The 102269-nt window shown below is 39.5% G+C and overlaps 2 protein-coding genes and 1 long non-coding RNA gene across 5 annotated transcripts; 1 reads left to right on the top strand and 2 right to left on the bottom strand.

Annotated features, from left to right (window-relative positions):
- Positions 1 to 4994: 4994 nt before the first annotated feature.
- On the bottom strand, positions 4995 to 32983 carry LOC127575740 (uncharacterized). Of its 2 annotated transcripts, none has more exons than XM_052025765.1 (8): positions 32906 to 32983; positions 27014 to 27075; positions 26253 to 26378; positions 20340 to 20487; positions 14039 to 14130; positions 13443 to 13552; positions 8092 to 8644; positions 4995 to 6261 (listed from the first exon to the last, which is right to left on the bottom strand). In XM_052025765.1, the coding sequence occupies exons 1-7, from the start codon at positions 32921 to 32923 to the stop codon at positions 8106 to 8108; spliced, it is 1095 nt and encodes a 364-aa protein (XP_051881725.1). In that variant the 5' UTR covers positions 32924 to 32983; the 3' UTR covers positions 4995 to 6261; positions 8092 to 8105. The 2 variants fall into 2 exon arrangements, with proteins under 2 accessions (XP_051881725.1, XP_051881726.1); XM_052025766.1 differs by having other exon boundaries at positions 5030 to 6261; positions 27014 to 27072; positions 32906 to 32955.
- A 19218-nt stretch (positions 32984 to 52201) lies between these two features.
- Positions 52202 to 97148, bottom strand: ccdc169 (coiled-coil domain containing 169). 2 transcript variants are annotated; one of them, XM_052025771.1, is made up of 8 exons: positions 97059 to 97148; positions 90282 to 90364; positions 88594 to 88704; positions 87048 to 87088; positions 67684 to 67782; positions 66926 to 66979; positions 55639 to 55706; positions 52202 to 53047 (listed from the first exon to the last, which is right to left on the bottom strand). In XM_052025771.1, the coding sequence occupies exons 2-8, from the start codon at positions 90358 to 90360 to the stop codon at positions 52945 to 52947; spliced, it is 555 nt and encodes a 184-aa protein (XP_051881731.1). In that variant the 5' UTR covers positions 90361 to 90364; positions 97059 to 97148; the 3' UTR covers positions 52202 to 52944. The 2 variants fall into 2 exon arrangements, with proteins under 2 accessions (XP_051881731.1, XP_051881732.1); XM_052025772.1 differs by lacking the exon at positions 52202 to 53047 and adding an exon at positions 63803 to 63889 and having other exon boundaries at positions 55674 to 55706.
- Positions 97149 to 97478: 330 nt separating this feature from the next.
- LOC127575746 (uncharacterized) lies at positions 97479 to 101853 on the top strand. Its single transcript, XR_007957124.1, has 3 exons — positions 97479 to 97605; positions 98448 to 98545; positions 101594 to 101853. It is a non-coding gene; the product is annotated as an uncharacterized LOC127575746 (long non-coding RNA).
- Positions 101854 to 102269: the final 416 nt, after the last annotated feature.

The following is a 102269-nucleotide window of genomic DNA, read 5'->3' as shown; positions in this document are numbered from 1 at the left end:
TCTATAAATTTGCCGATGACACCACTGTTGTTGGTAGAATCTCAGATGGCGGTGAGGAGGCATACAGGAGTGCGATAGATTGGGTGGTTGAGTGATGTCACAATAGGAAGTTGGGAGAACACACACCAGTCCTTATTGAGGGGGTCAGCAGTAGAAAGGGTGAGCAACTTCAAGTTACTGGGCATCAGCATCTCAGTGGTTCTATCCTGGGCCCAGCAAGTTGATGCAATCACGAAGGCGGCTCACCAGCAGTTCTACTTCGTAAGGAGTTTGAGGAGATTCAGTATGTCACCAAAGACTTTCAAAAACTTCTATAGGTGTATAGTGGAAAGCATTCTGACTGGTTGCATAACCACCTGGTATGGAGAATCCAAGGCACAGGATCACAAGAGGCTGCAGAGGGTTGTAGACTTAGTCAGCTTCATCTTGGGCACAACCCTCCCCACCATCCAGGAGTTGCCTCAAGAATGTGGCATCCATCACTAAGGACCCTCACCATCCAGGACATGCCCTCTTCTCGTTAATACCATTGGAAGGGAGGTGCAGGATCCTGAAGACCCACACTCAATAATTCAGAAACAGCTTCTCCCTTTCTGCCATCAGATTCCTGAATAGTTCATGGACACTATCTCGTTATTCCTTTCTTTTTGCACGATTTGTTTTTGTAATTTTATGTCTTTGCACTGCAGCCACAAAACAACAAACTTCACGTCATCTAAGTCAGTGATAATAAATCTGATTCTGATTCCCCAAATCTACAATGTCTACCAACAAGAAAGACAAAAGCAGCAGATGAATGGGAGTAGCAGCACCTGCGAGTTAAACATGTCAGACACCATCCCAACTCGGAAATAAATTTCTGATCCTTCAGTGTCACTGGATTTAAATCCATTATGGAAGTACTTTCGCCAGGAGGATTGCAGCATTTAAAGGAGGCAGCTCACTACAACATTCTCAAGGACAATTAGGAATGGGCAATAAACACTGGGCTTTCCAGTAATACTCACATCATGAAAAGTGAAGGTAAAATGTAATACTGATGCAAATAAGACTCAAAGCATATTAATCCCAAACAGAAGAGCCCTTACTGTTTTTTATTTATGTTGCTGCTGAAGCAGGAAGTGTTGATCTTGATACCTGATGCTAAAGAATTGTTGCATGCTATAGTACTCGTCATCTTAATGGACATAAAATTAGTAAACTCTATCAGGAATATTAGTAATATACAAGCAATTAAACATGAGAATTAATTACTTGCTGGATGAGTAATGTTCCTTAATGCTTTATTATGTATGAAGTCATGTGGATTTCTGAATGCAACACTGATGGACTAAGCTTAAGCGGCCACAGCTAATAATCACAAGTATGATCAAGAGTTAACCACAGTGGCTTATGGTAACTGAAAATCAAATGGATGATGCTGGAAATATGGACGAAAAACAATAATTGCTGGAAACACTTAGCAGATTAGGCATCACCTGTGGAAAGAAAAACAGTTAACATTTCAAATCAAAGACCCTTTATCAGAACTGGAAAGAAAGAAAAAATCTTGCAGAGTGGGGGAGGGATGGATAGGATAAAGTGATTGTTTATGATGGCCAGATTGAAATGCTGTTGAAGAAGCCATTTGGTTGACAGGATATTGAGAGAAGTAATAGAGAAAACAAATATAGAAACATGTAAAAGCAGTGAAATGCAGGTCAGAACTGAAGGAAATGCCTAGTAAATTAGGTAGTGTCAGTAAAGAGAGAAGAACTGCTTTAATATTACAGAGGGATGACTTACAGCAGAACTGGCCAGTTCTGATACAGAGATACTGTTCTTTAAGCTTATGCTGGACCTTGTTAGCACAGCGCAAGAGGTTATAGATATGTCACAGTGGGAGTGAGATGGAGAGTTAAAGTGACAGTAGCTCACGGTAACTTACCAAATAAATAAGAACCCAACCTGTGCTTGCCATCATGCAATAAGCATATTATTCTAACTTTTCCTAGTCCTGATGAATGGTTATCAATCTGAAATATTAATTTCCACAAATGCTGCATGACCTGCTATTTCTTACATTCTTTGCTTTTATTTCAGTTTGTCAGCATCTGCAGCTTTTGTTTCAATACAATGTTATTGAATACCTGTTTATTGTATTACTATTTTTGCATCAACTAAAATAAGTAATCATTTATTTTTTTTAATCTTTATAGTAATAAGGAAGAAGCTACAATAAGAAATGTTTCTCTCCCCTGCCCCCTCCCAATTTATGAAGCCAAAACACCAAGATATTCTTTAGACAACTGAAATAGTTTAAAACAAGTCATGCACAAGTTGTCTAGCAAAACTACCACTGCTTCATATGTACACCAGACATAACTACAAAGGAACAACGTTAGGTGTAATCTTCTGTCCAATTTGCTCAGTAGGTCTTGTACGTTGGGATCTCTTAAGCAGGAATAAAGAGTGGTGGTACTAGTTAAATAGGTTCTACCACTAAGATGATATTTCAGTAAACTTGTAAATACTGCAACCAGTTTGTTAATCAATATATTAAAAGTATAGATACAAGCTTCAGAATGCTCAGATTATCCACAATTTTGGTCTTGTTTAGTATCAATCATTCCCATTCGATTTTACATTATCAACTGTCATGAAGAACTTGCAACACTTGGCTGTGGAAACAAGTTTTTGACAATGTTTTGAGGCTAGAAATTCTTATGCATTGTGCTGTATTCTTTTCTTTATGCTATGCAGTGAATTTTTTTAAAAATAAACCAAACTGTTTGCTTAATAGGATCTGATATTTACTGCACCCAAAATGCACTTCTGAAAATCAAAAAAGATGCTGGAACCCTGAAGTAAAAACAGAAAATGTTGCACTCAGCAGGTCAAGACCACATGTGTGGAAAAGAAACAAGGATAATGTTTTCAGGTCGAAGACCTTTATCAGAACCAGGAAAGTGATTAAACAAGTTAGTTTTAAGTTGCAGAGAATAACATAGATAGAATAAAGGGAGAACCTTTGACAGATTGAGGCCAAGATTTCCAAGGTGATCTGCTATTTATGGAGCTGACTGCTTGATGGAGAGACAAAGTAAGAAAAAGGGACATGTTAAAGCTATGATATTCTCCCCTCTCCTCTCAGCTGGAGAAGGGATTGATTTTTCCTGGTCCTCACTTTCTACCGTTTAAGATGCTAGATTCAACAGATTATCCTGCTCAATTTCCAGCACCAAACACGTGTTTCACTCCCCTCCTTTTTTAGCATTCTAAATGGATGGTTCCTTTTCCAACTCCCAGGTCCACCCTTCTTCCTCCACCAACCACTCCCCTACTTGTGGCTCTTTTACTTCATCCAATTATTCAGGAACCCAAACAGACCTTTCAGGTGAAGCAGCAATTTACTAGCACTTCTTCCAATCTTGTGTTTTGCATTTGATGCTCACACTCTGGGAGTGGGAACATAATTTAGAGCCAATAAGCCATTTGTTATCTGCTAATTTCTACTTCTTCCTCCCATATTTTGTGGGGAATCATCCTAAATTTGCACAAAAAAATATTTCATTTTCCTTTTGGATATCTACTGTTTATCTTAAAATTGTAGAAGTTTTTGGATTACTTGCTTTGACAGGTAATTCAATCTCAATATATCTTTCCTGTACTTTGAACACTTACCAAATTCTGTTTAGCTTTAATTTTGGGAGTGCAATATCAGTGATTCTGGCCTTTAACGCATGACTTAGGCTCCAATAATTGGAAAGTGTTTTATTTTAAGCTATACATTTATGTATTGAGGAACCCAAAACCGGATGTAGCCTAACCATTATTTTATATTAATTTCCTTTCTATTTGAATCCCAAAATCCCACATCAATTTAATGACACAATCCTCAGCTTGATAGTAGTATTCACCTTTTGAATCAGAATGCATGGGTTCAGTACATAATCTTGACTATTACTCAACTACAGCACTGAATTCTGCTTGCTTGGAAATGTTGCCTTTTGAATAAGATATTAAACAGAGGTCCTATCAGGTACATGATAAAAGAAATCTACCAGAGTTACAGCCAACATTTATCCCTCAGTCAACATCACCACATCTGTTTAATTCACCATGAATCTTATTTCTGCTTAAGAGACGTGGCTGTGTTCCAATTTCATATTCCCTGATTTGCAAAAGTGACTTTACTTCAGATGCACTTTGGTGGCTGTGAAGTGCTTTGGGGCATCACAAGGTTATGAAAGGTACTCTAAAAATGACTTGCATTTTCTCTTCACTGTTAAGAATTTAAATATTGAATTAAGATTCATCATTTCAGCAGTATTATTTATTCTTTATCACTGTTCCAAAATGTAATTTTTCTGTGGTGATTTTTATCTACTATTTATCTGTCTGTGCATGGTGAGCATGTGTATATTTCAATAAAGCATTTGTTCAGTTTCCATCTGCAGAGTACTGAGGATTACTTCTTGAGAATTGTAAATCTCGAGTGCCTTATTAATATTTAGTTTTGAATTAACATAAAAATCCTCAGCCACTGAATAACCCTTTGCCATTCTTTCTAATCTTATCTTTTGTCAGGCAGAGGAAGATTACTAACATCCATTGACCCAGCAAAAATCCACAACTTTGCAAACATAGGGAAGAAAATAGTAGGGAAAGTAATACCTTAAACAATACAAAGCTATTAGTATGGTTTTCAACTTGAGACTTTTTTTTAAACTCTTCTTGACATGTCAGCTTTGAAATACAACATGAATAAATTTGAGAAATTCTTGAAAATTTAGTCCTTTTTATGATACAAGTCCAATGTAAAATCTTCCATTAAAAAAAGTCAACTTGTTTATGGGAAATGTGGGTTGCTGGCAATGTAAATAGTTATCCACAGCCCGGTTGCCCTCTAAAAGGTGGCTGTGAGCTACCATCTTGAATTGTTAACATTTATGTACTGTTTAAGAGGGAGCTCCAGGATTATGATTTAGCAACAATAATAACAAAAAAAAAATACATTTCCAAGTTAGGTCCTTTACTTACTCTCCTTTTCCTTCTTGGAGCTAGATTTAGACAAATTGAGAAATTATATCAATGACATTGCATTAAGCTACCAAACAATTTTCAACTAACACTTTAAAGCTTTAGTTAAATATTACATGTGTTATACTGGTATAAAACCAGAGCAAGATTACAATTTTTTTTAAATTGTTAGTACATACACCTTGGTAAAATATTAACTGTTTCAACATGAAAACTTAAGTGTCGCAAATTCATTACAGCGCTGGTTGGGCTATCTATATCATTGTCTTTGTCATGCAATTTTATACTTTATTGAACAGCAGTTCAGAGAAGCAGTGCAAAACTTGCTGATAATATAGGTGGTAAAAATCTCTATCCTAGACAGCATTGTTTGCTAGTACAATTGGCAGAAATTAACTTAAGTCCAAACCCAGCTCACCACATATTAATGTAGAAATCTCAAATCAAATAAAAAAATCCTTTGTAGCAATATTCAAAAATTCTAATATTTATAATTTTAACATTTTTCTTCAAACTTGCAACTTTTTTTAGAACTTAGTTTTGACAATGATTTTGACGATGTATTTTTATGTTAACTTAATACTTTCAAAAGAGATCATTTTATTCTATCTCATCCACCAGAAACAGAACTGTTTCAAATCAAATCATTGCCTGATTTTTTTTTTACAATGAATTCAATGGAGTACAAAATAAGACAAATGCACAAATGGGCTTACCCAAAACTGGCATACTCTTGTCAGACAGGATTAGATAAAATTACTTTCCCAGACTCAAGACCACCTTCAGAAACTTTAAAAGTTGCAAGTCTATTCATTTGTTTACCCTTCACTTTTAAACCAGAGTCTACATATTGATATGATTTCACTAGTTGCATTTAATAATGGCTTTAATTTCAATGCATCACAAAATTCAATACAAAGTTTCTTTTGTCAGCAAAATAATGGGCTTCCCTGTGGTGGAAATTTCAGTTCCAGAATTTGAAAGCATATAGATTTTAAATGATGAATGCCAGCATTAATTATAGCTGGGATTCATCATAGTTTCAGATTAACTCCCAATAATTGGCCATCAATTAAAAGTAACTAATAGCTAGGACCCCCTGTAGCTTTCCCATGCAGTTAGAATCAAAATTGTCTTGTTGAAAGTTTCTTTTCCCATCAAAATTGCTTTAATTTTCCACCAATCTTCCATTTCTCTCTTCTTTGGTACATCTCGAGATTACACTTGAATGTTATTTCCCTAGATACACAGAAGTAAAGATCAGAAGTCCACACTTGTCTAAGGCATTATATATACCTGTTTAATATTTACTCCCAAAAAAGAGAATCGCCAAAAATTACATGTTCTTTAAAAAAGTTTAGGCAATGATAATGTCACCACGTCTGTAATATTGTCATGTCACAATTGCAACATATACCAATGCAGATTGTATCACCAAGCAATTAGTAGAATTGCACTGCTAGTGGGCCACCAACAAGTTTCCTCTTTGCGGGCTGTGGGTTTGCGAGGAGAGTGTGGCGAAAGATGCAAGGGTCCTTGTCACGATTCATCCTCAGCAGCTGCATAACAGGATTCTCTGATCTACGGACTGTTCCCGGGGACACACAGACAGACAGACATCAACTGCTGCTGGAAGGTCATCAACTCAGTGAAAGACGCCCTTTGGTCTGCCCAAAACTTGTTGGTCTTCCAACACTGCGAGATGTCCGTAGGGGAATGCTGCCGACTGGCACATTCCAGGCTGCAGGAGTACGTGCTGAGGGACGCACTGAAGCTGGGTGCAGCCAACGCAAGGGCTCGGTGGGGAAGGACTACAGTTTAGGGTTCTTCTGCCACTGGAGAGGAAGGGGCGGGGTCAGGCGAGGAATCCCCTAAATATTGTAAATATGGGACTGGGTAGCCCCCAGGGAGCCACACGTGTGGCATTAATGCTGTTTTTTTATATATAAAAAAAGTGATCTGTACAAGAATGTAAAGGCTTGCACTGTTTTATAATTGTATATAGTTTGTCTTTTATTATGAATAAAGTTTATTTTGGAATAAAAAAAAGTTTCCATGAAAGTTGACACTGGATTTTTTATATAGAAAGTCAAACGTGTTAACAAGTTTATACAAGGCAATGATTAAAGATCATTGATCTGAAACAATAGGTCTGGACACAGGCTGGCAAACCATAGAGGGCTGGCAGCAAGATGCACCAACTATCCCTAGATTTACTATTGTGTCCAGGGCATTCCATCAGTTACTGAGCCACTTTGTATCTGCTCCTCAGATTTACACCAGTAATGTTGACACACCTAATATGGTCACATTCATTTCAATGTTTTTTAAAATTTATTTCAGGGTATTTTTATGTTATAAATTAACAGCAGCTTTAAAGAAATAGAATTTTCTGATTTTATTTTTAAAATATTTTTTCAACCGTTTCCAAATGCTTCTGATCAGTGACATTGGGAAACATTTAAAACGCCTTGTAAAACCACACACAGTGTAGCCACCCAGGCTAGCACAGTGAGCAACCATGAATTGAGCTCAGAATGAACTAGATCATTAATTATTTCTCTCTCCATGGATGCTGCCTAACCTGCTTAACATTGCCAGCATTTTATTTAAAATTTCTGGTATCCACAGTATGTTAGACCAAAGCAAAATACAAGACAATATGGTCTAGAGACTGCAGTGCATTGTAAAGTTAGTGGCAACTTTGGTTTATGGGCCTGCCACTGCACACTTCAGTATTGCCAAAATCTACCAAGTAGTCATTACATTTTCTTTCACATGCTGCAATGTGCACAATGGAAAATACCTGTGTCTGGGACAGACGTAAGGTTGGGGACAAGGACAGGAACAGGGCTTGCATTAAGACCTGATTGAGGCTCTCCATTGGAAGCCTAATTGAATTATGTTCAGGGATGTGGCCAGAAAACACCTTGTTGAGAAGGGTTTGAGTGAAGGTTGGGGTTTCCCTTGGGGAGCTCAGTCTGGTATCTTATTTTAATCAACTTAACAACATTTAATTTCTGTAAATAATCATGTTGGCAATGAATGATAAATATTGTGAAAAATTACCTCGCAGAGCCGATCTAATCAATTACGTTGCAAACATTTTCTCTTGCTTCTGTTCCACGTTGTTCCCCACTGGTTGTCCATGTAGTTGTGGGAGGCTTTGCTGGGAAATTAGTTAGTGCATGACTTATGCTAGTGAATGTCATTGCTGGAGAAGAGGATGTGTTTACAGTTTGTGTAACGGAAGTAGACATTACAGAATAAGGGTTGACAGAATATCCTGAATGAAGTGATGATAGAGAATTCAGACAGTCACTGGAAAATGGTAGAGGGGAAGGTGCAATACAAGACCTAGCTACATCAGAGGCCCAAGGTGTAAACACTGGGACTGAACCACTGGGACGACCAGTTGAGAGGAAAATTGAGCTATTAGCTAGGTTAGTGAGGCAAATATTTTGAACATCATATGGAATAGAAATGACTGACGGAGGAGGAATATTTGGAGACAAACTTGTTTGAAGTTGTGGAACTAATCTTTTGGTGGCAGGAACATAGTATTGATTGGACTCAAAAGCAGCCTTTGGATATACAAAAGTGCTATTCATAGTACTTGCATCTGGGGAAAGAAAAGTCAAATTTTACTTAACAGAGTCAACTTAAGTCCTCTTAACACTCAAATAATGATTCACCTTTGAAGTAATGACAAAATACACACAGCAACTTCGAACAAACCAGATGATAGGAAACATGAGAAATATAGAACTTAAGCAGCATTTGTTTTGAAAATTATATTGGAGTATTCTTATCGTACAATTGAGATTAATTTACAAATCTCTGATTTGAATTACAGTTAGAGAATTGAATTTCAAGTTGAATCAACATGACAAGGTCAGTAGTAGGTACTTCTGTTATTTCCAGAGTCCTACATTTATAAAACACCTTTTTATTTGGGAGTGGGGTTGGTGGTGGTGGTGGGGGGGGGGCATCATTTATTGCCTTGAACTGAGTTATTTATTGGCCTATTCAAAGGGCAACTAGGAGCCAACCACGTTGGTCATACAGCTATACAGCATGGAAACAGTCCCTTCAGCCCAACTCATATATGCTGACCAAGATGCCAAACTGAGCAAGTCCCATTTGCCTGCTTTTGGCCCATATCCCTCTCAAACCTTTACGGTTTCTCGTACTGGAGGCCTGTGACGAGTGGTGTGCCACAGGGGTTGAAGCTGGGACCTTTGTTGTTCGTTATTTATAATAAACAATTTGAGTGAACATGTACAAGGCAAGGTTAGTAAGTTTGCAGATGCTACTAAAATATGTGGTATTGTAGACACTGAAAACAGTCATCAAAAAATTACAGGGGGATCTTGATCAGCCAGATATGTGGGCCGATGAGTGGCTTTCAATTCAGATAAGTGCAAAGTGTTGCATTTTAGGAAGTTACGCTACAAATGGAATTATACAGTGAATAGTCAGGCCCTGGGCAGCATTGTGGTTCAGAGGGACCTGGGAGTACAAGTACATAGTTCACTGAAGGTGCTGTCACAGGTAGACAAGGTGGTAAAGGTGTTTGGCATGCTGGCCTTCATCAGTAAGGGCATTAAGTATAGGAGTTGTAATGTTACATTACAGTTGTACAAGACATTGGTGAGACTGCACTCAGAGTACTGTGTGTCACCCTGTATAGGAAAGACATCATTAAACTGGAAAGATTGCAGAGAAGATTTACAAGGATGCTGCCAGGACTCGAGGGCCTGAGTTATAGGGAGAGGTTGGGCAGGCTAAGACTTTATTCCTTGGAATGTATGAGACTTGAGGGGTGATATTATAGAGGTGTATAACATCATGAAGGCATAGATAGGGTGAGCGCAAATAGTCTTTTTCCGAGGGAAGGGTAACTAAAAACTGGAGGCCGTAGGTTTAAGGTGAGAGGTGAAAGATTTAAAAGGGACCCGAGGGGCAATTTCTTCATGTAGAAGGTGGTGCGTGTAAGTAATGAGCTGCCAGCGGAAATGGTTGAGGCAGGTACAATAACAACATACAAAAGAAATGGGACTAGCTTGGTGAGCACCACGGTTGGCATGGACGAGTTGGGCCAAAGAGCCTGTTTCCATGCTGTCTAACTCTGTCCATGTAACTGTCCAAATGCCTTTTAAATGTCATAATTGTACCTGCCTCTGCCACTTCCTCTGGCAGCCCCTTCCATGTACTCGCCACCCCCGTGTGAAAAAGTTGCCCCTCAGGTCCCTTTTAAATCTTTCCCCTCTCACCCTCTTGTTTTGGACTCTGCTACCCCGAGGAAAAGGCTTTGGCTATTCGCCTTTTCTATGCCCCTCATGATTTTATAAACCTCAGTAAGGGTATTGTTGTGGATCTAGGTTCACATAGGCAAGACCAGGTAGAATATTACCTTTTCTAAAGGATATTCAGATGTTCTCATTAAAACCTGGCAGTTTCACAATCACATTGATGGTCAACACTGGTAAACATTGATACCAATTCTAAGTTTATTGGAAGACAAAAGAGACTGCAGGCATATTTCCTCCATACCTGCTCTGAAGCCACCCCCCTCAATTTCTCCCTAGGCAGCTCCCTTGGTCCTCACCTTTCACCGCACCAGCCTCTGCATCCTGTCATTTTCACCAGCTCCAATGCAATCCCACCACGAGTCATATCTTCCCTTCTCTCCCCCACCTCACACCCCCCCACCCCTCCAACCTTCTGCTTTCGCAAGGACCGTTCTCTTCAGGACTCCCTGGTCCACTCTTCCTTCCCCACCCATCTCTCTGCATCCCCTGGTCCTTTCCCCTGTAACCAAAGTATAACATCTGTCCATTCCCCTACTCACTCACCACCACTCAGGGACATAAACAGCCCTTTCAGGTGAGGCAAAGATTCACCTGCACCTCTTCCAACCTGGTCTTCTGCCTTTGGTGCTCAATGTGGCCTCCTCTATATTGGTTTTGTGGAGCACCTGTGCTTGGTCCAAAATAACCATCCTGAGCTTTTAGTTGTATGTCATTTTAACTCTCCTTCCCACTCCCACATCAAGCTGTCTGTCATCGGTCTTCTCCATCACTAGAAGACCCCAAGCTCAGAAGAACAACATCTTGTATTCCATTTGGGTAGTTTACAATTCAATGGAGTGAATCTTGAATTTTACAATTTCAGGTAACCCACACCTCTGGTGTTCTCCTCCCACACACGGTCACCTGTCCACCTAGTTTTCCTCTTCCCCATCCCCTGCCCTCACCTTCTTCCACATCTCCTCCCCCTCTGGCTCCACCTCTTACTTACCAGATTGGAGGTTGGAAAGATTGGATTGTTTTTTCTGGAGTGCCAGAGGCTGAGGGGAGACCTGACAGAAGTTTATAAAATTATGAGAGGCATAGATAAAGGTATATAATCAGAGTCTCTTTCCCAGGGTAGAAATGGCAAATATTAGAGGGCATAGCTTTAAGGTGAAATTAAACTTTAGGGCAATTTTTTTTCCAAACACAGTGGTACATGCCTTTAACATGCTGCCAAGGGTGGTGATGAAAGCAGACATGTTAGTGGTGTTTAAGAGACATTTAGACAGACACATGAATATGAAGGGAATAGAGGGATATGGATCATATGCAGGCAGATAAGATTAGTTTAATTTGGCATCATGATCAGCACAGACATTGTGGGCCAAAGGGCCTGTTCGCTGTACTGTTCTACGTTCTATGTGCCATTCCCCCCCTCCCTCCCCAATTCCATCTATCCATCATCCCCTCCTTATCTGGTTCCACCCATCACCTACCAGCCTCTGTCCCACCAGCCCCATGTACTGCGATAATCTGGCAATGTTTACATTTCCCTCTCACTCCTGATGCAGGGTCTCAACCAGAAGCATCAAATTACACATTTTGCCTCCACAGATGCTGCTTGGCTCGCTGAGTTCTTCCAGAGTTTTGCTTTTCTTCTCACTGTTGTGGTGAGATTTGAACTCAACATTCTAGATCATTAATCCAAGGCCTCTAGATACTTGTCTGGTAATTTAACCATATTGCCACTACACCCAATTCTTGCTAAATTCCTAGTAGGTTGGTGCTAAGTGTGGTTACATCATCTTTACAGAACTGAAACCAGTCTCTAATCTTACCAGCTCCTTACTGGGTCTAATGGTTCCTACAAACCACTTCTATCCCTCTAAAGCTATCAGAGCATCTACTTCTATTCCTTTTCTCCCCCTCATTCTTATCAATCATACCCTAAAACACCATTTTTCTTGACCATTCCATATAGCTATATGCTCAACTTCTTTACCATTCTTTGGGTAAGGAAGTTTCTTCTCAATTCCCTATTAGAAGCTTGTTCAAGACCTTTAGCTTTGTAGTTCACTCAACATTTTCTCCATATTTATCTATTATTAATTCATTATCATGAAAACCTCTTATCTAGAGCTCCAGCTGTTGGGAGTTTTTCTGATAAATACATGGTTCCAATATCATCTTTGTGAATTAATTTTGCACTTTTTCCAATGACTCCATATCTCTTATTTTAAAATATGACTAGACCTGTGCACAATTCTCCCAAATACAGTCAACATAATTGCTCTGTTTTTCAGTTGAATCCCTCAGTTATGGACCCTTGTGAATGGTTTAAAGTTTATGCCCTCATTTCAGCTGCATTGCCATTTGTATGGAGTTGTGAATCTTTACTCAAGATTCTTTTGTTCCTCTATTCCATTTAATTATCCAAACAGTATGGATTCTCTTTAGTTATTCTAAACTAGTACACTTAACTATCTGGAAATTAATTTGCTCCTTAATTCCCCATTCTGCAAGCTTATTAATGCATTTCTGTATTTTGTTGGAGTGTGTTAACTAAACCTTCAAATTTGGTGGCGTTTGCAAAGTTTGAAATTGTGCTTCCGATCCCCATGTCCACATCATTAAGGCAAAATTGTCATCAAGCATCCTGATCTTCCCTTCAGTCTAAGTAATTCTCTTTAACCCCAACTCCCAGATTTCTGTCTTGGAGCCATTTGAAGTCCATTTTCCTATCAATCCCCCAATTCTGCGTGAACTTATCTCAGCCACAAGTTTACTATGCTGTACAATATAAAGCACCTTGGAAGATCCAAATATATCAAATCTACTGAATTACCTTTCTCTTTTCCTTGCTTTATTTCTTCATGGAACTTAACGTGGCTGTTCAAGCACAACCTTTTCCTTTCGAAATCTGTGGTGACTATTCTGGATTATGTTTTTGGTTTCTGGAATTTTTTGTGCAAAGGTGGCATTATCTTTCTTGTCAGTAATGTTAAGCTAAATGATCCACATTTGCTCTCCAGAGGGATTAAGATTATTATTGGCTGCTTACACATCACACTTAGATTTTGAATCCTAAACCCCTTAGCAATAAATGATTCAATATATTCATACCATCTGTTTTATGATTGTTGAAATATTCATTTCCTGTGAATTGGTATGGAGCATACTGAATTTTTGGTTTTATTTTTTCTGAAGATGAATTACTGGTAAAAACATTCCTCCTGTAATGAAAAACCAGATCAGTTTAATTCATTTTATCCTGTACTTCAAAATAAAATAGCACAATCTGTTCTGAAATCAATTAATAAGTACTAAAAATAGCACAAAATAGGATGGCTTCCTAAAGCTGCTCTTCATAATCACTGTGACCTCAATTTTGTACTGATTTATTTTATGAAATCAGCCTACATCCATTTCATTTTAATCTTCCATAACAAATCAGACTCAGCCAATTTTACATTAACTGCTCATTAAAATCCAACTTCGAACAAAAAGAAAATGACAAAAATAATTTCAAAAATACCTGGGAATTATTTTCTTATATTGTAAAGTGAAGTCAGTTTGGACTTCACCAAAAGCACGTTAGTAATTGTACAATTATGTAAAAATTAATGCGAATTATACTACTTTATTCAACTGCTTCCGCTAACATTGCATGAATGAACAAGTAATTCACATTACTCAAACAGCTCCTTAATTTTACTTACCTCGGTGTTAACTGGTTTTGGGGATACTTGTGATCATGTGCCTTCCATACATATTTACAATATCTTGAATTTGTCTGAAAGATTTCAAGAATCTGAAATATTGAAACATTTCAATATCTTAATTTTCCATTTTGATTATTGATGTACACAATTACTAATGCAAGTTATTATGTTAAAAAAAGGAAATAAACTACAGTGTAAGCAAAACACAAATTACAATATGGTCTGTCATGTAGAAGTTTCTCTGATGTTACCTCATAAATACTTAATCCATTTGCATGAAGCTACTTTCTATAGCATTTAGCTGGAGACACAAGCCATTAGATAGGCTTATTAAAGCCCCCTTTTCCATTGTTTTGTATAATACAAACATGTTAAAAAAGGTTAACAAAGTAGTTTTCAGGATTATGTTTCTTTTTAATAGTATGATATCCTCAACAAGTCAATCTACCCATGAGAGGCTGGATACAAATCCAACATGACTAAAGAATATACAAAAATCTTCTCACCAAATTGCTTTGGTAAGCTATAAAGTCTGTTAATAATGTACGGTACATCTCAATATACAGTTGCACTGTGGGGAAAACATATTGTTTTCTTAAAAGATGCCAAAATTGATCAAAGATCATGGGTGCATCCATGGACTATGGAGTGGGTTTTATCAACAGGGTAGAAAGTGAAAGGATTTTGGGGAGATTATTTATTTCCAATCACGAGGAGCAGTTAGTGACAAACTAATTAAATACACAGATAAAGCTGAAGGTCAATTGAGGTTAGACATATTTCTGATGGTCTTTTTAAAACTGCTTTTCCAATTCTATTGGATTTTACATTTCAACATTATTTTTGATGCAATTGCTCAATTTGATTATATAATGCACTCAGGATTAAGGTAACTTGGTTTGGGATTTGAATGGTGCAGAAATAGGCAACCCACAGAGTTGTGCATGTGAATAGATTACAATCAAAGCTAGTGATGCTTTCTTGATTAATACCTTGAGAGATGGATTTGATCAGCATCAGTTCAGAATATGATTAAGAAGATTTTAAGTATAGTTATGTACTGAGAAGATCAAAAACTCCACAGGATACATTGCCTTTTAAGCAGTTTGAGCTATTGATGGCAAGAAATATTTGTAGATTAGGCATCTTTAGTAGATAGCAGCTATGGAAAGATGTACGAATGTTCTAAGGCTTCGACTGATTACATTTTACATTCTTTGTATACTCATGTGGAATGTCCCCAAAGGAAATTAATAAGTGGGCTCAAGTTCACAATGGGAGTAAACAGAATGTGATTTATGAAAGTATCAGGGTTGATGAACCCTGTTCTTGAAGGCTTTTTAAAATTTCTTCTCTTCACAATTTAAAGTGTAGTCTCCAACCTGACAGCATCAACATCGATTTCTCAAACTTCTGGTTACCACTCCCCTGTCCCCCCCTCCCCATCCCACCCCTTTGTTTTCCCTTATCCCTCTGGTCCCTTTATCCCTTCTTATTCCCCTCCCCCACCCTCACGACCTGCCCATCACCCACACCTTTCTCCCTCTGGTTCCCCACCTCCTTCCCTTTATTCCACGGTCTATTGTCCTCTCCTATCAGATTCCATCTTCTTCAGCCCTTTGACTCTTCCACATCACCTCCCAGCTTCTCACATCATTCCCACTTCCCCCCCTCACCCTGATTCATCCTTCACCCACCAGCTCATGCTCCTCCCCCTTCCCCCACCCATTTATTCTGGCTCCTGCCCTCTTTCTTTCTAGTACTGATGAAGGGTCTCGGCCCAAAACATTGACTGTTCATTTCCCTCCATAAATGCTACCTCATCTGCTGAGTTCCTCCAGCATTTTGTGTATATTGCTTCAGATTTCCAGCATCTGCAGTCTCTCTTAAGTCATAAAATATACTCATGGTGGTAGGGTAATTTTGAAGACTCGTGATCAGTCACAGTTAAACATGCAGACTTGAAGTGACATCACTCAAGTTTAGACTTGACGACAGGAGCAAAACAAGGTAGTTCTTGCTAATCGAGTACAAGCCCTGCTACTGTTACAGTGGGAGAGCTGCAAGATGGCAACTCAATCCCAAACAGAAATATTAATGTTTGTAATGAAGCAGGAGAGTCCTTCAACTGTTATGTAAAATGAATGGCAATGTTTTTCAGGGAAAATAGTAATGTTCAAATTGAGAGGGAGAGCACAAGTATAAGAAAGCAAGCTTACTAATAGATAGTTTTGGACATGCATGTCACTTTGGCAGAACATAGTGAAAGCAGGACAAAATTTGTTTCATTCACTGAGGTGTAAGAGATTGCAGAACCACTTTGGTCCAGCGCCTTCAGATATTGTATTCAGAACAATGAAAGTTCAGGCGAGAGCATTGGTAATTATACAGCATAGGGGTGTTGAAGAATCTGGCTTGATTATATAGTTTTAGCACCCTCCTAAACTGAACTCTGGAGAAAAAAGCTTTATGAACATATGAACAAATTGAATCTAAATTATTCCATAAACAAGATTTAACGATGAGGGTGACTTTCATAAATGCTGAAGAACTTTGGTCAGCATTCAGTGTCAATACTGATGCTATATATAGGCCAGCATCAGTAGCAAAGATGAGAGTTCCAATACTATACCCAAGTCACTTGAGCACAACATAAGAAGTTCTAACAATGTAATAAAAATTATCCTTCACAAGTATGCAGCTTACAGCAGAGAAATGCTTTGACTGCAAAAAGAAAAGTATTTGGCCTTGGTGTACTCAGCTACTCAGAATTACAACCATAAAAATGTTATCCAAGTAGATTCCCCACAAAAGTCAACACTTATACAGAATGTCACAAAAAAGAGAAATATATACAGGCAGCATCAATGAAAAGACCCCAGTCTGAACTGCTGAGCATTTCCAGCAATGCCTTCATTTCAATTTTCAGCATCTACTTTTATTTTGATTTTCAAACACAAAGGGAGGCTTGTATAACTTTGAAGCTGATGAGCAGCATAGAGCATGAAACTTAAAAACATATCTGTCACCAGCACCAATACTGAAAAATGCAGCAATTTTAAAATTGAAGTGAAAATTAGTAATTAGTGTATCAATTTGAACATGAGTACAACTGCTGACTGCTCAATTACGTGGACATAATTGAGAAAAAAAAATGTACATCAACAAGTTCAAAGTGCAATTAATGAAAAGCAAGCTGATTCTGGAGAAATAGAAAACCCAAGGTCAGAAGCAACGGTCAAAAAGTGAAGCTACCAATCATAATAGTTGGCACACAAATAGACCAACTCTATTCAGGTCAAAAAATTAGATGTGTATTGAAAGAATATATTTAGGTATTTAGTGTGATATACCACAACCACATTTAGATAAACTCCTACAGCAAGATGCAGATATGTTCAAAGATATGGATACCAGCATTAAGGGGTACAAAGCCCACATATGCTTTAAGCCAAACACCAGGCTATTTTACTGCAAGCCTAAACTAGCAGTATTATGCATTAAAGGTTCAAGAAAAGAAGCTGAACAAACTTAAATAACACAATGTGTTGGCCAAAACCATAAAGTTTGATTGAGCGATACCCATTATTATGATATCCAAAGCAAATAAGACATCCAGTTTTGCAGGACTATAAGGTAACCATCAGCTGGATAATTATCAGTAACCCATTGCAAAATTTCTATGCTGAATTCACAAAGACCACTATCTGGATGTATCACAGCTTGGTACTGCAACTGCTCTGCCCAGGACCGCAAGAAACTGCAGAGAGTTGTGGACACAGCCCAGCACATCACGGACACCAGCTTCCCCTCCTTGGACTCTGTCATTACCTGTCGCTGTCTTGGTGAAGCAGCCAGCATAACCAAAGACCCCACCCACCCAGGTCATTCTCTCTCTCCTTCCATCAGGTAGAAGATACAGGAATCTGAGGGCACGTACCACCAGACTTAAGGACAGCTTCTACCCAACTGTGATAAGACTATTGAATGGTTCCCTTATACAATGAGATGGACTATGACCTCACGATCCACCTTGTTGCGACCTTGCACCTTATTGCACTGCATTTTCTCTCTAGCTGTGACACTTTACTCTGTACTGTTATTGTTTTTACCTGTACTACATCAATGCACTCTGTACTAACTCAATGTAACTGCACTGTATAATGAATTGACCTGTATGATCAGTACGCAAGACAAGTTTTTCCACTGTACCTCAGTACGTGACAATAATAAACCAATACCTATCACATGCATATACACAACTAAACATGGATAAAGAAATTGAACACTAACAATCAACAACCATGAGACTCTTCATATACCAAGCTGCCTTTCATCACCCATATATTACAGTCTACCATTGACAAGATGTTAAGGGGAGTTCATAATTATCCATACATACAAGATGACATTTTGATCACTACCGCAGTGTTGGAAAAACCTCCAAAGACAGAACAATTGGAAGACTCTGTGAACATAGTGTTAAGCTCAAGAACAGTAAGTGTTACTTTGTGCACAAAGAAGTGGGCGAAAGAGTGGTGGCACATGGACAAAAACGCTGAGGTCATTGTCAGGGCTAGAAAATCTAAGAACGTCACTGGAGGTAGATCTTTCTGAGCAACAATCCAATATTATGCAAGTTTGTGCCAGACCTTGCAATGGGGTTCTTTTCCCACTGCACTTACTGCTAAAGAAGGATCAACCATAGCAGTGGTAAGGGAACAACAGAAGGTGTAAAGCCTCTGAAAGAGATATCAAAGTAAAAGATCCCTCCTGGTGCATTACAATACCATTTGAATGCTAAAGCTGCTATATGATGCCTCCAATACAAAGTAGGAACAATTATATGTCATGTTATGGACAATGGCCAGGAAAAGCACATAGCCTTTGCATCACATGCACTAGTCAAAGGGCAAGAGAAACCATACCGAGAAAGAAGAAGCAACAATAAAAATCATACTTGGGATTAAAAAGTCCCACTCTCTGTTAGGAAGGCAAACAAGGCAAAGGTTTCAGAGACAAGCCCTCCGTGGCTATTTTTGGACTCATGTCTTCAATTCCCACATTAGTGGTCTCAAGAATGCTAAGTTGGGCCTATCTGCTGTCCCAATATGATTATAATATTGTATATCAAGCATCGTACAGTTGATGCATTATCAAGATTGCCTGATGAAGCAGAGAAGTCATGCTGAACCTTTATAAAACATTGGTCTGGCTCAGCTGGAGTATTATGTTCAATTCTGGTCACCTCATTATAGGAAGGATGCAAAGTCATTGGAGTAGGTCCAGAAAAGTTTTAAGAGAATGGCTCCTGGGATGGGACACCACATTTACAAGCAACAAACAATCTGCTGGAGGATGTTGCTTAGACTGGAGGGCTGTAGCTGCTGGGAGACATTGGATAGGTTGAGTTTATTCTCACTGGAACATAGGAGACTCAGGGGTGACCTTATTGAGGTTTATAAAATCAAGAAGTGCAGAGATAAGTTAGATAGTCACAATCTTTTTCCCAGGCTAGGGGATTCTAAAACTATAAGGCATAGGTTTAAGGTGAGAGAGGAAAGTTTTAAAGGAGATCTGAGGGGTATGTTTTTCCACACAGAGGGTGGTAGTTATAAAGAATAAGCTGCTAGAGGAAGTAGTGGAGCCAGATACAATTACGGTATTTAAAAGGTATTTGGACAGTACTTGGATAGGAAAGGAGTAGAGGAATACAAGCCTAACATGGGCAAATGAGATTAGCTACAATAGACATCATGGTTGGCATGGTTGAGTTGGGCTCAAGGGCCTGATTCTATGCTGTACAACTCTGACAATAATGCCACATGAAGAATTTCTAGACCAGTGTTTCTTCAGATGTGTTGATTCTTCCAGAATCAACAATGGCTGACGATAATGCAGATACAAGACTCCCAATCATTAAATTCCCCATGAAATACTGTTAAATTATGCTTACTGATATCCAGGTGAATGTGTGTAGATGCTGTTATTGTCAAATTAAACTTGTTATTATAATTGTGGAGCCTCATCTTCAAAGTAGGGATAATAATGTAACATTGTAAGTCTCATAACAAAGGCATGTTCCACTATTCACCATTACTAAATGTTTGTTCCATTCAAAAATAAAAGTCCTAATATAAAATGTTTTAATATCGTCACTTTTGTCTACACAAATCAATTGAAGCAATTTTGAAATGTAACATGCATTTTCGCCCTAATTAATGAAGCAGGGAATTTATACTTAGAAAATATCTTCAGATTCCATATTTATTAATTTGCAGCATTTAAAATTTTCTACCTGTGACATAACATTGTTTGGTATTCTACCATAAATGTATCTCATATATTCCACTGTCATCTCCAGGATGGAAGCCACATCAGTTCTTCTTCCCTTCACATACGGCAAAAGCACTCGTAACTGGTCACAACAATCCTTAATGCGCTCTCTAAATGTAAATTTTTAAAAAAAGTTGTTCATTAATTACTTTTCAATTCTAATAATAAAAAATAATAATGATGAATATTGACTATTTGATATGATCTGATGGAGACTAGTGTGCAATAGCATTTGGAATTTTTGGAATTTTTCTTGTGTTTAAATTTACACCCTCACCAAGTAAATTAATCCCTTTTAATAAACTTACTTTTTCCATTTTAAATGTCCATTTTTGGTCATATTATGATCCATTTTATTTTTAACATTTTTGATGCATTTTTAAAATATGTAAGGTTTTATAAATCCAAGCTACTGGTAATCATCCAGAAAATGCACTACCTTAACCTATATTGAATAGAAATGAGTACCAGATTAGATATTCTCCCCTTTTAAAGAAACCATATCACCATAAGGCTCTGCATTTCTCTGCAAGATATTTGTTCATTTCCAAACAAGGTCCTTGCCCTTGCCATCCATAATCTTATTGTCAATGACTACCTTGCCATCTTGGCTTAGACTGATTTGTAGTTCACACGAGATATTTTTCTCCTTACCAAAACTGTCCAGCATGACTAAATATTCTATGACCAAGTGGCCCTTATTGCTAAATCATAAGGGCCACTTGGTTTCCATCAACTCTTCCTCAGAACAGTTTAACCACTTTCTATCCCTTTCACTTCACCTTTAAAATCCACATTATTGAGCATCCTCCCCAAATGTTTCCCAGCACCTTCATTTACACTAACAGTATCTGAATAGAATTCACAGGTCCATTACTGCCCCCAGAAAGATATTTGCTCCCCAGAGTCTAAGGGGCAATGACTTCAGAATTATTGGTGTAAAGGCAATTTACAATCCATCATCACTGGATTTCATCCGGCCAGACTAAATAGCACTGTTGGGCTGACTCTTCATCTGTTAAAATTGCACATACACTTCAGAATCACACTGGATTAGTTTTATCCTCTACCAAATTCCACTATCTTTATCCCAACAAATGTAAGAAATTCCTGAGCTTCCTTATAATTACAAACAAGACTGTGTTGAGACTCCTCTGTTACTTTGACCTTGTTTCTCTTACCCACCAAACTAGACCTCCCTACAGACCTCTCCAGCCTTAACCCTGAACTAAATCTCTCATTCCTTTTCCTAGTCTCTGGCTCATTCCCATTAACTTGCTCATCAGTCAACCACCACTCCTGGCACCATTGCCCATGTTAATTAATAGGATTGCCCCATTTTTCTTTTACTGTTACAATACTGAATAACGTCATGATATCCCTCCAGCGTTCTTCCTGTTTTCAAATACTCATAGCATTTCCCTACTCTCTTCACAAATTTAAGCTGCCCTTTTCTCCTTGTCTGCTTTATATGGATTCCTTTCCTCCTTTCTCCATTTCCACTTTAATTCAATAACTTGCCTTTAACAGATCAAAACATCCCAAGGCAATTTATCAAAGCAACTTAAAGAAAATCTAATATTTCACATATTTTCTGATGAAAGAGGAGGATATTCAGCTCAACAACCCATGCTGGCTCTTAGAGCAACCCTATTGGTCTCATTCCCCTACCTATACTAAGTGTGGTCTAACCAGGGTTTTGTAGAGCTGCATCATTACCTCGCAGCTCTTGAACTCAATCCCCCAACTAATGAAGGCCAACACGCCATATGCTTTCTTAGCAACCCTATCAACTTGCGCAGCAACTTTGAAGGATCTATGGACTTGGACCCCAATATCCCTTTATTCCTCCACACTGCTAAGAATCCTGCCATTAACCCTGTATTCTGCCTTCAAATTTGACCTTCCAAAGTGAATCACTTCACACTTTTCCAGGTTGAACTCCATCTGCCATTTCTCAGAGCCCAACTTTGCATACTGTCAATGTCCCATTGTAACCCTCGACAACCTTCTACATTATCCACAACACCACAAACCTTCGTGTTATCTGCTAATTTACTAACTCACCCTTCCACTTCCTCATCCCAGTCATTTATAAAAATCACAAAGAGCAGGGGTCCCAGAACAGATCCCTGCGGAAAACCACTGGTCACCAACCTCCAGGCAGAATACACTCCATCTACAACCACCTTCTGCCTTCTATGGGCAAGCCAATTCTGAATCCACACAGCCAAGTTTCCCTGGATCCCATGCCTCCCGACCTTCTGAATGAGTCTAGCGTGGAGAACCTTATCAAACACCTTACTGAAGTCCATATACACCACATCCACTGCTCTCCCTAATCAGTCCTACCTTCACTCTGGTCATCCTCCTGTTCTTCACATACGAGTAGAATGCCTTGGTGTTTTCCTTAATCCTACTCGCCAAGGCCTTCTCATGGCCCCTTCCAGCTCTCCTAAGTCCATTCTTAAGCTCCTTCCTGGCTACCTTGTAACTCTCTGAAGCCCTGTCTGATCCTTGCTTCCTGAATCTTAAGTAAACTTCTTTCTTCCTGTTCACTAGAGATTCCACATCTCTTGTCAACCATGGTTTCTTCACCCTACCATCCTTTTCCTGCCTCAATGGGACAAACCTATCCAGAAACCCATGTAAGTGATCTCTAAACAGCCTCCACATTTCCATTGTGCATTTCCCTGAGTACATCTGCTCCCAATTTACACTCCCAAATTGCTGCCTAATACCATCAGAATTCCCCCTCCCAATTAAATACTTTCTCATGCCATCTGCTCCTATCCCTCTTCAAGGCAAAGGTAAAGGTCAGGGAGTTGAGGTCACTGTCTCCAAAATGCTCACCCACCGAGAGATCTGACACCTGACCAGGTTCATTGCCTTGTACCAGATCCAGAATGGCCCCTCCTCTAGTCGGCCTGTCTACATATTGTGTCTGGAATCCTTCCTGAACACACCTTACAAATTCCACCCCATCCAAACCTTTTTGCACTAAGGTGCCAATCAATATTAGGGAAGTTGAAATCATCTATGACAACAACCCTGTTATTTTTGCAACTTTCCAAAATCTGCCTCCTGATCTGTTCCTCAGTGTCTTTGTCACTATTAGGGGATATATAGAATACTCCCAATAGAGTGATTGCTCCCTTCCTGTTTCTGACCTCCACCCACACTGACTCAGTAGACAATCCCTCCAGGATGTCTTCCTTTTCTGCAGCTGTGACACTATCCCCGATTAGCAATGCCACTCCCCACCTCCTTAACCTCCCTCCCTGTCCCTTTTGAAACATCTAAACCCCAGAACATCCAGCAGCCATTACTGCCCATGTGACAGCTATGCCTCTGTAATGGCCACAACATCATAGTTCCCTGTACTGACCCATGCTCTAAGTTCATCACCCTTGTTCCTGATACTCCTTGCATTAAAATTGATGCACCAACCCATCCAACTGACTGCAATTTTTCCCAATCAAATGCCCTTCCCCACAGTCTTTCTATATGCTGCCCATCCTCTGATCTATCACTCAGGTTCCCAGCCCCCTGCCAAACTAGTTTAAACCCTCCACAACAGCTCTAGCAAACCTGCCCGCAAGGATATAGATCCCCCTCCAATTCAAGTGTAACCCGTCCTTTTTGTAGAGGTTATACCTTCCCCAGAAGAGGTCCCAATGATCCACAAACCTGAAACCCTGCCTCCTGCACCAATTTCTCAGCCACACATTCATTCGCCAAATCAACCTATTCTTACCCTCAATGGCATGTGGCACAGGCAGCAATCCAGAGATTACTATCCTCGAGGTCCTGCTTTTTAGCTTCCTACCTAGTTCCCCATATTCACTTTACAGGACTTCATCCTTTTTCCTACCTACATCATTGGTACCAATGTGCACCAATGATTTCTGGCTGCTCACCCTCCCACTTTAGTCACCTTGCTTATAGGAAGGACGTGGAAGCTTTAGAAAGAGTGCAGAGGAGATTTATCAGGATGCTACCTGGATCGGAGAGTATGTCTTACGAGGATAGTTTGAGCAAGCTAGGGCTTTTCTCTTTGGAGTGAGGGAGGATGAGGGGTGACCTGATAGAGGTGTACAATATGATAAGAGGCATAGATTGAGTGGACAGTCAGAGACTTTTTCGCCAGGGCGGAAATGGCTAACAATGAGGGGGCATAATTTTAAGGTGATTAGAGGGATGTACAGGGGGGATATCAGGAGGTAAGTTCTTGTACATAGAGAGTGGTGGGTGTGTGGAACGTGCTGCTAGGGGTGCTGGTAGAGGCAGATACATTAGGGACATTTATATAGACACATGGATGATAGAAAAATGGAGGGGTATGTGGGAGGGAATGGTTAGATTGATCTTGGAATAGGCTAAAAGGTCGGCACAACATCGTGGGCCAAAGGGCCTGTACTGTGCTGTATTGTGCTATGTTCTATTCATTGTAATCTATTCTCCCTCACATGCCCATCAATTTCTCCCTATTCTCCTGCTACACATTTACACAAAGGACAATTTATAATAGTCAATTGATCTAACAGCACATCTTTGTGATGGGGGAAGAAAGCTAAGCACCTGGACAAAACCTGCGCAATTACAGGGAGAACGTGCAAACTCCATACTGAGAGCACAAGCTCAGAAATGAATGGAGGTCGCTGGCACTATGCACCAGCAGCACTCATTACTGCACCGCTATGCCACTCACTTATGTCTGCATAAGCAAGCGTTAAACAGAAGTCTAAATAATTGGTCAAAGAGATAAGTTTGAAAGAGGAATGTGATGTGGAGATATTTGAGGAGAGACTTATAAAGGGTAGGACTTTGGTATTTTAAGGCACAGGAGGAGTGATTATGTTGGGATGGTCAAGGTGCCCAAAACAGAAGGGTGCATTTATCTTGGAGAGTCATAAGACCGGTGGAAATTACAGACATGAGGAGCAATTTGAAAACAAAAGACACACATTATAAAATCAAGGCTTTATCTTAATCAGGAGGCAATGTAGTCATAGAACAGAGGTGTTGAGTAAATGGGAGGATGAAGGAAGTAGAGTTTTTTTTATTTCTTTAGATTTATATTTGGCAAAAAAAAGAGGGCTGCATCAGTGGTTTGGAATGGTCAGGTTTAAAATGTAACAAAGAAATGGATTAAGGTTTCAATTGGAGATGTGCTAAGAAAGTGGCAGTCAGATAATCTTACCAATGTAATGCTCTTCAATTTTGTTGATGGCTTGTTTAGTTTATAGTAATACCCTTCTGCATCCTAAATATTATAGGATTTAAAAATTTTACATCTTTCCTATTTCTCAATCTCTCTTTTAGTTTTTCCATCATTCACCTGGAATTTTACATCACAAAGTCAAACACTGCTGTTCCCCAGTGCTTACAATATTACTATTTTCCACCCAAGTTCACCACTTATTATAGATATCCTCCTAATTGTGTGAAAGAATGAAGCCTAGGTACAATTTCACCTAGTTGTATCCATAGTATTTTACTTTTCATATTACCATTTCTATAGGTTTGTTTTGGCTAAAGTCATCAATCGCTGCACTATTTCATGTAAGTGGCATTACCGTTTCATCCTTCTGACCACAGCTAACCCTCAGATATATTGGTTTCCCAAGACACCATTTCAACATTCAGATTACCCTAAATTTATCCAGTGCAGACTTGGTGGGCCAAATGGTCTCCTTGTGCTATAACCATTCTATGATGTACCTATCCTGTTGTCAACCTTTCTGAGGTAACTTGTGTGGATTGCATCATCAAGGGCAAGCCATGTTTCCAGAATGCCCAACATACCTCAATTTCTTTCTGATATATGGTTCATTTTTGATTAGTTTTCTGCTCAGAGTACCCAGACTATTACCTCCTCATCCGTTCCAGGCTGCTGTGAAGCAAAGCATCTGTGCAGTGTTTCTTGCAGCTGGATTCAAATGTTGGGGTTTCTGGCAATTTCCGTTCACAAGATGCACCATTTTCTTCAGGTTCCGTGCTGAGTAAACATTTCATTGAATAATGTTAAAATCAGCTTTGTAAATATCAAGCACCCTTTTTATTGCTCTGATGACATGACTTTAATTAAATGCATCCTCTCAAGTATGTTGCAATTTATGAATTTCTGCTATGAAGACAGATGGTACATATGGTGGGAGAATAAAGGAAATTCTGTTGCAGTGATCAATTTGACCGATTCATAGACTGCAACATTTTTTTGAAAGAAAATCACAATCAGCTATGAAAATAAGGATAACCAACAGCATTTCCACCACATTTAGCATGGCACACAAGGAACTTCATAATTTTAAGTGTTTGAAGTGATACCATATAAACCTACATCCAAAATGTTAGAAGGAGTCACTTATTTATATAGTTGTTCCATAAAATAAATCATTGTTTGGAGTTTGAAGTTGATTAAGATGATCTTGTCAAAATTCAACTGGAAGTTATAAAATATAGTTATTGACAAAAACCAAAAGAAAATCTAACTACTTGTGGACATCAGAATATTCAAATTATTCCAGCAAATAATTTTTCAGATTTTCCTTCATCTCTGATTATCTTGTAATTTATACACGCTACTAACTAAATCAAATTTCTGACACAATCATCAATACATGATAAACTCACCTTACAGCTGGAGTTAAATTATGACCTTTCACCACAGATTCATTCAATGAATCCAAATTCTGCTGTAAAATAAAGAAAATATTCTTCCATCACAGAACATCATGGAACCCTTAAACAATGCTTTAACATAAATCACTCATTCACAAAAAATAATTTTCTAGGCTGTCCAACTCTATCACGTAATGCAACAAATTTTATTTTTTTAAAATTCAATTACCAAACACAGTTTGTTACTTTATGCGCCAGCAGCTCACAAAGATTTTTGATCCAGGTTCTCTTCAGCCCTACCCCCCAATATCTAGTAGTAGAATAACTCAGATTTATGTAGCACCTTCATAGAGGCACATGATAATAAAAAGAAGCCAAGGTAGAAAAAGAAAGATTGAAAGGAGCTACGAGGCACAAACCTGGGTGCTACAGATGCTACTCCTACAGTGACAGAAGGTGTGATTACAACATGAAAAGCCTGTGGAGAAAATGAAGAGACAGGAATACTCATTGCCAAATTTTGTCATCAAGTGACAGTGACCCTGGAGAAAGCTGCCTTCATAGATCTTGGACTGTAACCTGTGGATTTCCCATTCCCAGCATAATTTCTTTCTGGTGCCAATTTTAGGAACAGACACTTAAAAGGCAAGGTATAGAAGACACAGTCCTAATGTGGGAAAGTGCAATTAGCATAGATGCCAAAAAGTTTGGCATGATTTGGTGGGCTGAATGACTCTGTGACATCCCTAGCAACCAGCAACATTGATGTCATCAAGTATCAAGTGGCCAAGTAAGAGGTCTTAAAGAATACTCATCTGTTTTTACTGTGGAGAGGGTCACAGAAGGTAGGGAATTCAGGAAGAGAACAGTAATGTCCTTAAACATATCAATATTATGGAAGAGGTGCAGCTGGTCTTGAACACATAAATGTGGATAAATTCCTGGGGAGAGGAAAAAAATACTTTTGTATCTTTCTTTGCCATGGGTGGGGTACTGGAGGATGGCTAATGTTGTGCCTTTATTTAAGAAGGGCTGCAATCATGTTGGTGGCATGATTAGTAAGTTTGTGGCTGACAGCAAAATTGTTGGTGGTGTAGACAGTGAAGAAGATTGTCTAAAGTTACATTAAGATCTAGATCAACTGGGAAAGTGGGCAAAGGAATGGCAGATGGAACTTAGACAAGTACAAAGCGATGCACTTTGGGAAGTTAAACCAGGGCAGGATTTACACAGTGAATGGCAGGGCCCTGGGGAGTGTTGTAGAACAAAAGGGATGTAGAGGTACAAATACATTGTTCTCTGAAAGTGGCGACATAGGTAGCCAAGGTTGTGAAAAAGGCGTATGGGATGTTTGCCTTCATTGGATGGGGCACTGAGTACAAGATACATGTTACAGCTCTACAAGACATTAGTGAGACCACAGCTGGAATACTGTATGCAGTTCTGGTTACCATACTACAAGAAAGATGTGATTAAGCTAGCGAGGGTGCAGAAAAGATTCACAAGAATGTTGCTAGGAATGGAGGGCTTGCGTTACAAGGAGAGATTGGATAGGCTGGGACTGTTTTCCCTGGAGCAAAGGAGACTAAAGGGCAACCTTATATAGGTTTGTAAAATTATGAGGGCACAGTGGATGGTCACAGTCTTTTTTCCCAGGGTAGGTGAGTCTAAAACTAGAGGACATAGGTTTAATGTGAGAGGCAAAAGATTTAAAGTGGACCCAAGGCACAAGTTTTTCACAAAGAGGGTAGTGGGTATATGGAATGAGCTGCCAGAGGAAGTAGCACAGGCAAGTACAATTATAACATTTAAAAGACAAGGTTTACGGATGGGCCAAATGCAGGTAAATAGGACTAGCAGTGGAAGGCATGTTGGGCCGAAGAGTCTGTTTTCATGCTGTATAACTCTATGAATTGCTGCAGGCAAGACAATTTATTCTTCTTCTTAGGCAGTCCCTTGAGATTGACGATGACTTGCTTTCACTCTGGATCTGTGGATTCTGAGATAACTAACAACAGCAACGTGGGAACTACAGGCTCTTCTGCAGATGAGGCAGGTCAGTGAGTAACTTATGAAGTGGGGAACTCCTTCTGCCATTTACACTGCATCTTTGCCTGCTTCTGAGGCAGGAATGAGGTTTTCAATAGCATCCCAAGTGCTCCACCTTGAGCGGCAATGGATCAGTGATAACCAGGAATCAACGGGGATGTTGCTTCCCCCTCACCCCACCCCCCAAGGAACCTTTGAGCACGTCCTTGAACTTCCTCCTTCGGCAACCTACTAATGTCTTCCCATGACAGAACTCAGTGTTACGAACTAGGTTACTATTGGTGAATGTCCTTTTAAGATAGAGCATAGTGGTGTGTGTGTGTTGGCGTGGTTATGACAACAGAAGATAAAGGACGTAATGACATTATTGAAGCAGTCAGTCGGAGGGGAGAGAGCACGAGAGAACAAGACCAGCCTACTAGTCTCTATTGATGGATGAAAAACAGTAACTGTGTCTGTCACTACAATCCACGTATGGATTTTTGGAGTAATCTGGTGGAGTCCACTTTGTCGTTAACCTGTAGAGGGAAACAGGTATTTGTGTGGATGGCCATGATTCGAGTGCCTTTCAGGGTGGCAGATGCTTCGGAACAAAGCAGTGGAGTAGTCACTGCTGAGTAAACACTGTCCTATGGGTTCCATCGTGGAACATCTGGATTTCGTAATTACTCTCTATTTTCTCTCTATGTTTGGTCTTCAGTCAACAGTGGCTTTGTAGAAGCCTTTGCTCACGTTTCACCTTACGGCTCGCTGAACTGAACTTTGAGAATTATTCCTGGACTTGGAGTTTGGGAGTTTGCCACACACACACAACGAGTTTAGTTTTGGGGATAATGTTTAAGATCTAACATTTTTACTTTTAACAATCTAACATTTTTACTTTTATTTTTCTTATTATCATAAGTAGTTATTAATAAAGTAGTTTTTAACACTTATACATGACTCGGTGTGTTTCTTTTGTTGCTGGTACGTAACATCAGGATAATGTCTGTTATCAGACGTGCCAACCATATGGCCATCTGAGCATAACTAGGACCTCAATACTGAGGAAATTGGCTAGGGGAAGAACTCAGGCATGGGTTTGTTTATCCTTCCAATAGATTTGGAGAAGTATTTCAAAGAGACAGCATTAGTGGTATCTTTCCAGAGTCTCGAGGTACCTGCTGTAGGTTGTCTGGGTCTCAGAAGCAAACAGGAGGGTAGGGATCACTGCTGCCAGATTTGAGGTCTTGATCCCCTTCAATTGATCAAAGGCTGTGCTGTTGCATTGATGACAATGGTGAATTTTGTCATCGATGTCCGTTAGAGCTCAAAGGTATTTTCTGTGTAGTCCATTTTTCCCCCAAAGGTCTCACTGTGAACTGTTGTTGACAGAGGGCATTGTTGTACAATGGGGGCAAGATGGTGAGGGACATTTGTCTTGAGATGTCGAGTGCAAGTACTCTCATAAGTTTCAGTAAACAATTCAACAATGGGTTGGAGTATTTCCTCTGAGTGTGCACAAATGCAAGTGGCAGACTGCATACTGCAACCTCACTGCCAAGCATAGTGTGATCTTGGTTCTGAATTGTAGATAATTGTATTATAACAACCAATTTTAAAATTCTTTAAGATGAATTTACCAACAAATGAAAAAAAAATCAAAGCATATTTTACTGTTTTCAACAGATAAAGTATTTTCACAGGCAACAGCTGTAAAAATTAGAAGCATAATCCATTGAATTAAAGTACTGACCAAACACATGTAGATAATCAGAGGGTGGTGAAGAAAACGTGTTTTTCCAAAGTAGTTAGTTTCTTTGAGCACAAATTTTAGCATAAATTAGCAGTAGAAATACAGCTTCTTTTTGCAGTTGAGAAACAAAAGCAACAGAGACCTTCTGAGGCAGCTGAATGCAGAGTGAAACGCAATCTCAGCTTCAGAGCAAAGAAGGGTTGATTGCTGTTGGAGCTCACACTTTGCTTTTGGTCTCACAGGAAAAAAAAATGAATGCAGGCTACCAGCAGGTAAAATACATCCAAGGACCTGTGGATAAACCACACAGGCGATTGTGGTCTTTACCTACGAATGGAAATAGTTTACAACACTGAAATAGTTTATGTGGCCTATTACTACATACTAGGGTGCATTAATTTTGTACGCATATATTAGACCAAACAATCTTAACCATACTCGTGAAATTTTGAACCACCAACCCCACCATCATAAACTCATATCTTACACAAAAATCAGGCAATGATCATCTCCATCAAGTCTAAACACCAATCTTTGATACTCAATGGCTTTATTAAAGCCTAAATCCCCCACCATCAACAGTCTGAAGTTTGGGGTGGGGCGGGGATGATATGAACTAGAAAACAAGTTGTACCAGCCCTACAAACACTTTAATAACAAAATCAGAGCAGAGACCTAATATTCCCAGGTGGAGAAATCTCATCTTTCAACTCCACAAAACCTTTCCACCATCTCCTAGGTGCCACCTTTGAATCATTCCCCCCATGATCTCACTATGTTTCATTGTGTACCATCCACAAAATGCACTGGAACATTTGATAACACCTTGCAAAACTGCAACAGTTACCATCCAAGTACCAGGGTGCAGGTGCAGGGGAAATGCCACATCATTTGCCTTTAGATTCTGCACCTTGAATGACTTGCATAATAATCCATCTGCTTGCACAGCGACATAATGCAAATGTGGCAGAAAAGTTCGAGTTTTTGGCCCAGGGTTATGCTTTTAAGCTAGACCCAAGGCAATATTTTAACGAGTATATTGCTAATCTATATGAAGACTAGAAATAGTACTTAAATCTTACACCATTTTCTGTCTCAAAACAATATACTTCATTCAAACTACATGATAATTACATTTATCAATTATGAAAAAATGCCTTCAAAGTTCCGATAACACCATCTGTTGCCTAGAGCAAAAGCTCACAGAAAACTTTAAATAATTATAAATGTATTAGAGCGGAAATAAATAAAGACTTGGTCTATGTTGATAGGCCTCTGGCCTTTCGCCTATTGCTCCAGCAAAGTCAACTTTTGAGGACAAAAAGAGGAAAAATAGGTTTATTTAAAAATCTAAATGCACTATGGTATATTCTGCGTTTCTGCAATATTTCCAGCAAGTGCGCGCCCGAGATGTTCATTTTCACCCATAACCAGTTTTACTGTAGAAATGCAACCGTGTAGTCTTTTTCAAAAGGCAACACTGTTCCACTAAAAGCAAGGATATTATGGACAACATACATAAGATTTGATCGTATCCTACTGAAGCAAGTGCATTGGCAATAATAACTTTTAACCACAACGCTATGAAACTCGCGCATGTTATCATTCATTATCATTTATCTTTATTTTAAAGGTTGTTTACCCAAACACATTTCCCAAACAGAGAGCATTTCAGAATTAATAGGGGAAAATATTATTTCAATAATATTTAAACATTATTTAAATAAAGAGTGCATCCTGGCAGACACAACCTTAACAGCAGGGAAAGGCAACACAACTCAACTGACTTAAACTTGTAAAATCTGGTAAAGGCGATATAGCTATTTAAATTATTTCCATTTTTTTAAAATTCCCAAACTTTACCACACACTGCTTAAGGAAAAGGGCGCGTGTTTTCTTTAACTCAGTCAAATCGGCTGTACTATTTTCACGTGGAAAACATAAACTTCTTTCTGTTTTTAGTGGCGTCTGACAGCAACACGGAATTTTACTGGAGTTAACATTATTGCACTTGGTTACCACTTAAAAAACGAGAAAATTAAAAAAAAGGGCGCTAAGCAAGATCACTAAAAAGAAACTTAAACAAAGAATTCAGAGCAGAATGGTAAATGAAAGGATACCCTGCAACCCGCTTCCATTCCGGCCGCTGTCCCACTCCCACCTCCTGTCAATTCTGATTGGACCAGAAGCAGCTGGACTGCGGCGCCAATGGGGAGATCTTGGGGGCGTTAAGTAGATTAGGTAAGAATTCAGTTTAACAACCCAATTCGGTGCAATATAAAGTAAATGACGTTTAATATCGCAGTGCTGGGTGGATTGGGAATACAATATAAATAACTTGAGGGTTTTTTTGGAAACATTTTATGTTGTCAATCAGTGCCGCTGTCCATAGGACCTTTCAGAAACCTGAAAGAGAGTGGGAGTTGGTACTATAAAATACATTTTTATTTAAAAAAACTTAAATCTACAAGGATAACTTATTATTTATAAGTATTGAATTCCACAATGTTCTTTTAGTTTTCTAGCGATTGAATTTAATCCTTATTTCGATGTACTTTGGCAGTGATTCCATTTGCAAGGGTAGTTTTTGTTGTTTTTAAAAAACATGATTTAGAAAGAGCTGAGACTAATATATAACGTGTTCAAATAAAAAAAATTGTAAAGCAATAATGAACATGCTATGATTGATGTTTTTTTTCTGAATGGAAACTAAATTATGAACCAGGATGGCTTTTCCTGTAGGAACATTAGCGGAGTTACTTAACTGGGCTGTATGTGTGCCCATATGAGTAATCAACAAACAAATGGGCTTAAAGAAAGTCAAGCCAACTCCAATAATCTATTTTATAAATGAAAAATGTTTTGAGCCACTTAACCATAATTCAAGATAATTAAGAATACGTTTTTTTTTTAAAAGGTTTTTAATATGTAATACTGGTGGCATAAAATTTCGTTCAATGTTGTACAATAGCTCTTGACGAGGATAAATTTAATGAAATTTTTCACATTGCAACAAAATACCTGGGAGAAAATGACTGCTGTATGAGCTCTAGGACAGGCAAATGAACACAGACGACAGGCACTAAGGGTATACACAAGGGTGATTGGTTGATGTGTTTATTTGATGTGTGAGTGGTTTGACTGTGGCATATTTTAATACTCTGAATTTTTGTGAATGGCGTTGATATGATCAGCATATGTGAACAATAATGGAAATAAGTGAACAAATGGGTAATTAGAATATTGTTTCTTGATGTCATAATCTTGCCAGATGTTTCTTAACTGTTTAGCCAGAAGGGGCTCCCATTGTTGGCTCTTCTTTCTCATGCCCCACAACTTCTGAGCCCACGTAATTGACAGGCTCTGGAAAAAATGGTAGATGATGATAAATTCTGAGATTTCTGGAGTATACAGCAAGATGACTCTGGGCAGGAGAAGCATTATCTGACTGTATTGATAGTCTGCTTGATTTTGTAGTTGATGGTAGCTTTAGCATTCTCTTGTGCCAGACTCTAATGGAATCTGAAGCCAGGTAGATAAAGGAATTTTCTTCTCCCTAAGTAGCCACCAGCTAGTCTGGTGTGGAAACAAAGCTAGTGGATGTGGCTGACTACCACAAGTTGAACACTGGGTACTTACTTGTTCTGACCATCAATGGATGTTCCTTTCTTCATTTTGCATCATCAAGGAAAACATTACTGCGGACCATCTACTGATTGTATAACTGATTAGGCAGAGAGCTGTAAAATCCTTTTGTGTATCTTCTAAAGGGACAGTCCTCCCATATTTGTGGTGGTAACTCCATATCTACCAATTGAAGGAAGATTTTATCTCCTTACGGAGACACAAGGGACTATAGATGCATCTGTGGAGGAAAATGGCCAGTTAGTATTTCAGGTTGAGACCTATTATCTTGACCCAAAGCATCCATGTCCCTTCACAGATGCTGCCTAACCTACTGAGTTCTTCCAACAGTTCATCTTTTGCTTTATTCCCTTATGCCTTTCAAAATAAATGTGGTCTTGTATCTGCCTGGGAATCACAGGCAAGTAAAAAATTTTCCAAGCAGAAAGCAGCAAGTCCAGTACAAGTGGCAAGTGCGTGTGAAGTCCACCACGAAGTGTTAAGAAGAAGATTGATGGTGAGGATGATATGTGATTTTTGAAAGAGAAGACTGGACTTTTTTTTACATCTTTCTCTTTCCCCTTTTCCCCACCCCCCACCCCCCAACCCAATTTCTTCCTCAATAACATGCCTAAGTCCAGAGTCAGAGAAAAGCTGGGGTGTACTGGGAGGAGGTGGTGAGGAGAGACCTGAGAAACAATGGAGGACATTGATAAGGAATAGAGGCTGTGTGATGGATAATTGGTGATTATATAGTAGTAACTCCAAATGTGAAGGATTTTCTTATATAATAAGAAATTTACTTTTTATATAGTAAAAGAATAAGTAGAAACTTGCCTTAAGGAGGATTGTGCATCCTTAAACTTCTCATTGCTCATTACACACCGATGGCCCAGGTGGGGACAGGTCCATAGTCCTCCAGGTAGTGCCTTGGAGTGCTGTCTTAATAATGTCAAGTATATGCAGTTATTTTTGTTTTAAAATGTCAAATGCATAGCATCAAACCTGTTGCACGCTACTTGTTGCACTTACAGAACAGCCTCCATCTACAAGAACAGCAATCAGCCCCTGGAACCTCCCAAAACCCAGGGTGCTGTGGCCACTTCTGGAATTTTACTCAACACAGTACATTTTGCACAGTGCAGACACAAGAGACTGCAGATGTGGGAATCTGGAGAAACAAACAAAATGCTGGAGAAACTCCAGTGGATCAGGCAACATCTGTGGAGGGAAATGAACAGTTGATGTTTCCAGTCAAGACCCTTCATCTGGACATTTTGTATAGTGCCCCTAAATGCTAAAAGGTCCCAGGTCTTTATTGAATAAAATTTGACAATGAGCCAAAAACATATGGCAGATTTGCCAAAGTTCCGTCAGAAGATATTAGGAGAAATGTCCACCAAAGAAATGGACAAAAATTATGTTTTAAGGAACATCTTGAGAGAAATGAGCTGGACAAATTAGGGGAAGGAATTCCAAAGCTTTAAGCTTTGACAGCTGAAGATGCAGTGATTTTAAAATTGGGCACGTGCAGAAGTGGAGAGGTGTAGACATCTTGAAAGATGGTGGAAAGGTGGTGATTGAAGTTCAGAGGGAGGTGTAGCCATAGGATGATTTTTTTTTTTTGAGGATATGTGTTTAAAATTGAATTATTGCATAATTTGGAGTCAGTGTAGTTCAGTAAGCACAGGAGTAATAAGTGAATGGGACTTGGATGAGTTTAACTTTATAAAAAGTAAAGTTGGGGAGGTTGACAAGTCTAGAGAGAACGGACATGGCCCAGGATTTCAGTAGCAGCTCAGCTGAAGTAAGGTTGCAATTAGAAATGGAAATGGGCATCTTATTGATGGTGCAGAGAAGTGGTTCAAAACTCACCGCAAAAGTGTAAACAGACTACTCAATCTGCTAAGGAGTGATGAAATCATTGACTAGAGAACTGCTTGCAGCAGCAACTGAAGAATTATGTTGGTCTTTCCAATATTTACGTGGAGGAAATCTTTACTCCTGTACTGGATATCAGATGAGAGGCTGATAATTTGGAGACAGTGGAAAGTGTCAGGAGAGGTGGTAGGCTGGTAGGAGTAAATATTGTTAGCTTGCATATGGAGGCTGATGCATTCTTCAGATGATGATATGTTGAAGGGACATGGTGTAGATGACAAATAGGAAGATGTCAAAGATAAATCCTTATGGTCACCAGAGGTAACTTCACAACATTTCTGCATTGTTATTGCAGGTGAATTCTATGACTGTTCATTTGGAAATGGAACCAAACAAATGTGGTTCTAGTCAGCCGGATGATGGTGAGATGTCTTGGAGTCCAAAGTCCATCATGCCAAAGGTTGGACACCAGGTATGGAGGGTTGGCTTAAGTCATAGAACATAGAACATTGCAGCACAGTACAGGCCCTTTGGCCCACAATGTTGTGCCGACATTTTGTCCTGCTCTAAGATCTATCCAACCCTTCCCTCCCACATAGCCCTCCATTTCTCTATCATTCATGTGGTTATCTAAGAGTCTCTTAAATGTCCCTAATGTATCTGCCCCCACAACCTCTGCCGGCAGTGTGTTCCACGCACCCACCACTCTGTGTATATTAAAAGAAAAAATTGCCTCTCGCATCCCCCTTGTACCTTCCTCCAATCACCTTAAAATGATGCTCCCTCGTGTTAGCTATTTTCACCCTGGGAAAAAAATCTGACTGTCCATTCTATCTAGTTCAAGTTCAAGTTATCCTTTATTGTCATTCACCCATATGCTGTAAAACACATGGAGGAACGAAATGTCATTTTCCCCCAGACTCACACAACAGAGGACATATGTAGAATAGAGAACATACAATAAACACAGGCAGAAAAATTGTGCAAGCACAAATAGTGCAAAAAATGGTATATACAGGATACAAAATTAGTGCAAGGTTAGTTCAAAATTGAATTGGACAAAGAAAATGCAGAACTCAGTGTATTGCACTAAGTGTATAAACATATTTAGCAGCAGCCAAAGTTCTTATGCGCCATTGTGCAAACCAGGACTTTTGACGTGGCATTTGTCTGAGACTGCCTCCAGGGTATTCAGGAGCCTGACAGCCTGGGGGGAAAAAACTGTTGTACAGCCTAGTAGTTCTGGCCCAGATGCTCCGGTACTGCTTGCCAGATGGCAGTGGGACAAATAGGTCATGGGAGGGATGAGAGGGGTCATCTATGATTCTGCAGGCCTTGCAGGTGCATCGTGTTGTAGATGTCCAGGATGGAGGGAAGAGGTACTCCAATGATCTTTCCAGCTGTGCTTGCAATTCTCTGCAGTCTTGCAGTCTGAGGTGTTACAGTTACCTTACCAGGCAGAGATGCAGCTGGTCAGGACACTCTCAATGGTAGCCCTATAGAATGTGGTGAGGGTGGGGAAGGGCAAGTTTGCTCTCTTCAGCTGCCGTAGGAAGTGGAGACACTGCTGTGCTGCCTTGGCAAGGGAGGAGGTGTTGGTTGACCAGGACAGGTCGTCTGCTATGTGTATTCCCAAGAACTTATAGCAGCTGACTCTCTGTACAATGGTGCCATTGATGCACAGGGGTGAGTGGTCAGCCTGGGCCTTTCTAAAATCCACAATCATCTCCCTTGTTTTATCCACGTTCAAGGAGAGATTGTTGACTGAGCACCAGTCCACCAGCCTCTCCACCACCTCTCTGTAAGCTGTTTCATTGTTCCTGCTGATGAGACCCACCACTGCTGTATCATCAGCAAACTTGATGATATGGTTGGAGCTTGAGTTGGCAGAGCAGTCATGGGTCAGCAGTGGACTGAGCATGCAGCCCTGGGGGGCTCCAGTGCTCAGCCTGGTGATGTTTGAGGTGGTATTTCCAATGCAAACTGACTGTGGCCTTTCAGAGAGGAAGTCCAGAATCCAGTTGCAGGTGGAGGTGTTAAGGCCCAGCAGGTGTAGCTTCCTTATGAGGTTCTGTGGGATGATAGTGTTGAAGGCAGAACTGAAGTCTATGAAGAGCATCCTGACGTAAGTGTCCTTTTGATCTAGGTGAGACAGGGCCAGGTGGAGGGCAGAGGACACTGCATCTTCAGTTGACTGATTGGGGCGGTATGCAAACTGGAGGGGGTTGAGTGAGGGGGAGGAGAATGGATTTTATGTGTTGCAGGACTAGCTTCTCGAAGCACTTAGTGATTAGTGTCAGTGCCATGGGGCGGTAGTCATTTAGACAAATTACAGGCAACTTTTTAGGCACTGGTATGATGGTGGTGGATTTGAAACGTGGGAACAACTGCTTAGCTCAGAGAGATGTTAAAGATGTCGGTGAGTACCTCTGCCAGCTGGTCTGTGCAGTCTCTGAGCACGTGGCCGGGTATGTTATCAGGTCCCACTGATTTACGAGGGTTAACCCTGGATAATATCTTCCTCTCACTGGCTGAGGGCAGACAGAGTACCTGGTCATTGAGCGGTGGAGGTGTCTTTTACAATCTTTTATTAATTTTCAAATTAATATATATAACATCAATGATTATACATGTGATACAAAGAGATCAGGAAGACAATAAGACATATAATCATAAAGAATAAAACAAATTCTAGACCTCGTGGTCTCTTAGTAAGCGAATATAATAAAAAAATTAAAGGGAAGGGAAAAGATTTATTGTATAATTAAAAAAAACCCAAATCAAAAAAAAATTAAGTAATAAATCGAAACAAACTAGAAAAATTTCAAAAGAAAACAAAACTGGACTGATATTTCTCGATTGGGGGGGGGAGAAAAAAAGAACATTATTAAGTCGTAAACTCTGCTCCTCTAAATTCAAAGGTTATTGAAAAGGGATCTATATCATATGAAGATATTGAATAAATGGACTCCAAACTTCCTCAAATTTAAGCAAAGAATCAACAGTGCAATTCCTAATTTTTTCTAAGTTTAAACATGATATAGTTTGAGAAAACCATTGAAAAGTAGTAGGATGTACTAGATCCTTCCATTTAAACAAAATGGATCACTTGGCCATTAATGTGACAAAGGCAAGGAGGTGTCTTGCTCGCAGGCTCATTGTTAAGTGCATCAAACTGAGCATAGAAGTCGCTCAGTGCATCTGGGAGGGGGGCGTTATCGTCGCAAGTGCAAGGTGGGGGCTTGTAGTCCGTGATGCCCTGGATGCCCTGCCACAGATGTCTTGGTATCAGAGAAGTAGCCCTGGATCTTCTGGAAATAACTCCTCTTTGTCTCCCTGATGCCATGGGACAGGTTGGCCCTCACTGTCCTGAGGGCTGCCACATCACCTGACCTGAAGGCAGCATCTCGGGTTTTCAACAGTTCATGTATCTCCACTGTCAGCCATGGCTTCTGGTTGGCACGTGTGGTGATGGTTTTGGTGACAGTGACATCGTCAATGCACTTGTTGATATAGCCAGTCACTGCAGCTGCATACTCCACCAAGTTGATGGTATGGTCATATGTGGCTGCTTCTCTAAACGTACTCCAGTCTGTGCTTTTGAAGCAGTCCTGTAAGGCTGACATTGCATTCACAGGCCACATTTTTATCTGCTTCTGAATCAGTTTGGAGTGGTTTGTATGTCAGGATTAGCGTAAAAGAGACGTGGTCTGAGTAGCCAAGGTGGGGGCAGGGGACAGCTCTGTATGCATTCTTGATGCTTGTGAATACCAGGTCCAATGTATTCTCTCCCCAGGTTGCGACGTTGACATGTTGGAAAAAATTTTGGTAGCATCGATTTTAAGTTAGCATGGTTAAAGTCCCCAGCGACAATGAAACCGCCATTGGGGTGAGCCACTTGAAGTTCGCTTATCGCTACGTAAAGTTCACACAGTGCTTCCCTGGCATTAGCACCTGGGGGGGGGGGGGGGGGATGTACACGGCCACAATAACAATGGCTGTGACCTCCCTTGGCAGATAGTATGGCCGGCATTTAACTATGGTGAACTCCACTAGTGGTGAACAGTGCTTCGAGACCAACACAGCGTTATTGCACCGTTTGTTGTTTATATAGACACACAAACCACCTCCGCGGGTCTTACCAGGCATTGATGCTACCCTGTCCGCTCGGAAGGAGGTCAGCCCATCCAGCTGAATAGCAGCATCGGGGATGTTGTTGTTGAGCCACGTTTCCGTAAAAATAAAAGCGCAGCAGTTTTTCATCTCTCGGTGTACTGCCCTTCGGAGTCGAATGCAGTCCAACTTATTTTCCAGGGAGCAAACACTGGCGAGCATCATCGACAGGAGCGCTGGTCTGACGGGGTGAGCCTTTAGGCTAGGGTAGATTCTGCTCCGCTTATCCTGCTTCTGTTTCCCCTCACACCGCCTGCGGCATCTCCTCACTGGGGCAGCCGAGGTGAGTGGCACCTTGGTGGGGTCAAGCTCAGGTCTGCGCAGCAAGCTGAGGTTGCTCATCTCTGCCATCGGTGTCCAGACAGAGTAAAGTAATGGTTTGTTGCTGATGTCCAACAGTCTAACGATCTATGCCTCTTATCTTGTACACCTCTTCCTCTCCAAAGAGAAAAGCCCTAGCTCACTCAACCTATCCTCATAAGACATGCTCTCCAATCCAAGCAGCATCCTGGTAAATCTTCTCTGCACCCTCTAAAGCTTCCACATCCTTCCTATAATGAGGTGACCAGAACTGAACACAATACTCCAAGTGTGGTCCAACTAGAGTTCTATAGAGCTGCTACATTACCTTGCAGCTCTTGAACTCAATACCCCGACTAATGAAGGCCAACACTCCATAACCTTCTACACTATCCACAACACCACCAACCTTTGTATCATCAACAAAGTTACTAACCCACCCATCCTCCTCATCCAAGTCATTTATAAAAATCACAGTGCAGGGGTCCCAGAACTGATCCCTGCAGAACACCACTGGTTACTGGCAGAATATGCTCCATCTACAACCACCCTCTTTCTTCTATGGGTGAGCCATTTCTGAATCCACACAGCTCAGTTTTCCTAGATCCCATGCCTCCTGATTTTCTGAATGAGCCTTCCATGAGGAACTTTATCAAATGCCTTACTGAAATCCATATACACCACATCCACTGCTCTACCTTCAATGTGCTTTGTCACATCCTCAAAGAATTCAATCAGGCTCATGAGGCATGACCTGCCCCTCTCAAAGCCATGCTGACTGTCACTAATCAGCCTATGCTTCTCCAAATGCCCATAAATCCTGTCTCTAAGAATCTTCTCCAGTAATTTGTCCACCACTGAAGTAAGACTCACTGGTCTGTAATTCCCAGGGTTATCCCTACTCCCTTCCTTGAACAAAGGAACAACATTTGCCTCCAATCATCTGGCACTACTTTTGTGGCCAGTGAGGATGCAAAAAATCGTCACCAAAGGCGCAATAATCTCTTCCCTCACTTCCCCTAATAACCTTGAATATATCATGTCTGGCCCTGGTGACTTATCTATCCTAATGTTTTTCAAAAGTTCTAGCATGTCCTCTTTCCTCATGTTGACATGCCCTAGTGTATCAGCCTGTCATACATCATCCTCACAAATGTCAAGGTCTCTCTCACTGGTGAATACTGAGGCAAAGTATTCATTAAGGACCTTCCCTACCTCTTCCAACTCCAGGCACATGTTTCCTCTTTTGTCCCTGATCAGTCCTACTCTCACTCTAGTCATCCTCCTATTCTTCACAAATGAGTAGAATGCCTTGGGGTTTTCCTTAATCCTACTCGCCAAGGCCTTCATGTCCCCCCCCCTTCTAGCTCTCCTGTCCATTCTTAAGCTCCCTCTTGGCTAGCTTGTAACTCTCCAGAGCCCTGTCTGATACATGCTTTCTAAACCTTGGGTAAGCTTCTTTCTTTCTCTTGACAAGATATTCTATGTCTCTTGTCAACCACTGTTCCTTCACTCTACCATCCTTACCCTGCCTCAATGGGACAAACCTATCCAGAAGCCCATGCAAGTACTCCCTAAACAACCTCCACATTGCTGTTGTACACTTCCCCAAGAACATCTGTTCCCAATTTACGCTCCCAAGTTTCTGCCTAATAGCATCAGAATTCTCTTCCCCCCCCCCCCCCCATTAAATACTTTCCCATATCATCTGCTCCTATCCCTCTCCAAGGTTATGGCAAAGGTCAAGGAGTTATGGTCACTGTCTCCAAAATGCTCTCCCATCGAGAGATCTGAAACCTGATCAGGCTCATTGCCTAGTACCAGGTCCAGAATGTCCTCTCCTCTGGTCGGACTGTTGACATAACTGTGTCAGGAATCCTTCCTGGACACACCTAACAAACTCTGCCCTATCTATCCCTTTTACACTAACAAGGTGCCAATCAATATTAGGGAAGTTGAAATCACCCATGACAACAACCCTATTATTTTTTTTCACCTCTCCAAAATCTACCTGTCTCTGTTGCTATTGGGGGGAGTCTGTAGAATATTCGAATAGTGATCGCTCCCTTCCTGTTTCTGACTTCCACCCACACTGACTCAGTAGATGATCCCTCCAGGACATCCTCCCTTTCTACAGCTGTGACACTGTCCCCGATCAGCAAAGCCACTCCCCCACCTCTTTTACCTCAGTCCCTGTCCCTTTTGAAGTATCTAAACCCCAGAATATCCAGCAGCCATTCCTGCCCTTGTGATAGCCAAGTCCCTGTAATGGTCACCACATCATAGTTCCACGTACTTACCCATGCTCTAAGTTCATCACCCTTGTTCCTGATACTTCTCGCATTAAAGTAGACACACTTCAGCCCATCCGACTGACTGTAATTTTGCCCTTTCAAATGCCTATCCTTCTTCAGTCTTTCTACACTCTGCATCCACTTGTACACTAAATGCACCAACCTCTGACCTATCACTCAGGTTCCCATCCCCCTGCCAAACTAGTTTTAAACCCTCCCCAACAGTTCTAGCAAACCTGTCCGCAACAATATTGGTCCCCCTCCAGTTCCGGTGTAACCTGTCCCTTTTGTACAGGTTGTACCTTTCCCAGAAGTGATCCCAATGATCAACAAATCTGAAACCTGTCCCCTGCACCAACTCCTCAGCCACACATTCATCTGCCAAATTATCCTATTCTTACCCTTGCTGGTGCATGGTACAGGCAGCAATCCATAGATTACTACCCTTGAGGTCCTGCTTTTCAGCTTCCTACCAAGCTCCCTATATTCCCTCTTCAGGACCTCCTCACTTTTCCTACCTATGTCATTGGTACCAATATGTACCACAACCTCTGGCTGTTCACCCTCCCATTTCAGAATGTTGTGGACCCAATCCGAGACTTCTCTGACCCTGGCACCTGGGAGTCTCTTTAACATCCACAGATTCTCCTGTCTGCCCTCCTTCCTATGGAATCCCCTATCATTACTGCTCTCCTCTTCTTCCCCCTCACCCCCCCCCCCCCCCCTTCCCTTCTGCACCACACAAGCAGGCTCAGTGCCAGAGACCAGGTCACTGTGGCTTTCCCCTGGTAGGTTGTTGCCCCCCCCCCCCCCCACCAACCCCCAACAGTATCCAAAACAGTATACCTGTTATTGAGGGGAATGGCCACAGGGGTACTCTGCACTACTTGCCTATTCTCCATCCTTCTGACAGTCACCCAGCTACCTGCCCCCTGCAGCTTAGGAGTGACTGCCTCCCTGTAGCTCTTATCTGTGAACTTCTTGTTCTCCCATAGGAGCCAAAGGTCATTGAGCTGCAGCTCCAGTTCCCTAACACAGTCTGTAAGGAGCTGCTGCTGGATGCACCTCCTGCAGATGTAGTTATCAGGGAGACTGGATGTCTCTCAGAACTCCCACATCTCACAAGCTGAACACCACTGACCCTGGAGCCATTCTAACTACTCCAGCCTAAGTCATGTAGAATGTAATTTTTGATTTTGTTCAGAAATCCCCCTGATTTGCAGAGATCCAAACCAGAAGTTCTGGCAAGGCTGGGGTGCGTATTTTGAAATCTAATTCCTGCTCAAAGACTTGTGGGGAGGAGGGGGAAATTGGTAATGAGGTAGAAGTTGACAAGGGAGGAGTATTGAGGATTAATTTTAAAGTGTGATCTGATGGCAAATCATACTTTGCCATCAAGTGAGTTCAACAGTACCAGAAATGGAGAGCTATTACCAATGGCAATACCATGCGAACCAGAGAAGGAAAGTTTGGATATGTATAGGAGGAGATTTGTGTCGATAAGATGAGCCCAGTGGAGATGATGGGAATTCAGTGCTAGGGCAAGGACTAGAGCTGAGAACATGAGAGTTGGTTTTGACCAGTGAGCCAGGGAAAGAGAATGAGATGGCAGAGGCAGCTGATTAGCTGCAGTGACAAACTGGTTTTGGTTTCGTGCATGTTACTGGTGAGTTGAGGCAAAGGGGGTTTGAATGATTGTTTGCAATGCAGAAAAGAAACTGAAGGTTATCTATTCAGTTGTCTGCCATTTCATTCAAATAATATCCCTTAGGAAGGAGAAGGGAGTCACACTAAGATTGAGAGAAAGTAATGGTCTTAATGGGAATGAAGGGGCAGTTGAGCACAATTGTAGCTGCAGAAATGTGCTTGTGAATAGAGATCCAAAAACCTAGAGAGTTGGTATTTTGAAAGTGAACCGGGAGAATTTTTCCCTCTTTACGGAACACGGGAGGGAGCTGTTGCCCAGTCCTGAGGGCAAAGAAGAAAGCAATGGCGATATCCTGGTGAGAAACATTTTGTGGACTGTGGAGAACTGGTGTTTTAATGAAGCGTGAAACCAAGTAAACTGTTCAAAGATTATGGGTGTGGATCAAGCAAGCTGCTAAGGCGCAGAGATATGATATTTAACCACCTGATCTTTTGAAATGTCTAAATATTCCTAAAAAATCTTGCATGTTTTCAATTATTGTTAAATTGATTTTTCATATATGTAGTACCAAATAATAGCAAAAGAAATTCCATTTGCATGTATAGTTTTCTTCAGAAACCTATAACCATGTCTGCAATTTATTAGCAAGAGGATGGCTTGCTTCTGGGTGGATTCTGAGGTAAATGATCGGGCAAATGTGGAACCTTCTGTGTGCTCCTGACATATGGCCTTGAGGTTCTTGATGCCATCCTGAATGCTCCTTCTCTACTGTTGAGCAGTCATGGGCCAGGAAATTCCAAGAATCAGTGGAGACGATGATCATTTTAATCCCCCTCAAGAAAGCATTGAATCTTTTCCTGTTTGTGTGGTAATCTTTTCCTGTGACAGAATTCTAAACAGCGTCTGCTTTGGGAGTCTGGCGTTGGGTATGCAAACAATGTACCTGCCCAACAGAGCTGACTGAGTATAATTAGGGCCACAATATTGGTAAATGATCTGGACCATTAATCAGATTACAAATTCTGACATGCCAAAATAATCTGAGTTATTTATTAGCATTCTTACTCTATTAAACAGATGTTGGTGTAGTTCATTTTCTAAAACTTCCTCCAACTTGACACTGAAATCAAAGCTGATTTTATCACTTTATGCTCTATACATCACAAAGGACTTGATTATAAAGTTACTATAACCTTGGTATTGGTTGTGAAGACCCTTGTTACAAGAGTCAACAAAACAGCAAGGCCCAAGTGGTTTCTGGATCTGAAAGATAAAATTTTCTTGGCTTTTCATTTAGACTGTATAAAATAGACAAGTGTACAGTTCTGATTTAAGTTTATTTGAACTTGTTCATAAAGTCATAGTGTAATACAGCACAGATATGGATCTTTACAGTCATTACTGAATCAGGAACATATTGTAAAATTAAAGCTGCAGGCTGGGTACAAAATGATCTGGAAAACCTAGTCACTATGGATCATAAAACAGCTTGTGAAGTCAACTGTCTTTTCTCCATTTGTGAATACAAGGGGTTACAGTGGTGAGAGAACTGGTGATTATTGTTGCATATTTTATGTGTCCACTAGGTATACCGAATTCAATGTAACTGGTCTTTCTTAAGCAAATGTCAGAGTCCTTGTGATCCTGCTCAATATTTAGTCATTTTTCTTTGGGGGGGGGGGTGGTCATGGAAGTGAAACTCCCTGTTGCAGGAGTTGAATACTATAAACTGGCACATGTTCCCCTCCACCCAATCCTACCACAGCAAAAGTTCTCTCAATCTGTAAAGTGAACTAAGAAACATTCTCTAATGGAGACTTGGTCATTAAGATTTTATTTATATAATAATTGCAGTGAATGTGCTGACCCACCTAATAACTTAGAATACATAAATGTTTAATGAAATGTCTGAACTGAGCCGTTTCTAATTTCTGCTGACAAGGCAAGTTTCTATTGCCTGCTGACTGGAATAGAAACTTGTCTTTTAGTGATCCTTCCTTCTACCAGGGATTTCTAGGAACCACAGGGAATCCTTCACAACAAAGCACAAACCTGCAGACAGACAGCTGCTTGGATCATGCTCCCAACCTAGGCTGCTAGTGGAGACTGTTACCTCATTTAGTGCTCAGGATATGTTCCCAGGGACAAGAGTGCTAATGGAATGGGTGGTACAATGGGTCATTGTGCATTACTTGTATACTACAGAGAGAGATGTGGATTGCTGCTGTGCTGGTAACCTGGCACTCTATGGGGCAGTGCGAAGAGTGGTATCCTGTGTACTTCCCTACTGCTACAGGGTGAGCTGAATGTTTCTGGAACAGTTTATCCTGGAGTAACCTGACAATGACAGGATTCTGTGATCAGCACTCCTGATCATTGACCTAAAAAAAGAAACAGTTTGGACCCCTGGCCTCACTCCACTCTGGGCTGGGAACTAGGCATGAGTTCAGCAAGGAGTTGCCCACAGCTCAGAATGAGAGGTTGCCTTGGGGCTGGTGTTGAGCGTGTCAGAGCACTAGGTGTGTCTGTTGAGCACAGAGCATGTGATGGAAAATACTGTCTCCCTGTTTGGCTCTATAGCTCTCATTAGCCCAGAGATTTCTCTATGGTAATGAGCTTGATGGTAGTTGCTGACCTTTTGAGCACGACTGACCAAACTAAGAAAGGGGGAGACAGCAATTCCATCACATTCAAAGGGGGTTGATCAGAGCTTGTACCATCTGGCAATGTGTCAACATATGCAGCAAGCTTGCTGTTCCCCAGTAAAGGACCCACCCTTGCCATGCTGACTAGGGTGGAGCCTGGAGCCCTACATCTTGGTGCTGAGTGGATGCACACTTCGTGTGGTCCACCCCACAGAAGGCAGCCTCTCTATACTGAGCCATGGATAATTCCTTGCTGTGTAAGCACCAGTGAAGAGCAGAGATTTGTGCCTGGTTCTGGCAAACTGGTGTAGCCAAAGCAGATGCCTTAAAGTACAGGGGTGCTTGTGCCTGTGAGTGTTTGATACTGAAAAACTATAACGTGAGCTATAATGAATCTGCATTCTGTAGGGCAACACAAAGCATGGTATCCTGTGTACTTCCCCACTGCTACAGGGAGAGCTTACCCACTATGAGCTGAATATTTCCAGGACTGTTTGTCTAGGAGTTACCTGACAGACAATGACTGGGACCCTATGAGCCGCACTGTTGACCTAAAAAAAAATTGAAACTTGCCTTGGCACAATCACTTGATGGTAACTTCCAAGAATTTCAGCAATTCTTCCTCCTGAGGCAAAACAGACCCTGCCAACGTGTCCCTTATTTCTTTAAAAACAATGTCAGCAGCCCTACTGCTGATAAAACAATAGGCCAAATTCAGGCAGGTGGACATCTATGCCAAGGAACCAGTTAGCTGCTGTTGCAATTGGCCAGTTTTTCTGCCATTAGAGAGGAGGTCCTATGTCCTGATGTGACAACTTCATGGTGTTGTAAGACACACAGCTAAAGATCTGAAGAGGTCTCGAGGTGAACAGAGGCTCTCACTTCCTTGAGCAATTTGCTTGTTGCAGTATTCCTTCTAACACAGTATGCCATACTTTTCCTCTTAATTGGGTTGTTTCTCTCTTCTGTTTAGCAAATCTCTCTGAAACTGTTGGGCACTAACCATAAGTGGAGTGATCTTCCAATTTGCCAGATTCCCGCAATAGTCTCAGATTATCCCAGTTTAGTAGGAACCAAAAAAAGTGTATCCTGCACCCTGTTCTGCAAGTCTGACTGTTTGGCTAAGTTGTTCATCAAAACAATTAACAACGTTATGATCCATTTTCTCTAGCTATGAGATTTTAAGGCAACCATATCGGCCACCTTGTATTCCTACTGGTCTCAAATCTATGTGCTCAATGAAATACTGCATGCAATTTCTGCTCTGGAATATCTTTCTTAACAAGCTTAAATGTCTCTGATGTGATAAGTGCTAAACTCTATCCTGCATAAATGCTCTGAATGGCTGTAATTAACATTCTCATCATGCATGTAATTTGAGGATTTAAACTTCTGAGAATAAAATTTAATAACAATAGCTTTGTATCACTTAAAATTCTCAACCCCAACATGGCCCTGACAACTACTAAAGTTGATACAAGATGTATAAATTTTAAGGTTTCATGGACTAAAGAGAAGATTAACAACGTGTTGCCGCCTATTCAAGAAGTCAATAAACTGGGATTGACTTCTTGGGATCAAATAATATTGTGATGTATCTGGCTAGCTTCCAAATCCTTTCTGTATATGGATCCTACACAACTTGTTGCCCATATCCCCACTAAACTTGCATACTGAAATCCCTTCTGATGAAAGGTCCATCAACCTGAAACACTTTCTCTCACCACAGATACTTCTTGATATGTTGAGTATTTCCAACACTTTCTGTCAATTATTTCCAAACTGTCTCTCCTGCTTTCCTTTCCCTGGTCAGCTTTAGGCCTTTCTCCTTTCCTATAGTTCTTTACAATATTTTTATTGAATCCATGAAAAAAAATAGAGTACATGCATCAAGAAAAATAAAAATACTACTGAATACGTTGTATTAAATCGTACTTAGATTACAATACTCTTAATAATCACATATAGTAGTTAGTTAATAAAGGAAGAAAAAATTGAAATATTTTATATAAAAAAAAATCTACTCCCACTACCAAAGCCCAAAGCTGTCAGATGGAAAAAAAACAAGGAAAAACTTTTAAAAACATAACCGTGTCAGTCAATATCTGCATTTTAGTCCCCAAATTAGAAATTTTGAAAATAATTCAAAAAGGTCCCCACAGGATTTGAAAGTCTAGGTTAGGTTCAAAAACTGAACAGCGAATCTTCTCTAGATTCAAATATGACATAACATCCTGTAACCATTGAGCATGAGTAGGCAGAGTAACTTCCTTCCATTTAAGCAATACAGCTCTCCTGGCTATAAGAGAAATAAAAGCCAGAATATGTAAATCAGAAGCCTTCAAAGTTATCTTTTTCTCCAACAATTCCAAATAGTGCAGTCAAAGGATTAAGTTTAAAACTTATTTTGAAAAGTACAGAAAAAGTATGAAAGACTTCTGTCCAATATTTTTTAAGATTCTGACACGTCCAAAACACGTGAATTAAGGAAGCCACTCCATTATTGCATTTGTCACAGTAGGGAGATATGTCAGAATAAAAATGGGATAATTTATCTTTAGACAAGTGAATTCTATGGACCACTTTAAACTGAAGGAGAGAGTGACGAGCACATAATGATGAAGTATTAACCAACTTGAAAATTTCATTCCAAGTTTCCTCAGAAATTAACATCTGCAAATCTTGTTCCCAAGCGTTTTTAATTTTATCTAGTGGCACCTTACAAATTCCCAGTAATCTGTCATAAATATTAGATATTGAGCCATCCTGAAAAGGTTCCAAATTAAAAATTACATCTAATATCAGGGCTCAAAGGAAAAGAATGTAATTGAGATCGAAGAAAATCTCTAATTTGTAAATATCTTTTTTTTTAAAAAAAAAGTGTTTTTGGTAAATTATACTTGGTAGACAATTGTTCAGATGAGGAAAGGTTTCTGCCAACAAACAGATCTTGAAAACAAGTAATACCTAATTTGTCCCATTCTTTAAGAACTACATCAGTCATAGAAGGTTTAAAAAAAAAAGTAATTAAAGAAAATGGGACTGGACAAAGAAAAACTCAATAAACCAAAATATTTTCTAAATTGTAACCAAATCCTCAAAACATGTTTAACTACTAAATTATGTTAGTTTAGTTAATGATATTGGAAGTGAAGAACCAAGCAAAGAGATAATAGAAATTTTTTTTTAACAGAATTAATTTCTCCTGATTAATGTAATGTAACCAAAACGTAAGATTTCATATATTGACTGCCCAGTAATAAAATCTAAAATTAGGTAAGGCTAAACCTACGTTCTTTTTAACCTTCTGAAGGTGAACTTTATTTAGACAAGGATGTTTATAATTCCATATATAGGAAGAAATAATTCCTATTGTTTATTGCATTTAACGAGTTCTTCATTCTCTCATTGAAGCTCTAATTGGCCACACATTTTCCTTTCCCTCTTTTTGCTTTATAGTCCATGGCAGTATATTAACACATTGGTCCTTAAACTTGCTCATCATTATTCATGCCTTCCCATATTTTAAAAGCCTCCTGAAAACAAGGCTCCTTAATTTTATTCAGTTTTCTGGAACTGTACTCTGACTTGGATCTCTCTTCAACTGTGAAGTATCTTGGGATATTTTGCTTCATATTGTGTTAATACAAGTTGTTAAATACATAATTCAAACATGGATTATTTAAGTAATGATAACACTAAACAATTTGAACATTTTAAAGCACTGAAAGGATTCCTGAAAGGATAGTAACTATACTGAATGTGAAGGTAAGAGAAGACCAAGCTAAGTACTACAGAAGAAAGGACTTTTTTTCAAAAGGAATTGAAAGGAAGAGCAATGCAAATATTTATTGTCTAGAATCTTACAACACATTAAAAATGATTTGTATTGTAAATCTTGATCCCACACAGATAAAATGGTTAAGAAGGCACATGGGATATTTGTCTTCATTAGTGTGGGCATAGAATATAAGAGCAGGGATATTATGGTACAGCTATATAAAGCATTAGTTAGACCACAGCTAGAATATTTTAGTGTCTCAGTTTTCTTATTTCCACATGCTTCACTTTTACATTGGGACTTTTTTGGTTAGCTTTTCACCACTTTCAGATTGGCTGTGCTGGGGCAGAGCACCTATGGGAGTGTAGATGTGCAGAGAATTGACATTTTGGTGAATCTCAGTGGAACCAGAGTTCAACAATGGGATACACTTCCTGGCATATCTTGCAACTGAATTTTCTCATCAAAAATCTGCTTCCTTATAATTGGTTATCATATTCAATCACTTTTCTGTATAGTAATCTGGACCTTTTTAGGAAATGCGATGCTGAATTGTCACACATTCCATACAAACTCTTCCAGGAGCTTGAGAGGCAGCTAATGGCATATTCCTCCTTGGACCTTGGATAATCGCACAAATACATAATAAAATCAATGGTGAGATGAAAGTGAATGAATTTCCCAGTCCCCCGATCACCTCCCTCACCTGCAATGTCCACCAAAAAGATGAACAAAGACATGGGCAACAGGTGCAGCGGAACACCACTACCTGCAAGATTCCCTCCAAGTCATACATCACATTGACATGGATACATATCACTGTAACATTGTTGCTGATTTTTTTTAAAGCATGATTGACACATTTGTCTGTCAGTATGATGCAATCCATTACACTGGGGTCTATGCAGTTTACCTTCAGAATGGAACCAGTTACGTTTTGCATAAACTAGAGTCTGATTCATTGCTTAACAATTACCAGCTATAAGCATCTTAAATGCAGGACATAACTTTAAAAAAGATTATTCTAAATGCGTTGACATCTCTGTAAAAGAACTCTATTACATTCTTGCATATCTAGAAATGGTTTGCTGCTGGAATGGTTATTCCATATTGTAAAACCTGTAACTTGAAAAGGATGGAGGGAATGGTGAGAAATGCTTTGGAGACATACAGAAAGAGCATAATTTAATGCAGAGCCTTTCACTATTTTGAAGTGTAGCCTCTGAGATCATGTGTGGAGGGGGGAAACTTCAGCCAATTTACATACAGCAAATTTCATAAATAACTGTTAACGACTTGTGTTGAGTAATGAAATTAGGTCAGGGCATGAAGCCAGAGAGATAAAAATTGCTAGCTCTTCAGAATAGTCCTATAGGACAATTCTATATACCCCAGGAGTGAATACAAGGTCTGAAATGAAGGATACCAAGTTTGACGATGATTAAAACTAAACTCTGCTAATCTCTGCAGTGTAGTGAGGCTCAACCCACAATCATCACACTGAGAAGTGAGGTACTACCAATGTGCCAGATCTGTTCCTTGTTCATATAAAATTCCATCAGCCATCCAGAGAAACAATTGGAAGAAATTTTAACAGCAATTAAACAAAATTCAAGTGTGAATACAATAAAACTACATTGTCTAACTATTTCTGATGTACGAATAATTACTGCCAGGGTAACAAAACCTAAATATAACTGATTTAGGCCCAGCAACAATTAAACAACTGCTCTAAATGAGGTGCAAGTACTGTAAATAACAGCTTCCTCTGACACACAAAACACCATCTCTGTTCCATAATAATATTCTAGCGTCAATGTTTTAATTTTGGAAGCTGTTTCATTGCTGCAGTCTTTTTAATTGGTCCTTTCTTGAGATCTAAAATCCTTTTTGTGGTTGGCACGTTGCACTTTCCTCTGAAATAAACATAATTATTATTCAATTGTAATATTTCATTGCATTCAACAGCTGCAACAATGTAAAATGGTAATCTTGTCCAAAATATCTGGAACACTTTCACATTTTAAGAAGAGCATTGATTAAGACCTATTTTATGTAGTTTCATATTTGCACCATATGTTTTGTTTGGAGGGAGTGGTGAGGGGAAGAGGAAGGAAGGGTTTATCAATGAGTCTAGTGGTAAGGAATTGGAGCCTAGTGTTTGTCTTCTGCCATGACTTTAAAGAGTCATTACTGAAGAAAGCAAAATCTATAGCATGCATTCAAATCAAATCTTGTCATGGAAGGCCTAGCTCATTGTGTGCCAGGTACTCTGCAGTACGCATCCTTGGATTTGAGGAAGTAAAGATGGCAGCTGTATTGAGAGAGGTCGGTACAGAAAGCAGTAAATAATTTGCTAAGGCCAAGGGCATCGAAAGTAGAAGTTTGGGAGCAACTGAGAAAAAACTGTTGTAGATGTATCTTGACAAATGGATAGCTGAAGGGAAGGCAGTTAAGACTTTGAGGCTTTGGATATAAGCTTTTTCTGCAGCCAGCTGAAAGAGGTAGCATGAAGATGTGGGGAGTAAGTGATATTAGTGGTCACAAATCCTGGTACCGAGAGAGACTAACCTGTAAGTACAAACCCAATGAGAGGTTATATACTAAATATAGTAAATTCAGCATGTTATCTGTTTCATTATATGAAGAATGTAAGATTAGGGTCAAGATGTTGAGAGTGGGCAGAGTAAATGTTTTGGTTCAATGGGGTGGCATATTGGCAGTAAGTAGTGCTGCTGCCTCATAGCTCCCATGCCCTGGGTTTGAACCTGACTACCTGCTTGTGTTGAGCTTGCTTGTCCTCTCGTGTAGTTTTCCCCTATGTTCTCTGGTTTCCTCTGTGGTGAGTTGATGGACTTGTGGGGTAAGTGAAATTAAATGGGGGAATGGAATTGATAGGATAGCTTTGAGAGTTGGCATAGAATCAATGGGCTGAATGGGGTCATAGGGAAATGTCACTAAAAATAGGAGAGTGTGGCTGGATCTGCAGACCTGCAGGGAAAGTGGGAAGGACAAAGTCTGGAGGTTTGATCCAACTGAAAGGAGGGAGGAACACAATCACGTAGCACAATCTTGTCCCAGGTCTTTTGAGTCTGACTGAAATGCAATTTTGGTACATCCCTCAACTAGTTCCTGGTTAACAATCCTGGAAATGTCCTGGTGTTCACAATGTGGTCTTCTCTGCACTGGAGAAACCAAGTGCAGAATGGGTGACCACTTTGCAGAACACTTGCATTCAGTCCACGGGGTGACCCTGAGGTTCCCGTTGCCTGCCACTTTAATTCCTCCATCCAGTCTGAACTACAGGTTGTGGCTCCTGTACTATTACAATGGCACTCAATGCAAGCTTAGGCACGTTGAGGCTTCTAGACTCTGTTAGATTCTATGACTTCGGGTAACTTGTCCGTATCTATCATCTACCTGTCATATTGGCTCAGCTTATTTGTTTCAACACACTCTCGTACACCTTTTCTTTTTTCCCTCTGGGAATTGGAAGACATGCCCAGCCTGTCCTGCTGGGCTCTGCATTTTGCAACTCCTACATTATGTTGTCTATGTTCTCACTCTCTAACTGCTCCCATTCACTTATTGGCCAGGTAACCTTGTTGACAGTTTCTCCCATGGCTCCTGGGTTTAATCCTATCAGAGACATCTTCCTGGCTGCAGTTTAACAAGCTGCTTTAGTCTCCTTCCCAGTTCTGACAAAGGGTCTTCGACCTGAAGCATTAACTCTGTTTCTCTTCCCACAAATGTGGTCTGTCCTGAGTATTTCTCTCATTTTCTGTTTTTGTTTTTGGATTTCCAGCACCCTACAGCTTGTTTGATTTTTCACCTGGAAATGGATTACTGTACATGGTCAAGTTTTTGGAGCAGGACTTGAACCTTCTGCTTCTCAGGTTACTGCTGATCCTAGAATTGTGATTCTGCATAATAAATTGTAGAGGAGGCTCACTAGCCCTTGAACTGTATTACTGTTATCTAATTTCAGTAACACCCTACACCAATGTGTTCCTCAAGTATGATAATGAATCCTTGTTTTCATAACTAGTTGGCCTCATTAGTGGCTTGCCCCTTTACAAAGGTAGATGTTGGTAGATATTGGGAAACATGCTTTCACCTATCCTCACCACCAGCAATTCCATGCTGCGATTACTTTTAGTATGCAGTGGCAGCAGACGGCACCACCTGCTTGAATTGATTTAGCCCAAGGTTTCTCTCTGCTGCTTTCTCTGTCAACCTATCGGTAATCATCACAAATTCTGGAGTCCTTTCCAAGATTTAAGGCACTTACTACCCTACATTGTTACTGAGAACCAGATTTTTCTTTTAAAATTGCACTCTCCCCTTTACTTTTTTTTTACTTTTATTTACCATTACTTTTAACTCTATTAGAACTTGGCACTGGTTTTCTAATGTGAAATATCCTGTAGTATTTAATGAACCATTTAGTTCTTAAGCAAGTTTACTGTTATGTAGGAATAATTGGCAAAACTAATAAAATACTTACGTCAAAACCTTCATTTCCCTTGACCCCATTGCTTTCTGCTTCTTTGCTGTTTCAATCAATAAGGATATCTATATGAAAGTTAATTAGAAAAACAATTGTTCAAAAATCCAACACAATTGGGTGTTGTTATTATCCTTTTTTAGTTCCTCTTTTACTCCTATAACAAAGTTCTACATTTTAATCAGAAATAAAATACAGAAGATGCTAGAAATCTGAAATAAAGGTAGAAAATGCTGGAAACACACATGTCAAATGGCATCTGTGGAGAGAGAAATATAAATAACACCAAGTTTTTTTTTAAAAAGTGCAAAATTAAAATGTGGTGCTAACAAATAATTTTAATCAAAGTAATAGAGGGAACAAAACGTAATATTAAAAGGACCCATATACAAACCCCTCTGTAAATACAAAGTTTTATTCTTCATAGTCACTATTTTTAGAACTCTACATGGTCCCACCCTCATGGTTTACACAAACATAGAGCAAAGATGTTCATAACCCTTTTCTAACTGCTGAAATTCTCTTGGGAAATGTCCTCTGGTTTTGGAAGCTTTTGAAGGCTGTTTCACCTATATTCCATGCAGTGGCAAGTTCAGCCATCAGGTTGAGACATCCTGTGACTGAAATGGGGTGGGAGAAGAGAGGGCAAAGTCGTCTTATCAGAGCAGGTATTTCTATGCTCTCTCACAGGACTCCTGCAATATCCTGCTGGAAATAAGCTGCTAAGCACTTTGCTGCTGCTCATTGAGGAATAGAATCCTCCAATTTGGAATATAATGCATCTTATTCAAGATACTGAATGTGACTTGCATGCACTCCACTGTACATTTGATGCAGCATGTGGTGGGCCTAGATTTGTTGCAAAAAGTTGCAGCATTATTTCAGTCATGCTCAAAATGGAACTTGGCAAATGTCTCAGTAAGTGTATATTGTCCAGCTGTGATGCTTGCCAGTACATTGAAAGTATTTTACTACCACTACACCAGCAATATCCTATTTGTCAACTGACCGAGGTGTAGCATCAGCGATTGTTTGAGTAAGCTTACATAGCCCTGTGCTCTGACACAGTTTCACCTCACACCCCCCCCCCCCCCCCCCCCCCCCACCAAACCAAGCCCTGCTGCCGGTTGCTTTGGGAAGCATCAGATCACCCCATTGATTCTTCCAGACATTCAGATAAGAATTTCTCTCTGAATACCCCAGGAAGATGCAATCTTCTGGAGGGAGCCCTTCTCAAATTTTTCCATAAACTTATCATGCTCAGCATGCCCGTGGCTTATTCTCTCAGTCATATGTCTTTATTAGTCACATGTACATCAAAACACACAGTGAAATGCATCTTTCGTGGAGAGTGTTCTGGGGACAGCCCACAAGTGTCGCCACACTTTCAGCGACAACATAGTACTTCAAGGGAGATGCCCACTATTTTGCTATTTCAGCAAAGGATGCAATACTATTACTTTGAACTGGAAAATACTCTGCTAGATTAATGAGTGGGATTTCAAAGAGGAATTGTGTGTGAGTGTGTATATGTATATTATATGAATCCTGATACTATGTCTACTCCAGGCAGAGATTCCTATTGCAAAGATCTACCTTGCTATGTAATGATGTACTCTTTATATTTTGGAAAGCTTGTTATAATTTTCTACTGAAATCCTACTGCAGTTTTTGGAGAGGGAATACCAGATGTAATCCCACAAAATGTAAGGGACTGAGACCCTGTGCAGATGTTTTCCTAATATTAATATGGTGGTGCGAGTTTTTGTGTAAATTCATGGCTTGAGTTAGTTCTTGTCAATCATTAAGACAATATTACATGAGTGCTAAAATTGAATTATTTTGTTTTTGATGGGATGATTTCAGTTGATTAAGAAGTTGTTGCAATAAATCATTTGATCATTTCAGTCTTGCAAAAACAATTTTCGCAGTTGGTACATTTTTGCACTTCAAGTTGTAAATCAAAACCTTTCCATAAAACAATAATATTTTACTTTGGTATCAAGTCATGTTTCCTTGTTTAGTTTGCTTCTAAAATCAAGTTGTTTTCAGCAAAATCCTGTTCTGTGAGATAAACTGAACCAGTGGCAAAACATAGATTTAATGAAGTATTTCTTATCCCTGATCAATTAATAGGATAAAAAGACAGTGACCATAACTTCTTGACCTTTACCATAGTCTTGGAGAAGAAAAGGAGCAAACGATATGGGGAAAGTATTTAATTGGGGGAGGGGGAATTCTGATGCTATTAGGCAGGAACTTGGGAGTGTAAATTGGGAACAGATGTTCTTGGGGAAGTGCACAACAGCCATGTGGAGGTTGTTTAGGGAGTACTTGCACAGGCTTCTGGATAGGTTTGTCCCATTGAGGCAGGGTGAGGATGGTAGCGTGAAGGAACTATGGCTGACAAAAGACGTAAACTATCTTGTCAAGAGGAAGAAAGAAGCATATCTAAGCATGGATCAGACAGGGCTCTGGAGAATTACGAGAGAGCCAGGAGGGAGCTTAAGAATGGATAGGAGAGCTAGAAGGGGGGGGACGAGAAGGCCTTGGCGAGTAGGATTAAGGCGTTCTACACATGTGAAGAATAGGAAGATGACTAGAATGAGGGTAGGACCAATCAGGGTAAAAAGAGGAAAAATGTGCCTGGAGGTGGGAAGGTCCTTAATGAATACTTTGCTTCAGAATTCACCAGTGAGACGCCTTGATGTTTATGAGGATGACGTACGACAGGCTGATACGCTGGGGCATGTTGATTGAGGAAGGAGGACGTGCAGGAACTTTTGAAAAACATTAGGATAGATAAGTCACTGGGGCCAGATGGGATATATCTAAAGTTATTACGGGAAGCAAGGGAAGAGATTGCTGTGCCTTTAGTGATGATCTTTACGTCCTCACTGTCCACAGGAGTAGTGCCAGATGATTGGAGGGTGGCAAATGTTCTTCCCCCTTTCAAGAAAGGGAGTAGGGATAACCCTGGGAATTACAGACCAGTGAGTCTTACTTCAGTGGTGGACAAATTACTGGAGAAGATTCTTAGAGACAGAATTTATGGGCATTTGGAGAAGCTTAGGCTGATAAGGGACAGTCAGCATGGCTTTGTGAGGGACAGGTCATGTCTCACAAGCCTGATTGAATTCTTTGAGGATGTGACAAAGCACATTGAAGGTAGAGCAGTGGATGTGGTGTACATGGATTTTAGTAAGGCGTTTAGGTTCCTCATGGAAGGCACATTCAGAAAGTCAAGAGGCATGAGTTCTAGGGAAACTTGGCTGTGTGGATTCAGAATTGGATTGCCCATAGAAGACAGAGGGTGGTTGTAGATGGAGCGTATTCTGCCTGGAGGTCGGTGACCAGTGGTTTTCTGCAGGGATCTGTTCTGGGACCCCTGCTCTTTGTGACTTTTAATAAATGACTTGGATGAGGATGTGGAAGAGTGGGTTAGTAAGTTTGCTGATGACATGAAGGTTGGTGGTGTTGTGGATAGTGCAGAAGGTTGCTGTAGGTTACAACAGGACATTAATAGGATGCAAAGCTGGGCTGAGAAGTGGCAGATGGAGTTCAACCCAGAAAAGTGTGAAGTGATACACTTTGAAAGATCGAATTTCAAGGGAGAATACAAGGTTAATGGCAGGACTCTTAGCAGTGTGGAGGAACAGAGGGATCTTGGGGTCCATGTCCATAGATCCCTCAAGGTTTCTGCACAGTTGATCGGGTCGTTAAGAAGGCGTATAGTGTGTTGGTCTTCATTAGTTGGGGTATTGAGTTCAAGAGCCGTGAGGTTATGTTGCAGCTCTATAAAATTCCAGTTAGACCACACTTGGAGAATTGTATTCCATTCCGGTTACCTCATTATAAGAAGGATGTGGAAGCTTTAGAGATGGTGCAGAGATTTACCAGGATGCTGCCTGGATTGGAGAGCATATCTTATGAGGATAGGTTGAGTAAGCTAAGGTTTTTCTCTTGGAGAGGAGGATGAGGGGTGACTGGATAAAGGTCTACAAGATGATGAGGCATAGATTGAGTGGACAATGAGGTACTTTTTCCCAGGGTGAAAATGGCTAACATGAAGGGACATAATTTTAAGGTGATTGGAGGAAGGTATGGGGGGGGGGGGATTGTCAGAGGTAAGTTTTTTTTTACAGAGTGGTGGGTGTGTGGAACGCACTGCCGGCAGAGGTTGTGGAGGCAGATACATTAGGAACATTTAAGAGACTCTTAGATAACCACATGAATGATAGAAAAATAGAGTGCTATGTGGGAGAGAAGGGTTGAATAGATCTTAAAGCAAGATTAAATGTCGGCACAACATCGTGGGCCGAAGGGCTTGTACTGTGCTGTAATGTTCTATGATGGCAGAGTTTCATCTACAATAAAAACAAAAAATGTTGGAAACACTCGGCAAATGGGAAGCATCGGTAGAGAAACTAATAGTTAGTTTTGAATCAATGACACTTCTCATTGATTAGCATTTGTTTTTCTTCAAATTTCTGGTATCTATGATATTTTGCATATTGGGCAGAATTTTATGCTTGATTACATGTTGCTAAAAATGACAACTTTATATGAGCAATCTCATAATGAATCCTCTTGAACAGGAACAAGACAAGGAAATTGCCTTTGGTAATCTCTAGATTCATTTGTATTCTATTTCCAGCCCCTCTGTTTCTAATCTCAATTGCAGCAAATCAGAAGCTGTAACCAATCCCTATATGTAAACCACTTTGCGCAAAGGTCATTGTAAGATTTCTCTTTATTTTCAACATAAAACTTATTGCTTTGATTGTCCCCCACAAGTAGGAAAGAGTTAAGGAAGATAATCTTCTAATTTCTACAAATAGCAGTGGAATTGAACATAATTAGTGCCTTTCACATGCACCAGCATAATAATTAAAGTTACAAGCTGCACATTTCTTTGACATTGCATTTTCCTGTTTTTAAAAATAATTAATACCTCAGACAGAACCAGAAAATTTTAAACATTCTCCTGCATTTACAAAGTTTAAGTAGTGAAATATTTGACGATAACTTCTGAGTATTGTTACCACAACTTCAGACTATAATATTATTCATTTCCTTACAATAGTATTTACCCCTATTTTAATTTTTGTTGTCTGTATTCTTAAATTTTGTATACGCATTTCAGTAAGTATTTTGTTTATCTGCCAGTAAATATGAAATTGTTTAAAATGACTACTTGAGATATCTGGTTGTGAAAAAACAGAAAATAATCTCTGCCTGTGTTCCTACTGCTGCTTATCCTTTTCATCAAGGATAACAGTTCTTCTGAATTATCATGTGAATAAATGTGTACATTCAAACAAATAGTACATGTCCATCATAATAAATACATCATCTGTGAAATGATCGAAGGATCATTATTTTTGTCTCCTTTTTGTAAGATGGTCATATCAAAGTGTAAACTATAGCCATGAGAGCAAATAAATATCTTCAAAACATCTGAAAGGGCACAACCATAAATTTTATTATCTTCTGTGAGAACTTCATTTACATTTTTACTGTTGCAGAGTAGACTACGTTGCTATATATGTGTATTCTGATAAAGAATTCAAAGGACAGGATCATTTAAGTCAACGAGAAGTGGCGTGGTAGTGTAGTGTTTAGTGCGATGCTATTACAGCACCAGCGATCGGGGTTCGATTCCTGTCACTGTCTGTAAGGAGTTTGTACGTTCTCCCGTGTCTGTGTGGGTTTCCTCCGGGTGCTCCGGTTTCCTCCCACATTGCAAAGACATACAGGTAGGTTAATTTGGGCTTAAAATGGGCAGCGCGGACTCGTTGGGCCGGAAGGGCCTGTTACCATGCTGTAAATAAAGTAAAAATTAAAAAAAAATGTGTCAACTCTGGTTCAGTTGGTAGCACCTCTCTTCCTAATTGTGTTCAATAACTTGTTCTAGAGACTTGAATACAAAATTTGGGATAAAACTCCAACAGGACAAAGTGAGTACTGTATTTTTTTTATTACAATAGTTTTTGAGATGATAGATGAATTGGGTCTGGACAAACAGATCCCATGTCACACTTTCAAGGAAGACTTTCTTTTGCATTCTGCTCAATGTCACAAAAACAAATTATCTGTTCATTATCTCATTGCTGTCTGTGATATCTTGATGTACACCAACTGACTGCCGTGGATTCTGCATTGTAAGTCCAAAATCCTTCACTGGCTGAAAAGCACTTTGGGGTACTCCACAAGTTATAAACAAAGCCTAGAAGTCCTAGAAGGTTCCACATCAAGTGAAACCAAATGAGTCATGAACATAGTACAGCAGGAAAAGAAATGAAACCCATCGTCTAACTAATGTTATCTCTTGCATTACTAATGTTAAGGGAATTATATTTTTGAATTGATCCATCTTAATTTGCATCCTCCATAATCCCAACTATTGGTCTGGAGAGGAAAGTGGCCCAGCAACTGGGAAGTTCCAGAGTAAGAGGTAAAACTGCAGATGGTAATTCATAAGATTGGATAGTAAAGATTATGAATTATCCATCTTGGTGCTCCAACAATGTTCCAATGCTAAAAGTGAGAATGATTGAAGATTTTTTTAAAAAGTAAGTATGTAAAGATTATAAATTTGAATAGTTTTGGGAAGGTGTGCCACTTGGGTGTTAAGTCTAATTTCTTGGCAAATAATTATTATCTGCACCCATTTTTGAGTGAAATGCACATGGAAATACTTTAGCACGTTTTGAAATGTTTGCATCCATTTCCTGCTGAAATCCTGTTCAAATTGATCCCCTCATCTCCAAGCCTGATACATTCTACCACTGTTGTTTCCTTGGTGTCATATGCACATGTGACATTGATTTTTTTAATAACAACTTGGTAGAAAAAAAATGTTTTACCACTTGCAATCCAATAAGGAGGCTTACCAAGTCACTGTTCATATGTCAATTGAAGTGTCTCCACTAAGACATTGATGTTTATCTCTCCATTTTGTGTCATCGATCTGTTGCAGCAATAGATCTGTACTTTCCCATGATTTTTCCCTTCTCTCCATGCAGCCTTTTGCATAGTTATTGTAACCGTCATGGAGAGTGTCCTTAAGTTTCTGACCCACTTCCCATGGTCTTAACAGCAATGATGTGACAGCTGTGATACCTGCAGGCAGCTATGTTCTGAATCATGCAGGTTGCATTTCAGCACACCAAAATAAGTGTGTGTGTGTGTGTTGGGGGGTGCACAGGGACACAGTTAATTTTTTTTTGAAAGGGAATGTCACCAATTTCACAGTTTTTAAAGGATCCCATTACTTGGTCACACAGCCAGACCACTCAGCCAATTGAATCCATACCAGCTCCCAGCCGAGCAAGTCCATTTGCCCTATTCCTCCACCTGGCACCTTTGCCACTTGTTTTCTCTCACGTGCCCATCAATTCTCCTTTGATTCTGTTGCCAATTACACTAAGAAATAATTAACAGTTGCCACTAATCCTTTGGGATGTGAGAGGAAACTGGAACGCCCAGGGGAAACCCACATGGTCATGGAGAGAACATGCAAACACCACATAGACAGCATCCAAGTCAATGATCAAACCCAGGTCACTGGAGCTGCAAGGCAGCCTTATTAAATGAAGAGCCACCATGCTAAAATGTGATTGGGCATTAGGGCAAATGCAGGACAAATTTAGCACAGCATTAATGGATGAAATCCAAATTCTAGGCAATTATCTCCAAAATAACATGGAACAGTACAGCACAGAACAGGCCCTTCGGCCCACAATGTTGTGCCAATCTAATTAAATTAGTAATCAAATGCCCAACTAAACTAATCCCTTCTGCCTAAATATCCATATCCTTACATTTCCCTCACATTCATGTGCCTATTTAAGAGCTTCTTGAACACCCCTATCATATTTGCCTCCACAACCACCCCAGGCAGTGTATTCCAGGCAGCCACAGCTCTCTCTGATTTTATTTTTCCACGTAATGTTTGAAGAGGTGCGAGGAGAAAATATGAAAGGATGTAGAAAGAGGACAGGAAAATGGAATTTTAACTTTATGTGAGCACTAGTTTACTGTGAGAACCAAATGAATTAGACAGCTGAATATGCAAAACCTGGCATTAAGGGATATTTAACTTTTATGGTCACAATTAAGGGCCTATAAGAGAACAATGGAGCAAATGTGTTCTGTTTACCTGAACCTTGGACAAATGATGTCAGAGTCAGAAGCTCTGGGGATTTGTGTAGGCAGATGTAGATGAAGACCTACAGTATTCTTTCAGCTTGAAACAAAAGAGGAAAAATTTAAGGAGAGAGAATAATCCTGCAAGCCAACCTGTGATAAGGAGGAAGGTGAGAAACCAGTCCAGTAAGTTACCGGAACAATTCCATATATGGTAGTCACAGTGCCTTCACTGTATTTGATTAGCTTCATTGAGATACATGGGTCCTGAACTTACTGGAAGATCAGGATGAAACGCAAGAAGGAACATTGAGCACAGGCAGTGATAACCCAGGAACAACCAACTCAGAAGGAGAACTCTCAATTTGGAAATCAGAGAGGGCTACAACCCATGGAAGTGAGTCTGCCCAGTTCATCTCGCATTTGTGATTTAATGTAATGAGTAACAAGCAAGAACAGTTAAATGCAAAGCATTAATTGTTGTAAGGAATAAATGAAGATCAGTATGCTTTAAGTGATTTGCATATTAATATACATATTTTTGTCCACGTGTCTGATACAGTATACGGGGAAGAGGGTCAACAAGCCTTTACTAAGAAGAGCAGTAATAGAAACTTAATTTTGCATGGAAGCAATGTTGTAAAGACTTTACATTACAAAACATCCTGATTTTCTGTACAGATTATAGCATAAAAAATAATCTGCATTGTTTATCTGGTATTATAAACAGTGTTAGATCTAATTTTAAAAGATCTAAAAATACTGTTAAATTGATAAGTCTCAGTTCAAAATCGCGCTCCCTTGTTTATCACCACCCTGCTTCAAGAACAGGAGGCATTTGGAGTCAAATATCCTAATAGCACATTTCCTCATGGCTCTGACCTCGTAGCCCTTAAAATCTCTTACTTTAAGACAATCAGCACTCCTTCAACTAAAGATATGTTGACAAGGAATGGGTGCAAGCTACAATAATGAGGCAGGGTGTGGCAGAGTCCTCCCAGGGAGCAGAAGAACCTGCACATACACCTGAAGAACAGGAGACAGCTTCCTTCTGCAAAGAACATAAGGCAAGAATGGAAACACAAAATGCTGGAAATACACCTGCAGCAGGTCAAGCACAGTTTATTTGAATATTTTTAAATCAAAGGTTGGATACTGGATAATCGGGATAAAATGTTACTGCAGGTAGATGGGACTGCAGGGTTAAGGTTACAGTCGGATCAGCTATGATCTTATTGCATGGCAGAGCAGGCTTGAAAAGCAAGTGGCCTTCTACTGGTTCTAATTCATCTATTCATAATTAGACATTACTTGGAAGTTAAGAGATCTCTACCTGAACGTGGAGATTGCCACAAATATATTTCAAGGTTGACAGGAACAGATCTGTAGGTACAGTTCTGATAAAGATCACAGACCTGGAACATTAACTGCGTTTCTATTTAGTTTCTGTTTGACCAGCTGAGAAGCATTTTGTTTCTAGTTGAATGTACACAGTACCTGGTACAAGTATAACACCATTAACAATACAATCAAACAGGTTTTTCTGTAATTTATTAGTCAATAGGGTATCAGTCAGAATTCCAGCATTTATTGTCCATTCCTGATTGTCCCTGAACTGAGGAGGAAGTTATTAAATCAACCATATTGGTAGATCTAGAATCACGTGGAGGCCACACTGGGTAGAGATGGCAGATTTACTCCCCTGATGGACATTAATGAACCAGATGGGTCTTTGCATCAATCCCGTAGTGTCATGGTTACTGCTATTGAGACTAGCTGTCATGGTGGGATTTTGACTTGTGTTTCTAGAATGGGTCTAGAATTCCGGCTGCTGCTCTAGTAATTTAACCACTATGCTACCATGCTGCATGACTTCCTTGTGTTTACAGTAAGTCTGAATGTTATAAATCCACACTTTAACGTTTAGACTGTATAGTACTTTTCAATTTCCATTATTATGAAACAGATTACAAATTAGGAAATTAAAAGGCCCAAGGATCACACATTATTTTAAAGAAGTACAATTGTCAAAATTAATATAATATTGTGAATGATATGCTGTCTACTTTTGTTTTGTCCATATTTTGCTAAAACATGTCGACTTAAATAAGTTAAGTAGTCAATTTTCCATTAGTAGGAGAGAATCATAGATCCAAGAGGATTTAAAAAAAAATAATCAATTGTATAATCCTCATTCACTTCCATCATGCTATGAAGTTCTTAAATCATCCCAGGCAGTACTACAATGATTTCTTCATCAATTGATAACTGTAAAATAATCAATGCAATAATTGGAGAAAGAATTATTTGCAACAATTTTAGGTTCCTGTGTTGGTTTCAACTTGTAAATTAGTTTTGTTACGGACTCAGTGAAAGTCCCTTTAAGATAGAGAGTGTGTGTGTGGGGCGTGCTTACATCAATAGAAGATAAAGGACGTAATGACGTTGTTGAAGAGGTTAGAAGAAGGAGAGAGAGAGAGAAGGGAGAGAGACACCAGCCTGCTTGTTTTCTCTATCAATGGATGAGAAACAATAACTGTGTTTGCCACTGAAATCCATGTATGGAAGTTGGAAGTAATCCGGTGGAGTTCACTTTGTTGCTGACCTGTAGAAGGAAACAGGTATTTGTGTGTGGACGACCACGGTTCAGATGCTTTTCGGGGTGAGGAAGTCACTACCGAGTAAACCCTGAAGTGTCGTTTGGGTTCCATCGTGGAACATTTGGATTTCGTATGTACTCTCTCTATGTTTTTCTACATCTACATCTTATCTTCAGACAACGGTGGTTGTTGAAGAAGCCCTTGCTCATGTTTCACCTTATGGCTTGCGGAACTGAACCTTAAGAACCATTCCGGAACTGGGAGTTTTGGACTTTGTCACACACACACACGAAGAGTTTAGTTTTGGGGTTAACGTTCGAGGTTTAACATTTTTGAATTCTAACATACTAACATTTTTTTTACTTTTATTTTACGTATTATCATAAGTAGTGATTAATAAAATAGTTTTTAACACTAAATCATGCTCAGTGTGTTTCTTTTGTTGCTGGTTCGTGACAGTTTATAAAATCATTCAAACTGATGCCAAGGAATATATTGGAATCTCATAAATTGCCCCACCAAGATAATAAACTTACTTGTGCAATTTCTGTCAGGTATATGTGACACTCATCATTGGCTTTATGATAAGCCTGCAGAAAAAAGGTAATTGAACAAAGTTTGGTTAGCTAACTGATTATATAAGGAGAAATGATGATTCTTAGCTTAGTGCTGGCCAACAGAAATTGCTGACCAGCTACAGGTATGAAAATGACTCTACTGCTTTTGTCAAATGCAGTGACTTTAGGTGCAATGTGTTATACTCATACACATAATTATACATCTTGTGTGCACTAATGAACAACTATACATTATCACTCAGTAATCAAAAAAGTAAAATACCCCAATAGATCAAAAAGCACTTGCACTTTTGGTTGGCTCACTTAGAGAAACTCAAAAGAAAAAAACAAATATTATGCATTATTTTCAAATCCATAATTGGAAGTAATGAGCCCAAGAAAACAATGTTTGCAAAGTTCCATTTTGAATGAATACTTATTCACAAAATCCAGTGTAGCACAGCCTGCAGTTCACTATCACAAACCAATTATTAGGAATTGGATAATCTTCTAGAGCTTAAATGGACATAGGAAAATGCACTCATTGTACACTTCCAACCGAGAGTTGCATTTAAAAGGAGTGCATGTTGGAAAGTGAACTACAAAATTCTGGAGCATTCAGCACTGAGAATGCCGAGTCAGTGAACTTGTCCAATTGTTTTTAAACACATGATAAATGGATATACTTATAACTATCAGGTTTTGATGCTGCTCGGAACAAAAATTCTAAGACAAACCTTTGCTTCTTGTTCTACTCTCCACTCATAATTTTTAAGCTGGTTTTGAAGGCTTTTCTTTTCTTTGTCCAGTTGCTTTATCATTTGTTTCAGTGCGCCCTGCAAAAACATAATTTTGGAGATTCAATGATCTGCTGTCTCTTAACATTCAGCAGAGGCCATCTGAATTTTGGTGTCACAGGCTTAAACTTCACAAAGTTAAGTGAACCAACCCAAAATCCAACTTTTCTTACCACCTATCAAAAACTTGAATCCATCTTGGGCTGAATTAAATTGCAGCAAAAATATTTTTAAATCCAAACTATGTCCTCCTCGTAGCTGTTCTTTAAATATTTTAAATTCAAATTTAGAATTTTCAGTCAATATTTTCCTTTTATAGACTTTTATCCATTTGGATGATAATTTGCATATTTTCTCAATTACTGTTAACTATTTTCCAATTTAAGTAGTGAGAGAATGAACAGCTGTTTCAGGAAATCGGTGATTCCGATGCACCTGACATCCATCTGTTTCATTACAATAATTTATCAGACAATTCCCAAATGTATGGATTTGGTTGAAATGCATTTTCAGTCCTGACCTTGTATAGGATTATTTAATAGTTAACTACTTTATTATTATGAGGTAGTAAATATATAAACATGTTCTTTTTCCCATGCTTGTTTGGAATTTCATGGTAATTTGTACCCTTGATCATTTCTTTGCTTGAACGATTGATGGAAAATTGCCATTTTACTCAAGCAAGTCTTTTAACTGGGATGATTAAATTTAACTCTTTCAAGCTAGATTTTCAAACCTAATTATTCTGATTACGTGCATGAAACTTGTTAATTTCATTTTGGGTATATTCTCATGAAGTTTTGAGATTTTTGAATGGAATAATGATTTGGTAACTGGTTGGCAGCCAATCTTAAGCATGCAAGGTGATCTCTTTGAAACTTGTTTGAGTGTTCTTGATAGAATTAATATTGAGAGGCTGCTTCCCCCGATTGGGGAATCTCGAATTGGAGAATATAATCTGGAGATAGACAGCGATGGGGAGAAATATTTTTGGAATTCTTAACCCAGATGATTGTGGATGCTTAGTGAATGTGGATACTTATTTTAAATGAAGACTGCTAAACTTTTACAGTTCAAGGGAATTGAGGAATATGAGGATTGGGCCCAAATACAGAGTGGTGTTTGCATCTTCTCCAGTTTGCCATTTATTCCCTAATTCACTTTGCACAGTCAACCCTTTTTTGTCATTTTATCTCTTCTCCCTTCCAGCCATCACAAACCTTCCCTTTCAAATACAACTCCCCTTCCCTTCACTTCTCTGCATCCTAAAACTTGGTATTGGTTTATTATTGTCACTTGTACTGAGGTAGTGAAAAACTTGTCTTGCATACAATTTGTACTGATCAATTCATTACACTGTGCAGATACATTGAGGTAGTACAGAGTGCATTGAGGTAGTACAGGTAAAAACAATAACAGAGTACAGAGTAAAGTGTCACAGCTACAGGGAAGTGCATTGCAGGTAGACAAAAGGTGCAAGGTCATAACAAGACAGATTGTGAGGTCAAGAGTCCATCTCATCTTATAAGGGAACTGTTCAATAGTCTTATCACAGTGGGATAGAAGCTGTCCTTGGGCCTAGTGGTATGTTCCCTCAGGTTCCTGTATCTTCTGCCTGATGGGAGAGGAGAGATGACCCAGGTGGGTGGGGTCTTTGATTATGGTGGCTGCTTCACCAAGGCAGCGAGAGGTATGGATAGAGACCATGGAGGGGAGGCTGGTTTCCGTGATGCGCTGGGCTGTGTCCACAACTCTGCAGTTTCTTGTGGTCCTGGGCAGAGCAGTTGCCATACCAAGCCATGATGCATCACGATAAGAAGCTTTCTATGGTGCGTCGATAAAAGTTGATGAGTGTCAAAGGGGACATGCCAAATTTCTTTAGCCTCCTGAGGAAGTAGAGGTGCTGGTGAGCTTTCTTGGCCATGGCGTCTACGTGGTTAGACCAGGACAGGCTATTGGTGATGTTCACTCCTAGGAACTTGAAGCTCTCAACCCTCTCGACCTCAGCACCGTTGATGTAGACAGGTGCATTTGTGTCTTATCTTGCCTTATCTTGAATGATTCCCAGTTCCGATAAAAGGTTGTTAACTGTCTCTTTCTCCACAGATACTGTGAGACAAACTGATCATTTTCCACAATTTATCTATTCTCTTTTCAAATAAAAGATTGAGGATTTTAACTTAAAACAACACTTGTAAACACTTGTTTATCCAGTATGTGTTTTCACAATTCACATGCAATTAGCAAAAAAAGGCGGTTTTGTTTTTATGAAATTAAGTTCAAACAGTTAATTATATTTTGCATAGCAAAATAAGTATAAAAATCTATTTTTTGTTTATTTTTGCTTGATAAAATGACAGTGCAGTTGTAGACCGATTAACAGCAATATCCTCTTTAATTTGGCACCTCATGACAGCGAGTACAGTCACTTTGATTTATTTTTGCTATATTTTACATCAATACTGTTTTGCCTTAAAATATAGAATTGCAGTGTAAAACACATTTAAAAGAATGAGGAGATGACACAGTTCAGCAATTTATTTAAAGTTTTATGCATAGAATAATGTGTGATGTACAGTAATTTTTTTCCTGAGCAATTCTTGTGCAACTGCCATTATTTATTAAACCAGCATTCTCCCCCCACCCCACCCCCACATTTCCCATGGATGCTGGATGGATGAGAGAATTCTATGAATGGAACATTGGTCATTAAATGTTTGCCACATTTGTATTTCAATTTGTAATCTGATTGTTGGTATTATTTATAACCAGTATAAAATAAAAACTGGGAGTAATGAAAAATAGAGATCAATCTAATCCTTTACAAATTTTGCCATAGTCTTGTAAGGAATTATAGGTAATGCAGGAAACAGATTCCTTTTGATAAACTAAGTATTCATGTTACAGGCAAAGAACTTCTAAAATGACAGCTCCTTTCTACATTATGCAGTTAGCAGCTCCTTGGTGTACTTGGAGTCATAGAGTAATACAGCATGGAAACATGCCCTTCCACCCAGCTCGTTCATGTCAACAAAGATGCCCATCTAAGCTAGTCCCATTTGCATTTGGCCCATATCCCTCTAAACCCTTCCTACTCGTGCACCTATACAAATGACTTTTGAATGTTGTTATTGTACCTGCCTCAGCCATTTCCTCCGGCAGCTCGTTCCATATATGTGCCACCCTCTGTGTGAAGAAGTTGCCCCTTGGGTCTCTTCTTAAATCTTTTTTCCCTCTCACCTGAAACCTCTCATGCCCTCTAGTTTTTAATTCCCTTCCCTAGTAAAAAAAATACTGCCCCCCCCACCGCCTCCCCTCTTGATTTTATACACCTCTACAAGTTCACCACTGAGTCTTCTACCTAAAACAAGGCTATTGATTTTCAGTTTTCAGAGATAAATATGATTTATGAATGCTTCACTGAAATGCTACTCAGAAAAAATCTGAATCCCAATAGAAAAATAAGAATGTAATATGGTGCCCTAATTCACTGTATTTAATGCGGTAGTATGTAGCGACAAGGTTTCCAAAGCAACAAGAGTATTAATAGGGCTATTTTCTACAGGCTTGCTTTACATCTACCTCAAGAAATTAAAATCAGTGATGTAGACTTCTTTAAAATTGTTCATGTCTACAGAAAGTGGTGTGTCAGGTGCTAACAGATTCTGAGTCCTGACGAAGGGTTGGAGACCCCATATGTTGACAGTTTCTCTTTCCACAGATGCTACCTTAAAATCACCAGCTGACAATTTCAGTGATCCTGCACTTGTTTCATTATTACAATCTCTGGTACTATGCCACAAGTGCCATGCAATTACCCTTTTCAAAAAGGGAGAGGCTAACCACCTATCCTGGACATTCAATAGCATTAATATCACTGAATTTCCCCACCATCAACATCTGAGGAATCCCCACTGATCAGAAACTAACTGGATCAGGCACATAAAAGCTGTCACTACACCAATCAGAAGTTGTGTATCCTGCAGCAAGAGATTTGCCTCCCGATTTTCCCCAAAACCATCTACAAGGCAGAAATACGTGTGATGGAGATACTCTCCTCTTGCCTTAATGAGTGCTGTGCCAACAACATACAAGGAGCCTGACAAAGCAGCTGCATGTGGGAATCCTTTTCACCAGCTGAACACTCAGTCCTTCCATCTACAAAAGGTACTGTATTTACTTGTCTAGGTTATGTTGACAGCACCTCTCAAATTTGCAACCTCTACAAAAGGAACAAGGGCAGTAGGTTCAAGGGAACACTGTCACATTTCCCTTCAAGTTGCACATCATACTGGCTTGGAAATATATATCCCATTCAGTGTTGGAACCAAATCCTAGAACACCTTACTGAAGGCATTATGGATATACCCTCACCAGAAGGGCTGTAATTGTTCAAGAAGGTGGCTCACTACTACCAGATTCAAGAATGGTTTCTGCAGATTGGAAGGTAGCAAATATAATGCCACTATTTTAGAAAGGAGGGAAAGGGAAAACGAGGAACCAGTTAAGCCTAATTTCAGTAGTAGGGTATGTGCTGGTATATATCATTTAGGAAGTGGTAACAGAGCAGTAAGAAAATGTTATTAGGATTGAACAGAATACATGGATTTATGGAAAGGAAGTCATGCTTGACAAATTCATTAGAGTTCTTATTAAATTTTAACTAGCAGGGAAGATAAGGGCAAATCAATTGTGGTGGATTTGGACTTTTACAACACCTTCAATCAAGTGCTGCAGGAAAGATATTTAAACAAAATTAGTGCACATTATTTGGGGTAATATACTAGAGTGTATTGAGAGTTAATAGACAGAAAACAGAGTCGGAATAAATAGGTCATGTTGGGTTTGGAGGTCAAGATTGGTGGAGTGCTATGCAGATCAGTGCTGGGGTCAAAGGTTTTCACAGCCACTGTCAATAATTTGCATGAGGCATCTAAGTGTAATATTTCCAAGTATGCTGATGATACAAAGCTATGTGGCAGTGTGGGCTATGAAGAAGATGCAGGGAGGCTTCACAAGGTTGTAGACAGGCTGGGTGCTTGGCTAAGACATGACAGATGGAATATATTGTGAAAAAAATCTGAGGTTATCCACTTTCATAGAAAAAAATAGTAAGAGTATTTAAAATGGTAATAGATTGAAAAGTGTTGGTTTCCAGACAAACTTTGGGTATCCTTGTACATGATTCACTGAAAAACGTCGAGATGTAGGTACAGAAAGCAATTGGGAAGACAAACAGCCCTTATTACAAGAGGATTTGAATATAAGAGTATGTAAGAATATAACAATTTGAATATAAGAGTCACTATCCTATAGAGCCCTGGTGAGAATGCAATTGGAATATTGTATACAGATTTTTCTCCCTACATAAGGAAGGATATCTTTCTGATAGAAGTCCAGCAATGATTCAGCAGATTGATTCCTGAGATGATCATTTTGTTGTATGAGGAGAGATTGAGCAGACTGGGCCTGTAGAGTTTAGAAGAATGAGAAGCGATTCATTAAAGGGTACAAACTTCTTGCAGAGCACTACAGGATAGATGCAGGGTTGATGTTTCCCCTGGCTGTGGTGTTCAGAAACACGGACCACAATCCTAAAACGAGCAGTTTGCCATTTAGGACAAAGAAGAAATTCCATCACCTCAAAGGTAGTGACCATTGAAAATTCTCTACCCAAGAGGGCTGTCTAGGCTAAGTTGCTGAATATATTTAAGACCAAGACAAACTCTTAAGAAAATCAAGAGTTTCAGGGGAGTGGCACTGAAGGGTAAAAAAAATAGTCATGATCTTGTGGAATGGTGAAGCTGGCATGATGGGTCAAATGGCCTACTTCTACTTCCATTTATTCTTGGGTCTAATAATGGGATGGCCATTAAATTTCAGCTTTGCCAGCAATGACCACATCCTATAAGTGAATTTTAAAAATTTGATAACAATATTCCATGATTGCTTCCTTTCATCTTAAATTATAGGTCATCACTTTTGTTCTTTCAGTGTTATCATGCACTTAGTAATGCTCTTTTGAAAAAGGTGTGTATCCAATTTGCATATGAATTGCACAGCATGTGTGAGAAACCTGCATCTCATGGAAACCAGAAAGTAAATACCATTCTTGTTGAAATCCATTCCCCACCAATCCAATATCCCTGCTAAAAGAAAATCAAAAATCTGAAATTCTGGAAATCCTGATGAAGGGTCTTCAACCTGAAACATTAATTCTGTTTCTCCTTCTGTCTGACCTGTTGAGTGCTTCCAGCATTCTGTTTTTATTTTAGATCCCCACAAAACTATCTACTTTAGGTCCATACATACTGTATAATAGTCAATACATCCATAAAAGAGTGGATGGGGATTACAATCCAAAAACAAGTGGTTTGATTTTAACTTTAACCATCCACATGAAGATGGGCAGATAGTTAAATTCGAGATGACGCACATAACTGAATTTACAACACAATGCACCTGCCACATTTTTAACCATACACATTACCAAATGGACTTAAACACCTACCAGAGGGAAGTATGGGTTGGGTTGTTTTAATCCCATTTAATTGTCAAATATGCTCCTCAATTATTAAATTAATTTTCACTTTTATGAAATTCCCCTATTTGTTACATAGAGAAAGTGATGATGAAAGGTCATCAGCCTGAAGCATTCGCTGTTTCTCTTCTCAGATGCAGCCTGACCTACTGAATATTTTTAACATTTTCCATTTTTATTACAGATTTATGACAGCTGCAGTATTTTGCTTTTGTAACATATTAAAGCAGCATGGCCAGAAGTCTTCAAGGAATTGAAGGTTTGATCTGCATCATTAAAATCATTTGCAGGTTGTTGATGTTATAATGAATGTACAACATGTATTTCTATACCCATCATGGGCCATTGCTCCAATCTAATACTTAAAATCAAGGAGAATTATGACAAATTGTGTTTTTCTCAGATACTCCTTCACAATCAGTTTGCAGATTTCCAGGGATCAAGTATTCCTCCAACCAATCAGTCTTGAGATTAAACTTGTAATTCCAGAAGGGACTTGCTCCAATCAGATTGCAAGATGACCCATTGTGCAGTTGTAGATCAATCTGCTATAGCAGACAATACTGAAGCCTGAAATAGCATCTGAACTAAATTATGAAGTGTCCTTCCTACGTATAATTTTTATGAGGGTAGTAGCAGATTTCTACTTGTATGTTAACATCCAATTTGATTCTGAATATTATTCAGCAATCAAACTTCCAAAACAATTGCCTGTGATTACAAATAGTAACTTGTCTCTTAAATTCCAAATGCCCAGATCTAGTTAGGTGGGGACCTTAGGTGCAAGGCTATAAGTGCCCTGTCACCATATCTGGGCATATTTTCTTGTTGTTATTTGCTGCAATTCACCTGCTCCATCTCATTCTCCTGCTACACTGATTATGTTGGTCTGATTATGTAACATCCAGCAGACAGCAGTCCAGCAGAATCTCATTTTGAGGGCTCTGGTCCCATTCCCCACTGAACCCCTGTGAGCACCATGGTTGCAAATATAATTGCACTTTACAATAGAGTGTGAATTCAATGGACCTAACTATACATATCAGGTTCAAGTATGGGGGGGGGGGGGGGTGGTGTGGGGGAAGAAATATAATCCTTTGTCCTTGGCTGGGATCTCTCCAGCCCATGTTTTTGGAAAATAAATGCACTGATTGCTGCCATTTTATTTAATTCCAAAATGTTGATTGTTTGGGGGGGAAAAAAATTAAGTAAATAAAATGAAAGCAGATTCGAATTGAACAAACACTCTAACTGATTGTTTGGCCCAGATCCCTTTCCCACTAGACTAAGATGATCTTTTATAATGCAGATCAATGTTGGCACAGGTCACCCCTCCAGTCTATTGGTCCACAGGGTCACAGAGGTGGATGGTCTAGCTAACGCATAACACAGTACAGTGAGGGAAAGGTGTATAGGACTTGGCAGTCAAATGTTGGGCACATCTGGGTGGTGACTGGCTCGAAGCTCCAGATTCTGTTTGGTGGTGGCAGTGGGAGGCTGCACTTTGCAGGCTGGTGGTGAAACTGAGACTATATCCTGACATATTCTCCTCTTCACCAGTAACTTAGGCCAAACCAGAGCTGCTTGGAGAGTGAGGACCCTCTGCAAGGTGCAACCTAACTGGGCTTGCAGAAGTTTGCCTAGATTACTTTCCATATGGGTTGATGTCAAGAAAAGCATGCACTGAGTGGAGTGGAGGGACACAGGCAGAATGCAGCCTCCTGGATGCCTCTGCCCTGTGGAAACCTGGCGTTAGCTCTTCTGGGTCAGCGGCAGCTTGTTGCTCCAACTGCAGATGGGGAGGGTGTACTGTGTTGTCTCAGTACCAACACCAAATCTGTCACTGGCAGCTGCCAGCTATTCAAAGACCAGGCTGATGCCTATGACTACATGCTGGCTCTCCAACCAGAGAATGATGAGACCTTGCTACACCTGTTGGATTTAGTATCCAAAAAATAAATCCTGCATTTGGATTGGTCATGGTTGGACCAGGTTTTAATTTTGTACCTGAGCATTTCTCTACTCTAGAACACAATAAGGACCCCAGATTGGAGTAAGAAGCTAAACTTGGAGGACATAGCCCTTGGCTCCCAAGAATCATCAGACAGTTGGCTGAAATATGGTTGGTGCTGCAGATGCCTGAAGAAGAATGTGTTTTGCACAGCTCCCAGATGCAGAGCATTGAACTTCAGGGATTTCTGATGATGATCAAACAGATAATTGGTTTGGCGTTTGTTTGAGGATTCACAAAGAACAAATTCACACAATTGAGACCAGAGCTCCATTCATGTTTCTTTTACTCTTGCCAACTCCATGATCTCCTGGTCTCTGATCTCTCTGCAAGTTCTCATTCCTTGAATCATTGAGAGGCCAGTAATCCTGGCAAAGCCACCTGTCCATGCTGCGTGCTGCCCTGCGCTCAGTAAGAAGGAAGTTAATTGCTCACTGCTAGGGCAGAGATTATCCATGCCATTTTGAGGGATGTGGCAAGCTAAAAATTATGACATGGGGTTTCAATCTGCAACTGCCACCTGGCATAATCCAGACAGTAGGAAGTTAAGAATAACAGTGACAGAGCAGTACAGGCATAGGTTCATTGCTGAAACTTTCCCTAAAGGTGCCCTAGAAAATTCTAGGCTCTAAATGGAGTGTTTCTCTAACATTTAGAGGTAAAAGCATGTCTCCTAGTAAACTCCCAGGGATAGATCCTCCAAACCAGAGCCCTATTCCCCTCCTCCTTCAGACTCCTCTGGCAAGTTGTCCTTTACATTGGTTACTCTACTGCAACTACCGATCATGCTTGAGGCTGCATAACCAAAAGTAAACTTCCCTTGTAACAATAAAAGATAAATGAGCTCAACTGTCAAATGATTTGTAACTGCAGTCTTGTGCCCATGGAATGAAGTGAAAACAACTCCAACCAACTTGCTAACAAACCTTTAATCCCTTCAAATAGCAGAGACGCTGGGCATGTCCTTGCTGTTGATTTGCTTTCCTGTCTAGTCTGCATAGGTTGTTAATTATATATCTGTGATTTAACTGGGCATTGCATAGGCACTGACATCATGTATGTGTGTGGGTGCGTAATGCAAACAAATGTGACCGATTGAAGACTATTATGCCCAACACATGTGTTAAGGTCACAAATGCATGTTGTGATCGATTGAGTGTAAAATTAATCATATAATGCTTAACAAATATGCTGTGAGACATTTTCTAATATCTACAGGAAGATGAGTGAAATAAGGGTACGGGGATCCCAAGGGAAGAAGATGGGGAATGAACACTTGAGGTCATGCTGTTATTAGAATTATTTTTTTTTACACACTGTCAGATCAAATGCATGACTGGCTGCTGGAGAGTCTGCAGAGCAACACTGCAGCCAGGCACTGGAGAGGAGGGAGGGAAGAAGAGCTTGCAGGGAGGCAGAGACCAAGACATCATGGGGTAAACAATGATTTTTTAAAAAAATGAATGGAAAGCAGTACTGCAACATTTAATGTGCCTGTCACATACTCAAAGGTCTAGATCACTGGCTTTACTGGAAATTGTATTATGAAAAATATGCAAATGACATTTATGATTGATGAATGTGAGTTCAAGAAAGCAATTATAATCTGTTGCCAGGCTACAAAATGTCCTTAAAAGAAGCATACCATAAATTTTCAGGTGATATGTCAATATAAAAGAGAAACAAAAGAATAGTATTTTTAAAAAGGTTAAAGCATTATGTTTTAATCACTGACAGGTTGGCTTATGTTCCAGAGATCTTTCTGCAGTGTTCTAATTTATTTCAATGACCAGTGATGAAATTTGGCAGCAGGACTTGAGTTAATATATTCTTTGTATGGGAGAAAACATTATTACATTCATGAAACAAAAAAAGAAAGGTCATCTCCCATGCTTGACAAACCAATTGATAGAAATCCTGTCTATTTCACTAGCTATTCTTCCAATGTACTGACAAAATTGCAGTAACACAAAGGGCACCAGAAACAGCTGAGGAAGGGATGAGACATTTTAAATGCAGTAAATCTAGCTGTAGTCAAGCAGCAAGTAAAAATCAATACTGTATTTTGATTAAGAATGTTAAATCAAATGAAACGGTAAAAAAAGAAAATGATAAATAGATACTGAAGCAATGGTGCCTTTTTAACACCATTGTCTGAGTTAAGTGCTGCAGTGATGAAACATCTTTATTTAGATTTAAAAATTGCACATTAAACACCCATAAGTGTTAATATTTTGCATCAACCTTTTTGGTTGGCAATATAGCCTTTGAAATTTCCTTATCCATACTGATACCAAAGTGAGATATCTGCTAAACTTTCAGCAAGAGCTGGTTCACAGTGGTATTATGAAAGAGGAATTAATTTAAAAATTTAAGCAGAAAAGATTCACTGGTCATTCAATCTAGTCTTTGGACATAATATAACATTTTCAGAATGGCAGGTTTGCATGGATAAATGACTTAAAAACAAGAATTATTCTGTCTGTAGTAATGTTGCTGCCTGATTAGTTTATGGACATTTTCTCTCTTCAATAATCCTGCTTTTAGTGTGATTACCAGAGCTTATGCTGAATTAAACAGCCATAAACAGAGTAATTCACAATGGTACTCTAATTATTAGAAAGTGGAAATGACCAATGGAAGGTAATTTTGTATTAAATGCCTTTTAATCTCCATGCATTGTCAATCATTAGTTAACTTTAAATGCTAATGGTGTGCAAAATTCTTTTAGCTTCATTACTGAATTCAAAGTATCAGTTCATAATGCTTTACAGAGAAAGAAACATGCCCAGTTATATTCCCAGAATTTATCAATCAAAATGTGTCTCTTTCCCTGACTCTGCTTACATCCCCTTGGACTCTTATCACCAACAGCAAATATTTAAACGCTCTTTGTAGCTGTTTTGGAAGCAGCTGCCTGAGTTTCTATATTATATGTTCATTGCAGACACACACACTCACATGCAGCTATCCACACGCACTGTAATACTCAAGTATGTCGAAGCTAATAAGAGTAGCCAGATTGACACACATTCAGGAATCTAAAAAGCACTGCTATTACTTAAACTGAATTTTTTTAATGTATTTATATGATTTTTACAAATTCAGAGTATTATGAAATCCACCTAAGAGAAAGTTTCATCCTGACAAAATGTCATACCATATACATTTTACTTTTTGTTAACTATGCAATTCAGAAATGCTAGTGCATATTTTGCTGACTAAATCTCATGACATTGACTTTGGGACACCTCTCTACATCAGAAAAGGGTAAAAAAAAGAAACCTGCAGATGCTGGAAACCTGTAATAAAACAGACAGTGCTGGAGATACTCAGCAAGTCAGACAGGAAAGGGAAACAGTTAATGTTTCAGATTAATGACTTCTGATGTGGGGTCATTAACTCTGTTTATTTCTCCACAGATGCTGCCTGGTCTGCAAAGTATCTCCAGCATTTTCTATTTTTAATCTCTTTGTAGCAGGGTAGTTCAGAAAACATTAAATATTAGTTTCACCCAATATGCTGGCTTGTACTTCTCTTCCTCCATTTTGCAGCTTTGTTATGTCAAACTCACTAGCCTACTACTGGATGATTATGACTATTTAAAATCTTGATTATGCATACTAATCTATAATCTGCAAGATTCTAGATTTTTACCTTAACAAAGCTCCCATATTGAAAAAAGAAAAGCACAAGAAAGATATTGCTGAGGCTAATATTTAGTTGCTTTATATATGAACTGCCCTGAAGCAAGCACTTAAAAAATATATACAATGCTTGAGGAACATCACGTGGTAGACAACTAAATAATGCAGAAGCATGTAATTGTCTGTAGACCATATAGGCACCCTGTCTGAAGATAAAGCAGACAGGGAAGAGTTTACTGATTCATTAAGGCTTTCTCACACTGCCTGGAGCACAATAACATGGAACTTCCCACCTCTATATACATTTTTAATTTCACAAGAGGCAAAAAAAATATATAGTGCTTACCGATAAGCATATATTGCTCTCAAGTAAACGGTTACAGTTTCTTAATCCTATTCAAATATTTTAAGTCGGGAATCATTTTTGTAGCATGCATTGGAACTAAACCACCCCCCCAGGTCTCCAGCTCAAGGGAAAAAGTTAGACACAATTCTCTAAAGTAGGATTTACCTTTTCATACACAGGATATGGACAATGCTGGCTGATGGTTGACAAATTGTAATTGCCCATTCCAAATTACCCTTGAACTCAGTGCCTGCTAAGCCATTTCAAAGGGTGGTCAAAAGTCAACCACATTGTTATGGGTCTGGGGTAACATTTGCCAGGCTAGATAAAGCAAATTTTCTCCCTGAAGGACTTTAATGAATCAGACAGTCAGCCAAATATGGTGTGTCTGAAAATCTTTGGCAATGGTGCTTGGGACTCTTCATATTCAGCTACTGGAAACTTGAAGAGAGCTGCCTTACAGGGAAAAAGCTCTCTTAGTACAGTAAATAGTGATGCAGATTGGCAAGCTAGTTTTGCAAAAGGTAGTGATGGAGTTCATCAGCGAAAAACATTATTTGATTGTAACAGCTCACCACTTCTCAGATCAAGATCACTGTGTCTGGCAAGGCAATGGCTTACAAGACAAATTCACATCTATGGATTTTGAAATAGTTGGTTTTAAGGTTTCAGGTATCCAGCTGATCAAAATAAAATTACTGCAATCATTATGACTTTGGTCATTGAAACCTTTGACTCATGATGTTGAGATGCACAAGTTATTTTTGTAGTTTGAATGGTGAAACACATCATCATTGGTTATATGTAAATTGTAGAGTGGTGTATTTTCTGCCTTATAAAGGATTCACGTCCTCAACATTTGCAATTGTTTGTGTTTGGGACTCCTTCTACAGACATACTCAAATGCACTTGGAGAGATATTTAACTGGTCTTATAGTTGTACAATTCCTTTGATTGATACCTGTGCTTTCATTCATGGCATCAGTGGCTTCAGCTGTTTGATAGAAAGGCTTGTTGTTTGTTACTTGTCATGTTTTATGGCCAAGACCACCACACCCACAGTGGTATAGACACAATGTCTGGGATTATTGAAGGTCAGTTGTAATCTGGTCGTCCTACATCTGACTGAAGCATTTTTAGATAACAATCTATAAACCTCCCATATCTAGCAGACAGAAAGGCAGTCTTTTCCTAATATCAGCTAAATGATCATGCCAGAGCGACTACAATACTCATTTGTCATTGTAACCCGTATGTGAGCTGCAGTGTTTCAAAGGTGAATTCCATTATATTGTTAAGGCATTTATTACATTGCTGATTTATCAAAAGAGCCTTACAAATCTTGCATGGTTCAATGTAGACTGAATTTTATACAAGGTAAAGCCTATGGCTTTGTTCAAATTTGTGGCCTGAAAATTGATCTGCATTGCACAATATTTTCAAACAATATATGTGTAAATATTATCTGAAACCCTATTAGGTTACTTTGTATGACTTCCACTGGTTCAATCCAGGCCTGTATGATGTCCATATTCACAGAGTTTGCTAGATATACACAATGACATTATCAAAGATACCATGCACAACTGGTGTCAACTGCACTAAACTGTACTGCACATATGAGGTTCATGAATGAAGATTCATGAGTAGTGTGGGTCTTGATCATTTGACCATGTCTTAACTAAAAAGTTAAGCCCTTCTCTGACATTAGTTTCTACCCAGGCTGCTGCTGGAGAGTACAAGATATACGGTAAGTCTTCTTTGAAACTGGTTCCTTCTTTATCTTTTAATCCTTCATATCCCTCCCACCTCTCCTCCATATCCCTGTGATTAATTTCCATTTTTTACTAATCAGAATTCCTGCTACCCAACCAATCTTCTCCCCACATATCCTATCTGACACCTCTCCAAACCTTCTGACTACTCACTCCATTGCCCCAGCACCAATCTTGTCTTCGGGCTCTCTAATCAACTCCTCGATATTCATAATCTCCCCACTCTTTAAACACCATCACACCACCAATCTCTTCCTCAACAGCATCTCTCTACCTTCTCACTGGTTCCTTTCATATTCCCAGCTACGTCCAATATTCTCCTTGCTCACCAGTCACCCACAGCACCAATTTCCTCCTCTGGGCTACCTGATCAACTCGCAACGTTAATTTTCTCCATGCTCTTGATCATCTCCTCAGCACTAATTCCTTCCCTAGCACCCATCTCTGATCTTCTCCCCTGTCTGCGCCAATCTTCTCCCCATTCTTTACCCACCCTCTGACTTTGTCCACACCTGATAATCACCACCGCACCCCCCCCCCCCAGACCTCTGATGCCGATCTCTTCCTTAGCAGCACTTACTATAATCGTTCTACACTTTTAGATATAAATTCTATGTCACTTACTATTACTAATAATGTTCTTCTAAATCTTCTTGCAGGGCTGGCGATCTTCTGACCTCCAGGACCTGCAATGCACTTCCTCTGTAGCTGTGTCCATTTACTCTGTACTGTTATTGTTTTTACTTGTACTACCTCAATGCACTGTGTAATGAATTGACTGTACAATCAGTATGCAAGACAAGTTTTTCACTGTAGCTCGGTACAAGTGACAATAATAAACCAATACCAATACTCCCTCCTCCCTCCACTCCTCTGCCTTTGATCATTTCTGAGCCCCCTTTGATTCATAACTTCTTCCCAGTCCTCAATGATCTCCTCCTTGTTCCCATCAATATCACCACCCCATGCTCCCAAACACTTACCCTACCCACCTCTCCAGTTATCTTTCCCGGTCTTCACAAAGATCATCTCTGACCACCCCAACCCAAACCTCCAATCTGCTGCCCAATACACTCTGTAATCTCCACTCACTGCCACAGTGGGCGTTCATGGAGGATTATCCTTTGAACTTGATTGGCTTGCAGGTTTTTCTATTCATGCCACATTGGGCATCTGTGTAGTGGAACACATGAGCCACCAGGCATCACAGGAAACTGCAGCACCTCAATGAGTGACATAAAAACATGGAGTGAGGAGTTACATCCCTATGTATCACCAATACCTAACTTCTAATGTAATATAAAGAAATGTTTCCTTAAAGATAAGGATGAAAAACTTCTAATACACTGCTTACATCATTGGCCACATCAACTTATTAAGGACATAAGAATAAAAATCAAAATTAGGAGTAGGCTATGCTATCTAGCTCTTTGAGCCTGCTCTGCCATTCATTAAGATCATGGCTCATCTATTACTTCGGTACTGTTTTCCAATATTATTTCCATATCCTTTGATTTATAGCATCATTGGGTTATACAGCATGGAAATAGGCCCTTCAGCCCAACTCATCCATGCTGACCAAGTTGCCTACCTGAGTGTCCTTCCCATTAGAAGTGATAAATCCTTATAATCTGTCCCACAGTCTCAATAAAATATAATTCCCTTGATGTCCAGAGATCTATCGATCTCTGTTTTGAATGAACACAGTGTCTAAGACCCTGACAGACTTGTGGTGCTTGCACTACACAAAGCTAATTGAACAAAAAGCAATGAACTGGAGACACTGGAAATCTGAAAGAAAAACAGAATGCTGTAAATACTCAGCAGGCAGTTAGTACAAATAAAGTATTAAAGTTTCAAGTTGATGACCTTTCCTCAGAAAGATTCTGCACAGTTGCTGCCTGACCTGCTGAGCATTTACAACATTCTCTATTTTTATATGTTTTCTCTGATGTAGATTATAATAGGCTAGTGCTGATGTTACAACGTGATGAAATTTTAAGTGGTCATCAACTACAGTTGCAGTTTGTTTATATAGAATACATCATATAATTTACAGTTTATAGAGATAGTTTCTTGTACCTAGAGAGTTAAAGAAACATAGGACTGCACAGAATATACAGCGTGGAAACAGGCCATTCAGCCCAACAAGTCATTGTTGCTGTTTATGTTCTGATCCAGTTCCCTCGTGAATTCCCTCATCTAAATATTTTGGGATAACCCTATAATCCTTTCTCCCCTCATATATTTGCCCAGCTTCTCCTTCAGTGTGTATATACTTTTAAATTTCCTATTGGATTTCTTGATGATTATCCTATATTGATAGCCCCTAATTATGCTTTTCCCCACAAATGGAAACATTGTTTCTGCATCCGCTCCATCAAAACCTTTCATAATTTAAAGATCTTCATTAGGTCACCCTTCAGCTTTTTCTTAAGATAAAGGACCTTGTCTGTTCATCCTTTCCTGGCAATGTATAACCTCACTCCAGGGGAGAGGGAAAAGAAGAGGAGAGAGTTGTGTAGTATGCTACCAAGTGACATAAACTAGGAAGATTCTACCTTCTCTGTCTTAAGGGACAAGACTACAATCTGGAAGAAAGGATCATGATAGTTGGCCAAAGGATTTTTTCTTTAGCTGGGAATTTTGATTAGAAAGTCATTCAGGGTATCAAGCACAGGTTATTTCAAAGAAAAGTGGTGAAGAATGCACTGGTATTGATGCTGGGTGCAGGGAGAATCATGATCGAAATGCTCCTCTTTTACACATTTTCAGTCAGCTTTGTTCACCAACGTTTATTAAAGGTGCATTTGAATTATCCACCCTTAGGCAAAGTGCTACATCTGTGGAACAGTACTACAGCATGGTAGTACTTTTTCCAGGAGAGAGGGAATTGAAGGAAGAAAGTAAGCATTTTGCATCATCCTGTTGGCAGAAATTAATCTGCTAACACCATATCCTGCCTCTTTGGAGTTAATAGTAACTACGCTTGGTTAGCACTCTTACTGCCAGAGGATGCTTTTACTCCCACGCACAAGCCTGTAGGAAAGATTGATATGGAAATTGTGTCTAATTACTTTCTCATGAAATTGTAATTCTGGATCTCCAGCTGTCCTGACATAAAAATGACTCAAATACACAAAAAGATGGCACCCAGTAGGTTCTGAAATAACACTGTGGCAATGAATTTTTAAAAAGTTAACCCTTATCTCACTGCAGGAGATTCAATGGCAGAGTTTAACTTACCAATGATTTACTTATCTCACTGAGTGTTACAATTACCAAGGGAGACTTAAGCCAGCCATCAAAAAATGTTAGGAATCAGTTTTCTTTCATTCCTCACACAATACCCACTCCTCATTTCCTTGACAGCAGTTTTCCTTATTGAAGTATTTATTCTTTATATGTGTGCATTGGATGCAGGTGCAAGCCAGTCTTTTGATGGTGGTTTATAATATTGAATGATAATTTAAAAAATATTCATCCAGGAGATGTGGATGTCACTGACTGGATCAATAGTTATTGCAATTCCCTTGGACAGAGGACAGTCAAGAATCAACCATGTTAGTGCATCTAGAGTCCCACCAGGATGGCAGGTTCCTCTCCCTGAAGGACATTAGGTAATCAGACAAGTAGTTTCATGGTCACAATTATTTATACTGTCTTTTTATTCCAGATATTGGAATAACCTGGAATTTGAACTAATATATCTAGATCGGTATTCCAGGTTTTTGGATACCAGTCCAGTAACAACCACAATACTACTGTACCAGGTTCTCAACTTCAGTGGGGCATGGTGAGAGTATGAAACTTGCTCATGGTTGAGACAAATAACACAGATGAATTGAAGGAGAGGCTTCATAAGTATGTGTGAGGAAAAAGAAATTGATGGGTTGAAAAAGTGTCAGAAGGGAGGATTGTTGATGGAGGCTTAATACCGCCACTGAAGGGAAACTGTGCTTCAGGTTCCAAGAGCTGTCATACCCTTGATGTATTACCCTTGTTGCTGATAAAAATGCAACCTTCTCAGACACTGCCTGTAAGAAAACTCCTCTGCATCTGTATATCCTGAGGTGGGACACTTGAAGGTTCGCTGTTGCCACATGCTGCTGCACTTTCCTGGCTTCCATCCATGTGTTTCACAGCTCCTCAAAGCATAGGTACAATGGAATCCCTAGATTTCACTCTACAGGAGTACACTGAGTTCTCACAGTCTTTCAAATATCAAAGTGGACGAAGTGACTTCCCCAGTAGCTGAATAGTGCTCATGTAACCTCTCATTTTAGGGTTCCATTCTTGCCCAAGGACCACTGGACACTTTTACACTGCCAGCTGCAGTGTAGAGTGCTAGTAAGCAGGTAAAATATAGAAATCCTGGGAGACCTGTAAAACTTCATTAATCCAGAGCCTTGGGAATGTGGTAGTACTGAACTGGCTGATTTTCCAGATTATTGGATGTTACCCTTCCTTGTTAAGTCAACACATTTTTAATTCAATTTTTGTTTTGAGAAGTCACACAGTAGTACAATAAGCTTTTCAGTACACCTGATGAATTTAAAAGGAGTGCAGGAAATGGGGCAGTGAGTTTAAAGGGGTGCAGGAACCAGGGCCCTGATGAGTGCATATGGAGTGCAGGAACCAGGGCCCCAGTAAGCTTAAAGGAAGCATGGGAAGCAGTACCCAGTGAGCTGGATACAGAACACTGGGATAGCAGATTATCAGAGTAAAAGGTCACACTCCACTCTTCACAGTGAAGGTCTTTACATTTATTTAGCAGCAGCCATCGAGAAAGTACAAAATTTTGAATCTTTTTTTGTCATGAAGGAGGTTTTTTTTTTATGTTTCTTATTTGATATCTTGTTATAAAAAAGTGATTCATTGTCAGAAAATAGTATTGTTCATATGAATATTTAAAGTTATATCTAGAGACACAATCATGACGAAATGTTAATTTGTACAGCAAATTACAAATTATTGTACTTACCACTGGCATCTCCTCAAATGAACGTACAGAAGACAATCTGTCTAAAACAATAACGTAAAATAATTTAATTCAAAGTAATTCAGCCCAATCAAAGATAAACTGTTGGTCATTCAGTATCTGTAAAAAATATCTAGCAATGAATATATTCTCTGTGCTTTATCTCCTTTTAAACATTCTATTCAATGCAATTTTTGATGTTTTGGATTTTACTTTATTGTTGACCTGTGGGAAACTAAATTAACATAGAACATATAGAGCATAGAACAATTACAGCACAATTCAGGCCCTTCGGCCCACAAAGCTGTGCCGAACATGCCCCTACCCTAGAAATTACTAGGCTTACCCATAGCCCTCTATTTTACTGAGCTCCATATACCTATCTAACAGTCTCTTGAAAGACCCTATCGTATCAGCCTCCACCGCCGTTTCCGGCAGCCCATTCCACACACTCACCACTCTCTGGGGAAAAAACTTACCCCTGACATTTCCTCTATATGTACTCCCCAGCACCTTAAACCTATGTCCTCTTGTGGCCGCCAATTCAGCCCTGGGGAAAAGCCTCTGACTATCTACCCTGTCAATACCTCTCATCATCTTATACACCTCAATCAGGTCCCCCCTCATCCTCCGTCTCTCCAAGGAGAAAAGGCCGAGTTCCCTCAACCTACTTGCTCCGCATTCCAGGCAGCATCCTTGTAAATCTCCTCTGCACCCTCTCTATGGCTTCCACATCTTTCCTGTAGTGAGGCGACAAGAACTGAGCACAATACTCCAAGTGGGGTCTGACCAGGGACCTATACAGCTGCAACAATACCTCACGGCTCCTAAATTCAAGTCCCCAACTGATGAAGGACAATACACCATATGCCTCCTTAACCACAGACTCAACCTGCACCGCCACTTTGAGCGTCCTATGGACTTGGACCTCAAGATCACTCTGATCCTCCACACTGCCAAGAGTCTTACCATTAAGACTATATTCCGCCAACATATTTGACTTACCAAAATGAACCACTTCACACTTATCTGGGTTGAACTGCATCTGCCACTTCTCAGCCCAACTCTGCATCCTATCTATATCCCTCTGTAACCTCTGACAGCCCTCCAAACTAACCACAACACCCCCAACCTTCGTGTCATCCGCAAACTTACTAACCCACCCCTCCACTTCCACATCCAGGTCATTTATAAAAATCACAAATAGTAAGGGTCCCAGTACAGATCCCTGAAGTACACCACTGGTCACTGACCTCCACCCAGAATACGACCCTTCAACAACCACTCTTTGCCTTCTGTGGGCCAGCCAGTTCTGGATCCACACTGCAATGTCCCCTTGGATCCCATGTCTCCTCACCTTCTCCATAGCCTTGCATGGGGTACCTTATCAAACGCCTTGCTGAAATCCATATACACTACATCTACTGCTCTCCCTTCATCGATGTGCTTAGTCACATCCTCAAAAAACCTAAAGTTTTGATGTAATATACAGAAAATAAATTGCACTATGCAAAAAGAAATATTTTTTTTTGAATGTGCAAGTACTTACCAGCAGGATTGCCACGAGTAAATTCCACTTTCTCTTCTAAGATTCTGATTTGCCTCTCTAGTTGTAGATTCAGCTCCTGTTGTGTCTCATACCTGGTTTTCCATTCATTTCCTAAGGATGAATGAAAACAAAAAAAAAACTTGCATTACTTCATGGTGAGTGGGTTTGGATTGTATAATTGAGGCCATGCATGGACAGCTTTGCAGATGTGCTTACTACAAATGAGTACTTCCTTTCTCAAAGGAAGATAGGGATGGACAATAAATGCTCTGCTTGCCAGCAACAACCACATCCCATAAATGAAAAGAAAAACATTTTGGCTGTGCAAATGGAATTGCTCATCAGAGCAAACTTCCTTCACCCTGAGTGAAAGTTTCAAGTACAAAATTGTAAATTTCAATTACCTTTTAGGAAAAAAGTATGTAATTTCTAATAATGCATTAATAATCACTATGTTTAATTACATACATATATTTTATTGCCTACAGGCTTTCAAGGTTGATATTTTTTCTTAGTTCAAAAAATACATTTAATTTACATTCTGTTATCTATGTTTATTTTGTGCCTTTTCCCTTGTGCACAAAATAGGTTTATGTGTTAAATTATTTAGCAATCTAGATCATTCAAAATTAGGCTACCAAGCAGGCACAATGATTTCTGGGGCTAGAGAGGCAGAAATGCATTAGGATAATGGAATGAGCCTTAATTTGGAGCTAAACCTAGATTTGCCAATTTCACACTCTATTTGCCTTGCACTACAAACCCCAGTGTTGATTTTGAGGATGAGAGTATAGATTGGGATTCATTTCTTAAGGTCCCTGCAATCCAGCAACAATTTAAGGTATAAGGTTTTACCTAAGAAATTTCACTCATCAGGTCCCATTAGTAGCAGTGAATCCCATACGGACCTAAGGTCATGGTGGCCATATGGAATACCTTATGGAGCACAAAAACACGTGATCTGATTCCAAATGTACACTAGGAAAAACATTCCCATCATGTTATCACCTCTCTCAACTGACACCACACCTAAATAAATGTACATTTACTTATTTGTGGGATGTAGACATCACCACCAGCATTTAACTGCCCATTCAAAATTGCCCTCAAGAGGTAGTGGTGAGCTCCCTTTTTGAACCACGACAGCCCTTTTAGTGAAGATAATCTCACAATGCTCTTGGGTAGAGAGTTCCAGGATTTAGATCCAGCCACAATGCAGGAACAGTAGTACAATTCCCAGTCAAGATATTGTGCAACTTGGAGATGTTAGGGTGGTGCTGTGCTGATCTAAATTACTTAATGCCCATTTATAAACTCGCCCTTCTCTATTACATCTCTGTCCCCCTCTCCTTAAAACAGTTTCTTTGCTTAAGTTTTTAATTATTTCTCTTTATTTGTTTCAACATTCATTTTTGTCTGATTTGAAAGCTATTTAGATCAACACCATAGGATATGTATGCTGTTTCAACCATGCTTATCATTGCCAGCGAGAAAGCAGTTTTCTTAAGTTTTTGATACAGTAACAACTTTTCAATCTAGAAAAAGTAGGTCTTGACCACCTACTTTTCAGTATTATGGGCACATTAGCACCTCTGATGGTGATTCCAATCGAAGGTTTCTGATTACATTGTAAGTGCCGATTTAAAATCTAGGAGTGGAACACTACAGTAATTAAAATTTTTATATACCTTCATCTTCAATGGTGTCCATTCGCTTTTCCAGTTGAGATACTATGTTCCTTAGTTCAGAAGCAGATTGAGAAAGCATATCTCTGTATTACAAAAAAAGATAATGCACTGAAATAATCAGCTGTTACAGCAAAAATTGTACCTATGTGTTTTTAACAAAAATGAAATTTGGTATTATACAATTTATTATTTCCTACTCAATACAGTACTAAATCATTTTACAGTGCATGATTATAGTAAGCATTTGCAATGAGCATCCTATATTTACATTAAAATATAGCTAAAAATAGTGTGGTTACCATGGTTCTCATAAATGCATTCAGGATTGCCACTGATATAAATCAAAGGAAACATTTGTAACCACACTTACAATGTCATTATGCATTCTTATAACATTTATTTAAATTGTTTACACCTGTTTATTAAAAATTAAAGGGAGCAGAGAACATCCTTCTATCTCAGTAACTCATATTGAGTTAGATGAGGATAAAGTCCTCCATATGACATAAACTGAGGAGTCCCAGTCCAATTCCTGTTAAATTAGCAGCACAGAGCAGCAGAACTAAATTGGACACTGAACAAGTTTGCCACCAAGACAGATGGTATTAAGGAGACATGCATTGCATCTTCGCTCACCATCTGACCCAATATAATCACTATATCTGGTTTGTAAATGCTTGTTTTATTTTACTGTGATCCTTGTATTGTGCAGCAAGATTTTCATATCGTCAAAGATGCTTTCGTGAGAACTGATAGAACAGAAGCAACAATAATAAACATAACTGAACTCTCGCAATAAGAGGAAAAATGTAGTCTTATATATTTTTTAAAAATGCTTGTTCATAATTTCACAGGGTTAGCCTACAAGGAACCATTGCAACTTGAAACCTTAAACTTCACCTCATGCCCGTGGTTCCTTTGGAAACCCATAATTTTAAGCATTTTACTGCTTGAGGCCATTGGATGTTACAAATATGATAACATGATCATTCACAGTTGTTCTAAACAGAATGAAAATTTTGTTGGAAGTGAATTTTAACTGATTGCATTTCTACCATGCATCACACATTTAATTTAATAGTCTTCAGCCACAAAATTATAAATATTTTAAAGGTGCATTTTTGACTCACCATATCTAGAAACAAAGCTAACACAGTACTACATCACATCCACACTAATTTTAGCACTAGGGAACTCTATCTTCATCCATACCCTTGAGCTGATGCCCCAGTAGTCAAAGGCATAGTCAAGTTTATTGTCATATGCACAAGTAAATGTATGCATAGGTGTAATAAAAACTTACTTGCAGCAGCATCACAGGCACATCGAATCATACAAGCAGCATTCACAAGAAAAACATAAACATATTATACACAACTTTTACAAGAAAGAACACAATTAGTTAAAAACAAACAATGTCCATTTTACATTTTAGTGCAAAGTGGTCATAGTGCTGCTAAACTGTAGTAATTAGGGTTTTGCCAGTTGGTTCAAGAACCGAGTGGTTGAAGGGAAGTAGCTGTTCTTGAACCTTGATGTATTTAAACCACAGTAGCATTGGTGCGAGTCTGTTTTTGTTTGGCATGAATATTAAAGTCTTGTCATTCGGGATCAGCCTGATTCTTCTCAAAGATTTCTCTTTGATTAACAACATTCTTCGAGCAACAAACAAACATAATAGCTTGCACTGCTCTCAAAGCCAAAGGCAGGATCATTCTCTGTCAGAAACCCTGTTTCAGGATCCTTGTGGGTTGTCTTTGCTGTGATATGCTACTTACAACACTTTGCAGCTCACTACTGCATTTCAGAAGATAAGGAAAGCTCCACTGGCAAAGTGGGCAACCTCCCATTCTTGATAAATGCAAATCATGTTCACATATGGAAGAGACACTTGGCAGTTCACTAACCGTTTCTTTTTTTACAGATGCTACCTGACTGGCATAGTCCATTTTTGTTTCCATTTAATGTTGGCTCACTTTCTCTTATCCTACTCACATAATTCTGCCCTGCTGGGCACGTCCTACCACCTTACCGTTAACAACATATTGTACAGACTAAGAAGCTTAATCTGCTGGTAACTGCTGCCATTACCCTGCTTCAACTCTGTTCTATAACAAACATTCCCTTTGTTCAACACATCCCTTCCCCACCTCCTCTCCGACCAAGAAAAAACTTGTATCCTTCCTTCCCAGTTCTGATGAAGTGTTGCAGTCTGAAACATTAACTGCTTCTCTTTCCACAGATGCTGCCTGACCTGCTAAGTTTTTGCAGCATTTTCTGTTTTTATTTCAGGTTTCTTAATCTACTGTTACCACCACACCACCCCCCCCCCCCCCCCCACCATTCTACAGTGTGAGTTACACTCTCAAAACTTCTCCTTCATTTGTCAAAAAAGATTTTCCTACAAAAAAACTGTGTGAGTCTGTTGTCATTTTCTACGTGTCCTATTACCACATCCTTAATAACATTTTAGAATTCTAATGATGTCAGGTCAACATAAGCTCCACATTTTTCCTACCCAGCCTTTCATAAATCACAAGATCACCTTCTTGGGATTCACCATGGGAATCTTTCCAGAATCTAGGGGATTTTGGCAGATCAAACAAATGCCTTGACTGTTTCAATTAAAACTATATTATGTGGGCCATTATATCTAAGGGACCTGTTGGTTTTTAGTCCCATTAAACTAGACAGAGTAGCATACTATTTGGGTTGCCTGATCACCATTGAAAAAGGCTTTCTACACTTCAGACAAAAGAATCACCCAGTACCATAGATATAAAGACTTCCAGTTATATAAGCCTCTGATAAGCTCAACATCTTCCCAGGCACTTTAGGTCCTCCTGTTGTTGGTGTCTGCCTTTCTCTCATTCTGTTTGATTATCTTTGGTTTTACAATGTGTGCTTCAGAATCAAGCTTCCTGGACAATCTTTTTAATATAAAAGCTGATTTTTTTTTAATTAGGCAACAGGCTCTCCTGTCTGAAAATTCAAAATGGTCTGCACTCGAATTGTTAAGCTTGTAATCTTACATTAGCAGGGGGCACCAACTGATAATAACCAGAGCTGAAAAATAATGAACAAAAGAAAGAAATTATCAATTGAACATACAATTCATTCTTGGCATTCCAGCAGTGAGCCGAAGTTTCTGGAAATTTCAAAAGTTTCGGCACATAAGTTACTTCAAATTGATCAAATAAAATCATCAGAGAATATTACAAAATAAGTACTGTATAGTCTTGTGTTGGGTCAGGTGTGGTTTCTCATTGCCTAGTAGCCACTCCAGAAACTAATCCCATGGCAATGTGAGTTATTAAATGATGGACAGGCAGGGGAAAATTAACTGGTTCTTATAACATAGAAGTAGAATGTCTTCTTTAGCTTTGCCGAACAGATGACATCACATGCTACATTTTTAATACCCTACCAATAAGAGGTATGAACAGAAGTGAGTAAAATTCTCCCTCCATTAATACTTCATATTCTCTGCCAACCCACCATCTCACCATCTCCCATGGCTTCTCTATCCCCATGGTCTCAATCACTGACTAGGCTATGTTGACCATTTTGTGTCCATCATTATCTTACATCCTCTGCCTGCTTCAACCTAAACTCCTTCTGCATCTAATTCTGTAGGATATTGCCTCCCTCCCCAAACATCATTTACAATTTCACTTTTAAAATTCTAACAATATAGCCTTTGGCTTTACGCTCATGGTGATAGTTCTGTAGCTGTGAATTTGCTCAGTCACTTCTACCTTTCATACTTTTGTCCTCGGCAAACCTTTGTCAATCTGGTCATTTCTCCTGAAATAGCCCATCTTCACCCCCTCAACCCAACGGTTGCATCCCACTCTGAAGACTCGAACACAAAAGTAAAAACCACTTGCAGTAAAGTGAAGGTGCGTATTGTCATAGTTGCTGTTTTCAAGTGAAACAGAGTCCCCATCTGTTCTCTCAGACAGTATTACGGACCCCATCGTAATATTTCAGCATCCTGGTCAACATTCAACTCTCAATTAACATCATTAAAACAGATTTATGTTCATTATCACATGTGAGAGCTAGCTATGGACAAATGGCTGTATTCTTAAAGTGTTTAATTGGAGTGTTTGGAGGCAAATTGAACATTCAAAGGCAGTATAAAAATACAAGTCTTTCTTTCTTCAAATAATGTGTGTTATAGCAATATCTAATCCACCAAAGATTTACCAGAGAAAAGAACCCCTAAACCTATTTGCTCTTGGATAATAGATGGTTTTGGCAGAGAGTGTGGCCCCTGTAACACTTGACAAATATAGTAAAAGGGTAAATATGAGGAACAGCACCTCACAGTCCACCTGTGTAGTCTACGACCAAACGGCATGAACACTGAATTCTCTAATTTCAGGTAACCCACTCCCCCTGTTCCCTTCTCTTCCGATCCACCCAGGCTCTCTCACACACACCCTTCTTTCCAAACTTCCCCTGTTACCCATTTTCTTTCCTCTCCCTCACCTGGTTCCATCTGCCTATCACCCATACACACAACCCAATGGTCCCCTATCCCCTCCCCCTACTGTTCCCGTCTGCCCACCATCCTTCCCTTATCTGGTTCCACCACCATCTTTCTTATCATATTCCACAACCTGCAGCCTTTTTTGTTCTCCACATCACCTCCCAGTCTTTGTCGCTCTCTCCACCTTTCCCTCTCTCACCTGGCTCCATCTGCCTATCAATCCCTCTTCATTCACTGATTCATCTAATGCCAGCCGGCTCCTGCACCATCCGCCCCCCTCACTTCTTTATATTGGCTATCTCCCATTTACACTCCCAACCAGAAGCATTGTCTATCCCTCTGTCTCCACAGCTGCTGCCTGACCTGCTGAGTTCTCCAGCAGTTTGTTTTTTTACTAGAGCAGGTCAGGCAGCATCTGTGGAAAGAAAACAGAGTTAATGTTTGGGTTGATGACCTTTCATCAGAATTAAAGTTCTGATAAAAGATCATCATTCTGAAATATTAATTCTGTTTCCCTCCAGAGATGTTTCCTGACCCTTTTAGTATTTCCAGCAATTTTTGTTTCAATTCCCAACATCTGCTGTATTTTGCTTTAGGACTATGTTCAGAATGAAATCATATTTTAAAATTATATGTCTGAAATTCATTGTGAATTACGTGGTTGTTGCAGATGAAATGCACTGACTGTCCAGTTTCTTTTTCATTGTCCTTGACTTGTGAACTAGATAGGTCAAATTGTTTGCCAGAAATTCATACCTTGGTCTGCAGTATAGAAACAACATCAATAAACACCCTGTACTGATTTTTACAACCTTTTTTACATTTTAATTTTACAACCTTAACAGTCTAGATAAAGGATGGTGTTTCTGTGGGAAGTTACTGTGGGCAACACCCTCCTGCAATATTCAAAGACAACACTAAATTTAAAAGTCAATTTTGGTATTTCCAAAGAAGGGCTAAAGTGTTGTACAAATAAATGCAATTATTTAGCAATGTTTACAGAATCAGAATAAGAAAATGCAACTTGACACACTCTACCAATTCCCCACCACTTACCCCGCCTCACCATTGCCCTGAAAGTTCCTTGATTTCAGATACCTCTCCAGCAACCTCTTGAATGCTACCAATGAAGGTGCCCAACTTCACACATTTTCTCCAGTTCAATAACCCATGGGGACTCACGTAGGCCCAAGCTACATTGGTCTTTTTTGGGGATACACGGAGCAGCCCTGTACTCAGGCTCTCTCCCTCAATTCTTTGTCTCGGTACACTGATTGTATTGGTGCTGTTTCCCGCATTCTAATGAAACTCAAAAAATTTCATCACTTTTGTTAACATAGAATATTACAGTACAGGCCCTTTGCCCCACGATGTTGTGCTGACATTTTATCCTGCTCTAAGATCTATCTAACCCTTCCCTCCTACATAGCCTCCCCATTTCTCTATCATTCATGTGTCTATCTAAGAGTTTCTTAAATGTCCCTAATGTATCTGCCCCCACAACCTCTGCTGGCAGTGTGTTCCACAAACCCACCACTCTCTGTGTAAAAAACTTACCCCTGACATCCCCCTTATATCTTCCTCCAATCACCTTAAAATTATGTCCCCCTGTGTTAGCCATTGTTGCCCTGGGAAAAAGTCTCTGACTGTCTACTCAGTCTATGCCTCTATACATCTTATACACCTCTATCAAGTCACCTCTCATCCTCCTTCTATCCAAAGAGAAAAGCCCGAGCTCACTCAACCTATCGTCATAAGACAATTTGTTGCCAATCTCTACCCTGCTCCCACCTTAACATGGTTCATCTCTGATTCTTCCCTTCCTGGATCTCTTTGTTTCTGTCTCAGAAGATAGGTTTGCAACAAACCTTCATTACAAGCCCACAGATTTTCTAGTATACTTCCTCCCACCTCTACCTCAGTGGAGACTCCATTCTTTTTTCTGTAAATCGTGGCTTCCCCTCTACCATGGTTGACAGAGCCCTCAACCACATCTTTTTTATTGCCTGTGCCTCTGCTCTCACCCTGTCCTCCTCAACAGAGCAAGGATAGAGTTCCCCTGTTTTAACTTTCCACCTCAACAGCCTCCCTATTCAATGGATCATTTTTTGCAATTCTTGCCACTTTTAACAAGATTCCACCACCAGACACATCTTCCCCATCCCTCCACTTTCCAGGGCCATTCCCTTCGTGACTCCATGGTCTGCTCTTCCATCTCCACCAACCACTCCCTGCTCAGGGCACTTTCCCTTGCAAGCCCCCAGAGGTGTTACACCTACCCTTTTACCTCTCCTCTTCCATCATCCAGGGACGCAAACTGTTGATTTCACTGCCACTAGATAGCGCTCTCAGCCTACCATACGGACCCCGAACCAGAAAAACAGATCGCCTGCTTAACCCTCGTCTGATACCCCAAGAAGTCGCCGGTTTACAGGGGTGCAAACAGGTTGCCCGGATTTCTGGAAGGGGACAGAGCAGCCAGGTCTTCGACAGTCACCCAGCGGAATGCATGTCGAAGGTGAGGAGTAGCCTCTCTCGGTGCAGCCAGCACCCTGCGCTCCCCCACTGTCGCCTTTACCTCATCTGCCTCTCCTGCTCCAGTTCGCCGCTCAGCCATTCCAGGTCGCGCGCCTCCTCCATGCTGTTACATCCGTCTCCTTGGCAACGTGCGGTCATGTGACGCGAAGCCGGAAGTCAGCGGGGCGGCGAGCGCAGGTTTCCCGCGCGATTCCGAGGAATCAAACCGGCTTGTTCCTCTGTGGCTGAAAGTCATGGATAGACTGACGGAGTCCTCGAAAGAATACCAGAGGATGACAGCGAATATCGGTAGTATTTGAAATGGTTGATCTTATGACACTGAAAGAACTAGGGCAGTGTGGGACTTAAGATTGGAAATGTTTAGAATCGGCTATTTCAGTCAAAAAGTGTTGATGTGCCAGTGGGGTTGTTTTACCACACTTACAGTTCGCGGTATCCTTTAATGTGATTTATTTTGACTCTTAGAAATTCAGTCTTAGAACGTGCGGAAGTTTTATCCCGAAAGCAAATACTGGAAATGTTCAGTGGGTCTACAGATCGGTTGGACATTGCCAGCATTTTTCCGTTTACTGCATATGTTTTATTGATACAGTTTTAATTAGAGATTAAAATTCATTTCTGTACTAATATTTACCTTTATTCAGAGGGCACAATTTCGCATTTGCCAAAGCTTTTGCTAGATTTTAAAAGGTTAACTGTTACCTAAAATGATTTAAGATCACAGTTATGTTGCAAGTCATACGTGTATCATGCATCTTGCCTCCAGATAATCTTCCAAAAACTTAGTTATCAAATGACTGATGGATCGCGAATGTTAAAAGAAAGACGCTTGGAAACTAGAACCTTTTTACCCGTTATAAGTAGGTCTCACGTGGCAACGACGACACACAGAAAAAAAATGAGAATTTTAATTCCACATTATTGTGTTCACATTATTGTGTTCACATTTATGATAGAAAATTAGAAATCTGTATTTATTCTGTGTTCTACAATGAAGATGCTATCACCTCAACCTCCCTTGAACGTTACTCTCCCTGGGCAATGTTATGGGAAATCGAATAATATTAAAATAGTATTTTCAGTAAGCATACTAGAGGCAATTTCATATGGCATGGTTATTTATATTGCAGAGAAACTTACTGAAGAATCTTTTCAGCTGGCTTCGCACCAGAAAAAAATGGTGGAACACAATGTTGTGCTTGCAAAGCTTTGCCATAATTTCGATGAGGTAATTTGAAGCTGCTTTGTTTGTTTGCGGAAGTGTTTGAATCTTAGTCTTAAGTGATCTTGGTTAGTCGGAGAATAGATCACTCTATATCCCAATAATATGATGTACCCGACCTATAAACAAAAGCTGCTAATGCACGAGTATTATACTTCTTGAAGTTTTCCAGTTTATTTTGCTTTTAAATTTTAATATCCATTTGTCCCACCCACATTCTCTATAGAAGTTATCAATCAATTATTTTTCACTCCATGGACAAGTGAACAATAGTAGTTTTAGAATGGCATTATAAATCTTAGTCCTAGTTAATTGTCAGGCAATGGTTAACATTTAAAGAAATAATACACAATTGGCAAATTAAAGACGTATTCCCTTCAGGAACAAAAACCTAACAAGTGGTCCTACTGAAATGAGAAATTGAAGATTGTATTAAGTTAAAGAAGAAGCGCCTTAAGTTACCAGAAATAGCAATAGGCTGATGAGTACTTTAGAACTTAGCAAAGAGGCTAAAAACAAGTGGACAGAGAGAGCTTCTATAGATATGTAAAAAGGAAAAGACGAGCAAAGACAAATGAATTTATATTAGGGAATAAGCAAATGGCAGAGAAATTAAATGTTTTGTTCCTGTCTTCGTATCAAATGTGCCAGAAGTACCAGAGAACCAAGGATCGGATCCAGTGTGAATGTGGAACAGAAGGTAATTGGCATATGTTTTAAAAAAAACAGTACTAGAGAAACTGGTGAAATTGAAAGCCAATGAACTACATTCCAGGTTTTGAAAGATATAGCATTAGTCCTGCATTAGTTTTAATCATTGAAAATTCTATGGATTCTGGAATTGTTCCTGCAGATTGGAGAGTAGCAAAAATATGGAAAGAGAACAGGAAACTATAGACCTGTTGACCTAACATTGATGGTGGGGAAAATGCTGGAGACCTTAAAGGAGGATAACAAAACACCTACAAATAATAATATTGAGCAGAGTCAGTATGGATTTATAAAAGGAAATTATATTTGACTAAATTGTTGGATTGGGAGAACCAGCAGATATGGTATACTTAGGTTTTCAATAAGGTCCTACAAAGGAGGTTGGTCAACAAGGTTAGCACACATGGAATTGTGCATGATGTACTGGCAAGGATTGAGAATTGGTTGATGGACAGAAAGCAAATGGTGGAAATAATAGTCTTTCTCAGAGTGGATAAAAGACTACTTCACGATTTGTGCAAAACCCCAGTTATTCAGTTTGTATCAAAGATTTAGCCGAGGCGACCAAAGATCATTTTTCCAGGTTTGCTGATGATTAAAAAAAACTAAGTGGGAATGTGAGTGTAGGGAGGAGAATATAAAAGTGCTTCAGGGGGATTTAGAGAAACAAATTGATATAATCTGGAAAAGTGAGGTCATCCACTAGTGCACAAAACAGGAGTATTTTTTTGTTAAATGGTGACAGATTGGTATATAGTAGATGTTCAAAAGGACCTGGTTGTCCTTGTACACATCACAGAAAGCTAACATGCAGGTGCAGCAAGTCATTGGAAGGCAAATGACATGTTGGCCTTTGGTATGAGAGTATTTGTTTATTGGAGTACAAATGTCTTGCAGCAATTATAATAGGGCCTTGTTGATGCCATATCTGGAATATTGTATAGAGTGATACAGCAGGGAAACAAACTCTTCAGCCACCAGGTCTGCATTGATCATCAAGCATGCGTTTACACTAATCCAAAAGTGTGTGTAGTTTTGGTCTCTTTACTTTTAAAAAAAAACTTGCCAAAGTGGGTGGACAACAAAGAGACTTTCCTGGGATAGCAGGTTTGCTGAGAGAAAGTAGGCCTGGAAATCAAAAAAACTGCAGATGTTGGAAATATGAAATAAGATCACTTCTCATTCTTATAAGCTCCAGAAAACAAAAACAAAATACTGGAAACACTCAGCAGGTCAAGCAGCACCTGTGGAAAGAAAATTTGCTAATGTTTTAGGTAGAAGACCTGGGCTTGTCCAAAGAGAGCAGACAATACAACATACCATGACTTCACAATATTAAAAACATATTACACAAAGAAGCTTAACTGTCCAATTAAATGGTTAAATTATTTCACCCTATTACAGATATTCCCCCTTTCAGCCTCCCCTCCATTGACTGTGTACACTTTCTGCTGCCTGAGGAAAGTAGCCAACATAATCAAGGACCCCTCCCACCCAGACACTCTCTTCTCCCATCTCCTATTGGGCAGAAGATAGGAAAGTTTGAGAACACATACCACCAAGCTCAAGGATGGTTTATATCCAGCCATTATCAGACTTTTTATATGCTAAAGATGAACTCTTGATCTCTCAGTCTACCGTGTCATGGCCCTTGCACTTTAAGTACCTGTGACACTATATTCTGCATTGTTTTTACTTTTTGTACTACCTTGTCATACTTACTTATGGAATGATCTTTCTGGGTGGCATGCAAACTAAAGCTTTTCACTGTATCTGGGTACATCTGACAGTAATAAACCAATTACCCATTGCTCTCCCCCAACCTTTACTGCTATTCAGACCAACTTGCTCTCAGTTCTGATGAAGAGTCTTTGATCTGAAACATTAACAGTTTCTCTTTCCATAGATCCTGTTTAACCTGATAAGTTTTTTTTCCAGCTTTTTGTTTTTATTTCTGTTTTCTAGAGTTTATAATTAAAAGTGATCTCACAGAAACATACAAAATCTTGACAGATTCCACAGGGGAGATGTTTCCTTTGGCTAAGTCTAGAACCAGGGTTGGGCCACTTGGGACTGAAATTTGGAGATATTCCTTTACCAATGGTGTTGACCCTTGGAATTGTCTACTCTGGAGAGCAATAGAGTCTTATTCAGGGCTCATTCAAATTAGACAGGTTGATTTTTGGATTATAAAAGGAATCAAGGGATAGGGGAGTGCAGGAAAAAGAAGTCAAGGTAGAAGGGCAGCTATAATCTTGATATAGTGAAGATTATAGATTATTCAATAGTGAATCAAATAAATTTTGTAAAGTGTAACAACAATTTTTTTTCTTCTATTTGTAGGTTCAGTCAAGACTGGAACGAGTAGCAGCAGTGAAACCTGGTTGCACATTACTGAAGCATTAACTTTCTTGAAAATATCAAGTTTCAAAACACAAGGTTGTAGAATTAACTTGCAACATATGTGACATACAAGTTCACTTTTGATGCAAGTGAATTTTCAATGCAATTTCTTTTACATTTAATTGCTGTTCACATGAAATGTTATTTATCTTTCACAATTCTGAATCTGTGCTGCGATTGAAATGGTGCAATAAATTTTATTCAGGTTTAAATAAAATTAAAGGAAACTTGAACTGATTTCATAGATACTTATTTGGTAATGCAAGTTAAAAAGTCCTAAGCCTGCACCATGGCAGCTTTAAGTGAGCATATGAAAAAGTTATGGTAAAATGTTAATAAATGGGATTATTCAGATTGTCAGTTAAATCTTTCAAATTGAAGATTCCAAATTCAGGCTTCAAGTTCCATTTGTCTGGACAGAAAGCAGTTGGCTGAAACAGTTGCTGCTATTTCCATACATGAGACACAATGGCACAGCCCGTTCCTGGGATTTGCTGTGACACCACATTTGATAACACCTGCACAAAATTCTGAAGTAGATCCTAACTCGAGAATTGAAGTGAGCTTCAGTGTTCCAGGATTTCATTCTACTCAGTAGCCAGAGATGTCCATCTTT

The sequence above is a fragment of the Pristis pectinata genome, chromosome 11 (genome assembly GCF_009764475.1).
Source record: "Pristis pectinata isolate sPriPec2 chromosome 11, sPriPec2.1.pri, whole genome shotgun sequence".
NCBI classification, from domain to species: Eukaryota; Metazoa; Chordata; class Chondrichthyes; order Rhinopristiformes; family Pristidae; genus Pristis; species Pristis pectinata.
Note: the sequence above shows the minus strand (reverse complement) of the source record. Positions and strands in the feature narration are given on the sequence as shown.

Bases quoted from the DNA above. Each gene is read 5' to 3' on its own strand.
- LOC127575740 (XM_052025765.1), bottom strand. The intron at 20,488-26,252 runs GTAATAGTCTGG...ATTTACATTTAG, and splicing joins AGCCTGGAACGGATGAGGAG to AGAGCGCATTAAGGATTGTT. The intron at 14,131-20,339 runs GTAGAAAATTTT...TCAATATTTCAG, and splicing joins CAAACAATGTTATGTCACAG to ATTCTTGAAATCTTTCAGAC.
- ccdc169 (XM_052025771.1), bottom strand. From the start codon at position 90,360: ATGCTTTCTCAATCTGCTTCTGAACTAAGGAACATAGTATCTCAACTG. The intron at 67,783-87,047 runs GTAAGTACAATA...ATGTTTTTGCAG, and splicing joins CATTTGAGGAGATGCCAGTG to GGCGCACTGAAACAAATGAT. The intron at 55,707-66,925 runs GTAAGTTTATTA...ACTTTCATATAG, and splicing joins ACCTGACAGAAATTGCACAA to ATATCCTTATTGATTGAAAC.